Genomic DNA, 121,896 nt, shown 5'->3' with positions numbered 1-121,896 from the left:
TCTGCCAAGCACATACCCTAATTACCAGACTATTAGCTATTCTCAGGGATGGTGCTCTCATTTTTCATTACTCTTTGAAAGGTCTTGGGTTTGTCCGAATGTAGAATGGCAAAATTATTTCCCACCCAGTTCGAAATTTTGCCTGAGTCATGACTGCAGGAACTGATTGTCTGTGACTGACTGACGAAAAGATCAGCAGTCTTTTTTATAGCAGTAGCTACAAGGTGTAACAGTCCACATTTTTCAAAAACAGCCTTTAATTGTGAGTGTTCAACTTCAGATACTGAGGCCTTCCTTTTTAGAGGTGGTGAGCCACCTGCAGTTCCCATGGACTTCAGGTAGAGTTGGGGTTGCTCAGCACCTATGAAAGTCAGGCTATGATTATATGAAGTAGAGCACCCAAAATTAAAGGCCACTTTTGAAAAACATTGCTTTCGTTTTTTATTCCGTATATTCAGCTACCTTTACTGAACTGAAGGCTCCTACTTTCAACAGTTTCGACGACTTTGTCTTCACTACCCGCCGATCCGGCGGGTAGCAATCGGTTTTTCGGGGATCGACTTACCGCGTCTAGTGAAGACGCGGTAAAATCGATCCCTGATCGCTCTGCCGTCGACTCCGGAAATCCACCTCGGCAGGAGGCGGCAGCGGAGGCGGCGGCAGCGCGGCAGCGGTCGACTTTCCCGCGTCCTCACCGCTAGGTAAGCCGACCTAAAATACGCAACTTCAGCTACGGTATTCACGTAGCTGAAGTTGCGTATCTTAGGTCGGAACCCCGCTGCAGTGTAGACCTAGCCTATGATCTGCAGGATCATTATCCCCTTTGTCTTTTTAGTGATTGCACTGACTTTTATTGATGATGGTTTTGCAGTGAGGTCTTCTGCCCTCTGGAGACCAAAACTGAAAGCACTGAAACCATGAACTGTAGTTGAATTGAGCCCATATTGGTTACAAAAGCAAGTCACTTGTTAGAAATATAAAATGAGGAGAGAGGGTAAATAAGGGCAAATATTAACAACCTCAGCAATATTAATGCAGTAACAAGGTAAAGGATTATGATAGGAAACCAGAATAGAAAAAAGAGACACATGGAAAACAAAGATCAAACCAATCAAGAGGAAAACCCCGAGGAAGAGTAATAAGAAAGAGAGAACTAGGAGGAGAGGGATAAGGAGAAGTAGGAGCGAGGAGTAAGAGATGAGTGAGAGAATAGAGGAAGCAAGAAATAAATAGGCCTAAGGGTGCAATCTGTGCTCTAATTACTTTGCTACACAAAATGTTATACTCCACAGTCAAAGTCTGGAGACCAAGTACATCCTCTCCCTGGGATGAGAGAAGAGAATAGTTCTGCACTCTGATGCAAAGCCACACCGTGCCCTCTCTCCCCTCAGAAAGATTCTAGGTATGACCACAACTCAGTCCACCATCTACTCCTGTCTCTTTTCTTTGACCTCAACAGTTAGAATCTCTCCTTCTTCTGCTATGGGGGAAGGAGCCATGCTGATGATAAGGGACTTGTTAGTGGTTCCTCTGAGCAGAACCGGTTTAGGTGGAGGTTGAGAATTTTCACCTGGCTCTTCCATTTGCACAGATGGTTTAGGTGGGGCTGTGGGTTCTGGTGCTGGCTCAGGTTTCTTTTCCTCTGGCTCAGGTTTCTTTTCTTCATTTTTTTCCTGTAACGAAAAGTTAAACATTTCTTAGTGCTTCAGACAAAATCCAAGAACCCCTATTCTACTCAGTGTGGAGTCATAAGGTATGGGTATGAATATTGGAATGGAGACAGAATTTATTACTGCCACCTACTAGTGGATAAGTAGAACAGAACAGGATTATTATCAATTTGCATATTCCCTAAAGTAGGCTATTGTAATAAAGTAATTCCCATACATTTAATGGCTTGCTACTTGCTCATAAATTTGACTATTATATATAGAAGTTGTTTGGATTTACTCAGTTTTGGCTAAATGTGTTAATCTTAAATTTGTCTCCATGATTTGCAAAGCAGTAGGGAAAAGGTGGGAGTTTGAATAGCCAATAAGTTAAGCAGTGCTTTGCCATCAGCTGGATTCTGTTGCTGATGGTAGGATAATGCTTTCAAGGGGCATCATGATTTTGTTAGGGGGGGAAATGGCTCAGTTCCCCCCCCCCAAGGCCCATATAAAAGCAGTTCTTGCTCCCATTTCCCTTGACCTTTTTTCTCTCTGCTGCCTTTTTGCTTTTGCTCACTCTGTCCTAGGCAGAACAGGAATCCAATAACGTTTGAGTCAAACTTCTGAACCCATGATGTTTGAGATTAGGCACTATGGGTTACATCTTGCCCCGTTGAAGTAAGTAGGAATTTTGTCCCTTTCAGTAGGGCCAGGATTTCATGCAATATGTTTACTCAAACCTGGTAAGTTCCTCTCTTGGGTTTTTCCCCTGCTTATCCCTTGAGCATTCTGAACAGTCTTTTGTATTTGTTGTGGGTTACCTGAACAGCTTGCTGTCTCTTCATCTTGAGCAGCATAGCTAGGCCTCCTTTTCCTGTCCCTCCAAACATTGCTTTGAATAGTTTGGGAGTTTCTGGTTTTGTTGCAAAGAGACTGGACAAGCCTTTTGTTTGCACTTGTGGCCCTTCAGCGGGCTTACCCTTCTCCTTGAGCAGCACCCTGTAGATAAGATGGAAGATAACACACCACAATGAGAACTGACAAGTCTAATGCTAAGATATTACTAAAACTCCAAATCAAAGCATGAAACCCTTGTAACTTTTTTCAGGGTCATTTTTCATTCCAAACTTAGTGGAAAAGAAAAAGGGCAAGAAGGTACCATTCACCAGAGTATGGATCTATGGCAAACTGCTGCTGTTTGTATTTTGAAATCTATTTCTTCCTCTGCAGGATGCAGGTAAAACAAATTCATGCTTCAAACAAGGTCACATCAAAGGAGGATTGTATAGGGTAAGGTCAGAAACCAGCGTAAAAGAGAGCATACTCCATTACTGCCACGGGATGTGCATGTGGGGCAAAATTCTCCTCTCTGGCTGCACTGCAGATGGGTCTTTGCACATTGAGCATTCCCTCTGCTAGTGGATTTTGCACTGAAATGAATAGAAGTGATAGTGCGCTGAAGTGACCTGCAGTGTGAATCACTGGTGCTTAGACTCAGAAAGTTGGCAGGTTGGTGTATCTCTCTGTCAGACTCGTTCAGTAAATCACTGTATAGAACTGAAAGCTTTCTAATGGCCAGCGCTGCTCATACAATGTGACATCTGGAAAACAACCCATGGACTTCCCATTCTGTGCTATGCCTGATTACCACCAACAAAGCTAATGGAATCACATTTTTGTGGGTAGTTTTGTTGATGATGCGCATGGCAAACTAGGCTAGACCCCACTCTTCTAAAACTGTTTTGGTTTTGCAGGCACGAACAAGAGCACGAACTTACTTGTGACAGTAAACTATGCAGATATAGACTAGAAATACAGGACAGCAGGTACGAGCAGCATCAAGAAGCAGATTAGCATGCTTTTATTTCTGTTCAAGGATTACACAGCTTGTGGGCAAACCTCTCTGTGCAAAGCTTTACTGAATTTTTTACCCCAAAATTCAATATGACCTATGCTGCTGTTACCACTTCCCAGTGTTGCACCTTGAAGTTCTGGGGATAGGGATTGAGGAGTGGGACAGTGGTGGCGCTGATGCACCATGGCAGGGTGAATGGGAATTCTCATTTATCTGAATGTTGGAGGGAGCTTATTGTAGTGAATGCAACTGTAAATTGGTATCTTCACTGTAATCTGAAAAAATCACTAATATGCTTCTGTTTTCACTTGCAATGTTCAGGAAGCTGGGAGAAGCTTCTCCAGCTGTTTTAGTGCTTGACACAAACCTCAAGCCACAATCAACCACACAAAGTTAGTGGGTTAAGCATAGTATAAATATTAACCGTTTTACCAGTGCTACATTGTTTGACCTATTTTTTTAAGTCTTTTGGAGAGACTTGTTTTCCTGTTTTTTGTTCATAGTTGGAGTTTTTAATTTGAGTAACTAAGTTGTATTGATTTAAAACAGAGGTTCAGATCATTATTTATAGTATATTCCAGCAGCGCTGAGAGTGGCCGAGTGACACGTTAGCTGATCACAGGTCTAAACAGGACCGGGGCAAAGAGGGGATCTATAGAGATACAGCCAAAGTGGGGAGAAAAGGAAGTTGATACATACAAATCTGTGCACTGACCGCACCCAGCTAAACTCTGTGTATACATAGACCTTGGACATGCTTCTGTTAGGCCTAATTTAAAACCTGCATGTGTACAGCCTTAGGGCTCTTTGAAATCATAGAAAGGTAGGAAGGGACCTCAAGCTCCTATAGCCCATCAACGTGTGGATACAGAAGAGTATGTGCCTACAGGCTCCATTGTATCCGCACAACTGCACTGTTGAAAATGTGGTCCTAAGTTGAGCACTATCTTGCAGTATTCCTGCACAGGAAATGCAGGCCAAGGTGAGGAACTGGTTGGGCACCTGAGGGGTCCTGTTTGCTTCTAAACACTTATGTGTTTGTCATCCTTTATGGAAAGGAGAGTTGAGACTTGGTTCATAACTTCTTTATCTTTACCACCCTTCCCTGACTACTGCCATTCCTGCCATGACATCATGAAATCTACCAAAAGTTACCATGATAATTCCACAACAAGCACCAAGAACTAGTTTTTCTAAGAAACAAATGTAATTATCTATCAATCAAAATTCTTAATTCTGTATCTAAACCAATACTGCAGGGGCCATACTTAGCCTTCTTCATCAGGAGCTTTTCCGAGTCTGGATAATGCACCAAGATTTCATTGAGAGTCTTCTTGTCTAGAATAAAGAGATTGGCAAATCCATGTGCTACCACGTTAGCGGTCCGCCGATTTCCTCCACTTGCCGCTAATAGGCTGCAATGGAAACAATACAAGAAGGTAGGGTTAGAACTTGCATATGTTATGAGTCTCTTTCCAGGTGTTTGGTGTTTTCTTCATTTAATTCAGCGATCGTTAAAAAGTTCACATTTACCCCACCGTTACCTGAGGTACTTCAGTGCTTCTCTATACTTAACACTAAAACTATACTGAACATAACTTAATCTTTCTTTGATGAATCAGAAGGCACTTCAGGATCTTGCAGTGGCTCAAGGTCATCATTATCAACATCAATTATCATTGTAGATGTAGAAGGTGTAGGAGATTGGGCTGAATTTGTAATGACCCTATGACACACCCTGGAAAATGCTTTTTTGAATAAATCCCTGATATTCGCTTGCTTACTTGTCTTCTGCCTCTTTTGCATAAAAGTAGAGTGCAGAATGTGCAATTGCATAACCTCCTGGGCAGTATACAAGTCCCAGTTACTAGATTGAAGATTTGTAGTGGGAGATATCAGAAATGCCGGTTAATAGAGCTTTCTGGTTGATACAGTGCTGGATAACACAGCTTTTACTGTACTAGGAATGTGAGAAATCTTGCTGGATAGAAACATGCCTCTCAGATGAGCCTCACTTCAAGGCTGTCACTCATTTCTAAAAGTTCCCTACGTTCTACATAAATTTGGCATTCCCTCACTGTTCTGGTTGGAAACTAGTGACATCAGAAATAAAGAAGCATGGCACTGACATTATAGAAAAAATTATTTGCTCTAAATGAATGACTCCTGCAGCATTACTGCATGAATCACTATTTTGTGACCCTGATTGTGAGTCTGTCACACATTGCATCCCACACCTGGACCCTGGCAAGTTGAGTGGTATGTATATAGAAGGTCTCTGCCTGACAGCTTGTAAATTGCCTGTCTGAAGGTGAGGGGAGTTTATTTTCAAAGTGATGAAAGAGATTAGCTTCACAAACAGCAGTCTGGCATGAGGAGTATGGTACACAAGTAAAAGTTTAGACACCTGTACAAATACAAATCTGAACTGTTGATCTTGGATTCAACAGACTTCACTTCACTGTCCCATCCAGGGCAACGATCTAAGTAAGCGACACAAGACAGCGTATTCCATGTCTTGATATGAATGCTGAAAATCTCCTATCATGAGTATGAAAGGGTACTGTGACGGGTTGGATCACAGAAATCCCCTTGGGAGCTGCCACCCCATGTGCAAAGACTACCCCTGCTTCTGTTTTCCCTGCCAGCTCAGGACTCCAGCGCCCTGTCTTGCTGAGCGAGACACTCCAGTCTGGCTCCAGACACAGACCCAGGGTCTGAATCACTTGTCCTAAAGCTGCAAGTTTACCTAAAAACAGCTCACAGGAGTGTGCTTGTCTTTAACACTCAGATGCCCAACTCCCAATGGGGTCTAAACCCAGATAAATCCGTTTTACCCTGCATAAAGCTTATGCAGGGCAAACTCATAAATTGTTCGCCCTCTATAACACTGATAGAGAGATATGCACAGTTGTTTGCTCCCCCAGGTATTAATACATACTCTGAGTAAATTACTAAATAAAAAGTGATTTTATTAAATACAGACAGTAGGATTTAAGTGGTTCCAAGTAGTAACAGACAGAACAAAGTAAGTCACCAAGTAAAATAAAATAAAACGCGCAAATCTATGTCTAATCAAACTGAATACAGATAATCTCACCCTCAGAGATGCTTCAGTAAATTTTTTCTCAGACTGGACACCTTCCAGGCCTGGGCACAATTCTTTCCCCTGGTACAGCTCTTGTTCCAGCTTAGGTGATAGCTAGGGGATTCTTCATGATGGCTTCTCTCCCCCTCTCTTCTGTTCCACCCCTTTATATATCTTTTGCATAAGGCGGGAACCCTTTGTCCCTCTGGGTTTCCACCCCCCCTCACTGGAAAAGCACCAGGTTAAAGATGGATTCCAGTTCAGGTGACATGATCACATGTCACTGCAAGACTTCATTACTCACTTGCCAGCACACACATATACAGGGAGACTCACAGGTAAACAGCCATCTGCAGACAATGGGAGTCATCAAGATTCCAAACCATCATTAATGGCCCACACTTTACATAATTACAATAGGCCCTCAGAGTTATGTTTTATATTTCTAGTTTTAGATACAAGAGTGGTACATTTCTACAAATAGGATGATCACACTCAGTAGATTATGAGCTTTGTAATGATACCTTACAAGAGACCTTTTGCACGAAGCATATCCCATTTGCATTATAGTCACTTATTATCAAATTTTTATAAAACTATCCCAGTTACATTATATTCACTTATTATCATGTTTTTATAAAACCATGTAGACTGCACAACGTCACACCCTCCTCCTGAACTTACTGCCAGAGACTTGGACACTGACCATGGCGGAGGCAGTATACCTAAAATTCGTTTTTGGGCTCCCCTATGGGGCAGACACTCCTGTGTCCCCCAAAAGGGAAAGAGACCCTGATCCAGCTGTAGGCTCACAGCTCCAAGCTATGAGAGACCTTTCGCTGGCCAGCAAAATCCCCCCCCTTTCACTCAGGTTGGGTTTGCTTCCAGCTAGAGTCCTTGGGGTTTGTTTCTACCGCAGCAGTCACCAAGACCCCAACTTCCAGCTCCAGGATACATGTCTCTGTGCACCTCTTCCACTCCATTACAGCCAGTTCCTGCTTCTGGGTCTTAATTGCTTTGTCTCTTAAGTCCAGGTTGGTGGGCAGCCTTTTCTTTTTCCAGGCCAGCCTTTTCCCGGGCAAATTATACATCAATTTCCATTTGTCTTCCCTTGAGACCATCACTCAATGAGCTGGGATCCACAGAGAACCCCCTCCTGCCAGAACAGGCACCCCTCCACTCCTGTCTTGCTAGGTTAGACACTCCAGTCAGCTTCAGCACAGACAGAGGTTGGGCCACACCCATCTGCAGTTCACTGAAACTGAGATGCACTCAGCTCAGGGGCTTCTTAGTTAACAGAGACAATTCCCAGCGCCCAGTGTTCAGTCTTTCTGGGCAATTTGCAACTTGTGTAGTTTTAGCTTCTTCTGATCTTCCTTCTTACTTATTTTGCTTCCTTTTCTGTCCCTACTTCCCTTTCCCGAAATAAGCAAACAGAAAATAACAAACCAGTAACCACTTTGTCTGTTCTCCAGCCACCACACTTAAAACTCACTTAAAATCACTACCAGTATCTCAAAGCAATCAGCTGTGCACAGATCCTGCTCGACTATGCCACTGTGACGGGTTGGATCACAGAAACCCCCTTGGGAGCTGCCATCCAATGTACCAAGACTACCCCTGCTCCTGTTTTCCCTGCCAGCTCAGGACTCCAGCACCCTGTCTTGCTGAGCCAGCCACCCAGCCACTCCCGTCTGCAACAGGAGCATTGAGCATCTCATTGAGGAGACACAGTTTTAGTGCCAGTTTCAATCTCCCAGCTCTGCTAGCGGGAGAGAGGTTGCAGGAGGTAAGGTGACTTGTGTCAAGGTCACACAGTCAGCCAGTATCTGACTTCAAATTAGAATCTAGTACTTCCCGGTCTTTTCCTGTAAAGGAAAAATGCAGTGGTTCTGTATGAGGTCTCAGATAGATAAACATGTATTTACTAACTACAAATGGATATCAAATACATTTCCATGGCAGTTCTGAAATCACTGTCTGAGTTTTGGTATCGCTGTTCTGTGAACAGCACTGACTCGGCTGGCACCATCATTCTGACATTTCCCAAGCAGGGGGCTCTGTAATGATGCAAACTAGGGTTGAAGAAATCAGCTTGTCTATTCGCAAGCATGGGAAACCAGATCCTGATGTGCAGCGAGTTTTCTAAATAAGTATATATGGCTTGGTTAGACAGTCCTTGCTCAGACAAATTCAGCTTTGCTTAGGGATGGGAGCACAGAGGGCATGACGGGGCCCCTTTTAGCTAGTGGACCAAGAGTTATCGTAGTGTTGGGTTAACTGAGCTTTTTTAAATGATGCAACTTGCCTTACACCGCTTTAGATGCTCTAACTTCCAATGCTCCCTAATGGGGAACTTATCTTTTCTGCTTTACTTTCCTTACAAAGAAAATCTGCTCTTTCACAGTAATCACCCCAAAATGCTGTAATGTCATTAATGTGAGATGTTGTATTTTGGACACGTAGCAATTTTTATAAGGGTTTAGAAGCTTCAAATTGCCATCCTTGTGCCTCCCCGTTTCTCAATTTGCCTCTTATGCATCCGAAGAAGTGGGTTGTAGCCCACGAAAGCTTATGCTCTAATAAATTTGTTAGTCTCTAAGGTGCCACAAGTACTCCTGTTATTTTTGCGGATACAGACTAACACGGCTGCTACTCTGAAACCTCTTATCATTGACCATCATACAGTGTTACCCTTCCTGGGAATAAGATATCAGATTGATCCTGAAACTGCTGTTGTGTTGCCCAGCAGCATAGTTGCACTCTAGCACAAGTGCACGTAGAGTGACAGAGGGGCCCAAGAAAGGTGGGAGGCCTAGTTCTCAACACTGAGCAGGAAGTCCACCAGCACCATGCATGCTGAAGCTGGTTGAAAAACAGAATTTCCATCCCATGAGATGTGCTGAGATTTGAGATAGTCCTGAATTTGGTCAACAAATCAATCTCTGAATGTGTGGTGCAATGAAATATTTCATTCTGACCATATCAAAACGTTTTGTTAAGGTTGAAACGTTTGGGGTTTTATGTTATAAATAATATAAAAGCCAAAACAATAAAGGTGAAATGAAACATTTAGATATTTTTTCATTGAAAATTTCAATGAAATTGATCTATTCCTGGAACACTTTTTGATTTTGTTAAAGCAGCATTTTCTGATGGAAAACTGGTCCACTGGACACTTTTTTGACTAACTCTTCTGCCCACCCACTCCCTTACTGACATGCACAGGATAAGAAGTGGAGAGAGCATAGGCAGTAAATGGGTGTGTGAGCTGATATAGCTTAATGCATGATCTTCCTTGTGACAATGAGGTCCTTAGCTATGCTCTCCCTTCTTGGAATAACCCCTGCTACTCGGACGGAGTAACTGGATGGCTGTGCAACAAGGCTCCCACTATTGCAGGATCACGTTTGCCTGGACTCCTTAATTTGCTTCTGCTATTGTTCTGTGCAGGATTTAGCCTGTAATGCTTAGACTGTTTTTAGATTAGATTACTTTTTATATTGCATCACAGTTTTCATTTACATTTAAATACATTATTCCTAATTTCTATTTAAAAGCAGAAAAAGGGCTAGGATTTATTGGAATCATTTTATCTAATTATTTCACCTACCCTACAAATATGTGTCTGCTTATTTCTATGCTGCTCTTCTCCCACTGAAGTAATCTGTAAGGCCACTACTACCTTCTCCTCCTCTAAATCCCACATCTACTGATTTTTCCAAGGGGAAAAATTAGTGGGTGCTCTGCACCTACTGGCAGCCAAGCTCCCCTCACCCCGTGCCTCACCTCCTCCTCCCCCCTGAGCATGACAGGTCCCCTCTTCTCTGCCTGCCTCCCAGTGTTTCCTGCCCGGCCGCTGCCAAAGAGCTGTTTAGCAGTGTTAGCACGCTCCGGGGAGGGGGGGAAGGAATGTGGCACGCTCAGGGGATGAGGCAGGAAAGAGGCGGGGCCAGGGCGGGGATTTGGGGAAGGGTTTGGAATGGGGGCAGGGAAGGGGTGGGAAGAGGTGGGGCAAGGGTCGGGCCTTATGAAAGAGGTGGAGTGGGGGCAGAACCTGGGGCGGGGGGGGGAGGTCAAGCACCCACGGGAAAGAGGGGAAGTCGGCACCTATGAGAAAGTAGTGTTGAAAGTACGCAGCTCTGATAAATCTTGAGTTTGGTTTTGGTGGTGTATTTTGATGATTTATCAGAGCTGCATACTTTCAACACTACTTTATAGTGCAGAATGTTGGGGAATGAGAAAGTATGAAAGTGCCTTCATTCCATACAACCTGCCTCAGAAAAATCCTCCGTATCTTTTGGCCCAGAACAATCTCAAACCAAGATCTATTGACAATGACACAGTGCAGCCAAGAGGATCTGAGCACCATCATTGCCAGGAGGCGTTGGAGATGGATCGGTCATGTGCTTCGGATAGAAACTGATTCCATCACCGGAGTAGCAATAAGATAGACACCTGAGGCAAGTGAAAACGAGGCCACCCGAAAACAACATGGTGAAGAGCTGTGGAAGCCAAGATGAAAAACCTGGAGCACAGCTGGGGAACCATTGAAAGACTTGCCAGAAACAGACAGGAGTGGAGGAGCTTTGTCACTGCCCTAAACGCCAAAGGTGTAATAGGAACATGATGCTGATGACCTATGAGATATTACCCACCTGATATCAGCGAGGTACAGGGCAATTGAGGATACTTATCTGTAGTTTAAAAAATCATTGTATATTTGTTCATCTCCCCCCACTTTTTAGACTGGAAGTTCTTTGGGGAAGGGTCTGTCTTTCTATGTATGGGAAGTACGTAGCACATTGTGGATTTTAACACCATCATCATGAAGGGTGAAATTTTCGGAGACAAAGGACAATTATGCACCTAACTCCTCTAGAAAGTCAATAGGCATTGGGTGCCTATTTCCCATTTGTACCTCTAAAAGTTTCTGCCAGCCACCCCCAAAAGTTACATTGCCATTGTAGTGAAACATTAAATTGAAGACAGCTTCCAGTCTCTGTCCCTAGTTTTCTTACAAATGAAACAGGCAGTAAAAGGACCAATTTGAATACAAGACTTAAATAGGGCTCTATGGTACAGTTCAGCAAAAACATGGACACATTTTAAAAGTTTCTAGAGCCTCAAAATGAACCGGAATGTTTGGTTTCCTTCAGTAACTATTTTTTCTTCCCAGTGAGAGATTTTTTTAAAAGATAATTTATATGCAATTTGAACAAAAATATGAATAAACAGCAGGTATCTTGTATACCATTTTATTAAACAAGTTAACGAGAAGGGGAAGGGTTGATATGTTTCTGCAAACAAGTCCTGAGGCAGAGATCACAAGGTGAGCAAGGCACTCTGATACCATGGTGATAAGAGTGTTGTGAATAGCCAGACAAATAGGTAAACACAATTGCTATGCAATAACAGCATTTCAGTTGATCAGCTCCATGAAGGAGGGTATTTTATTTTTCCTGCTGTAAAGCACTCAGAGCACCTTGACAGAGGGCTCTGTATAAACCCATTATTTCTAACACGCTGCCACACGGATGATGATGATTCCCCAGTGATGCACTGAGTGGTTCAGCTGTTTGCTTTCCTCTAAATTTAGGAACATCTGCCAGCTGCTGAGAATTTCCTCCTTCTCAGGCCCACCCACTGCCTGCTGTTTAAGGCGAGAGTACCTCATGCCTGTATTCATATTCTTCTAAGGATCGTCTGCTGTCTCCAGGAGTATAGTGGTGGGGATTTCATCTACCATAAATGATCATTTCAGAAAGAGTAAATATTTGCTGGGAAAATTACCTTAGTCATTGTATTTGCCTCAAGGGGAAACATCCACTTGCTCAAGACATCTTTATTGGTTCAAAAGTTGGAAAAGCACCCCAAGTTAGTAGACAAATTTAACTGGCCAAATACTTCCCTGGTGTAACTTCACTGAGTTACAGCAGGACTAGATAGGTCTAGAGCAGTGGTTCCCAAACTGGGGTTCATGAACCCTGGGGGTTCACAAAATGTTACAGGGGGTTCTCGGGGGGAAAAAATTCCCTAATGGTGGACAGAACTGTCCCTAGGAACTCCGGACAGCACGGGGCCAGTAGCCCAGAGCCCCTGGACTTCCAAGAGCTAAGCAGATCAAAGCAAGCATATCTATCACACTGAGGAGATTTAAACTTCAAGACTCCTTATAAAAAATGGAAAGGGAGGTGGATATTTTTGGCTGTTTTTAAAATTAAATAGGCAGCTAGTATTGTTTTTAAAATTATTATGAAGAACAAGTTTAAGCTTTCTTGTAACGTCCGTTGTTTCCCTGAATTCGAGACCTGAATGCTTATGTACGAGGAACTCTTTGAGTTGGCTTCTTAAATATCTTCATGCTGTTTCACATCTGATACTCCTGGATGAAACATAGGAGCCTTGTGTTATAACAGGCTTATTCAAAGAGATACAAGCTACGAAAGTGAGATCTTGGAAGAGTGTTGCCATTTTCATAATGTAATAAAAACACTGTAATGATAAATAATAATTAATAATAATAAATAGTGTGTAATAAGCATGTCATAAAAACAAATTATATATTTCCAAGATCAATGCTTTTATAATTTATGCTCAAGTAAAGGAGAAAATCCCTGGAAATATTCATTTTTAGGAGGGGATTTCTGAGACTTGACATTTTAGTGAAAGAGGTTTACAGGCTGTTAAAGATTGAGAACCACTGGTCTTGAGGTTTCCTTAACTCTTAACAATTATTTCTTGTATAGGAATGAATCAGTGTTCATCTGGTGTCTAACTGGCTAATCCAAAAGCTAGTGGCAGGTGAGTGAAGATGTTATTGCTCTGAGGAGAGTTGGCAGTTTTTCAAAGGGACACTATTAAGGGCCCAAAAGCAAGCTATTCCGCTGGGTAGGAAAGATAGAAAATGTGGCAAAAGACCACCTTGGCTTAATCACGAGATCTTGCATGATCTAAAAAATAAAAAGGAGTCCTATAAAAAATGGAAACTAGGACAGATTACAAAGGATGAATATAGGCAAACAACACAGGAATGCAGGGGCAAGATTAGAAAGGCAAAGGCAAAAAATGAGCTCAAACTAGCTACAGGAATATAGGGCAACAAGAAGACTTTTTATCAATACATTAGAAGCAAGAGGAAGTGATGAGGGAGAAACAGTAACAGGAAATTTGGAAATGGCAGAGATGCTTAATGACTTCTTCGTTTCGGTCTTCACCGAGAAGTCCGAAGGAATGCCTAACATAGTGAATGCTAATGGGAAGGGGGTAGTTTTAGAAGATAAAATAAAATAATAAAAAAAAAAAGTTAAAAATCACTTAGAAAAGTTAGATGCCTGCAAGTCACCAGGGCCTGATGAAATGCATCCTAGAATACTCAAGGAGCTAATAGAGGAGGTATCTGAGCCTCTAGCTATTATCTTTGGAAAATCATGGGAGACAGGAGAGATTCCAGAAGACTGGAAAAGGGCAAATATAGTGCCCATCCATAAAAAGGGAAATAAAAACAACCCAGGAAACTACAGACCAGTTAGTTTAACTTCTGTGCCAGGGAAGATAATGGAGCAAGTAATTAAGGAAATCATCTGCAAACACTTGGAAGGTAGTAAGGTGATAGGGAATAGCCAGCATGGATTTGTAAAGAACAAATCATGTCAAACCAATCTGATAGCTTTCTTTGATAGGATGACGAGTCTTTTGGAGAAGGGAGAAGCGGTGGATGTGGTATACCTAGACTTTAGTAAGACATTTGATATGGTCTTGCATGATATTCTTATCAATAAACTAGGCAAATACAACTTAGATGGGGCTACTGTAAGGTGGGTGCATAACTGGCTAGATAACCATACTCAGAGAGTAGTTCTTAATGGTTCCCAATCCTGCTGGAAAGGTATAACAAGTGGGGTTCCGCGGGGGTCTGTTTTGGGACCGGCTCTGTTCAATATCTTCATCAACGACTTAGCTATTGGCATAGAAAGTACACTTATTAAGTTTGCAGATGATACCAAACTGGAAGGGATTGCAACTGCTTTGGAGGACAGGGTCATAATTCAAAATGATCTGGACAAATTGGAGAAATGGTCTGAGGTAAACAGGATGAAGTTTAATAAAGACAAATGCAAAGTACTTCACTTAGGAAGGAACAATCAGTTTCACACATACAAAATGGGAAGAGACTGTCTAGGAAGGAGTACGACAGAAAGGGATCTAGGGGTTATAGTGGACAACAAGATAAATATGAGTCAACAGTGTGATGCTGTTGCAAAAAAAGCAAACATGATTCTGGGATGATTCAGGTGTGTTGTGAGCAAGACACGAGAAGTCATTCTTCCGCTCTACTCTGCGCTGGTTAGGCCTCAATTGGAGTATTGTATCCAGTTCTGGGCACCGCATTTCAAGAAAGATGTGGAGAAATTGGAGAGGGTCCAGAGAAGAGCAACAAGAATGATTAAAGGTCTTGAGAACATGACCTATGAAGGAAGGCTGAAAGAATTGGGTTTGTTTAGTTTGGAAAAGAGAAGACTGAGAGGGGACATGATAGCAGTTTTCAGGTATCTAAAAGGGTGTCATAAGGAGGAGGCAGAAAATTGTTCACCTTAGCCTCTAAGGATAAAACAAGAAGCAATGGGCTTAAACTGCAGCAAGGGAGGTTTAGGTTGGACATTAGGAAAAAGTTCCTAACTGTCAGGGTGGTTAAATATTGGAATAAACTGCCTAGGGAGGTTCTGGAATCTCCATCTCTGGAGATATTTAAGAGTAGGTTAGATAAATGTCTGTCAGGGATGGTCTAGACAGTATTTGGTCCTGCCATGAGGGCAGGGGACTGGACTCTATGACCTCTCGAGGTCCCTTCCAGTCCTAGAATCTATGAATCTATGACATTTTAGATTTTTCCAGCTGAAGAAAAATTCCGCAGTAGAAGCAAGAGTGATGTCCATTCCTGAACACGTTTTTCTAGACTGTGTGTCTAGTTTTGGTTTTTTGGTTTTTTAGTACCCAAGTCTTTCTGAAAAATGTCAGCTTCCCATCTCTCTCTCTCTCTCTCTCTCTCTCTCTCTCTATATATATATATATATATACACACACACACAAACACACACACACATAATGGAGCATTTTGATTTTCGGCTTTGCTCACGTTATATTGTCACAAAGAAGACTCAATTGAAAAAATAGACATCCTTCTCTGAAACAGCTGGTAGGTTTATTTTCCATTTATATAAAAAGGGCCCTGTATCTATGGGAAACTTCCAATCAGGTGTTTGCTATTTGCAGATTTGAGCATTGGCAAGTACTGTATGCACATCATTTAATAAACTGGCATGTTTCCACTACCACAAGAGATAAATTAAGTAGAGGATAAATTTAAACTTGGCACAGAGCTGTTTACCAATTTTTAAAAGCAGATTAAAGTTTCCGGCAAGAGGATTAACAATAACAGGGTGGCAGCTGGAAGAAATCAAGATTCCATTTTATCACATGCAACAGCTCCTATACTACTCTTCATGCAGACCTCAACAGGAGGTACAGCTAGTCTTGGGCTTGGCCAAAAAGTAAACGTGACATAGAAGAGTTCATAGATATTTGCATTGCAACTAATTAGAAAATAGGGATATTGTACATTGGAATCTTAGAAGAATTATCCCTTCTAAAAGGACCATTCAAAAAAATATTTTCTGGTATACTTTACTCTTAAGTAGATATATACTCTTAACTAAATACTGCCTATATTTTCAAACCTCTGTGCCTAGCTTTTAAATCCATGTTTAGGCTCCTAAATAGTTTTTCATTGTAGCTTTTTTTCTCTCGTAAAAAGGATAATTGATTTTCAATATCTGCTGCCTAAACGTGCCTAGTGATATTGTGCAAGCAATAAAACAAATATGGTCACACTGAAACGTAGAAACTGGAGCTGGAGGATGTGTTAAACCCTCTAAACTCGTGAGGAGAATTCCTATATACTTTACAGTATATTCCTAAATACTTTACCCAGTCTAGTTTGAAAATGCTCATTACACATTAGTCACTATTCCACAGGCTCAGAGATCTCACTGCTAGGGAATTTCCCCCTGATGTTGAGATTACATTTTATTTTGTACCCCTTCATCCCCTTACTAGGTATCTTCTCTTGGACTGTCCTAACTCACTAATTGTGAACATGTTTCATATTGTGGATCACTCATTAAGTCAGCCATTCTTTTTGGGGACTTGTCTGCTTCCAACCCCAATGTCACACTTTCCCTGCTTTGTTACATGAAAAAGCCAAATGGAGAAAAATACTATTAATCAGATGTAGTACTTGTTGAAAGATGGGAAATTTCATAAGAATTATTTGTTGGTTGATTTTTGTTGTTGTTGAGTATTTGAGCAGCTCTATAAAACAACATTATAAACAGTTACTGGATTACCTTATCTCTCCAAATACAGCTCCTGCTCTCAGGGTAACCAGGACTTTTGTACCATCTGGGCCTCCAAGAACTTGAACTTCTCCCTGCTTGATGATGTACATCTCTCTGCCAATCTCTCCCTGGATGCAGAAACATCACACTTTGAGTGGAATAGTCTGACAAATGCCTCTTAACAGACCCTGTTTGTCATATGCATGTTTCCCACGGTTATGGGGAATAAGATCTAGATTGTGATACCTTTACTTACAGTGAGTAACACCTGACTCCACAGGCAGTCTCATTGATTTTGAAGGGACTAGTTGTGGTGTAAGTCATTATGATCGTGGGAGTTGGATAAACCCTGCTGAAGCTGGTGGATGCATAACTGCTCACCCTTCATTCGGGATAAATGTAAGACAAGGAAGCACCAGACACAGCCACGAAAGTACTGGTAACGTGACTCTAAGAAAAAGCAGAGAGCATGCTTTTGGGCTTAGTGCTGGCTAGTAAGGGGCTTGGAATTGTGAGCAAATAAAATGTCTCCTGCTGTTTGATTCCTACTGTGTTCAGGGAAACAGGACTTTGGGTAATATTGTTTGTAAATAAACAGGATTGCATTAAAGAATACTTGATTCCATCATCAATTTCTCCTCCTAATGGAAATAACCTACAAGATCCTTGGATAACTGCTCAGGTAAAAAGGGGTAACAGCATGTGTATCACAGCCTAGCCCCAAGTGGATGAGGTAGATCAGTGGTTCCCAAACTTGTTCTGCCGCTTGTGCAGGGAAAGCCCCTGGCGGGCCGGGATGGTTTGTTTACCTGCCGCGTCCGCAGGTTTGGCCGATCGTGGCTCCCAGTAGCCGCGGTTCGCCACTCCAGGCCAATGGGAACACTTCCAGAGCTGCTGGAAGCGGCGCAGGCCGAGGGACGTACTGGCCGCCGCTTCCAGCAGCCCCCATTGGACTGGAGCAGCGAACCACGGCCACTGGGAGCCATGATCGGTCGAACCTGCGGACGAGGCAGGTAAACAAACTGGCCCGGCCCGCCAAGGGCTTTCCCTGCACAAGCGGTGGAACAAGTTTGGGAACCACTGAGGTAGATAATTACCATGGTGTTTTAGTTAGCACTAGCATGAACTAATTCTGAAGGGATCTGATGTGACTTGATATATTAACTTTAATGTATCTAAGAAGAGCCATATACTGTGCATTTAAAAGTACTTCAGCATTTTTAATTTTTTTCTAATGATCATTTCCATAATTTAAAAGGAAAATCAAGAATAAGTAAGCAATCAAAGCTTCTGCTGTCTCTTGCATATTTACCAGTGAATTTGAGCCTTTGCTAGCTGCTTAATTAGCATCCAAAATGAAGTAGATTTTACCTGGATACAAAGGATTGACAGATTGTATATGTAACAAATTCTAGCCATACTGAAGTCATCTAGTGGGCTAAAGTGTAGCATGATAGAATAATATAGGACACTTACATGTTTTATATGTTCAAAGGGCTTTACAAACATTAACTTAACAATCCTCACACAACATCCCTGTAAGCGAGGTGAATAAATATTCCCATTTTACAGATGGGAAACTGAGGAAGAGAAGTGAAGTGACTTCAGTAAACCCATACAACAGCAGTCAGTGGCAGAGCCAGGACTGAAATTTTCAGGGTTTGATTCCTAGCCCTCTGCTCTGCTCATTCCTCCAGCCCACACTGCCATTAGAGCGAACTGAGTAGGGGTGGGCCAGTGTTTCTGTATTTGCGACGCTTATCTACCCAACTATGTCCTTTCTTTACAATTCTATATTCAGTTCCAATTACAGCTGCAGCTTTGAATTAATGTGTCATTATTGGCCATGATATATTTTATTAGAGCAACACAAAAGCCTTGCTCTTTTAGTAAGCCATTTACTAAACATCGTGCTTGGGTAAAGCAATATATTTATTTATAGGGTTTTGTTGCTGAGGAAGATCACCTGAATCTAATTGCAGGATCAAGGCTTTAATCTATTATTATTTTATTATTTGTACTACAGTAGTGCCTAGAAACGTTAGCCATGGATCAGGACCCCATTGTGCTAGCTACTGTACAGACACAGAGCAAAAAGGCAGTCCCCTGCCCCAAAGAGCTTACAATCCACGTAAAGCAATATATGTAAAATTGTACAGATGTGACTGTATCCCTTTCCACCCACCCGACCACCTTACATTACCTGGTGCCTAAGGTCCCAGTCCTGCAGTGAGCACCACATGGGCAGGCCTACTGACCTGAGCCTTCAAAACTTGTACATAAGGTTAAAATTTTGTTATGTTTATTTTTAGTAAAAGTCACAGATAGGTTGCAGGCACTAAACAAAAATTCACAGAAGCCCTGACCTGTCTGTGACTTTTACTAAAAATAATGGCGGGAGGGAGGGCTGGTGGGGGGGAAGGAATGACACCTGGATCCCCATGGGGGGAACTGACAGAACCACGGCCATGGGGGGCACAGCTCCGGCTCCAGATCCTGCCAATGTTGCAGGGCAGGGGCACACAGCCACGACTCCAGCCCCAGCTAAAGCCACAGAGGGAGAAGGCGGGGGTGCACAGCTCTGACTCCAGCCCTGGCAGAAGCTGTGTGGGGAAGGGGACACAGAGCCCCCACCAGCCCTCGCAGAAGCAGCGGGTCAGGGGCACACAGCCCCGGTTCTTGCTGCAACTGCGAGGGGGGTCACACAGCCCCGGCTCTGGACAAAGCTGCGGGTTGGGGATGCACAGCCCTGGCTCTGCTCCCACTGCTGACAGCTGAAGCCAAAGTCACAGAGGTCCAGTAAAGTCACAGAATCCATGACTTCCCTGACCTCTGTGACGAAGTCGTATCCTTACTTATTACTCCTGGGGGAATTCTGTGCCAACAAATTAAATATTCTGCAAAATTCTGCATATTTTATTTGTCAAAATAATGCAATATAACCACACTAGTGTCACGTATTTTGTTAATTTATTTAAACTACCTTAACAGAAAAAAAATCACAATAACTGTTCAGCATTTCCTAAACACATGAAAATTAAGTCACAAATACTTGAAAACTAATACCCTGCATTCCAGTTATAATCCTGCATTTTCATTTAAATTACATTACAGAACACCAAAATAAAAGTGAAGTAGAATGTCGCTCTAAATTGCTCAGACTTTCACACATGAAAGTCATACAGGTTTGCTAATCATTGTCCTGCATTTTTTTTAAATGGGTAAGTAAAATAGATCCTGAGCTGTGATCTAACCCTATTGTGCCACCCTGGCACAGGAAAAAAGCCAGAAAGCACATAGTTCTTCCTAGCTGAGGATTCCCTTACTGTCACAATAAGGGTCCTTTATACCACTCTGGCAATGTAAAGGAGCCTTAAAACTTTTAAACGTTTTTTAGGCTCCTGTGGGAATTGACTAAGAATGGGAACAATTCACTGACAATGGGAACATTAGCAGCCTGCCTGCTTAGTTGTTACATTTCTGTTCTGCCTCAGCAACAGAGCCTGCCTCAACAGAGCCAGCCCTCCAAGCTGGGGACACCCCAACAGCATGGGAGAGAGAGTGAGTATCTCTCGCTGGTTCACACACAGGCAGGTGCCCAGCCCCGCCCCCTTAAGGTCTCTCCACAAACGCTGAATCAACAGGACTGCACACAATGCAGAGAGTTAATCATGACTTTAAGCTCCAGATGCTGCAAAGATGTAAATTGTAAGCTCTTTGGGGCAAGGACTTTGTCTTCCTATGGGTTTGTACAGCACCTAGCACAATGGGGCCTGAGTCTAACTGGAGTTTCAGAGCACTACTGCCATATAAGTGCTAAATAATCACAACTGGTAAAACACATGCAACGTTTAATTTGAGCACTTGCAACATCTCAGATGAAGATCCTTAGTCTGTTTGCGTGTGCATACATGCAAAACTTTTGAACTTCTAACTTCTGCAACACACTATATCCATTTTAAATATTCAAACTTAATGATGTGTGTCAACAGATAACTTGTATTTCTACAAAGCAGTTTCCCAGGCTACCAACATTTTATGTTTGATCATATAAATAATAAAATCCATATTGTCTTGTTCCAGCTTGAAACCTGAGAGCACATTATTATTATTACTCAGTATATCATAATTATTTTTAAAATATGTAATTCACCCAGGATTAATTTTCTTTAAAGTATACCCTTGAACTATAGCTGAACTTTTGTGTTAGTATGTTTATTATTTTTACATTTGAAAAACAAACAGTCAAGCTCACCTTTTTGCAGACAAAGTCACCAGGTAAATACACAATGGATTTCAGTCTCAGCAGCATGTCGTAAATCATTTGAGTATCACACCCCTGTTAAAAATAATTAGAAGTTTGCTATACTTGTGCAGTACTTGAAATGATTACCGAGAGGTTTATACTAGGAAGCAAGAGATAGCAATACAGGAATGTATTGAGCTAATGCTTCAGGTACTGAGTGTGGATTTAAAGCATCATAAAGGTCAATTTCTGGAGGGTAGAGAGAATGCTGGAGGAACTATTTGGGTACCTTTAAGGCCCTTATCATGGTATTAACTGAGTGCCTCAACCTCTATCTTCTCTGTGTTTTGAAAGAATACTCTTTCTACCTGTGAGATGTCTGTATATGTATGTGACTCTCGTGCTGGTCTAATTAAATGTGTTCAATACTATGGTTAAAGCTGTGGGCCAGATTTCTGGTGCATTATTGCTCAGGTGGTATAAAAAGGCGCCACCATATGGTTGTTTTTAAGCAAACATGGCTCCTTGTCCGATACAATAGATTTCAAACGACGAGTACAATGTTACTAAGTGGCTTTAAACAATGTTTATGGGTGAGGGGGAAGCACTGGGTCAGATTCCCCTATTGGTACAAACCTCTAGTGCTGTAGTGTCTTCAGAAGCTACAGGAATGTTCTGACATCAGCTACAGAGATTTGTACCAGCAAAGGATCTGGCCTGATCTATTTAACCTCTCTCATAATTTCCCATGACAAATTAATTAAGACTAAAACTATTGTGTGTTGTGACTTTTCCTTATGATTTTTTATTAATCCCATGGCAAAGACCCAACCTTAACAATCATTTATCACATATGTCCCTGAGACAACTATAACTACTTATATTAATAATCATTAGAAAGTCCATATGCACACAGTTATCAAACAGCAATATCCAGAGTGTCACAGTTATTTACCTATACCTAGAACAGGTAAGAACTGTGACCTCTCACATAGCACTGGGTACAAGTGGGCAAATGACACATCATAGGGAAGATTATTTTTCCTGCTACCTCATCCTTCCGCTCCCTTGGCTTACTTATACCCCCAAACTGACATGCAGACTACACCACCATTTGCCACCTCTGAATCTGGCGGATAATGTCAGTGTAACTGCACTAAAATAACAACACAGTATCACTCAAACTTTTTTGGCTTCTGCATTGGATGAAGAGACAGGCATTTGGCTCAATCCAACCATGAGCTTCCATTCACTTGGCAACCTCTTGACCTTATTTTGCCTTTAATATAACTAATGAAAAAAATGTCCTAAATACTGCAACATGTGCAAAACTAGATTTTATAGCTCACAAGAACAACATATTGCTCCGTTCTCCTTTAAAACTACTTGCTTTGAATAAGTCAACTTTATTGACAATGGCAAAGTTCACATCAATTGCAATGGCTAACTGCATTTTGGTTGGCATCTGCTCCAGTAATTCTGATTCATCTGTAAGAGAGAAAAAAAGACCCCAAAATTCCTAATTACAAAGTGGAAATGCAAAGGAAGAAGGAAAAAGAGCAGCAGCAAGGGAATTTAAAAAAAATCAAAATGAACCTTTCCCTTGTACAGAAGAATAGCCTAATAGAATTAAATCTAACATACATGAGATCTAATAGAGGAATATTCTTTCAGACTAACAAATTGTGCAATAAATTAAACTGCTTCTTCAGAACTCCAAGCAGAACATATTACAGATGGATAAACATATGAAAACCCCTTGGTTATTTTTGGACTCCAATTATTTTATATATAGAAAAGAGAATTCCCAACTGTAGCTATTGTATTACAACAGGTGCTAATCCTGGGTGTAACCTAATTTCCAAATATTCAAGGTAGCCTTGGAACTACATATGAAGACTACCATAAATGAAGACTTGCTGTGCTGCTAGAAGTTCAGGTTAGTGATCTGTCTTTAGACACTACACTTTTACTGCATGAAAGTACAATATGTAATAATTCAAAACCTCTTAGAAAACACTTAAATCCACCAACACCAGTACAGGTTTTTCTCTTAATAATATGTGTGTTTCTGAAGGCCCTACAAAACAGCACATTGGGTTGGCTTTTTTGACGCTAGTTAACTAGTGTGTGTCTCTCTCACCCACCCCTAGACCATTCAGAAGAGATCAAATGAGATCCATGTATTCCTTGGATCTAAATAGAACATTTCTGCTGTGAGTTAGTGTGTGAGTAGATATGGTATAGTTTGAGAGTCATCTTACCCAGCATTCCTTGAGAGTCCCATGTGTATTCGTACCACCTTCGAACACGATTCTGAACTACTTTTGGAATTGTATAGGTGTTCATGTAAGAGACAGTGTTATCCATGTTGGCACGATAGTAATTCTGTCCTGCTGTAGCTGCTCCAATTACATCCCGCATCTGCAAATATCAGTTATTACTACAAACACTTCTTAGCAGTAACAGTCTCAGTTTTTAAGTGATTAGTCATTTTGCAAACACAAACACTTTGCTTTGTTAATACACCTCTACCTCGATATAACGCAACCCGAAATAACACTAATTCGGATATAACACAGTAAAGCAGTGCTCCAGGGGGCGGGGCTGCGCACTCCGGTGGATCAAAGCAAGTTCGATAGAACACGGTTTCACCTATAACGCAGTAAGATTTTTTGGCTCCCAAGGACAGCGTTATATCGAGGTAGAGGTGTATAATTGTATATGGTATAATGTACCATTAGTGGTAATGAATGGATTTAAACTAAGTTGCATTAAATAGTTGTGTTTTCACCTGTTTTTTTTTTTTAGAGGGACTTTGACAACTTAATGTAGCCATGTTAGAAGTAGTTTCACATACCATAGCTACCCCTGAATGCCCCTGCCAGTATTTGTGATTTTTATATTTTCCTATTTTAAACATACTTTTCTCTCTCGTGTTTCAGAGTTAAAGTGAAAAATACAGTCTAATGCATAAATTAAACAAAGTGTAAATCTTCCAGTTATAGGAAACCTGTGCTATTTGTAAGTAAAATATTTTCAGATGGAAGCATGATTTTTAAATTGAAGGTGTTCCTTTAAAATTCAATAATTAAGCCCCACTTTGCTTGGCATGCAATGGCAAATCAGAACTGAAGTTAAAAATGTGTTAATACCAGTTGATGCCACTAGACGTAAGAGTTTGTCAGTGTTTCCCTCGTTAGATATTTTTTGATCAGTCATAAAAATCAACTTTGGGCTGAACATTGATCTTGAAGGTCTTGGCACAAGAGCACAGTTTAACATTTCTACAAAAAAAAGTCACATCTCTTTTTAAAAATTTTAAATGTGTTAATGTTTGAAAACACCCTATTCTCTAGGTACAGTTACATTTTTGATAGAAGGTTCAAATATCATTGTGATGACCAATTACTAATATGATTGTGGGCTAAAGTCTGCTGTCACGCTGGTCGAGGTGGAGGAACTCTACTGAGCTCAATAGGAATTACCGTATATACTTGATCATAAGCCGGTTCGTTTATAAGCCGACCCCCCCAAGATGGATAAGTAAAAATGGAAATTTTTTTATAACCTGTTCATAAGCCAACCCTATAATTCAGGGGTCAGCAAACATTGGCTCCCAGGCCATCAGGATAAGCTGCTGGTGGGCCGAGATGGTTTGTTTACCTCAAGCATCTGCAGGCACGGAGGTAAACCTGAGTAAACAAAATGTCTCGGCATGCCAGCTGCTTACCCTGATGGGCCAGGACAGCAACTGGTGGGGAAATTTTTTGTGGGGGAGAAGCTGGGAGTCAGGGGAGTAACCACATGACCCCACCCCTAGCCCAGGACCCCCACACTCTCCTCATCCCATTCCTTACCACCTTATCTGGAGAGGGCCAGAGGAGGATGTCTCTGGCCTGGCTGGAGCTGCTCCGGCAGGCTGGGCAGCGTGACGCAGCCTGCTCCGGCGGGCCAGGCAGCGCAGCCACAGCCTGCTCTGGGGGGGCGGGACCGAGCGGCACGGCTGCAGCCTGCCAGCCCCGGAGCTGCAGCTGCTTCGGAGACTGGGGGGAGAGCAGCGTGGCCAGAAGCGGAGAGACTCTGGCCCCGCCTCTTCCCTTCTGGCTGTGCTGGCTGTGCTGCCTCTCCTTGCTCCCTCTGTTGGGGGGAGGGGCTATCTCCCACCTCTCCCTCTCTATACCCGTTCATAAGCCGACCCCCTTCTCTCGTGCTTCCCTTTTTTACTAAAAAAATTCGGCTTATGAACAAGTATATACGGTACTCTGGATTTACACCAGTGTAACAAAGAAGAACTTGTCAAGTAACTTTAAACCTCTTTGAAAACACAGAAGTTATCCACTGACTGAATATTCACGTATCTTTTCACTTATCTATATTTAGGCCTTGATCCTTCAATTGACTCTGCACTGGTGGAGCGGTCCGTTTGCACAGAGTCAACTGCAGGACTGGGGCTTTAATAAGGGACCTAGGTTAGATGAAAAAAATATTAGGTTTGCAAACTAGATACCCAAAGATTTGGCTGTTTGGCCAGAATTTCTTCAAGTTTATCTAATCATCAGGCTAGAAATCTTATATGAAGAGGTGCGCTGCTGCTATTTCCAGTGTTTGCTGGATGTATTGCAAATACTACAGGCATAGTCTGTTTCATGATATTTTAGTATTTCTTTTCCCACTCCTTGTGTTACCAGGAAGTTAGAGGTATACACCCTGTTATTTACTTGAGACTTACAGACTTCTTTTACTTGATTTGCTGAACTTTTTCAAATCTTGTGGTCAATAGAAATACAATTAAATGCAACAGTTCCTGTGTTTGCCTTTTCATTTGAACTCCCCATCATACAGGGATTTCTGCAAGAGTCCAGTAGGACTCACTGCCACATGTAGGAACTGTAACTGTTGTTTTTCTGCAGCCAGGAAAGTTCTTTTCAAACCTTTGGATATGAAATGTAACTCCAATAGTTAGGTCGGAAAAAAACTTTTGTTGCTGCCTATTACTTTGGAAATTTTGCAGATTTTTCTTTCAAAACTGGATGCAAATGAATTGAAAACAAGAACACTGATTTAATCTTAACCATAGGTTATCATGTGCCAAATTTGCAGCTGTAACATATGGCAGACAGTAAATCCCTCATTTCACGGAGTTCTTAGGACTTCAACGGGTAGTGATCAACGGCTTCTCAATGGGTAGTGATCAACGACTCAATGTCTAGTTGGCAACCGGTATTAAGCGGAGTGCCCCAGGGGTCTGTCCTGGGACTGGTTTTATTCAACATCTTCATTAATGATCTGGATTATGGGATGGATTGCACCCTCAGCAAGTTTGTGGATGACACTAAACTAGGGGGAGAGGTAGATATGCTGGAGAATAGGGATAGGGTCCAGAGTGACCTAGGATTGGGCTAAAATAAATCTGATGAGGTTCAACAAGGACAAGTGCACAGTCCTGCACTTAGGACAGAAGAATCTCATGCACTGCTATCAGCTAGGGGCCGACTGGCTAGGCGCCAATTTTGCAGAAAAGAACCTGGGGATTACAGTGAATGAGAAGCTGGATATGAGTCAACAGTGTGCCCTTATTCCCCTCTATTTGGCTCTGGTGAGGCCACATCTGGAGTATTGCGTCCAGTTTTGAGCCCCCCACTACAGAAAGGATGTGGACAAATTGTAGAGAGTCCAGCGGAGGGCAACGAAAATGATTAGGGGGCTGAGGCATAAGACTTACGAGGAGAGGCTGAGGGAACTGGGCTTATTTAGTCTGCAGAAGAGAATAGTGAGTGGGGATTTGATAGCTGCTTTCAACTATCTGAAGGGGTGTTCCAAAGAGGATGGACCTAGGCAGATGACCGAACAAGGAGCAATGGTCTCAAGTTGCAGTGGGGGAGGTCTAGGTTGGATATTAGGAAAAACTATTTCACTAGGAGGGTGGTGAAGCACTGGAATGAGTTACCTAGGGAAGTAGTGGACTCTCCATCCTTAGAGGTATTTAAGGCCCTGTCTGGGAAGATTTAGTTGGGGTTGGTCCTGCTTTGAGCAGGGGGTTGGACTAGATGACCTCCTGAGGTCTCTTCCAAACCTTATCTTCTATGATTCTATGAAAACTTTGTAAAATCAGGGGAATACTAAATAACCTGCAGATACATCAGTATTCAGTGCAGTGTTGTACCATTCATGTTTTTAAGAGTGATAACACTTAAATGCAATCAGGGCTGCTCAGGGGGCAAGGAGGATAGGGAAAGGGGCAGTTTGCCCAGGGCCCTCTATTTCAGAGGACTCCCGAACCCGACTGACAGTGTGACCTGGCACATGGGGTCGCAGCGCCACTCATGGAAATTTGGCAGCTGGGCTAAGCCTGAGAAGCGCTGCAGGCCTATCCATCAGGTTGCAATGCCAGGAGTGGGGAGCCCCACGAGACAGGAGCTGAGCCACCACTGCAAACTGTGTGCTGTGTGGTTTTGCTTTCCAATCCACCTCCCGCCCTTCCCCGGGGCCTCCCCTCAGTGGTTCTATTTAGGAAGGGTGGGAGCAATCAGTTCCACATTTTGCCATAGGCTCCCCAAACCCTCTGTGCATCCCTGATTGCAATTAACAGCAAGTGCAATTCATTAATGTCTAAAGATAAATCCAAAAATGGATATTAAAATTATAGTGTAGCAGTGCTGGGTGACCCAACAGAGATTAGTCTCCCAGGCCATGAGTGGACCAAGGCATTTCACGTAAGCCAGTTGCATAAATTTGTGAGCTCTGATACTGTAATCTGAGCCATATGGGCAGGCCTCCCTGTAGAGTTCCACCAGACAGGTCCAACTGCAGGATTGAAAATTGGGATCTACTGTAAATTACGAAGGGCCATATGTGGAACTACAACCATAGATAAATAAATATGTCAGAAAAATATATACAGTGGAGACTCAAAAGAGTCCTTGAACTTCTTTGATCTTCTGCTTCAAAGTTTTCTGTATTATGTATATGAATGGGACCATAAAGAGTACATTGTCTTTACATGGCAGTAATTTACACAACTGTAAATCTAGCGATTAATTCATTTGTTTACCTGACCAATTAAGCTGGAGAACACAAAGACACCCGTGAAAAAATTCAGTAGCTGAAAGATTATCTCAAAGAGGGTTTGCGGTTCTGCAAGGCCACCAATGGTAATTAAAGTGCGCACTGCCCAGTAGTAACATCTCAGATACCTGGGGATACACACAGCAAACATTTTATTGACTTCAATGGGACTATTCACATATTTAAAGTTATGCATGTGTTTTGCTGTCTTAAGTCCAGGGGGCTCAGCACCTTCCAGAAACAAGCCCTATGACGCCTTTCAGCTTAAAAGCTCTCTAAGGCTTTACAAATGATTGCCCAGTCCTGCAAACCCTTAATAATGGGATCAAACCCAATAAATCCCCAAATTAGGTGCATACAGAAAATACAGCAGCTACTTACCAGTGCCCAGTAATTCTATATGACAGTTTAGGACAATAGCTACTTGAAACTGCCAGGGAGGATTTTAGGCAGGCAGAATGCAGTTATCCTTGATGTAAATACCATGGTGATAAGGGCACGATTAAAACCTTGCTAAATAGATTGAAGTCAAGTCTACACTAGCAGCACTTTGCATGTATAACTACACTGGTAAACTAAATTAGCAAAGCACTCCAACTGTGGATGCAGCTTATACCAGCAAAACTGCACTTTTGCTGGCCCAGTTTATTTTAGCTTTCCTCCCTCTGAGTGAAATAAGTTATATCAGTGTCACATTCTGATGTGCAATCCAGACCAGTGGGGAGCTGTGTCACCAACTGCCTTGCAACCTTGGATCTCTCACAAACAGCCAAACAGTATGCAAGTCAGACCCTGAGGGTCTGTGTATTGCTGTAGCCTTCCAGCAGCACTCCAGTCACACTCTGGCTTCCACCAGCCTGGTTACCACTTGCAGGGTGGCCCCAACACACTTCCAGTCCTGAATTTTCTACAAAACATATGTTCTGCATTCCAGCCCTCTCCTGGGCAGTTCTGATATTAAAGGCCCATTGCCCCTGTAAGGGGTCAATATTCAACAGTTTGCTAATTCAACTGGAGTACCCAAACAGTTCAGTTTAAACACAACACTGGATTAGTTTTGATTAAAAAATAAAACAGGTTTATATAACTACAAAGAGAGATTTTAAGTGAGTAGGTATAAGGTATTAAAGTCAGAAATGATTAAAGGTGAACTGAAGATAAAACACTTTCTAGTAGCTACAACTTGACTTGGTTCAAGCTAAAATCCTTACCACATGTTCTCTGCAACATTGCTGACCAAATTCTCAAGTCAGCATGTGCCACCAAATTCAAAGGGCTGGTTCCTTTGTCTTCTTAGGTGAGAGAGGGAGAGAAAGAAAAAGAAATGGGGGAGTTTTTGCCCCTCACTTTTATAGTTCTATCTCCCTTTGAAATGTATTTTTCTGAGGTTACCCCTAGATAAAGTTCCTTCTTCTGTGAGGATGGAGACAAGGAGTCTTGTGAATACAGGAGTGAATTCGGTCACAACCAGCAAAAGTGCAGTTTTGCTAGTATAACTGTGTCTATGTGAGCAGCTTTTTGCCACCACAGCTATGTCAGTGATAAATTGCACCTCATCACAGCCTGGCTGACATAGCTATGTCAGCAAAAGTTTGAAGTATAGACCTGGCCTGAGATTAGAAATTAGCTAAGACACCAGTGCTAACTCCCTCACTTTTGCCAAAAGTGCATGGGGATGTTTAAGAATCACAGCAGAACATTAACTCTGTTTTAAATGACATTTGAAAGATGGCACTGCAAATAGCACTACATCATCCTAATACTAAAATGGGATTAATTAGTTTTTTAAACCAGTTCATCGTTTTAGTGAAAGTGATAGTGTTCCTTGCTCTTATGAGCTAAGGTATTTTTAAAGAGGTAATTGAGTCTTTAAAAAATACTTTTCATCCCTAGTAAAATCACTAATTAATATTTATAATGGAGCATTCTGAATGTCTTGACAATCAAATTTTAGATCCTTTTCAGATTATTAGAGTTGTTCGTTTTCCCTAACTGTACAATAAACTCTTCAATTTTACGTATGATTGCATTTTACATACTTTTTTTTTTAGATTTATTAACATTTTATTAAATTTAGAAAGAAACTTAATAGGCAGTACAAATAACTTGAGGTCTCAATCCTGAAAATAGATGCTCCAGTGCATATCCTTTCTGTCTGCCTTGAGTCCTGAAACCCACTGACCTGTTTGCAGGATTGTGACCTAAGTTTTAATTTACTCTTATCACATATATCCTTAGAGGGGTAATGCCATTAATACACTGTATAGATGACCGTACAATTTGAGACCTATGAAGTGGCAGTTTTATATAAATTCTGTGACAGCTGAATGAAGGGCTACTTCCAACAGGCAATTCCCTGTTTTAAACCACTTGATATACCTAATGTTTTCAGTATGCTTTTATTTGACCTTTTAGTTAAAGGCCAACCTGTGATAAGCAATTGATTTTTTGCTGATCCCTTGGGTGGTCACGTTAGGCTGGCTTCACTATAATGAGATTTAGTAATGATCACTTTTACCACAATTATCCACTTGCAGACTTTAACAGCTAGAATTGTCATTTTTCTTTAACAATTCTGACACTGAAAATGCACTGCAGATCTGTTAAACTAATCCCGTCCCTTGTCCCCTCTCCCCAATATAGAAGTTATAACATGGACATCTAGATTAAACCCCTGTATTGTTCACTGAGTTCCACAAATTCAGCATCCTTCCAGCAAAGTCTGTGTAACCCACATCTAGTGGCACCAAGACCACTTAGAGAGCGATAAAACGAGTTTGCTCTACAGCCTTAGCGAATAGCCAGTTGGCTTTTAGCTCATGCACTAAGCTCCAGAGGTCTCCGGTTCGATTCCCACCGACAACCAGGGTCTGTCAGTGTTATAAATGGGGGCTCGTCCAAGATTTCAACTGGGAAGTCTCTGAAGCTCTGGACGCACTTCCTCAGCTAGAGGAAGTATGTAACCCACACACCTTCTGGGTGTGGTGTTCTGTCCCATCTAGTGGCACTGAAACCACTTAGAGAGAGAGAGATAAAATGAGTCTGCTCTACAGCCTTAGCTAACAGCCAGTTGGCTTTTAGCTCATGCTGTAGAGGCTCATGCACTAAGCTCCAGAGGTCCCCGGTTTGATGCTGGTGACCGGGGTCTGTCGGCGTACATCTGCACAACTAGTAGCTCTGTTTCCCATGGTTCTGTGGTCAGGTAAATGTAAATGGTGAGGAAAGGTTATGTTTCTGTTTTGCAAGTATCACAGCTTTTAGGGTGAAATTACATTCCTAGCTCGTTTGGAACGCCATACGGAGTAGGTTAGTTAATGCCTAAAAAGATATCCTGTATTCACTGGACATAACTGAGAATACTGTGCTGGTCCTGAGCTACAGCCTTAAGAACTTAAAAGTAATAAAGGAAACAGTGCTACTTCTGAACAAGTGGCCTCGGAAATTCAGAGTGAGTAAGATGTAGCATTGGCTTTTGGCGGTAGCCCCAGTGACTTCAGCATGATAGAGATTATAACACTGATTCTGGGCTATGTCTCTGAGGATGTCCGGAAAACAGATGATACAGTGTGAGTGCTACATAGATAGCAGCCTGAGGAACTTCAGGGGTTGGTCTAATACTGTGTATGTATCTACCTGAAAAGCAAGTGTATGTTTTAAAAAAAAATCTGTTCATTACTAGTGATACGTTTAGTGCAGTGCATACAGTACTTCTGTGGTCTCAGTTCACACAGATACTTTTTACAGCATGAGTCATATGCTGCTCACTATATGTCAGACACAGGTTTTATATTTTCCCCATTTATTCAGTTTATTGTTTTTCCTTCAATCTGAACTAAGAGTTCAGAAATATAAGGTCACTCTGCCAAGAAAAGAAAAAAGGAAAAAAGAAAAAAGAAGAAGAAATTGTAAAAACAAGGAGCCAAAAAAGATAGATTCCAAATGCTATGGTATTAGCAGCTCTGCTTCCTGCTAGCTAATTATATCTTGAAATCATCACTGCTTGTCATACAGCAAACTAGATAGCTGAAAAATTAATGTTAAAACAAAGTAGAGACAAGAGTGGGATTTTCCCTTTACATAATATAGACAGTATGTTTAGCCCTCAGGCAATCAAACCATCAGATTTTTCCCTAAAATAAGGAACACATGTAAAAACATTCATAAACAATGCAAACAAGATAACTCTATGCAAATGGGAATATTTCTCTTTCATAAAAATTCATTTCAGAATACAACAAACTGTTTGCATGGCTTTGGTTAAAATAGTCAAACTTTGATGTGTATGAAGGATAGCATAACTGAAAATGGTCTTCAAGTTTTAAGCTGGTACTTGTGTATCCATTTCATTCAAGAAGACTTAGGTCTTCCATATTAGAGTCCTCCAAAAATACAACCCAGACAGAGCAAGGATAGTAAAGTGGTGGGTAAGTTCTGGCCTTCTAATGTCTCCAATCCTGAAGCTTCTTTCCCTTAAATTGCTTATTATCTGTTGACCAATAGCTTGCTGCCCTCAGCCACTAAACAGGTGTGATATATACATTTAAATAAAAAAGGGAAAAGCAGAAAGCCCATGAAAGTCAAGTTCTCAGACTGAAGGACAAAGCTGAACTAGCTAGAGGACATAAGAGTTGCAATAATGCAGCAGGACTATCCTACTACAAGCAGCTCTGAGGGCAACACCCACAAGAAGGAAAAAAACCTGGTCACATTTGACTTAATAGGCTGAAAATCTAAGCTGTGTGCCAAACAACACTCTAACTAATCTGATTGCAAATGCTAACATAGACCATCCACAAACTGTTGTTCTATGACACAAATCTTTGTTCCTTGTCATGGTTTAGCCTAGACCGAGCCCAAGGCTGAACCACAACCAGGAACAAAAGTTTGTGTCCTGGAACAAATCGTTGTGGAGAATTGACATTCACATTTACAGTCACATTAGCCATTAACTTGACTTAGCTCTCTGTTATCTCATGCTACAACATGACAACCCCCCTACCCCAACTTGTCCAGCCAAGCCTACTGAGAAGATTGTGACTGCCACAGCCAGACAGACAATTCAAAATTCATGTAGCTACATTAATTAAGGATGTGCCATAATTTAGTTGCAGACATTAGAGAAAACTGCACTTCAATTGTAATATTTGCTCAGTTAATCTGAGGGCCAGGAACTGAGCTCTTCGGGGCAGGGAATGTGTTGTTTTTATAGTGCTTGGCATGACGGGGCCCTCATCCTGATCAGGATAATCATGTACTATTTCAATACCAATGACAATTTTGAATAAAAAATACATTTTGAGACTTTTGCAATCTCTTTGTGGATAATTTTCAAATAAAAGAAATAAAAGAAAAGGTGAAACACACTGAATACATTTATTGTCAATTATTCACTCAGTCGTACTTAGGAGAGGTTACTGGAGACCCATGCAACATACTAGCATGTTGGGTTAGAGACTGTACATAAGGCACTTGACTTGGCAAATGTCATAGGTTCGAATGGTTCCATATTCTCATGTCAGGAAAGCTTAGATGTAATCTATATACGTTCTTATGCTATGCTCATCACCACAGCTTTTGATTTGATTACCTCTTGTGGGGCTGTGTTGTGGACACTATTGTGAGGGTTACGGGGGAGGGAAATTTTGATTGACACCTGGTCTGTGGCAGTGAGCAAGGACTTTGACTGAAAGCCTCAACCCCGAAGATTTTGATGGGTTTGGGGAGAGGTTAATGGAGACACTGCAAAGTCTTAACACAACTTGGAGAGACAGACAGCAGGCTGGGACTTGAAAAGAGAGCTCTTTGGATTGTTTTGCCGGTGGTCTGAATGTGGTGCTACATGTGTGAGCTTTAAGTTGACATTTGCTTTTACTGTTTAATATACCTGTTCAGAAATGTACGTATCTATTAACTAGACTAAGAAAACTCTTCTCCATGTCTACTTGTTTCTATTCCAACAAAGAAATAACTAACTCCAGGAGTGCCAACTTTATTTGACCACTTAGAAGTGACAATGTTTTATGTACATACCAGGAAGTGTACATAAAACATTCAGGCCATTAAATTAGTGCTAACTCATTTGCTTTGGGTCAGTGTAATGTGAGACCACTAAAAATTGTGCTGTGTCCAGTATTAGTTGAAATGCTGACTGGTGTCTTTTTAACTAACTACGAAACCTTGTTTGGCTTATCTTGACTGTGAGCAAGAGCTCCATTTTAATCAGTCTGTTATCACTCTGTAGGTCTGAGACCACTGAAATATTTTCCTTCTTAAAATGCTGGCAAGTCTGATTGGTACATGAAAGGAAATATATGCATTACTAGGCTCAGAGCCTAATAACACATGCTGTGAGGCTGGCTGTTTTTCTAATTATTTTTCTAGGTTGCTCTTGGTTTCTGCTTTCTAAGGAGGCAAATGTTCCAAGAACTGTCTGACATGTTTAAATTCACAGTAAATCTGCAATAATAACTGATGTTCACACAATGCCTCTGATCAAAAGAGCCCTAAATATTCAACAATCAGCTAACATCACAGGCCCAATCCTGTAAGTTGCCGATTGCTTGTCAGCCCCTTGCAAGAGGCATTCACCCATTTGCAGGATACCTATTTGCAGGTAACCCTCAGCATTTAGTAAGACTGGGTTATATATCGACCCCTAAGTGCTACTGTAATATAAGTGTGAGATAAGAATAAGAAGAATCATTCAATTCAGTACCAAAGTGCATTCACCTATGGGCTGACTTTGAAGTTTATATATCAATATTATATAATTTTATAAACAAAGTGAAGAAAGCCGTATCCCCAGGGGAAATTGTAGGTAAGCAAAATGCAATTACCCAATAGAAATAAGCCAGGCTACTTGGGCTAAATTACCCCTACTCTTTACCAAAAATGACACAGCATTTTTAATGACAGGAGATCAGGACCTTAGCTTTATATGTCCTCCATTAGCATGGTATCCTCTTAATATTGGAGCACTGCTTCAGTATTGACTCAGGTCCAGATCCATAAAGGGACTTAGGTGCCTAAGATTTAGGCACCACTGTATTCCCCCATCCTCGCTCAGCTGCCACCTAACCCTTTTGATGCCTAAATTCTCATTGCAAAAGTTCCCTAGGTGCCTATGTTTCTGCATGAGCACTGCTGCCTCGGGCACAAGCCCAGAGACCTTTATCATGCCTAAGCTCAAGCACGATCCTCAAACCAGGTTGTAACAGGGTGGCTTGCCCTATTGACTGGAAAACCTGAAAGGAATCAGCTGACTTTTGTATAAAAGGAGTCAGATTTAAGTGTTGAGAGGACCAGCTGGAGAAAGGCTGGATGGAAAAGACTGCAGGGAGCCAGAAGGCACCTATAGGTCCTGGAGTCAGCAGGGAGGCATGGGAGATACCCTGAATAACTGGGGATGAGACTGGGAGATTCAGAAGGGAGGAAAGAGCCAGGTAGGCATTGGCCTAGGGAAAACTGCTATGTGGGTAGAGGGTTGTGACTAGCTGTGCATCACAGGACTCTGGGCTGGAACCCAGAGTTGAGGGTGAGGCTGGGTTCCCCCACTGGCCCCATGGAGGGAGTTACAAGCCTTTCAGAAGGGTAGTTGAGCTCAGCACGGGGCCTGGAGACAGAATTGAGGACTCTCTGAAGTAGAGCCCCAGAGAGGGCAGAAACTTTGATCTGTTTCTGTTAAGGACATTTTGGACAATTGGGACCTGGAAGGGGTAGACTAAAGATGGTGACCCCACCGGAGGATCGAGTTACCTGACAGAGAAAACACCACAGTGCTGAAGCAACTGCCAAAAGGGGGCACTATCCTGGCGTGAGAGCTGTGGCACCATGCCTGCCCACGAGAGGGCTCGTAGTGGTGAGTAGACTAGCAGTGAGTTACACTGGTGAAGATAGATGTTGCGCCCACCTCCCACCTGCCGGGCCGGATCCACACTTAGCTCCACACCAAATAGCTGGGGAAGGAGGGTGCAGTGGCTTCCGTTATAACTTTTAGCCAGGGGTTAGGGAACTCACCTGGGATGTGGGAGCCCCCCAGTTCAATTCCCCCCTTTGTCTGATGAGAAGGGATTTGAACAGGGGTTTCCCGCCTCTCCTCCTCATCCCAGCACCCAGCTGCTTGGTCTGGAGTTAGGCATGTGCTGCCTCTGTTCTTGCAAGAAACAGCTTAGGCACATGACTCCAGGAAAGACTCCCTCTGTGGATCCCAAGCAGAGATAGGTATCTTCCTCCAGCCTAGACTTGGGCCACTAACTCTGAGAGGGTGCTGGGGCTTAGAACCCATCCCTCTCCTTGTCATCTGGTATTGTCTCGTTTAGGCAGCTCCCCACCTAGTGTGCTGGCTTTTATAGATCCCATTCTCGGGTGACTCTCTCTCCCCTTGCATTACAGAGGGAGCCTAGGTGTCTAACCCAGCGGTTGTGGCTTCCATTGGTTGGCTAGTCGCCTAGAAGTTAGGTGTTGAAATGTTCAGTGCAGTGCAGTGCAATGTTTTTGAATCAGCTGTATTTGAAAAATACACTTTGGTGCATTCCAAGCACATATGAAATAAATTGCTGATTACATCTGATTCCTTCTTTATAAGTACAATGATACATGGAAATAGCGGTAAGATCATATGTTGGTGTTGTAAAAGGTCATCTTCAGAGGAGAGGGAGGGTGGGTTGTGGAATATACGTCTGCACCCACACTTTGAAGAACAACAGTTACAATACAGTAAGTAACCCTCCTTTCTTCTTCGAGTGGATGCAGATGTGCATTCTGCTCAGGTGACTCACAAGCAGTACTCTCAGGAGGTGGGAGTCAGAGTCCACTTAAACAATGACTGCAGAACTGCCTTCCCAAAGTTTGCATCCAACCTAGATGCCATGGTATATGCATAATGTTTGGCAAAAGTATGTATGGAAGACCATGTAGCAGGTCTGCAGATGACCAGTATTGAAACATCACTAAGGCTATGTCTCCACTACCGTGGTAAGTTGACCTACACTATGCAACTCCAGCTACGTGAATAACATAGTTGGAGTCAATGTACCTTATGTCGAGTTACCATGGGGTCTACACCGCGGGGGGGTCGATGGGAGAAAATCTCCTGTCGACTTACCTTACTCTTCTCATCAGGGGTAGAGTACAGGGATCGACTGGACAACAATCTGCAGTCGATTTGGCAGGTCTTTACTAGACCCGCTAAATTGACTGCCAGTGGATCGATCTCAGAGCATTGATCCCGTAGTGTAGACCTGCCCTAAGAAATGCAATGGATGTCGCTTGGGATCTTGTGAAATGAGCCTATATTGACTGTGGGAATGTAGCCTGAGCTACTTCAAAAGCCATGATAATGCAGGAAGTTATCCACTGGGAAATTGTCTTTGTGGAGAATGGTGGCACATTCATTCAATCCACACAGGAGACAAAAAGCCAAGGTGATGAACAAAATGGTTTAGTCCTTTCCAGATAGGACACCAAGCACTGCTTCACCTCTAACGTATGGAGATGTCACTCATCTTGATCTGAGTGCAATTTACGGAAGAATATAGACCCCATCATTATTGCAGAAGGCCGTGTGGGGACCAAGACATCTTTACAGTCAGCTCTGGATGCAGCGCATGCTTCATCCAGACTTATGGCATACTGAAATGAAGTTGGTACCAGACCCCCAGATGTAGACTGCACTAGAATTGTCATTGGTACTGAAGATAGCATCTGCACTGGCAGTCTCCTCAGTATCAAACTGGAAGCTGACTGAAACCCAGGGCCCTGGGTATGAGGTAGTGTAGATGATAGTGCTGACACTGATAAGTCGGTCACCAATGCTGGGGGTGCCAACAACGCCGAAGGCAAGACCACCATAGTCAAATGCTCTTGAATGAGTGGTGAGTCAGGAACAGGCAAGCCCAGCAAGTCCACTGCTTCCTGATACATTGGCAGTGTGGAGACTGTTGGTGCCGACATCACTGTCATCAGTATCAGACTCAACGGACAACTTTGGAGCAGTACTGGAGTTGATGGTACAGAGTCGGTTGACGACCTGGCTCTTTCCCACTTACTGGGAGACTCACATGCCAGTCTGCATTCCTCCTAGATGGGGAGGAAGAAGAATCTCTTCAGATTCTGGAGCAGCCTCAGGTTCGTTTTATGGGTTCTCTTCTTTGGGGAACCAGAGAAAGGGGAATGATCCCTCTTCCTCCTGGGTGAATGAGTCCGGACATGGACCCCAAGTCCATACTGGCTCAGGAGCTCTCTGAAGGAACCTGAGGATCTGTGGCAGTCCCTGGAGCTGAAGTGGGCCTCAGGGCCTCCTCCATGAGGTGCTTCTTCAAACGCAAGTCCCTTGCCACCTAAGATCTCTTCTTAAAGGACAAGCAAATAGAGCACCTTTCCTTAATGTGCTCTTCCCCAAGGCACAGTAAACATCGAGTGGGGGTCACTAGTAAATATAGCCACCCCACACAGTGCAAAATGTTTGAAACCCAGAGAAGGCATTACCCCGGACTAAACTCTAATACCTACGTGACACTTAAGGTACTACTAAACTAACTATTTACAGAAAAAAAACAACCACTGAAACACTGTGATAACAAATGTGAGGTGAACACCACACTGAATGCTCTGATTCAAGCTGCAGGCAGTGAGAAGAAACTGAGGTAGGTTAGGGCAGCACCAGCCTTATATAGCCACGGAGGGGCTTCTAGGGCCAGAGAACGCAAGCACCGCCCTGATGGGTATTGCTAAGCACAGTTCTCTGGCTTCGGTGTACTAGGCACGCGCATACCTGGGTGAACTACGTATCTGCAACCACTCAAAGAAGAACTAGTAGGTCTTCTAAACGTAAATGTAAAATATTTCTGTCCACAAAAAATGTGAAGACCTTCTGCTTTTGTCTTCTTGTCCGTTCCAGAAGAAACTAGAATTTTAAGGACAAAGTAAGTTCTCTACTGACAGAGCACTCATTATGTTGCCCAGAATCAGTATGAGGCAGGAGCTGGTTGTCTAGGTCCCTCCTTAATTACGAGGCAAGTAAATCAAGAATGACACTGACTTAAACAGCTATACTTGAAATTCACTCTTACTCATTCTTGTCAGAATCCTGGCAATCTGATGCTCTGATTTTATCAATAATTACACGTGTTTAGCTTTCATTTTATGAATAGGCCTAGTGTGTTCAGAAGGACTATCTGTTTGCAGGACCAGAGCCCAGGACTGTAGTGGGATATGGAAACTTAAGGCATATACTGAAGCTTATTTTTTCTTAGAAATAACCTAATTACTATCATTGATTAATAATACTGCCTTCCATATGATCTTCCATCCCCAAATATGCCTACTCCACTTTCTGCAGCATCTGGGTTTCTTTTGCAGATCTCCCATCAAAATACTGATTCCCTGCTTAACATTGCATTGCTCATTAAGTCTGATAAAATCACAAGCTAATGCTCCATGTTTGCACATTATTAAAGATAATGGCTACAGCTGGATTAAGACTTACTTACATTGCCAGTTTCCTGTTCTTTTTCAAAGTATGTAACGAATGGACAAATTTAGGTCTCTGTGGCTTTAAATTTATCACTGTCCTTGAAAGAAATTCAAATGCTTTTATACATCTATACCTACAATATATACTGTATAACTTTGCTATTTTTCCTTCTTTCTTTCCTTCATCTTAATTAACAGCTATTCCTTGGCACCAGTTCCACAGTTGCTGTGAGCAGCCATTGGCAGAGTATGCCAATACCTACGCCTTCCCACTGGAGATTTTTTTTACCACATGCTTAAGCATGACCTTCGTCAAAAATGACAGAAACCCTGTGGGACCTCTTTCAGACCAATAACCATGGAGTCTAGAGGGGGTAAAATGTTATATTAAATTACATGATGCTTCCTTGAAGTATAGTCTGTCCCAATTCCACTCCCCTGACTCTTTCAAATGATTGTAACACTTCCCATGTGCATACCTAAAAGTAAGTTTAATTTATGACCCGCGTTGCATTTTAAATGTTTAATTAAGTTAGTGGTTAGAACTGACTCATAAACCCATAAAAATGGAAAGTGGTAAAATAATTATTCACTGCACCTGCCCTCCAAATAATTAGCACCATTCATTACCCACAATCAGCAGTAATGGTGCTAAAAGTTAGCTATCCAAGCAGTTATAAAAATAAGGGCAGACCTTGCAAGCAAAGCTGGGAAAAAAATCAACAAAAATCTTTTGCAAAAGAAGGACTTACATATTTCCTTTGCCATCATACACCCATCTGGTGCTGCCAATTCCTTCAAAATCTGAAGCCCAGTAATAAATACATGCATTAATGTGCAAGATAAACAGCAGGTATCCAGTTGTTCGAATGACTCTGTAAAGGACAACATATTGCAAATCACAGCTGATATAATTCCTGGAAAACAGCTTGTTTTTATTTTCCCTTTAATATGGAACTCCCTGATTTTGATCAATAGCTGTATTAATACCGGCTATTACTTGCCACAATACAGCACCTTGACTGGTATTTGCTAGCTGTTTTTCCACTGTGCCGTCTCCTGCCTCTGCCTTCCTCCAAAGGCCAAATGAATCACCTTCATAGAATAGTTGATGCAGGGTCATTCCTAAATTATGTTTCTCTTAGGACTTCATAAACCATTGGTTTAACTGGTTATAAATGTTTATAGAAAGGTGAAACTGTATTAATGGGATTGTAGGGTATGAATCAATGTATTGTAGACTCTGCTGAAGACAGGCTCAGGGCTGGAGCAGTAGGTGTTTCAGGTCAGAAATTATGTGTATTGAGAGCTGCATGAGGAAGCTTGCAAAATGCCCGTTCCTACTTTTGGTTCCTCAGTCTCTTGAGCACGTAATTCACCCACTTTTTTAAAAAGGGAAATATGGTGCCCTCATTGAGCATGCAACACAATTTTGATTTGAATATTGTCTTTTATATAAACTATATCCTAAGTCCTTCAGCAAAGAGGTTAATGTAGTTTAGTAGCTACCTCAGGAGATGTCGGTTCTAATTCTAGCTCTCACACTCACTATGTGACCCTGGGCAAGTCTACTTACTTTCTCTGTGCCCCATCTGGAAAATGGGGATAATATTTATCGTACCTCTCTCACAGGAGACTTGTGAGGTATAATCAATTAACGTTTGAGAAGCATCTGTATGGATGGCACCACGTAAGTGTTGACGATTATTATACAATACACCTCATATCATTTATAAATATGGTTACAGAGTTAAAATAGTAAATCCTAAAGAGGAAGAAATTAAAAGGTCTAGGCAAGGCAAGAGAGAATAAATTTTAAGATGAGACTGGAAATGAGATGAAATGTAGAGTCCATATAGAGAGCTGTAGCAAGATTGCTTCATCTGGTAGGTGCTGCACAGGAGAAAGCCCTTGCGCTAACAGAACAGAGAGGAATCTGGTGCTAAATGAGTGAAGAGGGTGGGGAAGAGGGAAAGACAAGGTCTGTGAAATTAGCTACAGCAATTTCTTCAAAGGTTTCAGCTAAGGAAGGTATTTTTGAACTAGATTTTGAAATGCAAGGGAGTCATGCACACTGGTCAAGCGCAGTGAATGGGCCTATGAATTTTAATTTCAAATGGCATCTAGATACCATGATGATAAGCACCTAAGAAATACTTAAGATTAAGCTAAAAACATAAGATGAAGTTCCACGATATCAATCTCTGTTTTGCTTAGCAGATATTAGGTCAGGGGTCAGCAACGTTTGGCACGCGGCTCGCCAGGGTAAGCACCCTAGCGGGCCGGGCCAGTTTATTTACCTGCTGACGCGGCAGGTTCGGCCGATCGCGGCCCCCACTGGCCGTGGTTCATCGTCCCGGGCCAATGGGGGCGGTGGGAAGCCGCGGCCAGCACATCCCTCGCCCGTGCCGCTTCCCGCCGCCCCCATTGGCCCGGGACGGCGAACTGCGGCGAGTGGGGGCCGCGATCAGCCGAACCTGCGACGTCAACAGGTAAATAAACTGGCCCGGCCCGCCAGGGTGCTTACCCTGGTGAGCTGCGTGCCAAACGTTGCCGACCCCTGTATTAGGTTGTAATACATAGATAATATTCTCCCTTCCTTTTGAATGTAACTTCTGTGACTAAATCTCATAAAATATTTGGTTTGTAATGCAAGAATCCCAAGTCTATCATTTAAATCTAATTGTCTGAAATATAACAAGGTGTCATGGAAGGGATTCTTGCTCCCACGGCAGCAGCATACAAGAACCATATAAGCCCCAGAGCTGCGTGGAGGAAATTTTTCCGGCTGCGGGCATTACATACGGCAACCTGTGCTGCTCTACAAGCCACCCTCCACAAGATGTGGTATAAGGCAAATGACATTGCACGACTGGGGGCGAGGGGGCGGGGCTGATTAAGTTGGGAGCAGCATTATGGGCATTCTTAGCCACAGTGCAGCCCATAGGGTAGTGCTGTTATTTAGGAGCTGTTTTGCTTCCTAGAGCAGCCTGTAATAAAGAAGGCACAAAGTCACCACTCTCCAAGGTCTATGCTGCATTGATTCTCACCCCATGTTCAGCTAAGAGAGTGATTGGAGGAAGATTCTGTACATAGCAAAGGCAAGGTGAAAGCAGTGCATAAAGAAAAACATTCAGACAACCTTGGTATCATGACTGCTGCTATGTGCCAGAAAACTACCACACAGAATCTTACTTCAGCCATAAGCAAAGGAAGTCTCCAATAATGATCCCATTAAATAAACCCTTTATGGGTCTTCAGATACTGTCTGGTGTGGTGACATGTGCCCCTGATAATAATAAAAAATAATATATGGAGATATACCTATCTCATAGAACTGGAAGGGACTCCGAAAGGTCATCGAGTCCAGCCCCCTGCCTTCACTAGCAGGACCAAGTACTGATTTTGCCCCAGATCCCTAAGTGGCCCCCTCAAGGATTGAACTCACAACCCTGGGTTTAGCAGGCCAATCAAACTGAATGGAATGGGATAACTCGTATGAATAAGATTACCCATATACATTAGTGTTTGTAGGCCTATAATGAAGAGAGACAGTTAAAAAATAACCGAGAGGAGTCGTTTGGGGTTTAGCATATTCAACACTGTGCTTGACTGACAACCTGGGAGACAGAATGCAACCCCCACAACCAAAAAGGCTTTGTCTGGACTGGTGGGAAAAAGGGCAATGGCTCCTTTAAGGGTCCCCCCACCCTTGGGGTTGGGAGTTGGGGTGACCAGTAGTGGAGAAAAGGTATCATCTGAGCCAGTGGATGGGCTGGTGGGGCTCAAGTAAGCCATTAACCCCTGCATACCTCGGGGAGGGTACCCTGTGCCTCCAACCTGAACCCCCTTTCATGCCTGGATTAACAGCTCTTCTCTCCCCTTTTTGATCTGTTGTAGTCATTGCATTAGTTGCCTTTTTTGGGACTGGGAAAATTCATGCCTGGCATCTTGTCTTTCTTCTCGCATGTTCAGGACAATGATTGAAATTCTGTGCCAACCTTTGCATACTGTAAGTCTACCCCTCACGTACCTGTAGATGTATGCTTTATCCAGGATAGCTTCCAACCGGTCATTGAACTCAAAGAAGGCCATATGCTAGATGGAAACCAAATAAAAGCAATTGAACCATGGTCCTTATAACATATATTTTTCTAATGGGACTGACATTGGTTCACATACATATTTTGAAAATAATGTATTTTTCACTTGTCTGACATTCCTTAAACATCTGGTTTAAAGGTGAACTGTGAAGCTAAAATGAAAAATTGAGCTCAGCATAGATTTTGGTGTTGTTTGTCCCTATTAGCTATGTTATGGATGATGTCTTGTCATTAGGGGAGTCATTTCAGTAAAATTTGGAGCAGGGGAAGGTTATGTTGGCATATAGAATATTACAGGATATAATCACGTATAAAGTTGGTGGAGGCAAAAAGTGGCGCATACAGACCTATGAAAAGTCTGGGGATGGGGGCAAACCAATGTATGGGAGGGGCAACTGACCTCTTTGTCCCATAGCAAATGACATGCCTGCTTGCCATTTACTGTGATGACTGATGATGTTGATGAATGACTTTTTACTCAGTTAAAAATGTACTTGCTTGGGCTGAACATAATTTTGCCAAAGTAAATTAATCATTTAAAAAAATCCTTTCCCCTCTTCTTGAAATCCCTGTCATTTCCTAATTAGTTGAGGGTATCCCAGACTGTAACATCACTTGAGGTCTCATGATGAATTTTTAAAGGTTAGTTAATCTACTCCTGTGTTGAATTCCTCCCACATTAACTCTTTTTACTTTAGTTTTGCTATACGCCTTTAACATTAACAGGTACTTTTTGCTGTTTTCGGTCTAGCACAAATTTACTTGCCTGATATTATATAGCAGGGGTCGGCAACGTTCGGCACGCAGCTTACCAGGGTAAGCACCCTGGCGGGCTGGGCCAGTTTATTTACCTGTTGACGTGGCAGGTTCGGCCGATCGTGGCCCCCACTGGCCGCGGTTCGCCGTCCCGGGCCAATGGGGGCGGCGAGAAGCAGCGCGGGCGAGCGATGTGCTGGCCTCGGCTTCCCGCCGCCCCCATTGGCCCGGGACGGCGAACCGCGGCCAATGGGGGCCGCGATCGGCCGAACCTGCCGCGTCAGCAGGTAAATAAACTGGCCCGGCCCGCCAGGGTGCTTTCCTTGGCGAGCCGCGTGCCGAACGTTGCCGACCCCTGTTATATACCATTTTGCTTTACATTCTTCCTTACTATTTTGGTTCCGTGTTGCCAGTCAGGACATTAAAAATCAATCAAACCAATGACACCCCTTCTCACCAGACCAAATTTCTTAGGCCAGGTCTACACTACCGCGGTAGTTCGACAGCTGGCAATCGAACTTCCGTGTTCGATTTATCGCGTCTGGTCTGGACGCGATAAATCGATCCCGGAAGCGCTCGCCGTCGACTGCGGTACTCCAGCTCGGCGAGAGGAGTACCGCGGAGTTGACGGGGAGCCTGCCTGCCGCGTGTGGACCGCGTCTGAACCGCGGTAAGTTCGAACTAAGGTATGTCGACTTTAGCTACGTTATTCACGTAGCTGAAGTTGCATACCTTAGTTCGAATTTGGGGGTTAGTGTAGACCAGGCCTTAGTCAGTATAGGGCTATTAAATATGATAAGGGAAGCTATTTCCTTAGGTAAATCTTTAGCATACGTTTGCATATAAAATAGACTTCCAGAAAGGGTTTTGCCACTATAACAGATGCCATTCCCATTGTGCAGTGCTTAGATAATGTGAAAAGTGCTTTGTACATGTAACAAAGAGAGAGATTTTGACATTGACTAATTCAGCAGGGAGTTTTTCAAGGGCAGGAATAGTAAAATGCCAGGGCCAAAGGGTAGCAGTTAGCCACTAGCCTGAGTTGGGGTGGGAGATGGGTGGGTATGTGGCGCTCCACTGCCTTATTGGCAGCTCAAAAAAAATTGGGCTGATGCAGGGGGCTGTGCAGGCTGCACCTTCCCATGATACAGCTGACCTGTTCTGCAAGGTGATGTAGAGATGGGGCAGAGTTATAATCTGTCTCTTTCCCACCCCCTCCATACTGGGTGCTGTACATTTCTTGCACTTGATAAGAAAAATATGCTTATGTTTATTAAATGGGCAGTGTAAGATATATGTTGTCCTTAACCATCCACTCCCTTGCTTTTAAGTGGTTGAATTTTGTAAGTAATGTGATAGGTAAGCAGTAAGTACATTATTCTCATTTAGCAATCTTAACTGGTTTTTTACATTTTTTTTGCAAATTAAATAGGGTATTTAAAACAATTTCAATTTAAACTAGTAGAAACAAACTAGTCTAGATCACAGAAATATTGTTTACAAGTCAGAAAGTAAATATAAGTAAAATCAGCTGAAAAATAACCAGAACAATTATCCTATTATTAAAACAACATATTTTACTTATTTATTTGGTGGTAGTTTGATTATGTAGCTTAGTTTCTTAGAAAGAGGAAACATTCACAAAATCAGAAACTAAAGACTCCCAAATATTTATACTAAATCTTCAATAGTTTTTAGACTTTTCATATTTTCCAGTGGACGAGCATTCATAATAAATTCTCTGGTCTTACCTTTAACAGCTTGTTTGCTCTAAACACTGGGTTAAACCCAAAGATGAAGTATAAAACATCAGCTGGTATTACTGATGCCGCATCAAGCTGTTGAAGAGCACAGTTCAATTAAGACTTGACAATGACTATAACTTGTTTACATTCTGTTGTGAACATGGCTAGATTTAATAATCATTGCACATGAAAGCTGAACAGTCAACATACAGTGTCCATCTATCTCTGAGTAACTGACAAGCAACACCATCTCTAGGAAAACACCAGGAGCTTTCTTCTGCCCTTACTTCACACGTCTCAGATCCACACATCTCAGATTTTCATATAGTTACTGAGGATTATTAACAATGTCTTGGATATTTAACTGTAGCATTGCTCTTAATAATTAAATGATGTGGGCTCAGTTATGGTGCCGATGAACCTGAAACATGATGAGGGTTTAGGAGAGGGGGTGATGGCTCACCTCACAATCATTTCTGAGAAGTATTATGATTTTCAAAGCCATAATACCTCCAGGGACCTGTGGGGAGCACGAGGAAGGGCACTCCCTGCTATAACTATACAACAGGTGTAGGCAACGCTTCCCCCAAGGCAACCATTCTCTTCTATCCCATTCAGGATCGTTTATTGCCCACATTATCATAGTTTCGGTGTGCCTTCCAATAAGTGTATTTTTCACATGCGGTTCCCTCTTTTTCTTCCTGATTCTTTCCAAGTGGAAACTCTGCTTTGGGGAGAGAAAGGAAGCTGTACCAACCAGGTCAGGGGTCTCAAACTCAATTTACCTTAGGGCCAGTGCCAGTCCTCAAATCCTCCCAGAGGGCCAATGTCACTCGCCCAGAACCCGCCCCCCCAAAACTCCACCCCCCAAAAAACTCCACCCGCCACCTGCCTAACGCTCTGGGATGGAGTTTGGGTGGAGGAGGAGGTCTGGGGTAGAGGATTGGGGTGCAGGCTCTGGGAGGGAGTTTGGGTGCAGAAGGGGTGAGAGGTTGGGCTCTGGGAGGGAGTTTGGGGGCGGGAGGGGGTCTGGGGTGCAGCTCTGGGATGGAGTTTGGGGGCTGGGGTGTGTGGGGGGAGGGGATGCAGGCTCTGGGAGGGAGTTTGGGGGCTGGGGGTGTGTGGGGATGGGGTGCAGGCTCTGGGAGGGAGTTTGGGGGTGGGAGGAGGTGTGGGGACCGGTTGCAGGCTCTGGGAGGGAGTTTGGGGTCTTGGGGGTTTGGGGAAGGGATGCAGGCTCTGGGAGGGTGTTTGGGGGCTGGGGGTGTGTGGGGATGGGGTGCAGGCTCTGGGAGGGACCTTTGGGGTGGGAGGGGGTGTGTGGGAAGGGGAAGGGGGTCCAGGCTCTGGAAGGGAGTTTGGGGGCGGGAGGGGGTATGGGAGGAGGGGGTTGGGATGCAGGCTCTGGGAGGGGGTTGGGGGTGCGCATACCTGGGGCTCCAAGGCAGGGCGGGCCGCAGGGGCACTCAGGGCGGGGGCAGCGCATGGAGGCACAGCCCTGCCCCGCCCCTATACCGCAGGGAGGGGCCGGCAGCCACTGGAATGAGCAGGCAGATGCTGCTCAGCTCTGCTGCGCTGCCGGGGCCCCTGAGGGGGGAGCACCTGGGGGCTGCAGGTGGGGTCAAGGGAGAGACTCAGCCCCAAAACTGTTGGAGTCCCACACTGGGGAGGCTCGTGGGCCAGAGATGGCCCATGGGCCGGGAGTTTGAGACCCCTGAACCAGGTGCTGTGTCTTAAAAGGAGCCGCTCCTGGAAGTGGCTCCTGGCTTAGACCCTACTCTGCTGCTGCTGTGGTGAGGGAGCAAAAGGGGCTCATGGAGGTCAGAACCCTGCCTTCAACCTCCCCCAAAATGCTTCTACCCTGAGAAATGCCATTAACCACTAGCTATTGACTCCATCCTTTTTCTTCCCAGTGCTGAGAGATGGATTGTACCTGACTCCTGAAAAAAAAAGTACTGACTGGGGAAGGAGTTTCCCCTGGCCACTGTCTCTCCTCTAATGCACCCACAGAAGGAAAGGCAAAATTTAGACACATACATTTTAATATGCAGTGACAGTTAGTCAGTATTTAATTAATGATTAAATTCCAAAATGTAGTGTAGCCCAGGCCTGGGAGCTGAAGAGAACCATCAACTCCCACTAACTTCAGTAAAAATCAAGGGCACTCGTCACCTTGCAGGATCAAACCTAAGACACAGGTCCAATATACCCACTCCATCACTTTGCTTTCAGGTTGAATCCCTTCCCTGCTCCATTGTCTGTATTCGGTCTGTTTGGGTTCTGATCCTGCAAACACTTCTGCATTGCTTAACTTGAGGCATTCAAACCCTGCCTTTAGAATTATGAGACTTCTTGTGTGCTTAAAGTGGAGCATGTACAAAAGTGTTTGCAGGAGCAGAGCCGTAGGTTGTAATTTCAGAGGTGCTTGGGGACCTCTGGCTCAGTAACTTTTAGTACAATGTCTTTTCACTCTTGCTGAGAAAATTACATTTCAGAATAAAATGAAATAACTGCCCTAAAATAAAATGGGTCCTTGATTTTATCTAAGGCACTGAGCTTTAAAAGTTAGAAGGAGTTTTAGATTTACTTGCGTGGAGCCAAGGTGATATCTACTATTTAAGACCATGTGTTATTATCACAAGTACATACTAGTGTTTCTTAATTAAAGTTACCATTTGATTTTAAGCTGGGCACTGGCTTCTTTCTTTAACAAATCTCTACTGAGCCATAGTTTTGGAATCTAATGCATTCACAGAGTTATCTCCCATTGCAGTCAATGGGAGTCATACAGCCAAAGACAATATTTTATTAATGATAAACAATATTTATGAGCATGGCATTTGATTTAATTGGTAAGAAGCTAAAATGACAGTCAGTCACTGACCCTTAGTATTATTCCTTGGTCTACAAGGAATATTGGAGCATGGAACTCCAAGGCTAAAATTTAAAGCATTGAAGCAACTCTAAAGTAGCACACAACCTACTCACCCGAAACCTCAGAGATTTCTGGTAGTGTTTCTTCATTTCTACTTTGTCTGACTAAAATTATAAAGAAAGGGGGGGGAAAAGCATAGTTAAGAAAAATCTGCCAAACCCCTGTCCCTGAGAATGTTCAGGCCAGAGTTTGACCCTGCACCCATTAAAGTCAGTGGCAAAGCTCGGTGGTTCAGGGCACATGCAGGGACTAGTTCTGAGTATCTCTGAGAGGGATCAGGCCTTTGAAAGCTAAATAAATGCACTATCATTAGCATTATAACAATCAACACTGAATTCATTAATAATGATTAGACATTTATTTTCAAATGGCTCACCATGGGAACTGACGGTAATACTTTATTAGGAAAGGCTAATCAGAAGTCTCTAAAGGACTGTATCTATTATTATACTTACTGTATTTATATCAGAGGTGTTTTTTAAAATAACTTTAAAATCATAAGGGTTTTTTCCATACCAAGGCAGAACTATTTTTTATCTTCCCTTATTATCACTTCACACCTTTAAGAGAAATGCAGGAGTTCAGATTAGATTATCATAATGATCCCTTCTGGTTTTAAAATCCATGAATTGTACAAACAGCTTCAAGTAAAAGAAAAGTGGTCTTCATTATGCTACACTTTTAACCTTATTCACAAAACTCAAGTTTACTGGGATTTAAGAAGGGTTGTCAATGACTAACTTGGCATGGAAAAGTATATTTCTTTGCACTACAATTAATATAGACACACATTGTCTATTTGAGACCTGAAAGTAGAGTTTAAGTAATAGCCTATAGCACAGAAGGTGCAGTGTAGTATACAAAAACACTGAGTTAAAACTGGTTCCAAGTTACAGGTAGAAATACCAGTCTGAGTGTATGTCTACATTGCAAATGGAAGTGTGATTGCAACTCATGTGGGCATACACAAGCTAGCTTTAATTTAGTGTGGCTAAAAATAACAGTGATGATGAGACGGGGAGGGTTGTACAAACCAATATACACCCCTCACTATGTACTCATGTTCCTAGTCTGTGCCGAGGTCTGTGCCATTGTGTCTTTTCTGCTATTTTTAGCTGCACTAGCTAGATTAAAACTAGCTTGTGGATGCCTATCCAAGTCGCAATTACATCTCCAGTTGCAATGTAGACATACCCTCGGTTTTGAATTTTCTTGTTGCTGTGCACTTGTGATATCTGATGTCATCTAAGCTCATTTTTGCATGTTAATTTCATTTGTTTATTAAACTTGCTACTGAAACAAAGTAATCATGCAAGGGGGAGAAGGGCCCAACCAAAATCTCAGATCCGAATGCCTTTGTAAAAGGGAAAAGTCCACATTTGGGTCTGAAATTTGCAGGCAGGTCCCATGTTTACTGGAAGGTGATGCTCCAAGACTGGGATTGGGAACATGTGCAGGAAAATCAGCAGTAACTCTTCAGTAGATTCAAAATTTCTAGAGCGGTAGAGCACAGCAAAGTTTGCTTGTGTTCAGTTCGCTTTCAGATATGGTGGATTAGAGTCACCCCTGCTGCCATAAGATGGTGCAAACTACATCTTTTCATGCCAGTGAGCATCACTGCACTCCACAGGGGACTCTCTCTCTCTCTCTCTCTCTCTCTCAATTGAAGGCAGCATTTCCTAACTTTAAGTGTTGCCAGGGTCTCCCCAGGAGTCCCACTAGTGGAGGCTCAGCGAATGTGCTGAGTCCGTGCATCCCCTAGCTGTCTTGGCAGCACTGATATTTTTTGGCTGTGTTAGTCACTTGTGAGCCTACTCACTGGCAGAGAGGTGGCAGGTGCCTTGTACCACTGCAACCCCCCCCCCTCTCTCTGGCAATTTTTCCACCATGGAGAGCCCTACATTCTGCCCTCATAGAACCTCTGGGGAATCTGGCTTGCTGAATTTCAGCTGTGTCAGGAAGTAAGTGAGTGAGTGTGATGGAATCAGTCAGTATTATACTGTTGTACTGAAAATTCTCTTAGGCTGAAATGACACTGGAGGAGAGCCCAGGTAGAATAATGCAACCTGAGCATAGTAGGCCAAATGGTTAGTTTACTCAGAAGCTGACTTTGCAAGATATTCTTTGCCAGCCTTAGCTCAGCAGAGGCTTTATGGATCAGAGGCTTTATGGATCAGCAGAGGCTTTATGGATCAGTGAATTTTCTAGCTCCTCTCAAATAAATTGCCACATCCCAGTCCTTCCTAAGCCACTCTGTTCATGCAGCTCTAGATGAAGTGTGTTTGTCAATATCAGTGCCCTCTCTACTTACTATCAGATGCTTAAAAACAATGAGGAGGCCGGTGGCACCTTAAAGACTAACAGATTTATTTGGGCATAAACTTTCATGGGTAAAAAACCCCACTTCTTCAGATGCATGTTTTTGATAGCTAAGTAGTCTCTACTTGTTTCCTTCTTTTCATCACTGACTTCAGATTTTTTGAGACTTGCTGCCTTTTGATGTCAGTAAAGAGGCTGGAAATTGAATAGTAAATCTCTAACCAAAGGATATTGTAAGGAAAAAGTTTGTCATGTTAAAAGGTGGCCAAAGCTTTTATTTAGGTGACCTCTGTATATGCTTTTGCCATGTTCCCCATATGTAATTGAAGCGTAGAAAATTGGGCTTGTAGAAAAGCCTCTGTTTTCATCTGCAACATCTGTACTATATGAGTGACTCTGTGGAGAGTTGCAAATTTCAGACACATTTCTTTGGCTATATTTCCATGTGGTCTCAGCTGCCAGAGAAGCTGCATCGAGTTGCTCTTTTCCAGCTGTGTAATTTGGGTGAGTAAGAGCTTTAAATCTGACCTTGCTGCTATCATGTGACACTTTTGAATTCACCTTCAACTTTTCAATGGCTGTTGTGTGTAATTAGAATACTGGTGTAGCATGTACAGTATGAAATGTATGTTGCCTCTTTTCCAAAGCAAAAGAGCTGAAGATCAGTGCAGAAGCACATAAATATACTTGGCTAAATAAAGAAGCGCAGGTGTGCCTTGCAAGAAAAAGTCTATTTGAGGTTTAAACAAGTTTCTGCTTCATGTCTAATAATGTAGTTCAAAGTACAACAGCAAATGTGGAAATTCCACTTCCCACTGTTACTTACTATTATATCACCACCTTTTACAAATTGCATTCGGGGCTGGAACACCAACAGATCACACAAGTAGCAAATATCACAAATGGTGTCTATGAGGATCCAATAGAATATGTTGCTTGGTGTTTGTATTGGGAACACACAGCGCAGTGGAATGAACCAGCAGTTCCAGTTATAAGCAATGGTAATAATCAGGAGCCACACTACATAGCGGCGATCTGGAAAAGAAAACAGGAGCTGGTGACTTAATCAGTATGAAATCATCATCTTCTTATTTCTCTCTGTTTGGGAATAAAGGGCCCATCCTCCAAGGAAAGCAGAGAAATTTGCAAATGTACCAGACATTGTGATCTGGAGGAATAAACACTGGCCTGGGAGGTAGGAAATCCTGAGTTCTAATCGTGACTAAGCCATTCCCTTGCTGTGTAACTTTGGGTAAGACACTTCACTTCTCTGCATTTTCCCCATCTGTCAAACAGGGATGCTGATGACAGTAATACTTATTCACCTCACTCATGGAGTGATGTGAGGATGAATCTGTTCATATCAGTTCAGTGCTTTGAACATATGAGGGGCAATATGAACACTATGTAGTATGAGGTGAGATAACATTTCTGAAAACTTATGACATATTGCTAAGGAAGGAGATCTTTAAAAAAAAAGACTCTAATGTTACTGTTTCCTCCCTCGTGGTACCCCAGGTTTCAGCTAGTGTACTATCTACATGCCTACCTAGACAAAACTAGAGAAATAACCCTATAGCATTTTTGTTGTCAGACTCTTATAGATGGAATTATAATTGCTTTCCCCAGATATCCAGAAAGAAATAGGGATTATTCCAGTTCATAGTAACTTTTCATTGTAAAGGTTCCTTATAGTAGTTTACAACAATGCACGCCACGTAAACACAGATCTCTAAGGATCTATCTGCATTGCAGTTAGACACCCGTGGCTGGCCTATGCCAGCTGACTTGGGCTCTCAGGGTTTGGGCTAAGGGGCTGTATAACTGCGGTGTAGACGTTCAGGCTCCGGCTGCAGCCTGAGCTCTGGGATCCTCTGCAGTTAAATAGCCCCTTAGCCTGAGCCCCGCAAGCCCAAGTCAGCTGGCATGGGCCAGCCACGGGTTCTTAATTGCAGTGTAGACATACCCTGAGTCTTCAGAATGTTTCGCAGCATTTTAGACGTGAGAATACCATTGAGTTTAATTGGTGAGTTACAGTCAAAAACCTGTGTAACACTTCAAACTCAGGAGTGGAAGTTCACTCATTTCACTGTTTTGACTTGTGGGTTTCAGAACACTTATACTTTTCTGAAAGATCCCAACCCTTATAGTTAAAAACAGAAACAAACCTGTGAGATGGATTTAAGCTAGAACAGTTTCTGTGGAGCAGAGAAGATCACCCTCTGCCTTTTATAACACAGCATGGTCTGTTAAAAGGAGTCTGGTAAGAGCTAGGAGTCACACATGGAATTTATTAAAGGAAGAGGGCTGGATTCACTTATGTTTAAAATAGGGCTTTAAAATGGGAAAAAGGTAGAGACTGAACAAAAAATACCTGTGCAGGGCTTTTTTTGGGAGTACTTATAAAACTTGTCCAGTTTGGGTAGAGTCGGATTTTCATGACAACTCTTTGTTAGGCTTCCAAGACATTTCAGCACTGCAGGGGCAGTGACCTTAGGGGATCAGGCATTGGACTGGGAATCAGGAGACCTGACTTGTATTCCTGGCTCTGCTGGTGAGCTTGGGCAAGTCACCTTGCCTCTTTGTGCCTCTATTTTCACTCTCACCATTTGGCTATTGACACTGACAGCTCTTCAGGGAGGGACTTGTGCAGTGGGGCTCTGACCTCAGATATGGCATCCAGATGTTACTTTAACACAAGCAATAATTTTTTTTATCCCGCCTTTGACACCTTCCTTTGTGTGACTACATTCGGTTTACCTGTGTATGCATCTATACTGTCTGGTAGCTCCATCTTCTTCAGGTAGTCTTTCAATGGTGGTTTCTTGAATTTACAGCACAGCATGTCACAGTAATGATCCTCTGGCTTGGCATCACCTTCCTCTTTTTTTTTTTCATCTTTTTTCTCTTCTTTTGGTGGGGGTGGAGGCGGAGGCTTCTTTTTAGATGGAGCTAAGCATGTAAATGTCACAGAAGGGAACATTTAACAAGGACATGCACACTGTCACTGTTGTGACAGATCTTGAGAGCCCCAACGTACTAAAGGCCATGCAATCGACTCCTTAGTGTTTACTGCTACAATTTTCAGTTCTGTTTTCAGTTAGAAAACAGATTGGAGAATAAATGCACACTGACATAGGCAGGCACACTCCTGCTAACACCAACAGGATATTTAGTGCTGGGTGTCACAGAGGGAAATGTGATACTACACTGTCTTTCCCTGGACAGTCAATGCTTGTACAATTAAACACTTGCAGAATTGAGATGGGGTAAGGCAGGAGGCACCTAGGCATTTATTCTTGCATGACTGTTGTAAACTTGCCATGGATGGGATAGAATTGCTCTGGGACCAGTTCTGCCACACTTGAGCTGAGTTTCTTACTCTAAAAGTAGTCACTTGATTTCAGTGGGGCAACTTGCAGAGTAAGACAGAACTGAGTATGAGTAGTAAATTGGCAAACTGGACCATCTATAATTTAAAAAATAAAGTAATGTAAGTGCCAGAGAGAGGGGTAATAGGTTAACTGACACAGAAGTAGTTAAAAAAAATCTGACCATTTCTTTCTTAGCTGGCAAAGTTTATAATAGTTTAGACACTCATCCTGACACTCATCCTACATGCTATATTTTCCAACTTATTAGAATTCAGGAGATCAATAAATAGCTTCTGAAAAAAATGTGGAATATGAAGATTACACACTCTTCAAAGTATGCAAAGGAAGAAAACAAGCTTTTTTCTGAAGAGGAATAACATCAGTACTATGTTTAATTATTTTCAGGTGAGATGTATTGCCTTGTGCTGCCGGATCCCATTCTCACCTACATACCTGGCATATTTAATGGTGCTGGAAGATTATCGCCAGATCTTAAACTTTGTTTACTTTTACAAAAGATATCTCATCTCAGTATCACCTATGTGCCCGCATGTAGCATATTGCCACATATGCCTTCCCATAAGGAATATATCTTTGATCCCTAGGAATACAGATAAAATAACTGAGATGAATCTAGAAAGTAGTTTGAAAATGGTGATCCTGAACAGTCGTAGTTGGAGACTTACCTCTATTAAAACTTTTTAATGAGGTGCCTCAATGGGTTTAAATAGGGCCACATTCTCAGCTGCTATAAGCTAACACAGGGGTTCTCAACCAGGAGTATATGTACCCCTGGGGGTATGCAGAGGTACATCAACTCATTTAAATATTTGCTTAGTTTTACAACAGGCTACATAAAAACACTAGCAAAGTCAGTACAAACTAAAATTTCATACAATGACTTGTTTATACTGCTCTATATACCATACACTGAAATGCAAGTACAATATTTACGGTATATTCCAATTGATTTATTTTATAATTACGTGGTAAAAATGAGAAAGTAAGCAATTTTTCAGTAACGTGCTATGACATGTTTGTATTTTTATGTCTGATTTTGTAAGCAAATAGTTTTTAAGTGAGGTGAAACTTGGAGGTACGCAAGACAAATCAGACTCCTGAAAGGGGTACAGTAGTCTGAAAAAGTTGAGAGCCACTGCTAACACAGCTCCATTGATTTCAGTAGAGATATGCTGATTTATCCCAAATGAAGATTTGATCCATGATTCTTGAAATATTATCTTCCAGCATTTTAAACTCTCAGAATAGGACTTTCATCTTTAAACCACCAAATAAATAGTTATCTTTTGAGAACTAAAGCAACTTACAAGTTGTAGGACTGCCCTCAGGAGAGGACTGTAGTGGGTCAGTCAGTTTTTCTTTATAGGCTGATGTCCTTGCCCTCATTTTTTTGACAATCTCTTGCAGCTGGGCTTCAGTATACTCATTTACAACACGGCCTTGAGATGAGCTAATTAAGACAAAAGAAGAACAGTTAAGAATATTGGAAAGGAATGAAAGAAAACAATCAGCATCAATGCTATGATATGAGTAGAATTCAAATGCAAGGGCAAGATGCTGGTTTGTCCTAAGGTCCCTTTGTGCTACTGAAGTTATAATAAATAGGTAGCCAAGAAGTCTCCCAGGGTATGTCTGCACTGCAGTGGAAGCCCAGGGTCAGTGGAAATTGAGTCAGCTAACCTTGAGTTTGAGAAACCAGGGTCTGAGCATCTACACTGATTGCTGACCCTAGATGAAGAATATTTTAACTCAGGCCAAAACCTGGGGCTCCAGCATCCTCACTGGAGTACTGCAGACTTCCTACCACTCTCCCAAAATGTGGCCATTCTGGCCCTTTGTTCATGGCAGTGTGGGAAAACTCGACTGTCCACCCCATATGTTACAGGAGGTTTGAGCAGCCCACCAACACATCCTGCAGAGCCATCCTTTTGATCTGCATGCTCCCAGCAATCAGAGACAGCAACTTGGAGGAGGCACCATGTGAAGAACTTCTCTTACTTGCGCTTTCATTCCTGTTTCTGGAAATTGGCAGAGCTTCCTTCAGATAGTGGTGGACATTTCAGCAGCGTTTTCTGACCCATTGTAGGCATCTGACAGAGCTAATGATAGGATGGGTGTGAGGACACAGACACCTGGCAGACTCCAACTTGCTCAGGCTGCTTGTGACACTCTATGTAGCTGCTGATGCCCCCTATGTAGACGGATGCTTCTGGAGCAGGGCCACAAGCACAGACTGGAGAGGCCACATCGTCCTGCAGATGTGGGTCCAGAACTTTCACATGAAGAAAGCTTCATTTATGGAGCTTTCTAAACAGCTTGCCCCAACCCTCCTGGATCACAACACGTGCAGGAGAGCGCCCATACTGGTTCTGAAGTGAGTTGCTACAACCGTCTGGAAGCTGGCTATCCCAGACTGCTACAAGTCTGTTGCCAGCTGCTTTGGTGTTGGGAAGGTGACTCTGAATAAAGTGGTGACAGAGGTTTCTGAGGCAATCTGGCATGTGGTTCACCTCAATGTGACAGGAATAAAAGATATTCCTGAAGTAATTGCTGGCTTTGAGAGAATGGGGTTTCCACATTGCACTGGGGCCACTGATGGGACTCACGTGCCCATAGATTGCCCTCCTCAAGGAGCACATTAAACCGCCAAGGTTACTACTACTCCATTGTTATGCAGGCCCTCGTAGACTACAGCGGCTGATTAATGAACATCACTGTGGGCTGCACTATTAAAGGTCATGATGCCAGGTTTTCTGACAGTTGGGAATCTACATTCATGGACAGGCTGGGCCACTAGTCCCACCAAATGACATTTTCATAAGTGGAGTTGCTGTCCTCACTGTTATTCTGGGAGACCCCACGTATCCCGTTTTGCCTTGGCTTATGAAATTATATCCTGGTCTCAGAGGCTCTGGCAAAGAAGGTTTAATTACACTTTCAGCAGGTGTAGAATGGTGGTTGAATGTGCATTTGGCAGACTGACAGCCCGGTGGTAATATCTACAGACCTGTTTGGATTCCAGTGTCATCAGCGCTATCTGGATGACTGTGGCTTGCTGTGCTCTTCACAATCTTTGTGAAACCAGAGGTGAGCCATTTCCCCCGAATGGATCTGTCACAGTGATGGACTGCTGAAGCAGTACACCCAGCTTGAGCTGGATGAATCAGGGCAACAGAAGTCAAGGATGCTCTGTGCTCCCACATTATGGACTTGCATGTGCCCATGGAAGAGGGAGAACAGAACCTTTTATGAAGGTATGTGTGTATGGTGGGTTTCATTGCCATGCATTGTATTTATAAATGATATGGCAGCTTATGAGATGGGGGGAGGGTGGACTCACAATATGGATTGATATAAATAACTCATTGATGTAGATAGCTGTATTGAGAATTATTTTTTGCATACAGCTTCCCAGTTGTCCCTGATAATGTGTCGCTTTTATTATTTGAAACACACATTAGATGATGTGATGCAGTGATGGCAATACCATTTTTTAAAATAAAATAAAATCCTTTATTTTTAAATATTTGTTGGAAAGGTACAATATTAACCATTGCTAGACAGGCCAGCTGCCGTTAGCACACTACTGACACCAAAACCTTAAAAACAGAACAAAGTGCATGTACATGTACAAAAAGTGAAACCGTTTACAAGACAGAACCCCCCGACTGTTATGAGTCCCCTGGCCTTCCATTCCCCTTGTCCTTCCTTCCATGTTTGCATCCCACTTGGGGCCAGGGAAGGGGAGTGAAGGTGCCCAGAGGGGAAGGGTGCAGCCTGGAGGACTTCATGGGGACACATTTGCCCTGTGCAGCCACTGACAGGGCCTGGTTGCATGGGCCACGCAATCGTGGAGTTGTCCAAGCTGTTCCTGGACTGCTGGACAGGGTATTGCCCAGGGGATGCTGGCCACGGGACTGATGCAGCAGGAACCTGCAGTCTTGCGGACATTAGAGATGGCATCCGCCCAAACAGTTCTTTCTGCTGAGCTTTCTCATCCTCCCTTAACTACCGTTCCTGTTCCAGGAACTGCAAAGCAAGTGTCTGCTCCAACTCTGAGCTCCAACTGTGAAGCCAGCCTGAGCCTTTCCTTTTGCCTCTCAGCATGATTTCCTCTTGCCGAAAGTCCCTCTGTCTTACGTACTGGACCTGGTTGTTGGTCCTGTCCAGAACTTCAATCACAAATTCAACATGGAAGCGCTTCCTCTTGGAATGATCCAGGAAGGTATGGTGTTTCAGGCTTCTGCTCCAGTGTGGGCGAGCTGAGGAGGTATTGCAGCCAGCCGAGGTTGATGGGCCTGGAATATGACAAGACACAGTGAATTATTGTCTCAAGTTGCTCAGTGCAGGAGCACAGAAAAAAAATCTGTTTTGGAATTTCAAGGAATTAAAATGTTACTTTTTAATACTGAACTACAATATATTGAGAGAGGGATGCCTCAGACCACAGACTCCCTGGACACAGCCTGGTTATCGCAGTGAAAGAGGTGCAGAGAACATGGTAAGTTAAAAAAATCATAACTGCTTTTTTTCCTAACAATTGCAGACCACCTGGGCTTTGGGGGGAGATCAGTGGCTGAGACATGCTACATAAACCTTCTCTGATGTTTCAGACATTCCACATTTTGGAGGACATAACAGATTTTGTGGTGCCTGATTGGCAGAGAGGTGTTATTCCAAGCTGCCAGTGGGAAACCAGCTGTGCATGCCCTTGAAGTATTTAAGCGGATGGTGACCAAACAGCACATTTACAAACTGAATGTGCTGGTCAGCTACTGAGATGGACCTGAAAAATATGCCCTTCCCCAAAATATGACTACCTATCTGGAGTTCCTGCTAAGGGAAAGTTTGCAGCTGTCAGCACCCAGGATTGGGTCACAATTCATGAAGGAATCAACAAGATGCTGCGCTAACATCCACATGGCTTAGTGTCTCCCCACAGCTTCCAATACAGCCTGTTATGACTGCAAGCCAACACACAGAACTCCACTGCCATCCCTCTTCCCCACCCCTGGTCTCCCCCCACCATTCCCCAGCATATTTCTGGACTGAATTCAAAACCTGTCATATTTGGGATGCATGATGTCATCACCCACAGACTGCAAGCATTGCATTTAACAGAAATGGATTACATTTGAAAAAGGGTTACATTTCAACCTTTTCTCGCCAACTCCACCACAATTCACTGTTTTCATTTGGAATGTTGTAGCAAAAAATATGCACCTTCCCAGAAAAAAAAAATCTTTACAATGCTTCTTTTACTGTTTGTGTTTCCCAGTCTCCATTCTTATTTACATGTGGTGGGCAGTGAGGGGACACCAAAACACTGGCATGCCATCCAGATGCATGCTGCTACCCAAGGTTTGTAATAACTTTTGGATTGGTTCATAGAATGCATTTCTATGTTAATAAACATAAAAATGGAGCCATAAACTTACCAGGCTCTGGGGTGCTTCTGTCTCTTCCATCTCTCCTGCAAGTTCTGTGCCAGCTTCTTCTTTATTTTCTGGTATGCATGGTCATTCCTGATACTCTTACTGAAATTAGCTGTTTTGCTGGTTAGGCACCGGAGATTAACCAAAATCTGGCTGTACTCCTATGACTCTTAGGCAGGGCTCTTTGTAAAGGACTACTTCTGATTGGTGGCCATTGCAAATGCAGAAGGTTCTCTGGAAGTGTGTTGCTCAGCAGTCAGAATAAAATTGAAGGGTTAAATGCCAAGCTGCTGTGCTAAAATCGCGGGAAGGGGGGTTGCTTCTGTTTCCTGGAAGTTGACTGGTGACTTGTGGGATAAAGAGGACAAAAAACACTGGACCATGGGATTGTGGGATAGTGAAGATGGACTCCCAGGGTCTAAGTCTGGCATGGCTGCGTGCACATGGCAAAACAATACTGCTTGAACCCTGGGTCCTGGCTGGACTCAGGCTTGGACCCTCCACTCATGTAGGGTTTTGCGACCTTGGGTCCGAGCCCAAGTCCAAGAGATTTGTGTGTAGACAGATGGGGGGTTAAGGCTTGAGCCTGAGTCTGAGCCAGGGCTTTCATTGCAGTGTAGACATATCCCCATTGTTCTTAAAGCCATCATAGCTGGCTCTATGCAAGCCCCCAACATCAAGAGTAGGAGAAGAATATTTCAAGGAGTTGGGATCAGAATATAATGTGGTCTGACTCATGTTGCTTCTATAATAGCCCAGAGGGTGGGGTGGTATAAACTGGTGCTATTCAGAGGAATCCTTAGGGCAGCTCTAATGTGCTCCAGGGGCTGTTTCCTATCCCTCATCTGCACTGAGCTCTACTCTGGCCAGTGGGGATTTAGCCCTGAGTGTGTTTTCACTAGGGAAAAAAGTGTGTTCATGGTAAGTAACATGAGGTAAAATCCTAGTGAAGACAAAGTAGTTTGTTGTTTTCACACCTGTTAGGTTGAAGTAAAGACTGTGGGGGATCCTAGGGTTTACCTTGACTTGCTAACTCATGTTAAAATTGCACACGGTCCTGTCTTCACTAGGATTGTACTTTGTGTTAGTTACCGCATATTAGCCAACATGAAATAAAACCACATATTTTCTTCCTAAGGAAGACAAGGCCATAGCATGGTAGTTACAGTTGCTTCCATATACATAGCAGGGGCTCCCGTACATTTTTATTCAGTGGGAAGATAAGGTTGAGATGTCAGCCTGAAATTCTTCAGAAATCTATTCAACTGAAGAAATAAATTATCTGAATTTTAAATATGCTGGACACACACATCCATTGAAATCAATAGCTTCAGCAAGAGCTGTGACTGCTCAGTACCTTTGAAAATCAGCTCAAAAGATGCTTAAACTGGGACCATTTTGACCTTGGAGAACTTAAAAAGCATTTCTGGATCCTCCATATTTTAATGTAATTCCACTATGGAAATGTGTCAGAGATGAAGTAAAACCTAAGGACTCTGAAAATCAAGCAGCCATGGTTCTTTTATGAAATTTACTTATAAAGTAGAAACCATTAAAATTGATCAAACACTTTAAAACTGAGCTCAGCCTATGTTTTAGATGTATGAAAGCTTCCTCAATACATTGGCATTTCGTCAGCAGTCCAATGAAATAGGACTAAAAAGTTGATATAAAAGAATTGTCCCCACTTCAAAGATAAGATTTAATGTAATTCTAAAATGTTTAATATATTTCAAAAACATCTGGAATACATTCAAAGATGTTTTTGGGTGAACCTCCAAAGGTGAAAATTTGGGGTGGTTTGGATAAATATTCAAATATTCAGGATGTTTATTTTAACTTCTTATGTGCAACTGGGCAACGCAGGCATCTTTAGCCCTTTGCATGATGTGCAGCAGGCATGCCATCTCCCATGCAGCTAGGGCCTGCTCCAGCTCTCTTTGACTGCAGTGAGACTTGGACTGGATCCGTCACCAGTTCATAAGGATGATGCAGGACAACTTCTTCAGCATCATCTGGGAGGGGTAGCATTGTGTACATTTGTGTAAGCCAGTAGTCTAAATGAACTCTTTCTGCCATCTATTGGTAAAGTGGGGAAAAAGACCTCAGGAGCAGACCGTATTTGTTTAGAAACACTTATTTGTCAAGGTGATCAAGAGACACAGGTGCTTTGCCAAAGCGATTTTCTTATTGCATGACTATAGCAGAACTTTACTTAATATGGCCTAATTGAGGGGCCACCCTAACGTGAACCTCAGTCACTAAGACCAGCTCTACACTACACAGTTAGGTTGACACAAGGCAGTTTACATCAACCTATCTGTGGATGTGACTTCACTTAAATTTGGCTCCTGCCGACATAAGTGACCTGCTATGCTGATTTAATAACACCACGTCCCTGAGAGGAATAGTCACAGTCGATGTAGTTAGGAGTGAAGACACTGCGTTATTTACGTTGACTTCCAGCAGCCAGCCCACAATGCCCCAAACTGACTGCTCTGGTCACCATTGTGAACTCCGCTGCCCAAGGGTCAGGTAGAAGGGAAGCCCCCACCCCCTTTTAAAGCTTCACGAATTTTTGAAATTGGTGAGCACATCTAGCAGCTCTCCATTATTGAGTGTAACTGCCCTTCTGATCATGCCAGCTACACAATCCAGACACGGTTCTGCTTGGAGAAGGCAGGAGATATTGGGTCTCCTGAGCCTGTGGGGAGAAGAGGCTGTGCAGGCACAGCTCCGAGTCAGCTGTAGAAATGTGGACATCTAGGAGCAGATTGCTCGGGGCGTGCAGGAGAATGGCTACCACAGGGACCAGCAGCAGTGCTTCATGAAATCCAAGGAGCTGTGGCAGGCATACCAGAAGGCAAGGGAGTCCAATAATCGATCTAGTGCCAAGAAGAAGACCTGCAACTTTTACAAAGAGCTGCATGCCATCCTTGGCAGAGACACTCCTCCCCTCCCCTCCCCTCCCCCCCAAGAGCACCGTGGATACTTCCGAGGAGCCTGAGTCACAGGCCCCTGCCTTGAACAGCGAGGAGGAGGAGGTGGACAAGGAAGAGGAGTAGTAGTATGGGGGACAGGCAACTAGGGGATCCAGCTGTGCAGTGAGCCAGGACTATTTTTGACTCCACCACAGTCCAGCCAGTTCTAACAGTTGAGCAGCCAGCATGGAGAAGGATAGAGTGGAGAGGAGAAAGACAGAGGAAAAGGAGAGGGACATGCAGCTGGACATGCATCTGCTTCTCAGACAACAAACGGATGCTGCAGACTCTGGTGGACCTGCAGGTTCAACAATCCCGTGCTCACCTCCCTCTGCAGCCCATAGAGAACTCAATATTGGGACCTCTTCATACCCCCCTCACCATTCCACGTGGCACCAGCAGCTGCTGCATGGCCCTTACCACCCGGGGGGGACAATAAAGACGATCACAGATTCACATGCCCTGACCTGTGAAAGCCACGGTTGATGTATGTGTAGCTGAAATGGAAATGACTCTTCTTTCCCCTTCATAAGTTCTGTTGTCTTAATTTATTAAGTTATATATATATATTCAATTATCTGGTTCATGTTACAGAATAAAATTCTATTTTTTGGAACAAAATTCATCTTTATTAGTTCACAACATATGCTGGCTGGTGCTGAGTAGGTCTGACAGTGACCAATTTCATGTTACTGCACCGTGTCACAGAACCCATAACATCATTCAGAAACAATATGAATAGCGGCACTGACAACATTATATTCCTACATACACAGCACTCACTACAGGTTTCATACCAGGCCACAGAAGAGCAAGGCCAGGTAGAGCATGCTAGAGCAATGCACATACTCTGGCTCACTATTAAAATGGTCTTTCAAAGCCTCCCTGAGCCATATAGCTCCATGCTGCGCTCTTCTTATAGTCCTTATAACTGGCTGTTCAAATTCAGCAGGCAGCCGTTCCACCTCCACCCCGAAGAAACTTTTCCCCCTTTGCTTCACAGATATTATGCAGGACACAGAAGTCAGTTATAAGCATTGGGATATTTTTCTCACTGAGGACCAATCTTGTAAATAAACAATGCCAGGGACCTTTCAAACAACCAAAGGCACATTCAACTGTCATCCTGCACCTGCTGAGCCTGTAGTTGCAGTGCTCCTTGGTGCTGTCGAGGTGGCCGGTGTACAGCTTCATGAGCTGGCGGACCAAGGGGTAGGCTGGGTCGCCCAGGATCACTATTAGCATTTCAATATTCCCAATGGTAATCTTCTGGTCAGGGAAGTAAGTCTCTGCTTGCAACTTTGTGTTCTTAAAGATATGAGCATCATGCACCTTCCTTGACCAGCCCACATTGATGTCAGTAAAGCATCCCTGATGATCCACCAGCGCTTGCATAACCATAGAAAAGTAGCCCTTTCTGCTGATGTACTCAGTGGCAAGGTGGTCTAGTGCTAAAATAGGGATGTGCATGCCACCTATCACCCCACCACAGTTCAGGAACCCCATAGCTGCAAAACCATCCACTATGTCCTGCATATTTCCCAGAGTCACAGTCCTGTGTAGCAGGAGGTGATTAATGGCTCTGCATACTTGCATGACAATGGCCCCTGTGGTGGATTTTCCAACTCCAAACTGATTCCTGACTGACTCGTAGCAATCTGGTGTTGCAAGTTTCCCCAGTGCAATCACCACTTGCTTCTCAACTGTCACTGCAGTTCTCATTTTGGTGTCCCTGCGCTGGAGGGCTGGGGCCAGTTTGGCTCACAGATCCAGGAGTGTGGCCTTGCACATCTGAAAGTCCTGCAGTGACTGCTCATCATCTCAAACCTGCATTACGATGTGACCCCCTCCAGTCAGTGATTGTTTCTTGGGCCCAGAAGTGGCGCTCCACCATCTGCAGCTGCTCCATGAACGCCACCAACAACCTTGGATTGTTTCTTTTCATGTCCCACAGTAATCTAGCCTCCAAGGAATTGTTATGCTCCCTGCAGCTCCTCTTGCAACTCTGCAAATACTGCAGGATCGCTTGCAACGCTCATGGCAATAGTGCAGAGCTGTGCAGGCTCCATGCTTCTGTCAGAGATGGTGGACAGGAGAAGGGACTGTATGGGTTTGTGGGATTTTGAAAAGAAAGCACAAAAATAATGGCATGCAGATGAGATGGACAACACTGCATTATGGGAAGTTGATCCCATGCTCCCAGACTCATTTCAGCTCCATCAGGCATTGCAAGAACTTCCCAAAAGACCCTGCGCTAGATCATGGCAAGTTGCACAGTGGGATACCTACCCATGGTGCACTGAACTGATGTAACTTAGGTCAGCATCATTTTGTAGTGTAGACATGGTCCACGTGTGAGGTAGTGAAGTAAATCCAAGTAAAAGTCAGATGGGGTGGGGACAGGTGTTCTTACCTAGTGGAGAGAACTTTGTTTAGAATCCTAGCTGCCATTTGATCCTCCCTCTCTAGTGTTTAAAGGCAAAACTAATTAGACTTAATTGAATGTCCTTATCTCTTCTCATTGATCACCAGTAAATTAGTCTAGGGGCTGAGACCTGGTGTGGATACAATAGTCCAGTGAAAGACCACACAGAGGAATGGTGGCAATGAGGTTCCCCACTACCCAGTGAAATCGCTAGAGGTGAACTCACTAAAAACTGGGCTAGGTGGTGGAACTTCAGAACATGGCATTGCGGCTAAAGGCAGTATAGTGAGGGATGCATCAGCATCAGCATCCAAGGCACCTCCTACCCAGAAAATCCTAGAGCTGTGATTGTGGGGCACTGTAAGACCCGACTGGACCCGACCGGACTAAGGACACAGCAGAGCGGCAGAGATGGCAGCAACAGCGGTGGGCAGTGGCAGAGATAACAGTTACAGCAATAAGAAGCAGCGGAAGCATCACTCGCCCACCTCATCCTGGGAGCTGCAGGTGAACCCACCTGAATGCATCCCTGGAATCTGTCACTTTGCTGACCTCGGACAACAAACTGAGACCTGGTGTGGATACAATAGTCCAGTGAAAGACCACACAGAGGAATGGTGGCAATGAGGTTCCCCACTACCCAGTGAAATCGCTAGAGGTGAACTCACTAAAAACTGGGCTAGGTGGTGGAACTTCAGAACATGGCATTGCGGCTAAAGGCAGTATAGTGAGGGATGCATCAGCATCAGCATCCAAGGCACCTCCTACCCAGAAAATCCTAGAGCTGTGATTGTGGGGCACTGTAAGACCCGACTGGACCCGACCGGACTAAGGACACAGCAGAGCGGCAGAGATGGCAGCAACAGCGGTGGGCAGTGGCAGAGATAACAGTTACAGCAATAAGAAGCAGCGGAAGCATCACTCGCCCACCTCATCCTGGGAGCTGCAGGTGAACCCACCTGAATGCATCCCTGGAATCTGTCACTTTGCTGACCTCGGACAACAAACTGTGAGTGGTGTGCAGTGGAGGCATGTTAAAAGGACATCCATCCATAGGGTGTGCACTCCACAGGGTGGGAAACTGAGGTAAAGGTAAAACTGAGCCCAAGCTACTGTGGGGGAAGCTGTTTTACTTATTGTTTGCATACTTCTGAGTTATTGTTGTGGTGTTTTTCCAAATTAATGCTGTGTTCCCTCTCCCCTTCATACAAGTTTTCTTTTTGTTATACATAGACTCAGTGCTTGGGAATGTATTGCACTGTATGGGTGCCCAGGGGAAGTATTTAGTTTTTTCCAGTTTTCTGGAACTGGTTTTGTAGTTTTAAGACGAGTCCCTGGATACTGAAGCTGACCCTTGTTGCTGCTGACACCATCTGGCAGAAGGGTTACGTTGTCAAATTGAAAAACACCTTTAATGAAACAATTTTTCACTTCTCCTGGTCTTCTAATGCATTGCAAATTGCAGCAACCCAGTGGACGGGGTGCTGGAACTATATGTATGGTGGGGGTGCTGAGAGCCATTTAACCAATCTGTGACTCCAGTATATAATAGAAACCACTTCAAGCCTGGGGATGTGGCAGCACCCCCAGCACCCCTAGTTCTAGCACCTGTGCCAGTGGACAGCATAAAACAAGTTGATTTGTTTTACAAACATCATTGCACTTTCAGTTGTTTCCATGGTAGCAATGAACTCTTCCATTGTTTTCCTACCACCTTTATGTTACTGGATTACATTTTATTGACTTGTGAACTCAATATTTTTCATTTGGTGCTTTTCTCTGTTCCCTTCCTACCCCTCTGACTGCATCTGCAGCCACTGTCACCTCTTCCTCGACACTTTGACCAGCATATTGGTTTCTAGCACAGGATGTCACAGCAATACAAGGCAGCAGCTGGGAGAGTCAGCAGGAGCAAGAAACTCATTTTGTAGATGACCACATTTCATAGGAGGTAATTGATATACCTGGGTTAGAAAATCTAAGGGGAAATGAAAATCACCTGGCTGGAGAAGTACTATTTAGCGACAGCAGTAAAGACAGATTTCCCTTTATTAATGTAACTTCTTATTATATGATACCTAAAGTGAGTCCTCTGAGACATATACATCGGTTTTCCAAAGGCAGCTATATAAACCAATATTTGATATGGAATTTCTTGTTGTTCAAAATATTGTTATGGCAGGAGTCACCAGGTGGCACTGTTACACATAGTCTTCCAAGTGCTTTTTCTCAGTATATGAGGAATTTTTTTAGTCTTAGAAAATTGCTTGTGTTGTCGACAGTTTTTGGTTATACATGTCTCTGGGTAGAGGAAGCAAAAGTAGCTGTCCACCACTTTTACACCTCTCTGTTGCTAGGACCAGCTAAGGGCTCATTCAGCCTCCAAAGCAACTTAGGACAGCCTTGAGGTTGCACCCAACTGCATCAATCTGTAAAGGGTTGTTCTGGCAGCTGAGGACAGTAGGAGAACTGCAGTAGCCTGGACATGTCCCTTTCTACTGACTGTTCTACTGACATGCCCCCTTCTCCATGGGCCAAGAATGAGAGGTGGCTGGCTATGCTGGATCTATGTCACTGGAGGATTCTTCTATACAAGGGGAGGCTTCAGCGGGGTATTTAAGACAGCTTTAGGTCTGCTTTGCACCACCATAGCAGTGCAAAGCAAATTTAACTGCTGTTTGGGTTTCCAACCTTAGAGTGCAGTGGACAGATGCAGGGGGAAGAGGGAAGGGTTGTTCTATCTGTCTAAAATATGTGAGAGGCTCTTGGATACACCAGTGATGTGGACCATATAAGAAAAAAGAAATAGAATGAAAGCAAGGCCTGAAATATCAAACTCCTTTGAGGGAGGGGAAGTAACATGGGAGAAGTGAGGGGTTTAGAAGGGAAAAAAATCATAGGTGTCATGTGTTTTGATAAAATATGTGGTTTTAGCAAAATTAGCTGCCATAATGAATCACAGAACACTGTAATTAAGAGAGGAAAGGGCTGAGTGAGGGAAGGTGATTCCAAGAGGTCCATTGCCCAAAGGCCCCTTCTTGAGGGAAGGGAGGCCAAATTCTGATGCACTCCGAGAGGGCATTCACCTCGATTTCCTGTTAAACTCGGTTCATTTGTGTGGATCCCCCTTGCTTTTTGTTCATGGACTACCCTGGAGGGGGAGAGACTTTAAGGTGACCTGGCCAAGTCACAGGAAGAGGCAGGGCACTGCAGAAGCAGAACAGCCATCAGCAGGATACACCTGGCGGGGAGAGAACTGCTACGCCATTCCTGGCCACAAAGAGGCTTGAGCAGTGAGTCAATCCCTTCACAGAGGCGTATATGTTGCTGAGAAGCTTTGTTCTTACAAGACACAAAACTGATCACACTCCCTAAGGAAGAGTAAGGTAAGGATGTGAAAACCCTTCAAAAACAAAACCATTTGATAAAATGGACACAAAATGTTAAGAGCATCTGGAGTTTGTATCAATCACCCCTCCAGGTTAAGTCTGCTATGTTTTCTGTTTCCTAGAAACCCTAGAACAGGAATCCTGAGTGAACTGAACATTTATTGTGTATTTTGTAATCTTGCCACAATTTCTTCCATCACGTATCCCTGGGTTTGCCCTATCCATCTGCAGTGCAATTAAATGATTTTCTTGTTTTAGCCAGTATATCATGATGGATTTTCTGACTTCTGCACAAAGGATTTTAAACACATTTCCTTCTTGTTTTTACATTCTTTTGATGTGTCTGCAAGTTTATAATAAATGGGCTTTATCTCAAATTGTATGTCAAAGGTTCCTCTGGTTTGCTTATGAGTCATAGGCCAGAATGAGTGTATTTTAGGTCACTCCCAATAAACATATGTGTGATTTTTCTCACTAGTTCACAATCTTTCCAACAGCAATCCAAGTTTCCTTTGGTGTTTGTGTGGGGTTTTGTCATGGGTGTATACCTTAGTGGAACCTTGTCACTCTTTGGCAAAGGTTTTCTCTCCCAGATGGAGATGATGCTATTCTGTATCTGTTTTCTGTTATATATTCCATACTTGTTGAGTGATTGATTTTTTCCCCCTCAGTCCTACTTTCCATTTCATTTTTATTGCCTCCTCCTCTCTACTGTCATCTCCTAATAAAATGGCATATGTTAGATTTGGTGTGGTTAGTACATAAGGAAGAGGCTGCTTGTGGAGAGCTGGCAATCTGGAGAGGGTGCATGACCTGCATGGGGCTATGCTTTAAAATCAACTTGTAAAATCAAGCTAGTGCAAATTGCAGTGTCTCTCTTATTGCCACGAATATATGACACTGGGGCTTTTTTAGTTCAGACTGTTTGTTGGTTTCGGGATGGAGTTTAAAGTGTTGGTCTTGATCTATAACATCCTAAGTGGTTTGGCATCTGCCTGTTTGAGAGACTGCATGGGATCTGTGCACTGATGACTGGAGTTTGTGGTTGAGGTGCTTTTCCCTTCCTCCTTCCTTACAGACTTTGAAGAGGCTGCTGGGTTTATTTTTGCTTATACTCCTATGTTTGCCCTTTTAGTATATGGCAAAAACCCCTACTGGCCTGAATAGGCTCTTTAAAAATATGGATCACATAAATATACACAAATAAATAAACAGTAATGGAACTCACACATAATATCCAGCAGGAACAATAGACCATGTTCGGGATCAGAGCCCCATGCTAAGCTCAATCTCCTCTTTGAAAGAACGATATCCAAGAATATTAACTTGTCAGACACTACAGTAGTAATATTTTCTGATTTGGATTTGCTACCTCCTCAGCATTTTAGGGTTATTTGGCTAGCGTATTTTAAAAGTGGTCTATTGAAAAGCTAATCCCTCATTTTGAGATCACCATAACATTCATTTTTATATAACAAACTGTAATTGCAAATTGTATTGATTTTCAAGTTGGGTCGTTCCTTGAATCATTGTAAGTGTGAAAGCTCTCTGGTATCTTCTGGGGAAAAAATGGCTCAGTAAGTGATGTTGAATAGACCTGCAAGACTCAACAGGCAGGAGGTTCAGAGCAGAACAGTTCTGAACCTCCAGCATGTCCTCTGTTGAGCTTTTCTGCACCTCAGTGCTAGTTTCTTCCCCATGAAAGCAGCCACAGAGGAGCCTCTGCTGCTTCTCTCCTGGCCTGTGTGGAAGGATTCCTTGCCCTCAGGCTGAGTGCTGAGCTCTAGGATTTGCCTCTAAGCAGATGCACTTATTCTTTAAGTAGTTATCCCTGACCCTGACCTTTGTGCAACATTATGTACTCATCTACAGAATGGTTATGCTTGCCACTTTGCACTGGTGTAAATGACTACACCAGGGGCAAGGCAGTGGAAAATCAGGCCCACATTTATGTATATGTGTATACACATTTCTTCTTATTTCCTCATCTATACAATTGTCTGCCTGTAGTTTTCCTTATCTTACACTGTGTGTGATGTCTTGTCTGTTCGGTGAGTCGGATTATAATCACTCTTAAGTATTTTAATACTTCCTGTCATTATAGAAAATATGTAGACACCTGCTATATAGTTGGAAAAAAGGTCTAGGGTGAATGAAGTAGAGAAATAATGTCCTGATTGTGTTTATGTATTTAATAGCTATGAAGTAGTCTGGCTCAGACATTTGTTTTTATTAAAATCTCTGACAAAACAGGGATCAGAAAACATATCGCCTATATGTACTACTGCTGCCTGAGAAAATCCACACATGCCACTGTCTGTTGTAGATATTTTGAACCTTGTTTTGGACAGTGCTTTACAAATGTACCCCATGTATCTGAAAATAAAATTCTGGATCTTGCCATAGGGGTAAACTATACTTTTGAGAAGCACTGCCATCGTATTTTATGTTTAAGTATACAATCCATGTCTTGTGCAAATAATTTGTAGTCTTTTATACATTATTTTGAGCATCTAGTCTAAATAACCAATTTTCAGAAGGACATGACAACACATAGCTGTAAAACTACTCATAAAACATTATAACATGGTTGAGGAAGCTTTTTTTGGTGACTGAGAAATTTATTTCTCAGTATCAGTGGAATATCAATAAATGGGTATATTCATGGGCCCTGTTTGGTTCATTTTGTGCCACAGGAAAGCTGCCAAAACCGGTTAGTTGGGGATTCCCCATAGCCATGACTGGGGATCTTGACAGTCAGACATCCCTTTCTTTTTCCCTTTTCCCTTTTCTCTTGAGAGTCCAGAAACCTCGTGCTCTCTTGAGTGTGCCTGACAGGTCTCAAAAAGTAGTTGTTAATGGGAAATCACCACTGAATTGGGATGTTTCTAGTGGGGATCTGCAGGGCTCAGTACTAGGGCCGACACTAGTCAACATTTTCATCAGTGATCTGGAAGTAAATATAAAACCACTGCTGATGACATTTGCAGATGGCACAAAGATTGGCAGAGTGGTAAATAAAAATGAGGACAGAGCGGTCATACAGAGTGATCTGGATCATTTGATAAGCTGAGCCCATTCACACAAAATGTGTTTTAATACAGCCAAAAGCATCTCTCCCATAAGTACATTAGGGATTATGAGGTGCTCAGATATTATGGCAATGGAGGCCATATAAGATAGATAGAGATAGAAAACATAGTTGTGGCATAATCAAATTGCCCATTTCCTACTGTGCAATGCTAAGACTGGCCTGAAGCTCTAGAGATAAAGCATAAAATGGTTTAGCTTTTATTACCAACATCTTAATAGCCTGAGACTTTACAAATGCAAAGGCAAGGTTCCTTCAGAATTTCCAACATATATACACATTTCATTTTCCAGTCTTGGAAACTAATTGGTAACATTTTAGATCCTGTGCCATTACAGAAGAACCTTAACTCAACTATTCTTCTCATTAGAGCTTTTGAAACATATTTATTGTTCATTTTCCCCCAGTGCCATCATCTCTCCCTCTCCTTTTTTGTGGAATAGTATTTGAAATGTAGAAATGGTGATATCTGCAATGACAGAAAGGAACAGGGACTTTTCTTGTATAGTACATGCACTCTGAAGTGATGACAGCATTCTCACTTTTTCCCTTTACAAGGGATGATAGAATTTTTATTTACATTGTATTCTGAAACTTGTTTCATGCTTCACCAGACATTTTGAATTTAGATTGATGTTACTTTCATTCTACTATCCACTTTCTTAGTCATATAACTAATGTAAACATGATGATTAATAACATAATTAATAGATAGTTTAGTTGCTCTGATTATGTACATAATCAACACTATAAAAGCAACTCATGGGCACAATAAGTTTCATGAAGATACCATGCAAACTGAACCATCCATCACAATTTATGGTTTCACTTTATTTCAGAACATTTGTACAAGTAATACAGAGAGATGCTGTTGTCGGCATTAATCAAGTGAGCTTGAAATAAAGTGCACAGATAGTTATCTTCCAGCCCTGTTTGTGTTTTCTTCATCAAGCGAGACAGCTAGGGAGGTGACAGATGTGAAGTAAGCCATTGCCTACATGGAGTTATCCAGTGCCATTGAAATAAAAGCAAGCTTCTAGATAATGTCAAACTCCTAACTAACCATCTGAGTTGCATGAAATTCCTTCTGTTAAAGTCAAAGATTTGCCACAGCAGTTTCTTTGAGAATCCTCTTAATCATTTAATCACAACAGGCTGTGAATCCTCTAATCTTCTTTAGAAAACTCTCTAAGGGGAAGTCAAGCTCAATACTGAGCACACAGAACTCAGGCTCAGGTACCAGATTAAGACGTGAATACGATTTTATTTTAATTACTAATTTTGCAGCATGAACCATGTGAGAGAAAGTCAAAAGAACATATAAAGTATCAATTAACTATTTTTTTTAAAAAACTTCCTTTAATGTCAATGCAAAGAAGTTTAATTGCATTGAATATTTACTCTGATCTCATTTTAAATAAAGACTTAATCATTTTAAAAACTAATTACCAAAGAACAAGTACACCATCTTATGAGAAGCAGCAAGTTACAGGATTATCTCACTTAACTTATTCATACATCTGGTACTGTTGTGTCATGGGGACTTTCCTATTCGTGAGTGATTAAGTCTGCTCTATCTGGGGAATCTTCAACTTACCTCAGGAATTATTAAAGAACATGGCCTGAAACAGCTGAAACACTTATACTCATAACCATTTACTTATACACACAATAATTTATGAGTACAGAATTTCCAGGAAACAGTATTCTCACCAGATTATAATCAGAATGTATGGTTCAGAGCTGGATAGAGTTGACTAGTATAGGAAGACTAATTCTTCTTTTGAATGTACATGTATCATTTTCTATTAACGTTCAGTTTGTGAAAGATGTTCTTGATGAGGCGCCTCATTACTGATGACGCTTCTGCAGTGCAGGCTTCAAGTTCTTTCTCGATGCTGCTCATGCTATTGATAACAGAGCGGAGGTAGGTGAAATACCAGACAAACTTGAGGGGGTGATCACCCACTCACATGCTAGAAGCCACTACATGTTCCAAATTGTCAACCAGAATAATTTTGTTTTTACCCCAATTAATTTTCAGGACAATTTTTGTTGCTGAGCTTTCAAGGGCTTTAAATGCTGCAACAAGTTCATCCATTGAGTTGGTAACTAGCGCTATGTCATTGGCAAAATCGATGTCGATAAGGTTCTTACCATTAAGGCATATGCCTAAAATTCATTTACTTAGTGTCAAGCATGTAGTCTATGATGGCATTGAAGAGCTCGGGGTGGCAACACATTCTTGTTGAACACCCGACCTACTTCAGAAGAAGGTATTTTTTTTCCATTTACAAGAACGCAGCTTGAGGGTCATCATATAAGAGATGGAACACCCTACGGAGCTTGTCAAGGAGGCCTGCAAGTTTCAAGATCAACCAAAGAGATTCACTGGCAACAGAGTCAAATGCGGTCTTGATATCCATGAATGCAAGGTGAATGGGGTGCGTGAATTCTCATGCCTTCTTAATAAAGATGGCACAATGTGAAGATTTACTTTGCCATGGAATGGCTGGGAGTGCGGCCAGCTCGTTGTGGTCTTCTCTTGCTTCTTAAGATATCAGTGATACTGGCATGGGCCAACAAGACAGAAGCCAAAACTTTCCCTTGGATAGATAAACAAGTAATGCTGCGAGAGTCACAACAGTCTTGTTTGCTGCCTTTATGTTTCCAAAGTGGTAAAATAATGTCTTTTTGCCAGTTGGACAGAACCAACTCTGTTCTCCAGATGATATTGAACAGTGTCTGCAGCCACAAAAGAATAGCTGGTCCAGTGCTTTTTAACATTTTCACAGGAATTGCACAGATTCCTGCTGCCTTATTTCTCTTAAGTATCTTTACATCTCTGTGGACTTGGTCTATAGTAAATTTGCCAGGATCATTTTGTGCAGAATGTGTCAACTTAGCAGCGGCCTTAATGTCTGGGTCCAAAGAAATTGGGAGTGGCAGGGGGTGGTTTAGCATCTGGCTGAAATGTTCATTCCAGCATGCCATGCCCTCTGTTTCTATATTGATTAGCTGACCAGAACTAGAGTAGACCACCCAGAGTGAATGACGTCAAGAATACCTTTCATATACCGAACACCCTGATAACTAAAGGGATGAAGCTGAGGAAATAAAATGCTTCGGTGGTCAGTGGGACTTATGGGACTGAATCATGACCCCTCACTGTCAAGATAGAAAAAAAGTTGGACATCATTCAGATAAAGCATCTCTGAATGTCAAAAATGTCAAATGGTACGAATTTAAGTTGAATGCAGAGATCTGCCTTCTGACTAAACCAGTCTCGCTCTCCTAAATGGTTGCCCAGTGCTCTCTAAGGTGGTATAGTTCTCTGCTCCTAATGCCTACCAACTTCCCTGCGAGAATCATCTTTGACTTTGACCAACTGAGAGCAGGATGGAAAAGACCCTCAAGAAGACCTAAAACATGATGGCTGGACAGTGTCAATAGACACATGTCCCTCACATGCATTCTATCCCATAACATGTCAGATTTGGTTAAGGACACAACATCTTGGAGCCACATAACGTGTTTGGTGGCCTCTACGCTCTCCAACCAACAGCATGAGAACTAACCATTTTCTGTTGTCAATTGAATGACAAATTGAAACAGAAATTTCCCATACTGAGGTTCCCAAGTATAAATGAATACGTTCTCAATGAAAGACACTGCCATTTGTTATCTGATTTGGATGTGGATGGTACCATTGGAAAGCCAATAACCTGTACGTGTACAATAAGATTATGGGGATTTTTTAACAGGATGCAATAAAAACTATCACAGATTTGTTTAGGGGTGATTTGCCTCTGATCTCAGAATCTTGCAACTCCCACACTGGGTAGAGCAGAGGATAGGGAGAGTGGAATGTCACCTTTGATGTTAAAATCCCATTGAGGAGGAGAGAGGAAAAGAGAGATAGGAAGGTCTAGCTACTTTTTTTTCATGCCAAACTCTCATTAGGGAGGCAAGAAGGGATGGAAAAGGAAAAGTCCTGAAAAGAGAGAGATGATTGACTGATTCACCTCTGATGATACAATTCTACTAGGGAAGATGTTAGATAATCCTGCCACCCAAAAATGAGCCGTCCTAGAGCAATGACAAGGGGGAGAAAGTATGTGGGAGTGGAGAAGCTTCCTTGAGCTCATGATCCCACTGCTCAACATAAACTTGCATAGACTGGGGTGGAGGAGCAGAGAACAAAAGACGAGAAAGACCAGAGAAGTAGTGAGGGAATAGAAGTAAGGTACTCTGCAGAGTGCATTAATGGTTTGACACTTAGGAATGTTGGTAAGAGATTCGTCCTGGCCCCAGTCACCTGACCTGAGTCACAGCTCCAAAGGTCAAAACTCCTGTCAGATAAGAGAGGTCACTCTTCACTGAGTCCAGGGGTTACAGAGAGTGAGAAGAACATTCATTATGCCTATCATGGAAGGCGCTACCAGACAGAACTGTGAGTATGAATATAAAAACATTTAAACCCAAATATATATTTAACATTACACACACACACAAAACCATGTTAAAAGCAAGTTAAGATTGCAAAGTCAAGCCTCTAATATTAGGAGATGCCAGAATTAACATTGCCTATGCAGCCATGACTCAATCCCCTTGTACGTATACATAATATCATTTTTTCCAAGGAACCCCTGGCTCATTCAGTGCACAGGATGGATGGACATCACTGAATGAGCAGCTATTCAGTATTTTGTTTTCTCCTCGTTGTTCAGTATGTTGGCCTATGCCTTATTTACTGGATACCATTCAAACCCATTTCTGAAGACAGAATTATTAATTTTCTCATGGCCTTTTCTGTGTGTTGGATTTCCCTCTGAGATCTCTTCCACTTGGTTCCCCAGTCTCATCACACAGGTTCCTTTATTTGGCAAACAGCAAAGCAATGCTGGGTTAATCCGACTCAAGCAAAGGGGATGGTTATAGGGTGTACCTGTGACACTAAGCTCCCCTGTATTTACACCCTACACACTACTGTAATAATCTTTGTACAAAATATGAAAACTAATAACTTGCTGGTCAATGATATCATGGTGAAATGTATGTAGCAACATTATATGTAAACTTATGAAATCCCCCATATGGTATTATTAGCACATGTTCAAAACCACACAGTCCTGCCTAGGCAAAAGTTGTTAAACAGGCCTGTCCTAAACAAAGGAATGTGTGTTTACATCAATTTACATATAAGTTGTAAACAGGGTCCTCAAGGCAGCAGGGGGAGGGCATGGCAAGAGACACAGCAAATTTGCATTTCAGCAAACAGATGAGGAGAAAGAGCATGGAGCCTCCTTCACCACCAGACTCCATCACCTTCTTTACTGCTAGAATAAACTTTACTTTGAAGAGTAACTTTCAGAAGAATCCACTTCAAAGGTCCAGTGGGACTATAAAAGAGAGGGGCAGAGAACCCCAAGTTATCTCTTTCCTCAAAGAAGGCAAAGGCAGCAGCACCTTTGGGCCTCTGGGAGAGATACTGGCCAAGGAAAGAGTCAGTCATTATCTTGCTGGAAGACTGGGGATGAGAAAGGCCATTTTCATCAAAGCCTTGAACCAAAACTTGCTAGGTTAAGTTTTAGACTTTAAATGCATGTTTTCACTTTTGTTTGCTGGCAACCATTTCTAACTTTATCTTCTGTTATTAATAAATGTGTTTTATTTTTAATCTATACCAACCCAGTGCTATGCTTAAACTGAACTGTTTAGTAACTCCAGTTAAAGTGGCAAACTGTTGAATATTGAGTCTTTACAGGAGCAATGGATTTTAATATCATTATATGTTTTGGGGATGGCTTGGTCACTTTTTAGGAACCAATCCCTGTACAGCATACTCTGCCCAGGCACGGTTCATGCACAACTTACTCTTTTCCTCATCTTACATTCCAGGCATATATTATTCATTGTTATCTTATCTATTGTAAATGGTTCCTTTGGTGTCCCCCCTTATCTTAGCTAGTACAGACATTCTGTTTCCAGCCTGCTGTTCCATTTACCTCTCTAATTCTATCTCCTAAGAAAAGAGATCTCACCCATGTTACTCCGGTCAAGTCAGGTCTACATTCCATTGCTTTTGTTTTTCTTTTTTATATTAGCATTTGTTTTATTTGCATAATATTTTTGAATTTTTTAATGCTTTTTTTTAAAGTTTGGTACCCAGCAACACATTCCCAAGACCACAGTAGTTGTAATTATTGTAACTACTATGCACACTCTGGCACTCATCACAGTAGCATCTGAGCATTTCACAGACATTAATTGATATTCACAACATCCCTATCAGGTGAGGTGGTATTATAATTCCCATTTTACAGATTGCCAACTGAGGCACAGAAACACTAATATCAAAAGTGTTGGCCCAATTTGTGATGCCTGTGACCTGATTTTTCAGACAATTCATCATTCTATAGCACTTCATATGTTCAGAAAACAGCTCTGATTGACGTTAGTTGCAAGGGGTCTCGCTTTGAGCACCCAGAAAATGAGGAACACACAGTGGCCATCTGTGATGGGGTGTACCTGGCTTTCATGGCTCCCTACAGAAGGCCACACTGTCCTACTATGCCCAGCCCTGGGAAAGGAGCAGTGAAGGCAGGTCCTCCAGGCCGCCTAGAGGCATCACGGAAGCAGCCAATAAGAGCCCAGCAGGCTCAGTTAAAAGAAGCTGCATGGGTTTAGCAGTTCAGTTCCTGGCTTGGAGCAGAGGGGTAAGGAAGGGAGGGCAGGCTGGCTGGCCGTAGGGTAACCAGATAGCAAGTGTGAAAAATCGGGACTGGGGGTGAGGGGGTAATAGGAGCTTATATAAGAAAAAGCTCCAAATATCGGGACTGTCCCTATAAAATCGGGACATCTGGTCACCCTAGCTGGCCAGCCGGCCGGCCCCTCTGGCCAGACGAGCTGAAGGGATCACCAGAGCTTGGTTCTGGCTGCATTTGCTTAAGCTGGGAGAGAGAGGCATTGAGATAAAGGGGCTGGGTGGGAAGAGGGTTGGAACCTGGAATTAGGGGGCAGGCCTGGGTTTCCCTTCCCCCCTGCCCCCAAGCCACCATCAAAGTGGTGTAAACCCTGAGAAGGGGGACAAGGCTTGTTTGGAAGCCCAAGTGAAGGGCTGAATTTAAAGGGCCCAGGGCTTGGGGCTAAAGATCCTGGTGAGGGCAGATAAAGTTTTGTTAGACTCTTTGCTACCCCAGAAGGGGTTCATTTTGATTGTCTGACCCAGCTGGAGGGCCAAGCTACTGAAGACCCACCAAGTGAGGTTGATAAACTACAGGAGGATTCCAGGAGCAGGAAAAGGACTGCAGTACCAGACACAGCAGCATGAGGCTCTCAATAGAAGAGTGCACCCTGTTATGCCATCTGTGAGAAGTCTGGTGTAAGTGACTTTCCCAGCATCACACAGTAACTCTGTGGCAGAGGCAGAGAGATTCCAGGGCAGCATTCAACTGCCTAAACCCCTGCCATGTTCACCACGCACATTCCAAGTTCCACAACAAACGAGGCGGGAATGCTCATTCATTACAGAGCCTTGATTCATCCCTAGAACAGGTGCAGGCTTGGCACTGAATGAGGCAGTTCTCCCTGACCTCCTTGTCTCTCTGTCCCAGTGTCTCCCCATTTCCCCAGCTCCTCCTTCCTAACCCCTCATCTCAGTTCCCTCCCCCAGTCTCCTCAGCCCAGCCTTTCCCATCTCTCTTCCTCCCATCCTGATTCTTCCTCCCAGTCCCCCAGCTGGTTCCTCATCCGTCTCCCTCTTCACATTCCAGTCAGATAGCTTCCTCCTTCTCCTCCTCACTGCCTGAGTGCCAGCATGGGGAGCACTGGAGAATCAGTTTGCCTCTTCTCAGTTCCTGTGTTTGGTCCCATAGCATCCCTGGCTGCCAGGAAGGAACAATTGGAGGGAAAGTTCTGCTCAAGCCCTGCAGCACTGGGCTAGTACATGCTTGGCGCAGATGGAATCTTCAGAGTTTAGCTGCCAAACGCTAGCAACTTTCTTTATTTAAGCATATGTGAACTGAGATTTTTCAGAGGCTCATAACTTGGCCAGATTTGGGCAAGTTTTCATAAGGCTAGCCAAAGGCACTCACACACCTCAACGCAAAGGCCACCCCATCAAATTCCAAGTCCCTACTAAAAAGTATAGAGGAGCTACATCTTCTCAACAAAATACTGAAAAGAATCTTAAAACCAATGTGGGCAAAACAATGTTTTTTTGTGTGTGTTAACTTTGTTCTGAGAAATGGCTCAAATGTTTTGCTGAAATTTTCCAAAATAATTCAGCCTGAGGTAGACAGCTGGCATGGAAACTTTCAGCCCAAATGGCTAAAGTTTGAAGCTATAAGGATCTGAAAACAGTGTCCTATAATGAAAAATGTCAGGTAACCTTAACTATAGGTGTGCTATATGCATTACTTATAATGGAGTCATCAGTTTGCATTTAACTAATTTAAAATGAGCATTGTAAATAGATGTTTCTTGAGATTTAGCAAGATTATTGCATTGTATGAACTGAGTGACTTACATATTTTTAACATAATATCACTAACAAGGTTAAATCTTTTTGTTGGTGAGTTTTTTAAACAAATAACCAGACAGATTAATAGAAGAATTGAATATTTTGGGCAAAGTTCATAATTCTTGTTTCACATAATGGTATCTTTCTTAGTTTTACTGTCCTTTATATTGATATCTTGCAAAATGTTATATCAGTGAAAGACTTTATACAGAATACTTATAATTAAAGAAGTAAATCAGCACCATAGTATGAGGAACTATAGGACTCCAGCTCTCTTACAGAGTCTAAAATAAGAATTATTAACCACTTATTTACCTAGATTATGTTTATGACTAAATCTTAGTATAAAACAATACCAAGAAATGAAAAAAGAATACAGCCTTTCACAGACTGTATAATTAAATGTTTGTGCTTTTACTGCATTTAGAGTCTTTACTGAAAATCTCTCTGTGTTACTCTTTCAATTGTAAGCTTGCTACCATCTTGTCCTGCAGGGTGAAATCCATTAAATAACATAGACTACTGCTTCCTGCAATACAGATGGAATTTTAAGGCTCTAGGTCTGTATGTCTCAGTTCTGACCCTTGCTAGTTTAATCCATTTTGGAACAGATGGTGCATCAGTATTTTTCTATTTAATTTACAACTACACAATTTATCCACTGCAATAAATCAACTTTAGCAACTGAAAGTGACAGTCCCTAAAAGGTCTATGCAGGGAGAATATAAGTGATAAGAAATATGTTTGGAATTTTTCCTTCCTCCTACATAACCGAAAAATATTTGAACAGGAGCTGAAAACATATGAGAGGGCTTTCCTTTGTCTATGGTTGGATTACATCTTCTATGCTGCATCACTGTCTCTCACTGGCTGAGCTGCTGGAGTGGGACCATTTCAACATGGTGTGGGCTTTCCATCTGCTCTGGAGCATTGCTACTTGGTAAGCCCTGCACTGGGATATGTTAGGATTGCTGGAGACAAGGGCTCCAGGCTCCATTTTAGCTTCTCATCAGATACCGTGAGGTAAATACAGTAGTATCTTTAGTTGTGCTGGGTGAGTTTAAAGGTTCTTATACCACATCATCACTATAGTGCAGATATCATACAAGTGCCTCCCAAAGCTAACAATAAACACGGTGACTAATATTGGTCAAGTCAGCTTTTCTCTCATGTTTAGATTTTTAATTATTTTTTAAAATACAATCTGCTGCTGCTACTGTGTTGGGAAGGTGGGAAAGCCCCCTTGGTTACGCAACACAGCAACTGCTCACTGTTGTTTATTGGATAAGACAGAGGAGAAGGAGGAAAGGTTTTGTGGAGGAGCCACACTATGTTTCTCTTCCAGCTTGAGCAATAGATACAGCTGGGAGCCAAGGCTTTAGAAAACCATACTGAAGGGGCCACAGAGCAGAGAAGACTTTAAAATTGCTACAGCCATTTAAATACTGAGGAGACTATGGATATAGGGGTGGGAAGCAGGGTTCTCTCTTCCTTTGGATTCAAACAGGAACTGGAAGAGACACAAGGCCAATCTTCTATATTTTTATTTTTGGTTTTGTTTTTTTAAACAAACCTGGGGGGGGGGGGGGGGAGAGAAGGTTTGGGCTTGGGATGTTCCACATAGCCAGGGAAAGGTGAAGCTGGGTGAAAACACAATTTTTCAATGTGTAAAGCTGCCTCTTGCATTCTGATTGACACACAAATAAGTTCAATATTCACATGAAAATTTGGAGCTAAACTCCCTTTTTCAGGTGTATTCATCAGAGCTGAATTAGGAACTCAGTTATATCAATAATTCATTAGTTCATGATACCTCAACTTTTATATCCAGAATTGGCAACCCCAAGTTGTCACAAATCATGAGTCAAGTCCCAAAAGCTCATGATTGCTTAAAAACCATGAGACTTTAAAATATAATATACTTTGGGTGCTTTTTGCCTGCTGTGTTTTTGAGCCTGTTTAGTGCAGTCGGATCATATTTTACAGCTCTTTTTTTCTGCAACCACAAGGGCTAGATACTTTCTTAAAAAAAAAAGAAAGCTAAGATTCCCTCCTAATCACCTAACATCAGGATCTGGACTAAAATGACCAACTCTTTATACCTAAACCACTGAACAGCTATCAGATGTTAATGACTTTCAGTTGATTTGCTCAATCAGTTAAAGATGAGAGTGCCAATCTCATTACCAACCACTTGAGACCTCAAATCCCTCATAATTAAGTAAACACGTTTTCATAAAGTCTATGTACCTAGGTAATACTGAAATATGTATTAGTAGCTGAGAAGCCATCATATGATTGGGTGCAATCTATAAATCATGTAGACTTGCAGATTTAATTAGTACATTTCAGCAATTGGCTATCAGTGTTTGTTTGGTGTTCTTTTCTGTCTCCTTTTTACTAATGAGTTGTCATTTTCAGCTCAGAGAGCCAGATCCACAAAAGCGTTAAGCATTCCAGTATCTAACTTTTAGGTGCCTATCAACTGAGTGGAAGCCTAGGTTAGGCACATAGAGTCCCTATACAATGCATGGAGAGACACAGGCACTCAAGAATGGGAACCACAAAATCTAGTAGGCTAAGCAGGGAGCCTCCTAAGATAGCCAACAGCAGATGCTGGGGAGAGGAGAGTCCTAGATCCTACTCCCCTTTGGTAGTTGAAGGAAGAGACCTCCCTTATAACCTTTAGCCCAGTGGTTAGGGCACTCCAGTTCAATTCCCCCTTCTACTGAATGAGGAGAAGGGATGTGGACACAAGTTTTCCACCTCCAAGTGATCAGCCAAGCCATTGTTCTTTGGGATACTCTGCTTTGGGTCCCTCTCAGTCTCTGCTGTTGAAGTTGTTCCCCTTTGTATAAATAATTAAATATGCATGGGAGCGAGTGAGAGGGACTCGGTAGTTCAGTGGTTGAGGCACTCATCTGAGTGGTAGGAAAACCCATGTTCAGATTCCTGCTCCTCATCAGGCAGAATGTGGAATTGAATGGGGTCTCCCACACCCCACGTGAGTGCCTAATTACTGGACTAAAGGTTATAAAGGAGTCCTTTTCTCCAGGCTGTTCTGTGTGGAGGGCCCTGCAAATGAGCTGGGTGGACCACTGCCTATCTTCACCTAGTTTGAGGATTGGGCTGGGGCTTGGGCATGAGGTAGAGGCAGCAGTGCTCATGCCCAGAGGCAGAACTTATGTACTTGGAGATCTTTAACAGTGAAAACGTAGGCATCAAGTGAATTTAGGCATCTCCAGGATTAGGCAGCTGCTGAGCAGGGATTTTGAGGATTTCAGTGGTGCCTACATTTTGGATTTAGGCATCTAAGTCCTTTTGTGGACCTAGGTCTTAGTGATTGTGGGGGACAAAAATCAAATTCTCTCAGGAGGAAGCAATGGAATAAGGGAAACTCCTCTTGATAAGTTCCACATCCCTGTAAACTATGCTCAGGTAAGTTGCAAAAAATAAACATATTTTCTTCCTGGTAAGCAATCCACATAACTTCTCAATCATGCAACTGACCAGTTAACTGATTTGAGAAAATCAAAGGGCTCATCTACACCAGAAAGTTGCAGTGGCTTAATTTAAATCTGTTTTAAAATCATTTTAGTTCAAGTGGGGTAAAGTCACATGTACATACTCTTACTTTTGTAAACACATTTTTTAGCTTTAGTTGGTAAAGAATAGACTTCAGCTGAATCAATATAAAGCAAGCCACCCTTAAACCGAACTAAGTATCTACACAGGGTTGTGCATCTGTTTAGCTAAACTGATTTAAAACAACACATCTTTAGTTGAACCTGTGCAAGTTTGCCTGTAGACCATGCAATCACCACTTCTGACATGTATTGATTATTAAAACTATCTCACTAATAGTTCATTATGGGGGGATTTTTCTAATGGATTATCTGATTAAGAAGTATTTGAGTTAATATTTTTCTGCATAACTCTAGATAAGTCGCTTAATTTTGTGCCTCAGTTTCCCCATATGTATAATGAGACATTTGTAAAGTGCTATATGAATTTAAATGTTAAATATAGTCCTTGGCGAAATTGCTAGGACTACATCTCAGGGCTTCCTGGCTTTGGTTCTCTGCCAAATCCTCTAGATTATGTAGTTTTTAAGGGCTCTTGAAATTCAATCTTTTTTTCAAAATTCACTATAACAGCTGTATTTAAAAGCAACTTTTAATGCTTTGGAGTGTTTCAGTGTGAATAATTTTCAGTCCCTGAAACTTCTCAGACAGATTCTTGAGAGGGTGAGAACATGAAAAATAAATGTGTCAAATTTTGTGCGAGTTTTTGCATAAATATTTTCCTGATTTTTTTTCCCTTTTCCCCTCCTCCCCCAGCTGTAGTCACATCCTTAATCAGATTTAAATAACCATAGCCACACACACTTATTAAATGTAACAGATTTTAAAAAACACCATTAAACTGTCATGACATGCTCATGTATTTCTTTTCCATTCATTTCTGCATAGTAGGGTTTCTGTGAACAAACCATGTTTTCTCTTTTAGCCAGCCTCCATAACCTATTGAAATCATTCATTATAGACAAAATCCACTATTGCCAACATACACAAAGACATCAGTCGCTTTGATCAAAAAGTTGTGAAACTAACTAGAGTTGGGCTAAGGAGTGGTGAGGCTTGCATTTGTAAAACCAGCTCTGTTGGGTTTTGGTTTGCCAAGCCAGTGATAGTTTGGAACCAGTTTCCATGTTATCTAAACCATCAAGGTTCTGGTTATGTCACATCTTGGATTAGATAAATCAAGGCCCCTGTCCTGCAAGCTGCTCTGCATGGTCAGATCCTCCACCTGCATGGAGCCCCACTGGTGTCAATGGGGCTGCACATGAGCTAAGGGATCTGCCAGCATGGAATAGCTTGCAGGATTTGAGCCCAAGGTTTTTATAAAATGTTACTAGACAGATTTTGATTTTTGCAAAACCTGAATCATGGAAGGTGTGTTTAAAATTGCATTTCATTTTATCTGAAGATTCTAGATTCAGGGGATGAGCTACCTGATGAGCTCATGTCCCTCTCTAGACATAAATGAACAAAGAGAGCTTCTAAAGTTCTGTTTACACGCGTCTCTTTTTACAGTCCAGCATGTAGATTGTGAGCTCTCTGGGGCAGGGACTATCTTATTTGTGTGTGTAGCACTTATGCCAATGACCCTTGACTGGAGTTTCTAAGTGCTCCTATTAGACAAATAATAAACCTATAACAACTTAGTATACAAGAAAGATGAGAAAGGAAATACACTAACACTTTATCCAGGGTCTCCTTGCATTCTGCCCACACCCCTCCATTTCAGGGACTCCCTGCATCAACTCTCCCAACCCACTCCCTCAGGCTGGGGGCTTTGTGTGTCCTCTGTGACCTGCTCCCTTACAATTCTCCCCACTATGCCAGGGGTATATGTGGCCTCCCATTCCCCAATTTCCTCCATGCCAGGGGCTCTGTCTGACCCCATTTTTAGAGCCTTGCAAATCTGCAGATACCTGATTTATATCTCTGGATGTCTGTGGATTGGATGTGGATACAACTTTGGATTCGTGCAGAGCTCTACCCCCTTTCCCAGATCTGCGTGCCTCCCTCCTCCCATACCAGGATCCTGCATTTTCTCCTTCCCATGGCAGCATCTCTGTGCTCCCTCATTCCCCCTCCACCCCCAGGTCCCTGTTTTTCCTTCCCTGTTTCTTGGTCTTCCCTCATCCCACTCCAGGTCCCTGCTTCCATGCCCACCCATCCAGTTCCCCTCTTAGATCCCTGCTTTTTCTTCCCCACCACCCCCAGGCTCCTGCTTTTTCCCTACTGCCAACTCCAGTCTCTACCCACACTCTTGCCCCCAACCCGGAGAAGCCCTTCCCCCCAGGTCCCCACTCTCCCCCTCTACAAGCCTGAAGGGTTGCCCCCCTGTCCAGATATTTTTTCTAAGTTGGGGTCTCAGGAAATTACTAAATCTTCCCAGGACACTAAAAGTCCTGGTTTTGGTAAATCCATTCCCGTGCCCTCTGCCTGCCTCTCCCTCCAGGTTTCCCTTCCATACAAGGGGCCTCCCATGGTATGATCCCCTGCAGGTAGCACCCCACATGCTCTACTCTGAGGCAGGCTGTGCTTCCTCTGGCCCCCAGGGCACAAACTTCTGGGACCAAACCAAGGGTGGCCCCTTGTACAGAGGGGAAACCCCCAGGGAAAGGCAGGCCGAGGGCAGGGAAATGGGAGGTAGCAAACCCAGGACTTTTAATGTCTTGGAAAGACTTAGTGATTTCCGGGGACACCAACTTAAAAAAAGGACAGTCCTGGAAAAACCTGGACAGGTGGCAAAGGGCTTCTCCTTGGGCCCAGCTCAGGGTGTGAGGGGCTGTGGGGCCCATCGATGGCTTCACGAGGGAAAGCTGGACAAGGTCTGGGTATGTGGGGCCCATAGGGGTGCTGGAACAATTTTTATAGCAGGGGTGCTGATGATGGAAACCATCTTGGTGTTTGTTATTACAACTTCAAGCCAGAGAGTGTGGCAGCTGCCCTAGTTCCAGCACCACAGGGGGCCCATTGATGTTTTAGTGCTTTTCCCTCTTGCTCCCTGGTGTGTCACCATTTTAAATGTTAGAAGGATGTGGAAGGAATGAGTGGCATCAAGCCCCACCCTCCCATGGAGGCCCAGACAGCCCTTCCCCATGCCTTGGTTTTCTGTACCTTGGATTTTCTGGTGTTCCAATTTACTCCAGAGTCAGTAGAGTTGTGCCCATTGGTCCCTAGACCATTCACTAAAATCTTGGCATAGATCAGATGCAGCATTCCAAAGTTAATACATTACAAACAAAAATATCACTGAGTGTTAGACCTTGCTTTGCTCGGCCAATTTTTTTTTTTCTGCAGTGGTTCTGGTTTTTATAAATCATTTTAAGGTCCTTGTCGCACATTTAAAAAGACAAGTTCTAAATTCAAGTTTAAAATTGCTAAAACCAAAATGCAACATTTTTACATAGAAAATATGAAAAAGAGCAAAGATTAGATGCAACCTTTGCTGTGTATGTATGTAATATTTGGCAATTTGATTTTATTACGTACATAGTGTATATTCCATTTTAAAACTTCTCAGTGTGTCTATATACAGTAATCTTTAAATATCATTACAGCTGCAATTGTCTTGTTATTCCAAGACTTAACTGTCTTCTATTAGAATGCTGATAAGATTCTGAATGCTAGACTGTTCTCGCTGTCCCTGCTGTGAAGAGACTGCATACACTTAGCCCCCCAAAAGAGATTGCCATATCTCAGTAAAAAGTTATGTATAGAAATAACCCATTGTTTTGTTATAGGTGGGGTGAGAAACAATATATTAATGGACAAGCCAGACTAGTACCGAATCCTTATCTGAATCATTAGGAAACAGACATTAAAAGTTTCAGTCACTGAGTCATCATTCAGCTACACAGCACATCAGCCATTCAAGTGTATCTCCCCTTTTTAGATATAATGCTTAGATGTTACTAAGGAATCTATGTCTCCCTACTAAGGAAGCTACGTCTGCCTACTCTTTATTAATGCCCATCACCATTTATTTTTTTATATTTCAAAATCAGAGTGCTGACATGCAAAGCCCCAAACAGGTCATTTTTCTTGCTAATGGACAAACAGCATCCATGGAAATTTCCAGGGGTGAATACTGTCATTGCTAGGAGCTAAGTGACTCATCCAACAAGATAATAAATTGATTTGTTCTTTCAGAAGAGATTCACAAAAAAGACAGGAAGTGCTGCATCATGAGTTAAAAGCTAATTTAATATAGATGAATTGGAAGGTGGATACACTCATGGCCCAATCCTGTAAATACTTACACTTGTGAGTAGTTCTGCTGGCTTCAGTGGGATTATGCCCATGATTTATGTTGCTCCTGTGTGTGTTTGCAGGACTGAGCCCTCAGACTGCAAGCTACTTAGGGGAAAAAAATCCTCTGTCCCCTCCCCAATTTTCGTATAGTATTGAATACACTGTCTGTGCTCTAACAATTTAAAAAAAAATTAAACCGTCTCTAATGCAAGCATGTATTGATATGTTATAACCATAACAGTGCAGCTTTTGTGATATGTGGATTGTCTGGGGTCATGTGTGCATCAGCCTTTACATACACAAAATGTAGCATCTGATCCATAATATGTCCATTCAGGGCATTCCAACATGAATACTCACGACTTCTAATCCTCCAGAAGAGCAATCATCTCCTTATTATGCTTTGACTCTTAGTGGGTAATAAATAGATATTCTATGAAAAACAAAATATAGCGGGCAAAACAGGGCATACAGACAGGAGTTAAGAAAAATCTACTTCACAGGTTGACTTTTCTCTCTTGTTAATTAAGCAGCGTATGCTTTTATTGTTTCACAAGCATATTGCAATTATGTTAACCATGGTTACACAACTCAAAATGGAACAGCAGGCCCATAATAACATACAAAGCAATGGCACAATGAAAGCACTTCAGCTGGGTTTTCATTGTTGACCTGCTGATTCACATTTAAATTGCCAAGTTATTTATAAGATTTCCAATCATTCTAGTGGGAGTATTTGTGTCAAATATATTCTTTCTAGAGGAGTGTGCATTACTATTTTGCTCATTTATTCCTGGTCATTGTACTAAGAGCTCTCTTGGTGAAAAACAGGAAATAATCTTCTCTATAAATAGCAGGTCAGGGAATGGCTGTTTCTTTGTATTCTGGATAGTTATAAAGTGTGATGAGTAAATGTAAGCAGGAGGAATTTTCACCCGGCTCTGAGAGCATATGCATAATGGTTATAGTTCAAGCATACTCCTTTTCCAAGATTTGCATTTATTTTTAACTTAAAAATGACAACAAAACATAAGTTGAAACCTGAACTTTCTCCTGAGCTTGGTTGTTCCTAGAGGGCAAAACTCTATCCCTGCCCCTGTTTCTCTCTTCTCAGACAAGCACATCCCAACCCTTTATATGCTGTCAGGAATCAATGTCTATCTGTTAACATGATTCAGGAAAAAAAACACCTTTACATTTCTATACAGGGTTCAAGCACCTGACATAAACAAATAATAACTGAGGAAAAGAGATGTGCATTTGGATTTCCAGACAAGTTATGTTACTGAAATAGGGTAATTCACTGAGGTTTTGTTAGAATTCAAGCAGAGGTACTAAAGCAGGGGTTCTCAAACTGGGGGTTGGGACCCCTCCGGGGGTCATGAGGTTATTACATGGGGGGATCACAAGCTGTCAACCTCCACACCAAACCCCACTTTGCCTCCAGCATTTATAATGGTGTTAAATATATAAAATGTGTTTTTAATTTATAAGGGGGGGTCGCACTCAGAGGCTTGCTATGTGAAAGGGGTCACCAGTAAAACAGTTTGAGAGCCACTGCACTAAAGGAAGGAGGTGAAATTCTATCACCCCAGGAGCTTTACTGTGTGAGGCCTTTGATGGCTGCTTTGATTTCATTGGGTGTTGTTGGTACCTCTTCTATTTCTTAGTATTTCTGTTTCTAACTTAGCAATGCTGCAAATAACGTAACATTGGCATTTCTCTCAAACTTGGGCATGATTGTGTCCTCTGGACAGCTTAATATGGAATAGAAATGTTCTTTCCACAGTCTGGCTTGTTCTTCATGCATTTTCAACATCTGTCCATGAGAGTCCCTGAAGGGCATCACCTGTGACAGTCTAGCTCTTCCTGAGAGGTCTTTCACTAGTCTATGATCTGCCCGCTGTGGTGCTGCTTCTGCCTCTGCAACCTTACCCCGAACCCAAACATTTCTATCTTGCCTCCATCTCTGAAAAGATGGTATCATTGTGGCATTGACAAAAAAGGGTGGTGTTACTCAGGGCGACACTAAGAACACCTGTATTCACGCGCTACTTGCTATTGTAGTAATCTTTGTACAAAATGCGCCTTTGAAAATGAAGGACTCACTGATGATTAATATTCTTGTGTGACATATGTACACAATGGGTATTAAGAATTTATGAATATATTCTGGAATTATAACTAAAGTTTGTCTAAATCAGGTGTGTCTGGGGAGTTGTTAAAGAAAGGAATGTGTTTACATCTGTTTACCTATAAACAGTAAACAGAACCATCAAGCTAACAAAGGGTGGAGGCAAACTTCACAGTAACAAGTGTGTGTGTGTGTGTGTGTGTGTGTGTGTGTGTGTGTGTGTGTAAAAGACAACATGGCATCTACACCCAGCTGGAGACAGAAGCATGGTCTGGGTTTTACTTTTTAAAGAATCCATTTCAAAGGTATATTGATCTATAAATATGGGGGTGGGGGGGAGATGAACATCAAGTGATGATCAACTGATTTTATACAATGTTCCTGTATTATAAGTGTATACAATGAAGCCTTTTCTGAAAGTTAATGACACACTGGTGATTAAATCATTGTGAAATGTACATATTAGAATTATGGATACTCACTGACATGAGGCTGTACAGTTTGTCCAGACAGGAGAAGAATATTACAGCTATCTACCTGTCTTCTACGTAAAATAAGCATGGTGGAATCAGAAACCTCATTTACATACAGGGGGATGGGAAGCCCACAGAAAGGGAAGAACAGCATGAGGTCATCCTGCCTCTTGAAGTAAGGTCATTGAACTTTGGGAGATATAAGCAAGGACAGAAGCCATCTTTGGCATCCCATCACTAGACAGACACAAAGAGGCCAGAGCTCTCGCAAACTGAGAAAGATGAGTCCTTCAACCAAGTGTGGGGGGGGGGGCATTTGATGTCTCTGGACCTGAACATAGGTGAGAAACCTGCTTAGGCAAATATCTTTCACCTAAGAAGACAAGGGAAGCCAGCATCTTGTACTTTTGTGGAAGGTCCTGACTGAGGGAAGGTCAGCCGTGGCTGGGAAGATGAGTGACTAAGAGAAATCATCTTGAACAAAGCCTGTATATTGCTAGATTGAGTTTTAGACTTTTAGAAGCATTTTGTTTTTTCTTATTACTTGTAACTCCATCTTCATTCCTTGTACTTGAACTCATGTAATACTATGTGTATTTATTAATAAAACGTATTTCTTTGTTACCATAAAACAACTCAGTGTGTTTAAATGGAAGACTGTATTACTACCTCCTGCCTTGTTAACTTAAACTGTGATGTTTGTGTCTTTAGTGGAACAAATGAACTATGTTATTTCTCTGAACTGTGCAGGAGAGGGCTGGACACTGAAGAACACATGGTTTGGGGAAAATTCGGGACTGGGAGTGTGTTAGGGTCACCTTACAAGAAGTAACCAAGACTAGTGGAGGCCAGAGTGCGGCTGTGGACAGGCTGCTGGGGTCAGAGCTGCTGAACTAGGGCTCTCTAGCCCACAGACACTTGGGGTGTGGCCCGCAGGCTGGCTGTGAGTGGCCCTGATTGGGAGCTACCACAGGCAAGCATTGCGAGGCACAGGCACCCAAGGTTACAGGGCAGGTGGTGACACAACCCATAACTGGTCTGAATTGCACCCCAGAAAGTGACAGTGCATGAACTGGAAAGGTATTGTACTGCTATCAATCCTGGCAAAGTATTGGCTACCATTATGCTGAATAGAATGAAGAAGGCAGTGGTTGAAATATTGTAAGAACAGGCTGGGTTCCATCCACAAAGATCATGTTGTGAACAGATAAGTCAATCTTTGACAGATCATCAAAAAAGCTACTGCTTGGCAAAATACCATCTTTATCAACTTTAAGAAAGTGTTCAATAGCGTCTCCAGAGAGACACAGTGGAGTTTTGCTAGAAGCTCTGGGATACCAGACAAGATGATCAACATGAGAAGGAGTTTATATGATGGACATAGATCAGATACAGGCCTGGATGAGTTGTTTGATATTGTGAGTAGAGTTAGACAAGGGTGTGTGTTATCAACAAGCTTTTTTGCATTAGTAATAAATGGGGTGATGAAGCGAGCAAGTAAAGACATTGTGGACAGTGCAAAATGGATTAGCTGAGATGAGTCACTGGACCTGACTTTGCCAACAACATTGCTCTATAAGTATGCTACAGAATGGAAATACTGTGTTTACAGAGGTAGAACAGAAAGCAGCAAAAACTGGATTGAAAGTAAATGCAGAGAGAACCAACATGAAGGTAGGAGGTTGGGCAACAGATGCAAAGCTGTATGTGGATGGAAAAGAAATCTAACAGAGTTTTGCTATCTGGGGAGTGTGGTGACATTTGAAAGTGGCTGTGATTAAAGATTTTCCTATGAGATTAGGAAAAGCAAACACCACTTTTGGAAGGATGAATAACATCTGGTCAAACAGAGGTCTCCACATCAAACTAAAGGTCAGATTATACCATTTGATTGTAGTGTGCTCAGTACAATACAGCGCAGAGACTAGCCAATGATAGTAGCTAACAAAAAGAGATTGGAGGCTGCTCATCACAGATGGCTCAGGAAGATAATACACACATCATGGAAAGACATAAAAACAAATGTAAGAGTAAGGGAGCTCACAGAGCAGAACATGTTAGAAAATATCATAAAAGAGAATGCTCAGGCATCTGGGACATGTACTCCATGTATCAATGATGGGAGACACGCTAAGGAGTATCTGAGGGAGGAAAGAGAAAGTGAGGAAGGCCAAAGGAAGAACTGGTGGGAGACAGTATTGGAGGATATTGAATGTGCTGGCTTCAACTGGAAAGAAGTACCACAACTAGGGAGTGACTGTAAGCAGTTGGGGAATTGGACTGGCCAATGTGTCAGTGGCACAGGAGGAACTCAGGTCTAAAGTAATTTACTGGGGACAGAAAATTGCTCTTATCAGTGCTTGAATTGAGGGTGAGGTGGGTGGGAATAGCTAGATTAGCATACTGAGTGCAGGTGAAGTTATCAAAAGTGCATGATACATGAGAAATTTCATTTGTGGTGGCATGCTGATGGTTGTCATAGAATTACATGAGATAACAGTAATATATTCAGGTTCTTATATTATGTCATTACCATGGTATCTGAGGGCCTAATAGAGAATTGTAATATAATAGGCTTGGAATGATTAGATTTTAACAGTAAACGTCAATTTCATTGTACACACACAAACCAACAAAAATATTTCCATTGATATTTGGAATTTACAGAGCAAAATAGCTGTTTGAAAGCTTAGTTTGATTTAAGGTTATTTACTTTGTCAACATCACATTTTAAAATATACAATCCATGTTATAAAGCTTTAATTCTTTTGAATCTAAATGTCTACTGTCATTAAATAAATAATGGCTGACCCCCCACATAATTTCCCACAACTGTGAAATATAAATAAAAATAGGAAAAAAAGCTTTAAAACCATACTTTTGTGCAACTGTGACAATTGAAATTGATAAAAATAAAAAATGCTTATAGAAACATCCAATCTATCAAAATTAAAAATTAAATTCTGCCAAGCCTAAATACAGGACACAGCAGTGCAAAGTTATTATCAGATGTCAAGAAGAAAAATCAATGATCTTTTATAGTAATTACTTACTTAGCATCATCATCTTTCCCATTGTTGGGCTGTTGACTCTGTTCCTGTATTGTTCCAGTTGGTTCTGCTGACTTTGACTTTGCCGGAGCTGTGTCTGCATCTGAAACAGACAGTAATATTTAAAGCACTATTTTAGAACAGCTAATGAAAAAGGGCATCTTAGATGCTATTGCTGCTTTTATGGACAACTCCACAAGTTACATTTGGGGGCCTCAGTTTTCTGAACAACTTCCTGCATAGATTTGATTTAATATCAGTGACACCAAAAAGGCTGATGATGAGTGTATGCTGTGGAAGAGGTGTATAATTGGAGTTTATCAGTATAGATTTGTTGGCAGCTGTCAAAACAACAATGATCAGTTCAAACAACTAGAACTTGTGCAGTATTATAGGATGGTTTGTATATATGACCATCAGATCATATAGTTTGAAAAATCCAGGATGGTAAAACAAAGAGAAAATTCCACCTGACTTCTTTGCTTTATGGTTCACATTAGGGAAAATTCATACGAAAGCATTTTGTTCTTAATTTAATCTTCTCTTGCCTTAGTCTGCACAACAGACCGGCCTGTCTCCAAAATGTCTCCTAAAAATGTGTACATGTAGAGCAGGGGTCGGCAACGTTCGGCATGCGGCTCGCCAGGGTAAGCACCCTGGAGGGCCGGGCCAGTTTATTTACCTGCTGATGCGGCAGGTTCGGCCGATTGCGGCCCCCACTGGCTGCAGTTCGCCATCCCGGGCCAATGGGGGCGGCGGGAAACGGCGCGGGCGAGGGATGTGCTGGCCGCGGCTTCCCGCCGCCCCCATTGGCCCGGGACGGCGAACCGCGGACAGTGGGGGCCGCGATCGGCCGAACCTGCCGCGTCAGCAGGTAAATAAACTGGCCTGGCCCGCCAGGGTGCTTACCCTGGCGAGCCGCATGCCGAACGTTGCCGACCCCTGATGTAGAGCTTTTTGGCTTTTAAAGAAAAACGGAACTTACAATTTACTTAGTTTTAAAAGGAAATTGGAGCTAAAATTTGCTTTTATGTATGCATATTGTAAGTCCCCCTGACCTTTATCCTATGTAATTCCTTTCTCTAATTAGTCTTAGTTGATATTTTAATTTTCATACTGAAAAATCATCTGTCAATGGGCACAATCCCAGCCTTAATAAATACTGTAACTGTAATATGATAGGGAAAAAGCCTGGCAGCTAGATCATAACAAATCTGGAGCCTTTCTTGTGTGTATCTACTGTATTTCAATTTTAAGATGCAAGGGAGTTAAGGAGAAAAAAAGTCAATCCACACATAATCTTTAGATAAAATAAGATTAATTTTATGATTAATGTTAATCTCTGTGTACAAGAGTTGATGTTCATCAGTATGGCTTCTCAGAGGTGCACAGCCATTCACTGCAGTGAACTGTTCAGTTGCCAAGTCACAAAGCCATTGTTTGCTATAGTATTTGAAAAGAAGCCCTAATGTAGGAAAGCAGGCCAGTTTGGTGACTATAATAACACAAGCTGAACTAGACCACAGTGTGACATTAATTGATCAGCAAACCTCATCTTAACAGGAGAGGAGACTGGGATACCACAGCTGTACACAAGGCAGCTTAATGTAATAGATAATTTTAAAACCTACATTCACAATTTAACAAGCAGGGAGAAAAACAATGCATCAATTCTAAACAAGGTAAAGGAAGTTACTCTCTGAGCTGCTACCTATGGGTTCTCTTAGGCCCAGATCCACAAAGGGATTTAGGTATCTCAGTCTCAGTTTTATATGCCACTGTGATCCACCCCTCCCTAGCTGCTGCCTCAGCCTGCAGACATTTAAACTCACTTGACACCTAAACTTTTGCTGTAAAAGCTCTGTAGGCACCTCAGTTTTTGCATCAGGGCATGCATGCATGCTGCTGCCTCACTCTAGGCATCCAAATGCCTAAGCCTCAGCGTGATCCCAAACCAGGGGAATATAGGTGTTCCTCTGCCTTTCTTGTCTGCAGGGCCTGATCAGAAGGCATAATCAGAGGCTGCCTAACTCCACACATAATCCCTGGAGAAGAGGACGACCTCCTTTTATAAGCCTATGGTTATTGTACTCACCCAGGCTCTGGAAGACCCTAGTTCAAATCCTGCTGGTATTCCCCACCTCTCAGATAAGTACCCTAACCACTGGGGTACTCTGATATAGGAATCTCTCAGTATCTCTTGTTGAAGCTGTTCCTCTTTAACTGGGCCAGAGAGAGAATCAGTCTATAATCTAGTGGTTAGGGCACTAACTAGAGAGCTGGGAAACCCCTCTTCAAGTCTCTTCTCAGGCAGAGTGAAGAACTGAACTGAGATCTCATGCATTCTGGGTAAGTCCACTAACCTGTGGGCTAAAAGCAGGTCCTGCTCCCTGTGGCTGTTTTGTGTGGAGTTAGGCTGGCACCTAACTTCTCACAAGAAATAAAGTAGTCACCTAAACTGTTCCTCTCCAGGAGAAAGTTCCTGGCTGTGAATTACAAGCTGAAACAGGCACCTCCCTGCAGCCTGAATTTAGGGGCTGAATTCTGTGAACACTCCTTTCCGCAGCGGTTAGCTCAGGCAGCACCCTACCTAGCATGTTTGCTTTTGTGGATGTTTTTAGGGACCAGATTTTTAAAGGTATTTAGGCACCTAGTGGAATTTTCAAAAGCACCTAGATGCCTACAACTCAGGGCCGGCTCCAGGCACCAGCGCAGCAAGCAGGTGCTTGGGGCAGCCAAGGGGAAGGGGTGGCACATCTGGCTCTTCAGCGGCAATTCGGCGGCGGGTCCCTCAGTCCCTCTCGGAGGGAACGACCTGCCGCCGAAGTGCCACCGATCGCGATCACGGCTTCCCCCCCCCCACCGCCGCGTAGGGTGGCAAAAACCCTGGAGCCGGCCCTGCTACAACTCATTAATTTCAAAGGGTGTTAGGTGCCTAGATGCCTTTGAAAATCCTACTCGGTGTCTAAATAATTTTTTAAAAATCTGGCCCTAGATGCCTATTTCTCCCCATGCATTGTATAAGGAGCCTAACTCAGGCTTTGTGGATCCCACTGGTGTCAGTGATTTTTCTAGGCACCTAAACATCCCTTTGTGGATCTAGGCCTTAGTTACAAGTCTTCCTGTGAATGCTGAAGAACTGGCGGGCCAGGGGACTGAAGTGTATCTTCCCCCATCCAGAGGCACAACTTACATGCAACAAAGCTCACAAAAAGTAAGAAACAAATTGGAAAAGCCAAAGCTATCTAACTGAAATTCATAGATTCCAAGGCCAGAAGGGACCATTGTGATCATCTAATCTTACCTCCTGTATAATACAGGTTATAGAATTTCCCCAAAATAATTCCCAGAGCAGATCTTTTAGAAAACATCCAACCAGGATTTAAAATTTGTCAGTGATGGAGAATCCACCATGACCCTTTGTAAATTGTTGTGACTTTGTCCTCACCCACAACTATTTCACATTTGGGGACAATATATACCTTCAAGTCAGCGGCACTGCTATGGGTACCCGCATGGCCCCACAGTATGCCAACATTTTTATGGCTGACTTAGAACAACGCTTCCTTAGCTCTCGTCCCCTAACGCCCCTACTCTACTTGCGCTACATTGATGACATCTTCATCATCTGGACCCATGGAAAAGAAGCCCTTGAGGAATTCCACCATGATTTCAATAATTTCCATCCCACCATCAACCTCAGCCTAGATCAATCCACACAAGCGGTCCATTTCCTGGACACTACTGTGCTAATAAGCGATGGTCACATAAAAACCTACTGACTGCTACACTTACCTACATGCCTCCAGCTTCCATCCAGGACACACCACACGATCCATTGTCTACAGCCAAGCTCTAAGATATAACCGCATTTGCTCCAATCCCTCAGATAGAGACAAGCACCTACAAGATCTCTATCAAGCATTCTTAAAACTACAATACCCACCTGCTGAAGTGAAAAAACAGATTGACAGAGCCAGACGAGTACCCAGAAGTCACCTCCTACAAGACAGGCCCAACAAAGAAAATAACAGAACACCACTAGCTGTCACCTTCAGCCCCCAACTAAAACCTCTCCAGCGCATCATCAGAGATCTACAACCTATCCTGAAAGATGATCCTTTACTCTCACAGATCTTGGGAGACAGACCTGTCCTCGCTTACAGACAACCCCCCAACCTAAAGCAAATACTCACCAGCAACCCACATCACTGAACAAAAACACTGACCCAGGAACCTATCCTTGTAACAAAGCCCGATGCCAACTCTTTCCACATATCTATTCAAGTGACATCATCATAGGGCCTAATCACATCAGCCATACTATCAGGGGCTCGTTCACCTGCACATCTACCTATGTGATATATGCCATCATGTGCCAGCAATGCCCCTCTGCCATGTACATTGGCCAAACCGGACAGTCTCTACGCAAAAGAATTAATGGACACAAATCTGACATCAGGAATCATAATACTCAAAAACCAGTGGGAGAACACTTTAACCTGTCTGGCCATTCTATGACAGACCTACGGGTGGCTATCTTAAAACAGAAAAACTTCAAAAACAGACTCCAACGAGAGACTGCTGAGCTGGAATTGATATGCAAACTAGACACAATCAACTCAGGATTAAATAAAGATTGGGAATGGCTGAGCCATTACAAACATTGAATCTATCTCCCCTTGTAAGTATTTTCACACTTGCTTCTTATCAAACTGTCTGTACTGAGCTATCTTGATTATCACTTCAAAAGTTTTTTTTCTCTTACTTAATTGGCCTCTCAGAGTTGGTAAGACAACTCCCACCTGTTCATGCTCTCTGTATGTGTGTATATATATCTCCTCAATATATGTTTCACTCTGTATGCATCCGAAGAAGTGGGTTGTAGCCCACGAAAGCTTATGCTCTAATAAATGTGTTAGTCTCTAAGGTGCCATAAGTACTCCTGTTCTTTTTGTGGATACAGACTAACACGGCTGCTACTCTGAAACCCATCCAATGGTTAGTTACTCTCACTGTTAAAAACTTACACCTGTTTTCCGGTCTGAATTTCCCTTCCAGCCATTGGATTGTTATATCTTTCTCTGCTAGATTGGAGAGCCTGTTATTAAATATTCATTCCCCAAGAAGGTAATAATAGACTATAACTAAGTCAACCCTTAACATTCTCTTTGTTAAGCTAAATAGATAGATTCAAAGAGCTCAATCACTATAAGGCAGGTTTTCTAACCCTTTAATAATTCTTGTGGCTCTTCCCTGAACCCTCTCCAACTTATCAACATCCTTCTTAAACTGTGGGCACCAGAACTGGATACAGTATTACAGCAGCAGTTAGCCAGTTGTTAATCTCTTTAATGTGAGCATATTCTTGTGGGAACATGACAGACTCCATTGCCAGACTTCTTCAATCACCGTGAGGTTCAAATTTCTGAGAATTTTTCAAAAATAAAACCTGTCATACACAATTCCTTCTGAACATATTAAACACAATCCAAAGGATGTTTGTTTGTTTATTTTTATCATGGAGCACACATGACTTCTGGGGACAACTCCCATTCATGCTAATGATACATATATTAAAATAGACCCAGCTACATGGCTGCTAGGGACTTTTCTGTCCAAGTTTAATTTAATTTAATGGAAAATAGCTAATTTGTCAAAAAGAAAATTGACATTTCCCACAGAAATTTCCCTTAAAAATCAAAAATCTGAAAATTTTAGCCAGTTAACAAAATCCTGAAATTTTGATGAATGCTTCCCATTCCCCCACTTTCACCTAAACTTTGTGTGTGTGTGTGTGGGGGGGGGGGGTAGGTTGAGCCGTGGGGAAATGGACATTTCCAAAACAGCTCTATTGAATAGTTTTGGTTTGGTCTCCTAAAACAAACAGAAAAACTGTTTGTATGGATTAATGTTTAGAACTTTTGCCTCTGGACATGAGGCCAAGTATTTCCAGAGCAAGTGAACTTATGACATTAGGATATAATGTGTATACTGTACTCCGGATCAAGGGTTGGGTCTTGCACTATTAAAGGTGCTGTCATTGGGACAATCTGTTAAACCAAGGTTCTTTCTGCTCATGTCTTGCGGAAATTCCAGACAGATACTAATAACCCCATGATACTTCTTGCAAGGAGGTAGAAATAACCCTAGTCACCATTCCTCCTTCCAATAAAACTTAACAAAACCAGCTGCCAGATAAGCTATTTGTTCATCCCTTTCCCAGCCCCTGGTGCTCAAGGTAGGCCAGGACTGAGTGCACTAGACTCTCTGTATTCCCGGTTCTCTTTCGATAGGGTTGCCAGGTGTCCAGTTTTTGACTGGCACGCCCGGTCAAAAAGGGACCCTGGCAGCTCTGGTCAGCACTGCTGACTGGACCATTAAAAGTCTGGTTGGCGTGTGGCTGGCAGGCTCCCTACCTGGCTCCGCGCGGCTCCCTGGAAGTGGCAACATGTCCCTCAGCTCCTAGGCGGAGGGATGGCCACAGGGTCTCCTTGAGCTGCCCGAGGTGAGTGCCACACAGAGGCTGCACCCTGAAACCCCTCCTGCACCACTGCCCCAGCCATGAGCCCCCTCCCGCACCCAAACTACCTCCCAGAATCCATACCTCCTCCCATGCCCCAACCTCCTGCCCCGAGCCCCCTCCCGCACCCAAACTCTCTCCTGGCACCCACACCCCAAAACCCCTCCTGCACCCCAACCCCCTGACCCAGCTTGGAACCCCTTCCTGCACTCCAAATCCCTCAGACCCAGTCTGGAGCCCCCTCCTGCACCTCAAACCCCTCATGCCCAGCCCCACCCCGGAGCCTGCACCCCCAACCGGAGCCCTCACCCCCCCAACCCAACCCAACCCCCTGACCCAGCCCAGATCTCCTTCCTGCACCCTCAACCCCTCATTTCTGGCCCCATCCAGAGCCCACATTCCCAGTCCAGAGCCCCTACTTCTCCCACACCCCAACCCCCTGCCTCAGCCCGGAGGTGTGCAATTAGAAAGTTGGCAACCCTATCTATTGGCCATGCAAAAAGGGCTACATTAGAGCTGCCACAGGCCTGCTCTCACTTACAGTAGGGGGCCAGATAAATCTGTGACTGCCCCAGAATACAGGAAGCATAAAGGTATCTTAAAAGTGAGCTCCGGAATGGAAGAACTCAGAATCAGACCCTTAATGTCCCTGGTTGAGTGTCAGCTGTTGCTGAGTGAGTTAATAGAAGCTGCATTTGTAGGGCTCTGTGTTTGTCATGGAGGTCACGGATTCCATGACTTTCCACAACCTCCGTGACTTCTGCAGTGGCTAGTGCGGCTGACCCCAGGGATGCCTAAGCAGCTGGCTCCGGGGCAGCCACACTGTGGGTCAGCCACACTGGCCGCTGCTGCAGCGGTCCCCCAGATGCCCCACCAGCAGCGGTCCCCAGGGGTGCCCCCCTCAACAGTGTCCCCCCCCCAGAATTTAGTCAGAGGTATTTAGAGTATAAGTCATGGATAGGTCTCAACCCTTGACTTTTACTAAAAATACCCCTGACTAAATTGTAGCTTTAGTCATTTGCCTCCAAATGTCACTGTACTGCTAATAACTAACATCACTCTGTAAAGGCCTATGAAACACTGTGGCTGTGAAAGGTGTAATATTAAAACCAAACCCTACCCTATGTTTGTGTATCTAAGGTACACACCTGGCAGGATGGAGGTGGAAGTCTAAACTGAGTGCTATGGTCCCCCATGGCAGCTCCCAGAGGGAAGGGTGTGTTAGAAAGGGTCTGATATAAGGTCTCTGGGCTGCATGGGCCCTGAGCCCTATATTGCGCAATGTGGGGGTATGCCTCAATGTTTCTTCTACCTCTGGCATGGATTAGGAGTCTGGCTTCCTGCCAGGGTCCCAGGGCAGGCCTGGGAGCAGAAAGAAGGCATTGCCCTACCTTGTCCTTTCTCCCACCCTTTGGAATGGTGGGTTCCTAGGGATGTGTGGACACTCATAGGATCAACTCTGCCTGATTTACAATTATTCCTGGTCCTTGTGTGAAAGAACACAGTTGCACAGTTTAGACCCCTATAGTCATAGTGCGACATTTCATTTTGAATCAGCTGTATATTACATTTTACTGGCTAATTCTCAAATGTCAACCTGCCTGCTTATATTTTTTTCTTTGGTGGGGAAAAAAAGCTGCATCACAAAAAACAAGTACAATAGGTGTTCCATGTTCATTATAAATGTACAAAAATGTGTTTTACCATCATACTGCTACAGACTTTTTTTTTTTTTTAAATGAGCATTTTTAATCAACTTTGTTCTTATGCTTATGAAATCACATCACCCCCAAGGACATCTTACTAAATATATTAAACTCATGCAGTCTGCAAGTACCAAATTTCTCAACTTTATTACTAACATTAATGTTGGCAGTTTTTAGGTAGGAACATTTGTTCTCTTCCAAACCCTCAGTATAAGAAATCTAATTGGACTGAACTGTCTCTCAACAACTGAGGGAAATATAGAAGAGAATGCGTAAGAGGGAAAAAGTCCCATATAAAATAAGATGCAAAGATATTTTGAATAGTTACTTCTTGGTTCAGTAAAACATAGTTTTAATGGTTGCCTGGAAAACTAGTGTAGATTTATACCTGATAGTAAAGGCTAAATGTGTTTTTAGTTCCTAGAAAGATTAAAATGTTGGCCAACTTAACTATGCATGGTAACACTTTTAAAAGCACAGTTTGAAGTGGAAACTAAATTGCATTGAGGTCAGAGCCTAGCTGCAGGAGGCTGAGTGTCGGCAGATTGCGCAAACTGCTTTCTAAACAACAGCATTTCCTTTAAACTATAGTTCAGAACACTCCAAGCCAGAGAATTTTTAGCATTCCCACTTTGTGCTAACTGCAGCATATTATGCCTAAATAAGATTTTTAAAATCTTGCCTTGGTATATGACATATAGAGCAGGTTCATAGCAGAGAGGGAGGAAGCATGATCTTGTGGTTAGGTACTAGAGTGGGACTCAGGAGATCTGAGTTCAATTTCCTTCTTTGCCATGGACTTCCTGTGTGACCTTAGGCAAGTCACTTAATTGCTTTGTGTCTCAGTTTATGTACCTCACTTAGGTCATGTGAGGATAAATCCATAAATTCTTGGTAGATGTTTAGATAATATGGGGGTCATAAAACTATTTAGATACTCTTATAAGTTTGAGGAAGAGGGAGCTAGCTATTAGAAACATTCTGAAAGAATCCTTTCTGGGCATGGTAACCTACACACTTGTATGACTTCCCTGGAGGGGAACTTTGATTCTATGAATGTTTGAACAAATAACCTAGGTGAAGAAGGCGGGTGGAGAAATTAATGTGGCTGAAGTGGAACAATCAGCAAATCAGACAGTCTTAAATGAAGATACAAATTTAATCCTCATCCTTAGCAGTTATCACTGCTCAGAACAATGTTCCAATTAAAAATGAAGCCTGGTTCCACAACATACACACACAAAAAAGGAATCTACTCTGAAGAGAGAAGGTTTATTTTCTTAGCATTTAGCTTGCCACTGAGGTGAAAAAGAAGAGAGAAATTAAACAACATTTCATAGCAGCAGGAGTGAAAGCAAGTAGATTAAACATAGTCAAGCTCCATGTAATCTTTAATGACAAAACATACATTTTATGGGACCAGAAGGCTGCATTTTAACTGTTGGAAAAATTCAGTGAAGAGTGTAAAGGAAAAGAGGATCAGGAATTAGAATGATATTTAAAAGGCTCTGAGACCTCCTTCTCTGAGTTGTATCACATTAGCACTAAAATACTATACTTGCTAAGTATTCTTAGAACATTATCCATATTTTTTAAAGTCCTGGACTTTGATATTCTTTGGGGATACATTTTTTGGATGTGTCCAATTGAATTCGGAGGAGCTAAGTCCATTGTCAAAAGTGTCTAAGTCACTTCAGAGCCAAGTCCCATTGAATGTTAATGGGACTTAAGATCCTAGGTGACTAAGGAACATAAGTCCCATTTTCAAAAGCATCCAAGTCACTGAGGTGCTTTTAAAAATTTTACCCTGGGATTTGTGAGCAGAAAGTCTGACTAAAACAAAGTTAAATCCTTTCTGTGCAAACACTAGTTATTCTTCCCTTTCCTTTCTCCTTCAGGGAAGTGTAAGTGCTTTCTGAAAAGCAAGATTCTCTTTAGAAACTAATCACTTGTTGCTCAGAAAACATCAAATTACTATGGTGGCAGTAAGGTATATAGATAGGAGAATGGACCTTGATTTTGGAAAAAGAAGTAAAAGAGTCAAGGATGGTGTGCAGAGCAAGGAAGAGGGGAATGAGCATAGCTGAGAAACCACAGACCTAGACCTAGATAGACTGGTTGGAAGGGTGGGGAGAAGGCGATGGAGTGATGTTGGAGACAAGGTGATAGTCACAGACCGGGAACTCAGCAATATAAAGATCAGAAGGGGAGCAGTTCTCAGTGAAGAAAAGATCAAGGGAGTGGTCACTTTGATGAATGGGAGAATTGATCCAAGGCTGAAGGACAAGTAAGGAGGCAAAGGCTGAAGGCAAAGGCTAATGGGTAGGTGGACTGTCATCATGGAAGTTGAGGTCACCAAAGATGAAGGTGGAAGATTGTGATGAGTGGAATATGGAGCGTCATGAGTCAAAATCAAAGACAGTGGAGAGGGCAGAATCAGGTGGATGGTGGATAACAGCATGGGGTGGGGAGAAGACAGGAACTGGGTGGAGTGTTGTTCAAAAATGGAGAAGTGAGGAGGGGCTGGAAAGAGAGGGAAAGGAGAAACCCAATGCCCCCATGGTATTCCTTTAGTGACTATTTGGGGTGGGCATTTGTAAGAGGTACACAATGAGCGACAGCTGGGAAGACAGCATTAGAGATAGGGATCCAGGTTTTAGTGAGTGCCAGGATATGGAAGAAGCAAGATATGATGGTATTGGGTTTATCAAAGGTAGATGACTAATCTGATATTTTTTTGATAAGAACTGGTGTTTTTAGACAGAGGAAATGCAGTACATCTAATCATTCTGGGCTTCAGTAAAGCATTTAACACCATACCACATGGGAAATTATTAGTTAAACTGGAGAAGATGGGGATTAGTACAAGAATTGTAAGGTGGGTAAAGAACTAGCTAAAAGGGAGATGGCATCAGTTGGTGCTGGGAGGAGAATTATCAGGTTGGACGTTGAAGTGGATTTCCTCATGGACTGGATCTTATTTAAAATTTTCTTTAATGACCTTGGCACAAAATGCAGGAGTGTATTAATGAAATTTGCGGATGACATGAACTTTTATCAATGGAGGCATCGTCAATACAGAGGAGAACTGGAATATTACACAGGAAGATGTGCATGACCAACAGGACTGGAGTAATAGAAATGTGTAAGGTGATCACATGTAACAAAAATTTCCCCCCGTAAGTATGGGGCTCATCAGCAGGAAACAACAGAGGAGGAGAAAGAACGCATGCATTAGTTGATCACAGGAATACTATAAGCCACCAGTGTAATGCATCCATAAAAGAACCTCACTTAGAATCACATGGGTATCAGGTGAGATATCAGGCAAGGTATTTCCAGTAGAGATAGGGAAGTAGAAATGCCACTGTACAGGATTGTAGTAAGATCTCATCTGGAATACTATGTACAATTCTAGTCACTCATGTTCAAGAAAGATTAATTCACACTGGAACAGGTACAGAGAAGAGCTACTAGGATGATCAGGGGAATGGAAGTGTCCATCTTACAAGAGGAGACTAAAAGAGCTTGGCATGTTTAGCCTAGCAAAATGAAGCATAAGAGGGGATATGTTGCTCTCTATGAATACATCAGAGGGGAGTAAACACCAGGGAGGGAGAAGAGCTATTTAAGCTAAAGAACAATGTTGGCACAAGAACTGGCCTTGAATAAATTTAGTCTGGAAATTAGAAGGTTCCTAGCCAGGATTTAGGGGCAGGCGACCCAGGCGATTGACTGCAGTGCTGGGTTGGGATGGGGAGGCTGGGCTTGAAGTGCTGTTTTTGTTGTTAGTGACAAAAGGGAAAATACAATGTTTGAAGTAAAATATTTCAGGTATCCCATATGCGGACTCATTTTTCACTAACCTTCTAGAATGTTCTGGACCTTTGTAGAATCTTGTGGAACCTTCCAGACTTTCAGAGAACTACATTTTCTTTGAACCTACTAGAATGTTGTCAGCCATGCCCTCACGGGCAAATAAGGGGCAGGGTGTCACCAGTCAGTCAGTGAGATATCAGAACAAAGTGAAGTGAAGTGAGAGCCCAGTTGCGATATTGTGAATCTTATTTTACGGTGTAATTGTGAAAGTGTTCTTGTGTTTTAAGACTTGAAGAGTGTAAGTAGTGACTAAAAAAGGACAAATGCAATAAAAATAAGGTATTCAAACGTTTAACAAATGGGGCAAGGGGGTGCCAAGGACACTCCTCACCTGGGGTGCCATTTAGTTTAGGGCCAGCCCTGTTCCTAGCCATCAGAAGAGTGAGATTCTGGAACAGCCTGGCAATAGGAGTAGGAGGCAAACAACTAACTAGTTTTAATATGGAGACTAAATTTCTTAATGGGATTATATGATGGGGTAGCCTACAATAGCAGGGGACTGGACCTGATGACCCATAATGAACCGATAAGGTCCCTTCCAGTCTTAAGAAGTCATGGATGGAGGTAATGTTTTAAGATATAGAATAAGTATTCCAATGGGAGGAGAAGGAGGGAAGGTCAGAGCTTGGGAATGGGTATGAGGTGAGAGGGGAGGAAGGGTCAGCAGGATTAAGGTGTTGAAGGAGAAGAGTAGAGCTGGAGGTAGGAACCGGGCTGGGGCAGAGGTCACTGGAAGAAGAGAGGGAGAAGGTGAGTGAGAGGCATACAGGTTTGTAAATAGTTTTGTGGGAGACATGGAGAAGAAGTGTGGGAGGAGGGAAGAAACTGAAACAGAATCTGAGTGGAGAGAATGACCAGCGGATAGAGACTAGTCATCAATTATGCTGTGAAACAATCAAAGGTGCTATTGTATAAAAATTCAAAGAACCAGTGAAGCAGTAGTATGGTCAATCAGTTATGGCAGGCAGTAAATATGCAAAGCAACAGCAACATGAATCAATAATGCAGAGAATCTGCAATTAGGTGACTCGGAATCAGTTAAGCAGATAAACAGATGTAGGGAATCAGTTAAGGAATGAATCAGTTATGGAGCAGATCAGTTATGCAGAGAATTAATTACAAAGCAAGTCAAACAGGAAGAGAATTGGTTATGGATCAAAAATACAGAGAATTAATTACAAATCAAGTGAGTGATATAGAAGGTAATCAAAGGGATTAGGGTATGGTAATGGATAGTCAATGAGGAAGCTGAATATACCAGGTGTTCTTGAGTGAAGTGAGTAGCCAAGTACTAATGAAAAAGGTTATAAATATGTATTCTGCTGAGTACCCAGCTGTGCTGCAACACTGCGCTGCCCCAGAAGGCACCAGAAGGCAGGGAGGAGATGGTGGCTGGTCCTGGCTGCAGGAGGATGTGCCAATAGATGCAGAAGTCCATGTGACTTGCCTGCAGCCATGCTGAGTCTCCAGAGCCCAGTCAAATTTGTGTTTAAAGGCTATTCAGTTGCATAAAGGGAATGTGGCCAGAGACTTTGCTTATCTATTTTATTTTGATTGTACCAGAAACCCTGTGTACAAATCAGAAATCCCAGATACGGTTTTCTCTGCTTAACCTTTAACTTTTAGATCTGTTGAGCTGGGTGTAACCCTAGCCCTATCATGGTAATCATAACTCCCCATGAGTATCTAAATATTCAGTACAGACAACTGTAAAGTGCCAAGCATCTATCCTGTCATTACATGCTTCCCACAGACTTTCTAGACTTTCTACTCTGTCCAACAGCTGTTCCCAGTGACTATGGACCTGTCCCAAATCCTGTTAGAGTTAATAGGAGCCTTTCCATTGATTTCAGTGGGCATTGGATCAGGTCTTATAGCAGTCTACTACTTACAACTAATGGAGCTACTCCTGTACCTTACGTGGTAGGGGCATATGCTTGTGGTACTGAATTGCCCAGGTTTTCTATCTATGTACGGTCATGAGTTCATGACACACACACAATCCCTATTTGCTGTATATATCAAGGATTGCACAACTAGAGTACCTGTCTGGGGTAAAAATATGCATTTGCAAAACTAAAACATGACTTGAGGCTGGCTGAAAATTTGTCCTTAAGCATCCTCCAGAACATTATGGGGGAGTGGGGGGAGGAGGGGAGCAGCTGAATGTGAACACATTGGATGAAGATATAGTTGCACTGCTGAGCTATAGCAACATGGATAAAATGCATTTTATGTTGCAGTTCCCTTCTATGCTATCCCTTTATTTATTTTTGACAGGGAAATGGTAACTCAGTACTGTAATGAATAGGGTCTTGCATAAATTCATCTGCAAAAATAAGATCAGCTTTTGGATGGCAAAAGAGGCATTTGCCTGGATCAATATTTCATTTTTTCATGGAATAGCATCGGTGATTTAATGTTGCTAAAGAGCCACATAACATGTTAGATTTTGTTTTTCAATTGTTGCTTACTGCTACGGTCAATGTATGTCAGATTTTGTTTATTAATTCATGGCTTAGTTCTACAGCTACTTCAGAGCAGAATGAGAGCATGGAATGACTCGATTGTTTTTTCCTTTAAATTAAAAAAAAAAATTGTCATGAAAAGAAGGAATTAGTAACACTGTTTAAAATTACACAAAATGCAAATAGGGGTTTTGCATCGTTCCATATTCTGTTCTTCCAGTGATCCTCAATCCTTTCTGGCTTTATGCTCATACGTTCCAGTCCTGGACATCTTTTGAATAGAGTCTGCCAATAATACCAGACTGTGAGGTGGGTCTGTGATATGGATAAATATCCACTATGCACACCACTAACTTGATTTTTGTGTGAGCTCAACACGTGATTTGAATTCAGAACGGGAAATGATATCTACCTATTGTGCCATTAGATTAGTTTTTAAATGAAACATGACCATAAGTACATTTAAGGGATATGCAGAACTCCTTCTCAAGTTGAGAAACACAAATGCTTTAAAATGAAGCTACATTGTGCATAAAAGAAATGAGGCTGAAGCCAAGGAGAGAGATCTGGAGTGATGAGGTATATGTGAATCATCACTGTAGAGGTATTTATTAAATCCATACGAATAGCGGAGATCATCTAAAGATGGGGCATAAAGGAAGAAAAATGGGGGCTAAGAACACAAGGGGATTGGAGTGGAGGAATAGCTGCCAAAATCTGAAAGGCCAGTGAGATAAAAGGAAAGGAAAGAGAAGACAGTGTCAGTAAAGAATAGAATTTTGTAATGGATTGTTACCAGTTTGAGGTCAATGGGAATTGAAGAGGCTTAACCCCTCACAGGAGGAGATCAGCACCTGGCAGAACTGGGGACCCTGTGGGGAAAACACTCGATTTTTCAGAGGAACTTTGATACTCAAATGCACGTTGTCTGCTGCTCTATACTATCTGAATATTGTTCAGGTACAGTTCTGGTTCAGGTAAATGGAATGTTACTGACCTTGTTGCTTTGGTTCTGGTTGTGCAGTATTAGCAGTCTCGCCTTTCTGTGGCTCATTTTTGTTTTTATTTTCACCCTTAAGGAAGCAAACAGAAGAATTTAAGATGTATTTTAGGAAAAAATGTGGTTCAGGCATAAAGTGTGAAAATTCATTACTTAACTGCATTTGTCTCTTTTAACAATCTTTACTCCTATAATATTTCTTTTCATTGCTGATGTATGCATGATGTATGGGTGTATATATATGTATCTCACACACACACAGCCCCCCCAAATACTAGAACATATATGTATATGCGTACTTGAAGGTATATTATATATATATATATATATAGAGAGAGAGAGAGAGAGAGAGAGAGAGAGAGAGAGAGAGAGAATGGTCACGTGGTTATGGCCCTACTATAGGACTAGGGAGATCCAGGTTTAATTCAGTTCTCTGCCAGAGATTTCTTAGCTGAACTAGAGCAAGTCACTGAGGGTATGTCTGCACTAAAATTGTCAGGGGTGAATTTCAGCTAGAGGAGATGTGTTCTAATCAATCTAACATGATAAATATAGATGTGGTGGGGATGGGGCTAGCCACCCCAAGTACAATCCTATCTGAAACTACAGGTGTGTACTTGGGGCTGCTTGTGCAGCTGCACTTCTATTTCTAGCACAATAGCTCAATCAGAAATTACACCTTCCAGCTCTAGTGTAGACATGTCCACAGTCTGTCTGTCTGCCTCAGTTTCCCCTCTGCAAAATGGGGATACTAGTACTTCCCTACTTCACAGAGGTGTTGTGAGGATAAACACATTAAAGACTGTGAGGCACTCAGATATTTTGGTGACAGGGACCATATAAAATAGATTGTATCCTGGGATAAATATATTTAACACTGAGGTGTTTGTCCAAGGACACAGTTGTTATTCAGTTAACAGGAAGTATCTTCATTAACTATGTTGGGCTATTCTCCTGCAGTAGGGAAAGTTGGTGGCTGCCCAATGATTCCTGCCCTCATCCATTTTTTAAAATATGAATCATTAAGTTTCCTTGCAAGACATCACAAATGTTTACCATCCCAGGCACAAAGCTGACTTGTTCGCTATTTATCACAGTGATTGATGATGAAAAAATTACTGATATTTTACTTGATCATCAAAAAATACTAAATTTGGATGAGCAAGAGAGTAGAACTTAAAATGGCTATAGGTAAGGGCTTGGGCTTTTTTTGGGAGGAGGGAGGCAAGAGGGGGGAACAAAAAGCTAGGCACCACAGGGCATATGAAAATGAAAAGGTTTTGTTTTGTTTTGAAAAAGTTAACAACTTTTTACATTAATTTTGGGTTTGTTTTGAGTTTTCGATGAAAGGTTGGATTGGTTCTTATTTTACTCCGAGTGTTTGTTCTTCCCTAACTTTGATCACAGGATCTTTGTATTCTGAGAGTTTGATTCTGAGATCTTGGGAAACAAACAAACATGTACAATTGCAATTCTAGAGAATCTGTGCATTCTCAGGGTAGTGTGGGTGTATAGCAGAACCTGGGAATATTTTGTTTGCTTCTCAGTTGCTAAGTTTAGCTATACAGTCTTTTGCTGTACAGGTTGTTTATTCTGTTTCAGGCTTTTGCTCATGTGAGCCCCAAATACAGTCATGTTAGTTAATACTCGTGCAATGCTCTGAAGATGTAAAATGTTACACAAATATTATTCACACATTCCATCTTCTTTTACCTTTTACATGGTTTTCCTTTATAGAGTTTGCATGAACAGTATGCTTTGGTCTTTGATTCATCTATCACCTTGCAACCTGGATCACTCAATGCATCTTTCCAGATGGAGTTGGAAGTCCAGGTTATGGATAGTACTAGGCAGAAGTGTGGACACATCAGAAGATACTTGGCCTGTGTGTAGGACTGGTTGTGTGTATAGAGTAATTTTGGGTCATTGGTGATAAGGGCTGTGTCACAGGGTGACACCGGCCCTTTAAGAAGAGGCAGTGAGGTCCAATTCACCTGTGACTCATCATCTGCCTCCCAGTTAGGCTTAAAAGAGGGCACGTGGGCCTGAGAGGGGACAGAGATCTGGAGAGTTAGTTGGCTGAGAGCACAGACTGGAGGAACAAGGAAAATGGCAGTTGAGAGCTGCTGGGGAGAGACAGTCTGTAGAGAGCAGAAAACTTTGCAGGCCCGCCCTGGGAAGAGGGAGGAATTGACGGCTGGTGGAGGGGCTGGCCTGCTGACCTTCCAGAGCTAGGGAGCCAGTGCAGGATAGCTGAAAAGGGCAAGGCTAGGAGGCCAACAGAAGGGCGAGCTTGCTGACCTTCCTAAGCTAGTGAGTCCACTCAGGGTGGCTGAAAAGGGCTGAGTCTTTGGACTGTGTTTTGAGCAGAAGAGTCATGAGACTGGGTACTCTCAGATGGGTGGCTTGGCAAGTGGAGGGTCCCTGGAACAAGGGTGGGAAGGAATTGGGAATTGAGTGCTGGTGGTCTCATGGGTGAGTGACCTGGAAGTGATGTCCCTGGACAGAGGAATTGAAGACTTCTGTACCTTTATTTGTACAGACTATTGTGTGTGTAAATGAATAAACTATGCTCAGAGATGGGCCTTTGTATCGAACAGTGAAAGAGGCTGTGCTCTTTTTATGGTTGGACTCTGGGGAAACTGAGGCAGATGCACATGGTGTGTCTTGTTGAAGGAGGGTGCTCCAGGTGGGTCCTCTTTATGAGAGGCCATTTAAGTGTGTAGATAGAAAAAAAGATTTATAGTAAGAACAGATGTGCCAGTTGTAATATGCCAGATTATGAGGAAACTCAGTTTCTTATATGAAAAGTGATATAATTGATGTGAGTAAACAGAAGAGCAGAAAGTAAAACAAAAAACACATGGGCAATGTTCAAACTCACACATTTGCTATATACACACCTTCATTTTCTGTAGGTAGTCCTAAGTGTAGAAAGGCAGTAACTGGGTGCTTTCCTTCTTAGCACTCACTCTTAGTATGTATAGACTAGTTCTCTCACCATGAGCATTTTACAATTTCTCATTACTTTTTTTTAAAATAACTCCCTCTTTGTTTGGTGTGGACTCTGGAATTTTCCCTCTAGCTCCTCCTCCTATCAACCCCAGAGCAGGGTAAGGCTGCCTGCTCTATCTTTAGAGAAATCAGCCTGACCTGTATTGCTGGAAACAGCATCAGCGTCTTCCTGCAGTGCAAACCTTTCCCCAGGTAAGTATCAGTCAGAAGAAACTTTTCAGACCTGTTTATAAGAAATCTAGTGGCTACCAATATCAGAAATAGAAAAATGAAGGCACAACACAAACAACCTTGTTTGTCCATTCTTCAGGTCAATTAAAGGTACAGTAGCACCGCTCCTGAAAGCAAAATCAGCTTGGGGGTGGGGGGACACAAAAAACAATCCCTCGGGCAAATCTCAGTATAAAATACAGGACATTATTATCCACAGCTGCTGGTAATACATATAACTCGGCATGACCACTATCCCAGCAGGATATAAAATAATTGAGTTATCAGGATAATAATAGTGATGGATGCACCTCTACATTTTTATATAAAATTCCTATAGTGTATTGCCTATCCAAATAGTATATGAATTGGTATGTATTCCTACCAGTTAAGCAGTTCCTGTGGGATCAGAGGAAGGAATATCTAAGAGACTTTGCAATATGTGATACACTCTACAATTTAGGTTCTGTAGGGCCTTTTGTAACTGAACAGTAGAAAATCAGTGGATCAAAGTGGAGAGCTTACGTAATGTGGCACTGGCGGCACATCTGTTGCCAAAAGAGGACTTCCAGAGAGGTGGACTACTACCTACCCCAAGAGGAAACCAAATGCCAGAATAGAGGAGCAGGCTGCCTCATCAATCCTGAAGATGAGACAAGATACTTGAGGGCTGGGGAGTCTAAGGCAGCTGGGCTGCAGAATATCCTGTGTACCAAATCAGAGTGCCACAGAATTCAGGACTCTTGTCTTACAATTTAGACCCCATTTAAGTGGTGTACACATGGCCTTGGCTATGCTGTATCTTGTCACTTTTGATCAAACACATCCCATTTGGGGGATATATGAGCACAAGTGCAGAACATATGCAGAGCTCTCTGAATATGTATTTTTAGCATGTTATATCAATTAGGGCCCAGGTCTGTTGTGCATCCCTGAAAAAGAAAATTATTCCACTTCTTAACATGCTTGTGTTGATTGGAGGTCAAGATAAAATACAGTTTGGGCTGATCAAAATTTGCCACTTACCCAGATGGGTACAATTTCAAGAACTTTAAATAAATGAACCTCATTTTCCGGATATCCTTCCATCTTTGAACATTCCAGTTAGCGTCCATTTTAGTCAAAACTATGAAGTTGTTAGCAGGTGCGTCCCCTATAGCAGTGCTACCAGAAGGGATGTCATAGGGATGGTTAACACTGGCAGAGGTGGTGCTAGCCGATTGGGGGCCCTAAGCCAGAATATTTCCCTCCCCACAACACATACTAAAGAAGTGAATAGGGCCCCCCATGAGCTGCTCAGGGCCCTAAGCAATTGATTAATCCGCTTATGCCTAGTGCTGGCTCTCAACACTCAGGTTGTGACCTTGTGGAGGTGACACTGCACATCCTAGAGTGATAAATAATATTGTGGTTTGCCAGTGTTTGGTATACTTGGGCAGACATTTTTATTTGTGGGAGAAAATGAGTTCCCTGAATAGGATTCTTGATGTTAAACAGTCATTTAATTAAAGTAATAAAGGAAGAATTTCCTTTGCTCCCAAAGCAGCAATTAAGATTAAAGGCACTGGACTGATTGTAAACAATTTGTTTTGCTTTGGTTACCAATATCCCAATGACTTGCCCTGTGAAATTATGAGTTATGGCAGGTTACAGCAAATTCTGGATACTAAAAATCCTCATTTAAAAAAGACAAGTAAATGAATGCTTTTTGGCCTTAGATAGCCTTGAGTTTTTAAATTTTCCGTTAATGTACAGTGCACAAGTGAGTTAATTCTTTAAACCAATATTTATTCTTTATAATAGAACGAAAAGGTAGCTTTTCTATAGATTTCAACTGGAACTATTTTTGTAAGACATAGCCAAATGATATATGAAGAATGTTACTAAGTTACTTTGTCTTTCCAAGACCGTATATGGCCCAGTAATCATTCAGGATAGGCCCGTTTGTAAAGCAACTACACCAGGGTGAGTGACAGTGTGAAGACAATATAAGGAAAACAAGGAGCAAACCAAAAGGCAGCTGTCATTTAGCACAGATGAGGATATTCAATACAGTGAGCTTCTGGGAAAATCTAAGTTTTGGTTATTGCTACATCTAATTAAATCAGTGATTTCCAAGCACAGACATAATATTAATGGATCTGTGTAAGATTAAATACTCTACCTGCCCTGTGGGTGGCGGCTGTTGGGGTGGTGGGTTAGGAGGGGCCTCTTCATCCTTGGACTTTTCCTCCTCTGGTTTTTGCTTCACTTTGGTGAATCTTGCTTTCAGTTTATTAAACATCTTGCCCATGAGACTGTTTTGATACCTCTGCTGCTCTTTTACTGTCAATAGGGACAGCCCATGGCTTTTCTTGCCACTACTGTTCAAGCCAATTAGACATTTAATCAGGGTTTAGTTCTGGTTAATGCCTTGAAGCAACTCCCTACATGGACAGGCTGTTCCAGTGGCTGCTTTTCTTGCCATTATTACTTTTGTTTTATATCCTAGAATAAGTGACTTCTAGCTTAATCGTTAAAAATTATGCAGAGACTTTAAGTTTCTACATAAATGTATATGGAGGAATAGTGCCTGTCTCCTGGCTGGGGCAAAGCAATGTCCTATGTTTTATATTACACCCGGAGTATTTAACATTAATTTATAATTTTGCATTTACAGTCGAGTTTAGTCATAAAGGCATTTAGAGTCTAACTGGGAAATGAAAAAGGTTAATTGGCCAATCATCCTAGTGCTGCACCTTCTACACAGTGGATTACATGAGTTCTCCAGAATTAATTCCCTCTGCAATCCTGATGCATTCATCTAACAAGTGACATTAAACAGTGTAAGGTGTCCTTTGAACTTGGTGCTCATTTTTAGCAAGTTTATGCCTTTCAGCTAAAGAGAGCTGCATATTTCAGATTAATAAAGAAAGGTAAAAATATTTCCAAATGAAATCCCAACCAGTACTATTTTATAGAAAAGCTTTTGGTGATAATTTTGAACAGATCAAGATTTTTGAGACAGTACTACAGATTTTAATAGATGGTGATTTTTAAATTGGTGTTTGGACCTAATAGATTTTAAAAGAAAATTATATCCATATTATAAATTATATAGGATGACTTAAAAAACCCTATAAAAAGGATATCATTCTCTAAAAAATTAAATAAATTCAGCAATTTCCATATAACCATATTAGACACCTTTAGAACCTCATTGATTTAGTCCCTATTAAATTCTTCAAGATGTTTCCATAAAGGAAATATATATTTTTAAGATACTAGATCAAAATATTGAAAAAATAAATTTTATATAGTTGAACACTCATGTAAAGTATTTGGGACAGGGTCTGTCTCCTACTATATGTTTCTACAGTGGCTAGTACAATGGACCATGATCATAGTTGGGGCCTCTAGGTGCAACCATAATACAAATAATAGTAATGTTCATCAATCAATATACAGGCTTTGATCCTGCAGTGAGACCCATCTAGTCAGACCCCTGTGCCCATGTGGAGCCCCATCAGTCATATGTGCTCAGAAGTCCATTTATGTGACTCTCATTGTGGGATGGGAGCCACGGTTCTCAGATTTTCAATGAAGTGGAAATTTAGAAGTGCCCTCTTTATTAACATGCATTTTCTGGTTTAACAAGTCAGATGACTTTCCCTCCCCCTTACTCCAAAAAAAGCCAAATACTTCTAGCAGAGGCTTCCGACCACATTAACTCTTACATGTGGTAAATTGCAACAATTAAATTATAAATATATAAACCATTTTCACTGGATTAATTATACAATCTGGATTATAGCTTTATTTTTTGCATCTGAGATTCTGGCCACATATTCTTTTTTCTATTTGTCTAATAACAGAGAAATTTTAAGGAGGAAAAAAATATAAGAACATGAATCAGCTAAAGAAGACTATTTGTTCTTTTAGTGGATTAAATTGGGGTTTGTACAAATCTTAATGGATTGCTACATCAGAATCACACCTGGAGACTGAACCTCTTGCAGAACTCCTGGTACCTCATTATGAAACTGAAGTCCTCTTATTTTTTTTTTTTTTTTGAACCTTTATAAAGGTCTATTTTGATTTTTTTTTCTTGTAGGTTTTTACCATCTGTAATATAATACAATTAAAACGTGTTACATTCATTAAAGGGAAAAACAGGCACTCTGTGAAGCATTTCTGCAGACTTACATGCTTTTCTTTTTAAAAGGTTTCAGTAAGTAGCAGTGTTTTAGCTCTTTTTGATTATAATATTTGCGCTGCTTTTAATTTATAATTAAAATGCATGAGAAATGAATGAAATAGACACTATGAGGAAAATGCCTTCGGGAACCTGTTAGTAACTATTGACATCTGTGAATAATGAATGTTATATTGGTTTAGGCTGTGACTAATGGAATAAATGTTTGGAAAAAAACTCTATATGTTACCATTTCATAAACAGTAATCGGGTCATCATGAACCTGATACACTGGTACAAATGGGGCTACTTGTTCACCTCCTGCTCTTACATATCACTGACTCTGGATAGGTGATTAACCTGCTCCAATATTTGGTTATTTTTTATGTACTATCGATATTTAGTTATTTTTATCATCTATTGAACAAACTAAAAGCACTTCAGGTAATTGAACACCATGATCTGCTGCTAAGTAAGAAGATTAATGGTGTGGCAAGCAAGGCAGATAAGCTAATTGGATACAGACTCTTAGCTATGTTGGCTTTCACCGATATTTACTATATGTTGTATTTATAGTAAAATCTAAAGGATTTAGGGATTTCTGAGCTGCCTTGTGCTTTCTTTTGATACAGGCGGAGTACTCCTAATGTTTAATAATGTATCATCTACAGTTACAAAGATTATTTCAAGAGCTGACAGCTTTACAATATACACTTTAACTCCTTGAGAAATGCCATTTATTTACCCCTTCATTTATTTCAAAGAACACTTTTTCCTTCTGTTGAAACCTTAGTTTCTTTACTATTTAAGTGAATGGCATAGTTTCAGGGTTTCCATATGTTTGTAACCTTTTTGTAGAAGTGTTCTAACCTTAAAGCAGATTTTAAACTGCATGATCACGCATGTAATAGTATGAATATAATTATGTTCCAGAATTTGTGAAAGGGATTAATCTTTATATGAGGTATTCTTGGATTTTAAACAGGAAGGCCAGTTAAAAATCTCTCAGAATACCAATTTTGTGGCTGAGATTGTGTGCACATACATGTATTTAAATCCTAGCCATCATTCAATCTAACTTTGAATCCCCTGTGTTCCTTAATACAATTGTATACTGTGATGTGGCATTTACATGTTTTAATCTAGGTTACAGAATTAATATTTAATATATGGAAAAAAAGAAAATCCGTTATGGCTAACAAACAAATCCTAAATTGTTTAACAGTTAAATTAAGGGGACTTGGAGATTAGAAACTAGAGTTAGTGATGACCAAATGTTTATAATGGATAAATATTGTCTGATTTTTTTTTCATTATTGCAAGTAATAAGGTACCTAAAATCATCTCTTGGCTGTCTAAGAAATGAGGAGAGACTATGCTGCTATACATTGGATCAAATTTCTATAGCTTGTACCTACTACAAGCATGACAATATATATTTTTCACCCCCATATAATAATTTTTCTCTTTTTAGTAAAGTTAAATGAAGTGCAATAAAACTTGTATAAATGCACGCACATGCTGAGAATGGAAAAAGTGGGAGTTTGAAGCAGGGATGTTACAACTAAGTTTTCCTCTAAGCAACGTGTTTCTGTATTTTTTTTAATGTACACACAAGCCAAAATACATGTATTTAGACTAGACTAGGTGACTTATTAATAAAATATCTATGAAAGAGAAACCAACGACTCACTAAATCAGTGCCTGAACTGAACACAAAATGGCAATCGCTTTCAAACTCCTAGAAATTTTAAGTTGCAGTATGCAGGAAACAAAAGGGTAAATTACAGTGCGACATACATCACATTTGTCCTTCACATTTTGCTAACTGTGATTGTAGATATGACTAGATTGGTGTAGGATGCTCGGTTTGGTTTTGCCAGGCCTGGCACTTACCCCACTGTATGTGTGAGAATGTGAACAAGTCAATACTTTTTCCAAAAGGCATAATGTTCTGGGATTCCTTGGTCAGCTAAAATATATACGGCTGCAATAGTCAGTAGCTTTAGATCAATGGGAAATGTGTGGTACACTTGGGACCCTGGTGCAATGACTGCATGGCTATCAGTATATTTAATGGACAAATCTGTGATAATGTCATTGCTTTGAATTCCAATAGAGGCTTTGTCAATCTGTCTTGTTTGTGAATGTGGGTATATATTTATAGATAACTTTCCCAGTTTTTTTCTGTTTTCCATCAAACCAGATGTAGATTGTGTGGCAATGATCACACCCTGCATTTCCCCTCTATTCTGATCTTCCCACCATGCAAAACTGAACTTGGAAATCCATTACTTCTTAAGCATGCAACTTGAATTTATACAACTTCTCTGTGGTGCAAGGATTTTACTAGATAAAGCAGCACAGCTTTCTTCAGAAGCCTATAACAACAAAAAAAATTCTAAATGCAGTTTCTACTAAGTCTCTCTCTCTCTCTAGTTTTTCTTGAACACAGTTTTACTTTGACAGTTGCTCCTAGTTTAAGAATACATGTTGGTATTTTCTGCTGAAATTAATCTCCCTATCCAATTCACTCCCACTTGGTTTCAACCTCAACTGATTGTAATTCACATGTGGACTCACTGTTTCTCAGCTACAGTAAAGTGGGTATTGGTTTTAGGAAATACCTGACTGATAGATTGCAATGACCAGCCATGTGCAGACCCAGATCTACAAAATGCCTTAGGCACTGAACTCCTCATTTTAGGCCCCACTGAGATCATCAAAACTTCTGCTCATCTGCCACCTAACACTGGAGGGGCCTCTAATATCATGGTGTCTACATTTTTGCTCTAAAAGTCACCTAGGCTCCTACATTTCTGCCCCTGGAAAATGCTTCAGTCTGGGCACCAATCTCAAAACAGGTAAAACTAGGTGTTGTCCCACCTATCTTGTCTGGAGGGCCAAATCTGTCAAGTGTCCTCATAGCATACCTAACTCTACACAAAAAAGTGGGGAGGGAAGGACTTCCTTATATGCTACTGCTTCTATCATTCTCATGAGATGTGGGAGATCCCAGTTCAATTCTCCCCTCTGCCTGATGAGGAGAAAGGATTTAGAAGATGGGTTTCCTACCTTTCAGGCGAGTGGCTTAACCACTAGACTAGAGAGTCATTCTCATGCTCTTGGTGGCCCAATGCATATTTCATTATTTATAGACAGTAGGACAGTTTCAACCGGAGACATTGAGAGACCCCTCTGTCAGAATGTTCAGGGCATGGATCTCAGCCATGGGAAGCCTCTGTTCCAATCCTTGCTCCATATGAGGAAGAGGGGGGGAATTGAACTAGGGTTTCCTACATCTCAAGTCAGGGCCCTAACCATGGGGCTAAAGGTTATGAGGAAGACTGGTGCCACCTCCCTTCCACCAGCTGTTTTGTGTAGAGTTAGGCATGCACTGCATTCCTTCTTGCAGGAAATGTCTTAGGTGCCTGACTCCAAGAGAGGGGTCCTGGCTGTGGATCACAAATGCAGATAGGCACCTCCCTCCAGCCTGGAGTTAAGCACCTGAATCCCTGAGAGGGGCAGGGCTTACAATACACCATCTCCTTGGCATCTGCTGTTGATTAGCTTAGGAGGCTCCCTGGCTGTCTAGCATGTTGGGCATTTGTGGATCCCATTCTTAGGAGCCTCTCTCCCCTGGTGCGTTGTATACAGAGCCTAGGCACCAAACTCAGGGTTTCTGGATTCCACTGGGTGACTAGTCACCTAAAGTTGGACATTGCAATCCTCATTGTTGCAATGTCTAAGTCCTTTTGTGGATTTGGGCGGTTCTCCCTACATAGTATTAATCAGTGACAAAGAATATACATACTGAATTCAGACATGATAGGGATAAGTATGCAGGATTTGGAAACTGAATGTGTCAGTCCATAGTTTAGGAAGTTATAATAACCCTTATAAGTATTCATTTGACTAAGTAGACGCTGCATATTGGTACTGGCATTTGGGACCCACAGATCAGATGGCTGGCCATGGACCCTCTGGTCTGAAGGCTCTAAACAAGTAAAGGAGAATTTCAGCTTTTCTTTTTTAAGAAAGGAGGTTTCTAGCCTTTTTCATTGCAAAGACAGCATTACAGGTAAGCTAGTAGAAACCAATTGCTACAGTTGACAGGAACAAGCAGATGGGAATTATTTCTGCAGCAGTAGACTGGAGTAGGGTGTGGGCTAACATTCATTCCTTCTCTTCCATATATTTTTTTCTGTAAAATGACTCTGTTAGGGTACAGCCCCCATCTTAAAGAATCATTTCTCGGAACCTCCCCCAAATCCTTACACTGGCCTCGTGCATGACGGTCTGATCGCGCTGGGTAGGAATTAGTTGCATTAGGGATGTAGTGGGGGAAGCAACAGAACCTCGCTCCCAGGCCTGCCAATTGCTACGGCTGACACTGCTTATTGACACTGGCATATTTTAAAGACCAGAATATAAGAAATATGAGTCAGAGAGGTGGAGATCATTGAGGAAAAACAACAGAGGAGGGAAACCTGCCTTGCTGCTCTCTATTGGTCTGCAGGATCAGTGGAAGGGATCAATGACCGCTCTAGGCTAAGCCAGTC

At 42.3% G+C, this 121,896-nt stretch overlaps 1 protein-coding gene across 1 annotated transcript; it reads right to left on the bottom strand.

Annotated features, from left to right (window-relative positions):
• Positions 1–1,427: 1,427 nt before the first annotated feature.
• On the bottom strand, positions 1,428–64,980 carry CNGB3 (cyclic nucleotide gated channel subunit beta 3). The gene is made up of 17 exons (XM_065398294.1): positions 64,536–64,980; positions 59,173–59,326; positions 56,336–56,478; positions 54,394–54,585; positions 52,460–52,668; positions 49,368–49,418; positions 46,386–46,472; positions 43,809–43,873; positions 40,528–40,650; positions 28,290–28,431; positions 23,500–23,659; positions 22,626–22,723; positions 21,245–21,328; positions 16,999–17,117; positions 4,773–4,919; positions 2,471–2,648; positions 1,428–1,673 (listed from the first exon to the last, which is right to left on the bottom strand). Exons 1-17 carry the CDS (start codon positions 64,978–64,980, stop codon positions 1,428–1,430), a joined length of 2,643 nt encoding a protein of 880 aa, XP_065254366.1.
• Between the last annotated feature and the right edge of the window lie 56,916 nt (positions 64,981–121,896).

Source organism: Emys orbicularis, chromosome 2 (assembly GCF_028017835.1).
Source record: "Emys orbicularis isolate rEmyOrb1 chromosome 2, rEmyOrb1.hap1, whole genome shotgun sequence".
Lineage (NCBI taxonomy): Eukaryota > Metazoa > Chordata > Testudines > Emydidae > Emys > Emys orbicularis.
The sequence above is the reverse complement of the archived record's forward strand: the minus strand, read 5'-3'. Positions and strand labels throughout refer to the sequence as shown.

Excerpts from the sequence above, each read along its gene's own strand:
- CNGB3 (XM_065398294.1), bottom strand. The coding sequence starts at position 64,980 with ATGCAGGACATAGTGGATGGTTTTGCAGCTATGGGGTTCCTGAACTGT. Across the intron at positions 46,473-49,367 it reads AGAAATCTCTGAGGTTTCGG|CTTGATGCGGCATCAGTAAT; the intron begins GTGAGTAGGTTG and ends GCTCTTCAACAG. Across the intron at positions 40,651-43,808 it reads GATAAAGCATACATCTACAG|AGTCATTCGAACAACTGGAT; the intron begins GTACGTGAGGGG and ends TGTCCTTTACAG.